Below are 106,095 nucleotides of genomic sequence, written 5' to 3' on the forward strand. Positions count from 1 at the left end.
AATGTATTTATTTTTCATTAAAATTTACATTTCAAACTTCCCATTGATATACTGACTCTTCATAATGACATTTGTGTTCTCCATCAGAAAGTACGAGACTGACATCATCATTCCACTTTGTCTCTTATGAATTTGTATTTATTAACTTATGAAACAATTGAACTGATTCGCTTAGACTATTATTAGTATCATAAGTATTATTTTTAAAGTCAGTTCCCAAGTTGGTTTATATTAGACAAGTTACAAAAAGAAAAAATAATATATATTTGGTTTCATTTTCCACATATGGATTACATTTACACAGTCCATTTTCGCTCGCGACTAATAGTTTGTCATAAATCTATACCCTCCTCGTCCTGTACGCTGACAATGAATGTAGTTCAAAGGTTGTGGTTAGCTAGAAGACAAAGTACATTCCACGCGAAGGCAGAGTTATACATTAGATATACAATGATACACATTTTGAAGCCCTTGCCTCCCCCCCCCCCCCCCCCCCCCCCCCCCCCCCATCGCTCTATATCCACTCGTGCTCCTGGCAACTGATCAGAACTTTGGAGCCTGCTGCGGTTTTGTGGGACTATGGTTAATAGTTTATATATATATATATATTTCTTTATTAACGAATTTCGGTCAATAGCAGACATTAGTTTGGACAGAGACGTCTATATCACATACGGTGTAAAATTGTATACGTCTCTGGTTTGGCGAAAACAAAATTTAGACAGCGAGTTTCAAATAATTATTTGTGAGCCCAGGATATGTTTACTGTGGTTTTAGATATTTTTATGATAATATTTTGAGCGTCTCCTAACACGCGCATGTGCGCGTTTCTTTTTAGAAGTTGGTTTCATATAAGTTGTGGTTAAACGTTATGTCTTTCGTTTATTAATCAATGACCAGATCTTAATTAAATCAGTCCCTTTAAATAAACCGTCTGCACTTCTCTTGGCCTAGTTATTTAGGCCAAATGTTTATCAGCGCGCTACTAAGAGTTATCTCCCATTAACTATGTTGTGTGATGGCGCTTGACACGGAAGTGAAAATTGATGAAGAGCAGACGGAATGAGGATGAAAATTATTTCGGAGGCGAGAATGATGACTTCTTGGCGATTTAGCAGAGGCTAAATTAAGAAAGGTAATAAGGTCTTATTCAAGATAATATCTGGAGTGTTTTGTTTCACTGCAACAGGTGTTTGTCGTTGAAAATTCCAGCACTTCGATTTGTCAACGATACCCACATGTTGGCTTCAGTAACATAGCAGCTTCCTTGTGACTAACGAGGAATTAAGTGAGTCAGTCTTTGACTACGGGGGGATAAAGATACGGTCGTCGTCAGGTGATATTTAGACACAGGTCAGTACACAGATTATGGACACACATATTTTAGTATTTTGGACATTCAATGACATTTAAAATGGAGTATATTGATACAGTAGCTATTGATATTATGTATTTATTGTTGACAAGATCACCACAGTTGTGGTTCAGGAGAGGGCTAGACCGGGATTCAAACTTGGGACCCCCAATACCTGTATTGTACATGTATAGCTAATTATACATATGTAATATGAGAGGGAAAATGCAATTACCAAACTGGGACTCAAACCCAGGACCTCCAAACTATTAGACGGACGCTCTGACCATTTAAGCTACATGGCAACCAGCGTTCAGCCCAGTTCAGTTCTGCTACATTCCTAGCTAGCTCCCTCGAGCTCCTTCAACCCAAAGACACATACAAAAACCCTAGCTATCACCTCTGTAGACTAGATATTTAGTTGGGTGCCATAAATATAGGGCAGGAAAAATGCAACAACCAGAGCTTGACTCAAACCCCGGGCTCGAACTCGGGACCTCTGAACTCTAGAAGGACGCTCTAACCATTTAAGCTACTTGGCCACTGGTGTTCTGTGAGCCCAGTCCAGTTCCACTACCTATAGGTTGAGCACATGCGCCAATTCGACTAGCCTACTTCCAAGTGACAACATTTAAAAGGTGAACATATTTAGATTATTGTTGATACCATTTCAATTCAAAATGATTATTTTTGATATCTGTTGCAGCCTGCAGGATAAATAGAATACATGATCAGTGTCTTAAAATATAAGCTGTATTTTTGGCTTGGGACAGAAAGACAAAAGTGGCTCGCCAGCTGGCTTGCCACTTTTGTCTTTCTTTACCCTTGCCAAAATACAGCTTTAATTTTGAGACACTGACCATGTATTGTCTATATATATGTGGGTATATATATAATGTCGGTTAATATAGGCCTATATGTGAAAAAGCAGGGAAAACACATTCCTGCTGAGTATACCCCAACAGGAATTGAACACATGTCTCTGGTATGATAAGCCACAGCGCTACCCCCTGAGCCAAAGAAGGCCAGCATGCTCCGTCAGCTGAGTGCAGAGACAGTATTTAACATTATGTACAAACCACTTCGACCCGTTCTTTTTACATATATATTGGTTTTGTTTTCACTTCCTTAAAACATTCAACAAACTCAAGAGGCAATTAAGAGGGGAGGTGCATATCCTTATCTAAGGCTAGTCGCAATCTCACTATTATTGCATTAATTTCATGTTATTTTGATGCCTTTATCCACAGATTTACAGTAGATTGTCTATATTGTATATACATGTATATATCTAAGTCGTCTATATTGTATACATCAAAGTCTGTACTTAATCTAGCTAAAATCATCTTCATAAGTCATTGAACCAGGCAGCCTTGTAACTGCTTAAAGTGCTAAGTAACCTCCATCATTTTCTCTCTCTGACAACAATTAATTGATACTATTTATAACATTAACCATAAGGTTATATTATTTCCTCTCAAAGATTGTACACTAGTAAACAAGGAAAATGGTCTCTAACATTACATCTAAAAAAAAAAAAAAAAAAATGGAGCAGGATTCAAATTCTAGACAGACATGTATCACAGGTACTAAACTAAATATAGATTAAATTATAACAACCAGAAATGGGTGTTTTTTGAAAAAGCACTTTATAATCGATGTTATGTAATCAATATAAAAGAAATGATGTTACAAATTAAAATTCGACAATTTCATTATAACTTTAGTTCCTGACCCCATGTACCTGTGACATGTACAGAGTACAGGCCTACTGTATGTGTTGGCATGACTAGTACATAGAGGTAGTTATAAGTTGTCACTTCGGGGTGTTATAATTTGGTCTAAATGTTTCTATATTTTCACAAATTACATTGCCTCCATTAAATTAGAAAAGGATGGACAAATGTTAACTTTATTTATTTATTCATTTTATCTCATCAAGGCCACCAGGATAACATTAACAGAAAACAAACATATAATACAATGTATCATTCTATTTATAGTAATGGTGACCTAGATACTAACATATATGACCGACTCAAATTTGAGATGTAACATGTAATAAATCATTGAAAATTTGTCAAAATGCATGAAATATATATAGTAAAAATATTACATGACTAATACTTTCTTTATATATATGGACAGAGGCATCAGAAAGTTTTCTGAGGGTTTTGTTTGTTTGTTGTTTTTTTTTTGAGGGGGGGGGGGGGGGGGGGGGGGAGAGGGGGCATAATGGACCACATTCCCAATAAAATGTACATAAATTTCATATCCAAGCCAAATTCCCAAATCTACAGTTTATTCCTGAAAATTTTCTTCTCAATTCATCAATATTCTTCCCAAAATTATACATAAATATGAGACTATACTTAACATGTATACTCATAAATGTTCATATTAAAATTCTTATTCAATGATTCAATTAAGTTAAATTAGCCATTTTCATATCCATGTAATGTTTACCAGTATGTGCACATAATGTTGTTTGTTTTAATTGTATTATCATGCCAATGCAAGAGGAAGCATTACATGCATTCAGAACACTGCCTGTACATGTTGTTAAATAGCAGGTGTGTACACATGTATTCATGTGTTTACCCAACCACATATGGTTTCCAAGCATGTCATTCTTTATGTAATATAACAGGTCACATGAACATGTCCTCATTTTTTGTTTGAATTGCATGGTACTGCATATACCACAACATAAAAAATGTAGTGTCTAACAAAAAGAATTCATTTTCAATTTTGTTTATTATTGTCTGTAATTTACACAAGGGTCATGTTCATTTTGAGGACTCGTCTCTTGATCCTATAACATGTGTGTCGACGGACCAGGAAGTTAATACATTTATACCAGTCGATCTAACAGTACTTACATGTACATGCATGGCAATTGTATAAAAAACACAGAGAAAAGTTGTGGTAAGTTAATTGTACAGAGAATCATAACTCAAAATAATTTTGACCATTGCATTCTACATTATTGAAATATTGTCCAGTTTTTATATGCCATGAAGACAGTACTTTCATTTTGGAATGATGACAACAGCATACATGTATATGCACTTTGAATTTGATGTGATTTAGGAATTTACCGTATACTTCCTTGTTTTCAGCTTCCTACAACTATCTGGTAATAATCTAACATATGGATTCTTTTTTCCAATAAGATTATATGTAATATATATAATTTTAATTAAAAAAGGATTTTTTTTTAACATTTAGGAGATTTGAGTTAGCCTAACAAAGCTTTAATATATATATCAACATGCTAAATCAGATGTTCAGATGGTTTATCTTAAACTCTAATATCTCGTTTTAGTTTTTTCCTTGATATGTTATGTTAGACAAGCTGCACATTAATATGTAACAGTGGTCTCCATTTTGACTGGAAAAGATGATCAAAATATGTATAAATCAATATCTAAGAGTTCAACTTTCAGTGAACTATAGGAGTCATTGATTGTAGATCATATTCAGCTTACAGGATATAAAATAATATAAACCTAATTTATATCATTCAAAATTGAAAAAAATAACTTGTAGTCAAGATCTACATCCTTGATGGAATTAGAGTATCAAGTTTGTTATTTCAGAATTCTGTATTTTTTTCCTCAAATAAGCCCCATCCTTCATTTTTGCAGAATCATCAGATTTCACGTATAAAATAATAAGCTAAAAGTGGTTTACAAATAAGCCCTCCCAAGCTTTAATACATATTTTTTGCACTAGTGGAGGGGGCTTATTTGAGGATAAATACAGTACTAAACTTTAACCCTAGGAGAGGAGGCTTATTTGAGGATAAAGACAGTACTAAACTTTCACACTAGGGGAGGGGGCTTATTTGAGGATAAATACAGTACTGAACATTACCACTTGTGGAGGGGGCTTATTTGAGGATGAATTTGAGGATAAATACAGTTTTAAACTATTACACTAGGGGAGGGGGCTTATTTGAGGATGAATAAATGGTACTAAACTTTTTCACTAGGGGAGGGGGCTTACGGTATTTGAGGATAAATATGGTACTAAACATTTATACTAGGAATTGGGCTTATTTGAGGATAAATGTGGTACTATGAACTTTTACACTAGGGGAGGGGCATATTTGAGGATAAATATGGTACTGAATTTTGACACTGGGTGGGGGTCAGGGGGCTTATTTGCTGATAAATATCATCAGGTACTAATGTAAGTAGTGGCTGCGGTGGCCGAGTGGTTAAGGTGTCCCGACACTTTATCACTAGCCCTCCACCTCTGTGTTGCAAGTTCAAAACCTACGTGGGGCAGTTGCCAGGTACTGACCGGGTACTCCGGCTTTCCTCCACCTCCAAAACCTGTCACGTCTTTAAATGACCCTGGCTGTTAATAGGACGTTAAACAAAAACCAACCAACCAAACTACTGTAAGTTATCACTAATGGTACTCCTCCCTTTTTGGTCGAGCAACAAACTTTTTGAAGTATTGTGCTAGATAATTATTCCATTTATAGATTATACTCCAGGGAATTTTCATACTTCATACGCAGACTGATAGAAATTTTCAGTCAAATTTACTTTTTGCTTTTATGATTTATTCTACCTCCAGCTGAGCTGTTGTTAAAGCCTTCATTTTGACACAAAGTTCTGTGAATGGCAGCATTATTTTCCCTGTGTTTGTTGTGGTTTATAATTTATGTGAGACAGACACGTATGCATCATCAGTATTGATTTAGTGCTCTAAGCAGTTTGTACTCTCAACAGCTGATGGCTAGGTTTTGTCTCCCATCTATTTTCACAGTTGAGTCAAATAGGATTGTCTCTGAGTTAGTCCTGTCAGAGTGGACGTCTTGTTTAAGTAGCTTACCAGTATCTATATATAAAGCCTCTATTTTCCATACCTTGTTTCGATATGTGCACTCGCCCAATAATGTTTAAGCGTAGTCCTACCTGTTTTTCCCCAAAAAGAATTATTTCTGTTTTTATTACCACATATTTAACAAGTCAGTAAAAGGATTGGTTTGTTATGCTTAACGTCCTACATGTATCAACACGTCTGGTCATTTGAGGACGACCTCCTGTGTATGCAGGATGCATGTGTGTGGTAAGTTTTGATAGGCGGCGTCAGGTGCGGGACTGATGCTGACTTTATAGTTGTAAATTAAGGAGGTGTATATTCTGACTAGAAGTACATTTTTACATCAAAATGAAAGCAGTTGCAGTTTTTATTCCGATGGTGATCATTTTCAATATTGAGTGTTCAAGTGCAGTGGTATGGTTGTATTAGTATTTCACTAAATAATTGCAATGTAAGTTAGTAAGTTAAATATTGAAATTGTTCAAAAGAAAAAAATTCTATGTGAAATCACAGTTGAAAAAAATAATTAATTGGTTTAAACATATTTATTTGCCTTTGATTGGTTCATAATTTTAGTGACAAATAGGATTTGGGCACAAGTTCTAAAACTTATCGAGGCCCTCTCCTGAACATACATCAAACGTTAACAGTGAATCATGGCTGCATATTAGCTATAAATCAATTTGTAAATACTTTACAGTGAATTAGAATTACAATTACAATTTCAGTTTCAATTGGACATGGTTATCTCGAGCTCTCCTGATTGCTAGAAATGGGACTGTATCTATTTTGATAATATAGACTCAATAATATTTAAGTTGTGTATTCAATTTTTTAAGATTATACGTTGCTATATGATTTCCGAACAGATGATTCTTCCTGTTCGAGATAACAAAGTCCGACTGTTATTATTTGGATAAATAGCACTGTTGGAAAGGATTAGCAAAGGAGAAAGAGAAAGAAAAAAAGAAAGAAAATAGTTAAAAACTGGTTGTTGACAGCTGTTTCAATGCCCAATTTTTAGCACAACATTTTTTACCTGGTTGCCGCATGAATTGATTAAAATTTTAAAGTTGTATTTCTTAAGAAAGATGTTAAGGTGCTCAAAACGGTCTGTATCTTTAATGTATTTGCATACGTAGTTAAAAATCTCATTATTCAGGACTTCAGACAGATTTGGGTTTCCCCACAAGAAGGTATTTATATCATATAACAAAAAGTCTAGAAGATTTAAACTTCTGAGATTGTTTAGTAATTGATTTCTAGTTAGTGTATATAATAGGCAAGAATAGAAGAAATGGAAATTGTTTTCAGTATCTCCGCATGAACACGACGGATCGTTAGTTAAGTTGACCCTAAATAGATCATCCTGGAGAATACTGCATTAATAATTAATTCTTATGAACATACTTGATTTTTTGATGACTAGATCAATTCTCATCAGGTAACCATAATATGTGCATGCAATATGTAGCAGTGATCAATCTATAATTTATTTAATGAGTCCTTTCCAACTGTAGTTGAGCGTTCGCCCCTGTGAGGAAGGCTTTGCGGTCTGTCCCCTGGCCGAGACATACCAGAGTCTTTAAAAATGGTAGTTGCTACTCCTGCTTAGCGCTCAGAATATTTGGAGTGGAACGACTGGTTCGCCCGTTGTCAGTATAATGTGACCGGGTGGGGTGTGCTGCTGGGTGTCTTCGGCAGTATGCTTCAGTGAGGTAGCACTATAAATCGGCAAAAGTTCCGGCCTATCACAAGGAGACTTAACACGAACATACCGCAGCCTCCCAAAACACACATACGCACTCACCACACGCATGCATGTCGCACGCACGGGAGGCCGTCCTTAAATGACCTTAGCTGTTAGTAGGAAGTCAAACAAAATAAACCAAACCAAACCAAACCAAACCTTTCCAACTGTACATGTATTGCTAAAAACAAAAAAATCCCACAATGTTAATTAAGTTTAGCTATTTCCAGAAATTCTGTGAGTCCCGTCAAAATTCTATGAGTACAGGAATTGGAACAGATGAAGTACAAATGTAACTGCATGTGATCGCCTATTGCTATTCATTATTTGTCCCCTACCTGTGGAACGGGGGTACTATAGGTTTCATCCGTCCGTCCATCAGTCCGTCCACTCAGATTGCCGCACTTTTCTCTTCCATGCTTCAAGGTATGTTGGTGAAAGTTGGTATGTAGCTACAGATCAAGTTCAAGTTTCAGGTTTTTTTTGTCAAGGTCAATGTCACCGTTACTATTTTTGGAGGGGGCTGGTAGGGAACATGACATTGTATTGCTTTAAGCAATACCCATGCATGCTTGTCAGATATAAACACTTGACATTTTTTAAGTTTATCTGAAACCCTTAAACCAATTTAAATAAAAAGGTTGCTGAAACATTCCACAAACCTTAATTTGAGTCCATCCATCCTCTACCCACAAAAAAGGTAGGTAGGATGGTGGGCTATTCAAATCACCCCATATCTATCAGTCCCTAAACGATTCTTGTAACCACTATTTCTTGAGAAGTACTTAGCTGGAAGGATTTTCGCAAAACTTCACATGAAGGTTCCCCTCGGTACTTAGTTGTGCACAAAAAATGGCCAACAGATGTCCATCTTTGATTTTGACAGTTGAAATTATGTAACTTAGCAAAACATCTTATTTTCTAGTTTTCGACCTTCTGGTGTTGGTGGTGGCCGCCATGCTTTGTTGGATTTATATTACTTACATCCATTTTGGAGTCCTGGTTTCAAATACACTTTGTAGTTGTGTACACTAGTTCTTAGATCTTTCTAGGACTTCATATATTCCACAGTTATCAAATGTTTGTTTTGTTTGTTTTGCTGGGTTCATATCTAATGATTAAGAGGAAGAGTGGAGAGACGAGACAAGAAAAGAAAAGATCTGTTTTTCATATAGGACCAATAAAGATTTGATGATGGGTGCTGTTAGGTTTCCCTGGGATCTCTGGTTATACAGTACCCACAGGTACACTTTAACTTATTAGGGAGAATACGGTAGATTTGGGCTAACGACCTACATATACCTGCCTTCTGCCTACACCATATTATTTTTAATCAGCTGCTATAATATGTCTGTACTAGCTGGCAGCACACAATGTTATGTACTACACATACTGTATATAGAATGATATATATATTTTATTATTGATTTTTGTGTATAAATATTTCCATCTTTTTATTTTGGATCTGTTTTCTGTCATTGCAATTTGTTCCCAAAATTTCTCAGATAACAGCGATCTATTGAAATGGATAAAATCACTTGTAGTTTGCTTTACAGCCTTAATCTTGATTTTATTAGAAAGATATAAAACATTAGTTGGGCATTACAGTGTTATGATAATTTTAATGCATATTTGATGTATCATTGCCACACACCTCCATAAACTAGCTTGCCTGACAGAGTGACTGACCATTGCTTATTTGCAGAATTTTTGCAGATAACAGCAGGGTCATATGTACAAATTATGTTAATAAGATATTCAAAACTCGTGAAAAAAACCCTACTTTAAATGTAATAAGATAAAAGTTGTTGTGTTACTAAATGTCAACTGCCCATGTATATCCGTCGTCCATACGGTATACATTTTTCAGGTCACATGAGACATAGTCTCAAGTGACCTATATTCTAGTTGCCTTTTGTCAGTCATTGTGTGTTGTGTGTCATACATTTTCGACTTTTCTGAACCAATTTAAATGAAACTTTGCAAAAACTGCATGGTCCTCACCCCCAAAGGGACTGAGGAGTGGGGCCAAAAAGGGTCAAATAAGGTAGAATTAATTATTCTTCATAGATAGATGGGTCTTAAATTGCTTTACCCAGGTATTTCAAAATTGTGAATTTCATGACCCTGGGGTCTCACTTTTGTCCCAGGGGAGGGGGTAAACTTTACAATGGTTTATATAGAGAAATAACATTTTTGACTATTATTTGTTTGATTTCTATTGGAATATCACTCTAACTTGTTTTGAATGATCAGGCTGGGATGACAGTTTGGCGGTATGTACATGTTGGCCCTGACTGACCCACTGAGACGGATGGGCGGGGTCAAAAAGGGTCAAATTGACTGAAATATTTTAAGGCCCATGGGCCTGGCCTCTTGTTCTTTTTAAAAACTTCTTAAGAAAAATGCCTGGGTCAGCATGATATTTGGCTGGTAGCTTTAGGTTCCTGGGATGGAGCCCCACAAAGTTAGTGAAAATAAGATAAATGACCTTGAGCAAAAACTAAGTCCAAATAAGTCATATTAAAACATTTAAATGACTTCTTCTTGGCTTAGAATCACAATGTATGAGTTATAATTTCCTGGGATGACATCCGACAAAGTTTGTAAAAGGAAATACCCTTGACTAGCTCTTTTTCAAGCTAGGTCTCTGAGGTTAAAATTCATTAAAACATGCAAATGACTTCTTTCAATTAACTAAATGGCTTAGAATCAAGATATTTGTCTGGTAGATTGGCTGTGATGATATCCAACAAAATTTGTGAAAAGAAAAGACCTGACTGTTATTCATGGCCACCAGAGTCAGATTTGTTAAAACCACACTCAAATAACTTCTGATGATGTACTAAAGGGCTTAGAATCAAGATATTTGGCTAGCCAGTAGGTATGATACCCCATTAGTTCTTTAAGTGAAAGCTGAGAATCATCAAAGAAGTGAATGTCAAATAATCATGAGCAATACAGGTCCATTAGGCCTCTTGTTAAAGTTGACAGGGGGACAGGACGCAAAGACTTCCTCATACGGGTCAAGAGGTCAAAAGTGAATTTTGTTGTTGGCGTTAAGTCCTAAGTCTTTCTGGGTCTGTACAAAATGCCACTGTGAATTAGACATTGCTAAGTTGTCCATATTGTCCACTATATCGGAGACTGAGTGGTTAAGTTGTCCCGACACTTTATCACTAGCCCTCAACTTCTGGGATGCGAGTTCGAAATGCACATGGGGCAGTTGCCTGGTACTGACTGTAGGCTGGTGTTTTTTCTCCGGGTACTGATCATGATCTGGCTTTCCTCCACCTCCAAAACCTGGCATGTCCTTTAATGACCCTGACTGTTAAAAGGATGTTAAAAAAATTAAAAAACATCCACTATATGACGACTGACCAATCTACTATTAGGTTGTAACTTGTCCGTCGAGGTACAGTGTGGAGTCTGTAGCCCTTTTATAGATACATGTATAGGGCTGAGTATGTAGGATGGAGTAAATGCATGTGCACTGAGTGGCACGATGTTGCAGTACAAGGTGGTATTGTTTTTGTATTGACTCCAATGAGACTAGATAAACCTTCAGGAAAAAGTGACAGAGTACTTTAAAGTTTATGGTGTTTACATGTCACATTTTCCATTTACTTGAGTCAGCATGTTGCTGTGTGTTATCTGGGTGACTAATCAAAGTTCAAGTTGTATGTATATAAATATGATCTTCGAGTGTAACAAAGTCTGTCATTGGTTTTGTGTGATCAAATGATGGATATGTTATGTTGTAAATTTTGCTTAGTGCGAGATATGATTGTAGAGTTAAAGCTGAAAGTTCCAGTTGAGATTTTTAAACAGTACATGAAGTTTCAGTATTAAGAAATCTTTTCTAAGATATAACCGTAAAATTACAGTATGTGACAAAAAATCTATAGATCCGAAATATTTCATCCATTTTTCGACGTACATGTACGTGCATACCGCACTTGGCTATGCACTTTCAATGAAGTGCTTAAAAAAAAAACACACGGGCACATCACTATCGCATTCACATCACTATCGCATTCACATCACTATCACATTCACATCACTATCACATTCACATCACTATCGCATTCACATCACTATCACATTCACATCACTATCACATTCACATCACTATCGCATTCACATCACTATCACATTCACATCACTATCACATTCACATCACTATCGCATTCACATCACTATCACATTCACATCACTATCACATTCGCTTGAGTTGTCTGTTTACTCAGGATATATACAGGATAATTAAAAATGAAAAAAAAACAAATATGTAAGAGCACATCATATATTGTGTTTGTTATGATCTCTTATTTTTTTGTTCTTCTTTGTTTTATTCATATCCCATACAAACCGTTGCTAGTCGTTGTGGTAAAGGTAAATGTACTGGCAGTTTTTCCAAAGCCGAACTCTTCTTTGCCAACTCTCGAGATCTGGTTAAAGTCAACAATTGCGACAAAACAGAGGGGAGTGACACGACGCCGTGGTTTGCGCATTTCTGAATGTCTTATGACATCATTAATAGCCACATGGAATGGTGTATATACCCATCTTTAACACTAAACCTTTAAATTAAACAAGAGTAAGATTTCATGAACCGGTGATGAAATGACCATTCAACCTGCTATTGATTTTACTCGCCTTCATCACAACCTCATAAGTTCTGCAAATACTACTGTAAACGTGGTTATTTTCGCGGGGGGTTAATTTCGCGATTTTGATATGTAAACTATACACGTTGGGTAATTTTTGCTATCAATCCACCTTCGTTTGTAGATCGAGATTATGCAAATTGATATTAAAATAAAACGTGTGGGGGAAATTTTCACGCTCAAAAGTACTCTGTGTAATAAGCGTAAATTTCCCCCTCGCGTAAATTTCCACATTTACAGTATATATATTCACACTTCTACATCAGAAAAACACTTCTAAATATCCGCACATTAAGTATCCCCGTGCAATTGTATTGGCAACATATCCGACTGCTATTTTTTTTCAACAGAACGGCTGTTAGGCAGATATCTCGGGACGATTTCTGAATACTGAAACTTTCTATGCGGTTCTTCTCTAGATATCCTTTACCATGTAATTCCTGTTATAAAAAAGTAATTTCTGATCTCAGTAGATTGTACAAGGGTATTTGACCTATCCTTGTGGCAAAAATTACTCTGACAATAAGCCCATGTCTAATAATAAGCCCTATCCATATCATTGCATTTCAGAGAAAAAGCTAGCTATAATGTATTTCTCGATGTCATATGCCTCCTATTTTGTATTTGTGTTAGCCCCCTGGACTTCCTATAGAACACATGTCGTGAATACTGTATTTATCCTATAGAAGACCCATCACCTAGTGTTCAATAGTTTTATTGGCCTTTAATAACCTTTTGGCTAATCAGCATATTAAGGTGTAGTACTCAATTTTTTGAGGGATGGGCATTATTTGTGATCCACTTTAAGCTTACTGTTTTAAGATTGATTATTATGCAAATATGAAGAAGGGGGCTTATTTGTGGATAAATATGGTGGTACTTTGCCCTAATTTTATTGTGTTGTTAACCCCAGTGTATCTTGTAGATTCAGGAGTTGGTTTACTCCTCGGTTTTAACATTCGGAATATCTTCCTTCCAATGATTTTATAGAAATAAATTGAGACCTGATCTTTACAGGTTTTGTAAATCTCTTCACACACACAGTTTTGTGACAATTTGTTTTAATGTCAATATACTCCCTTTGCACTATGATGTAACCTGGAAATGGTACCCAGAGGCCAAATACAAATGTAAGACTGATCTGTCCTTTCAGTGAGTAATATCACAAAAGTCAGACATGCTCATGCATTTAAAGGGGAAATCAGAGACAGATTTCTTTGTTAAGAAATTATTAGTAACTCATTCACAAGATTGTAAACGAAATAAAAAAAAAAAAAAAGTAAATAATTAAACATAATGAGTCTAAATTTCACTGGTGTACTACATAATCCACATGTACAGCCAACAGGAAGCATTATACATGTACATCATACATGATCTGACACTTCGTGATGTTCCATAATTTCCTGTTGTATTCAATTATTTACAACAATCATGATTTCATAATTAAATACCATATTTGATCCTACAACTGTGAGTACACCCCACTATCAAGATGATTGTCTTGTTCATTGAGGTTGTCAGCATTTACTACAATTATCCCCTTTTCAAAATTACTCTGCTTGGATGCGGTGATTAATTGTTAGTCCCAACCAGTTCCCTGGCTGAGGGAAGGAGAGGAGGGAAGGAGAGGAGGGAGGGAAGGAGAGGAGGGAAGGAGAGGAGGGGACTATTGTTTTGGCAAAACTTTTGCATCATGTGTTCATCGGTTATTCTATCCTTCCATCCTTCTGCACATTATCTTGTCCAGCTCTATTCCTACACTACTAAGTACTTGTAAGCATCACACTTGGGTCATGAGTTCATCTAGCTTAAGGTGAGGTGATGTGCGATGTACCAAAAGTACAATCACTCTGGCCTACATATTGACCTTTGACCTACATCAAAGAAAAAGTTTGGAATAAAAAATGCATTTTGATTGGCTGACACGATGACCTTTGACTGGTGGTTTAATGTGTTTTGATTGGCTAACACATGAAGGCTGCTTCATGGTGTCATGGAAATGATAACACACAAAAAGTAGTTCGCAATTTTTGTTATTTTTATTTTTTTGTACGGATTTATATCAATTGATTACTTTGAAATATTAAACTTGCTAATTATTTGATATGATTCATAATATATTGCAATTTTTCCACACATTTCTGAAATGGTTGTGCTTTGTACATACGTAAAAAATTTACATTTTTTACTTCTCAGCAACACAGGGGTACCTGAACCAATTTCAATGAAGTTTTGCAGAATTCTTCCATGGCCAAAAGTCAACCAAAATTGTGAATGATGTATACGGTGCCCCGAGGGGCTGGACCAAAAAGGGTCAAATTAACTGAAATTTTCTTCTCAAGACCCATCTATAGTAGAATCAACATATTCTTCATACCATAGATGGATTTGTCTGAAAGTGCTTTACCAAAATTGTGAATTTCATGACCCTGGTGTGGCATGTTTGTTCATTGGGCAGGGATAAACTTTGAAATAATATATATAGGGAAATTATATTTTTGATCATCATTTGTTAAATTTCTATTGGAATTCATTCTAACTTGAATTGGTTCGAACTAGCAGGTTACTGCCCCCCCCCCCCCCCCCCCAGGGGTGGGGTAAAAAAAGGATTTAATTGACTGAAACATTTCAAAAATTGAGGTGACTCAGTTAAGGCCCATGGGCCTCTTGTTTCTAAATATATCTATAAATGTGTGTAAAATTGAGTGTGAAAAGGGAGAGAGTTTTAAGGCCAAATTTACAGGCACATACATTGAATGGGTAACACGTCATACACACTGAGCCAAAGGTCATATTCAACAATTTGCCATAATATGATAGATGTTTGTAGTGTGTATCCTCTGACACAGCTAAGGATAGGATTAGGGACACTTGAGATAATTAAGCCTACATATGTATAATTAGTGAAGCATTATATACCCTGTAACCTTCAATATTACCTACCAAGAGGACAGGACGAGATTTTAACAACCCTTACAATCTTATTGTCAACAGACAGGTAAGAGGTGAAGAATGTTCAGTCAGCATCAATTTAAAAATTTTCATATTTTTCTCTTCATAGATGGACTTCATTGGTCACTTGTCAGCTTAGTGGGTGTTTTTAGGGATTTTTATAAGTAGGTCACCTAGCCGAAAGGGTCAGTTTGTGCATGGTCTGTCAGCCGTATGTCGTCCAGTGTAAACTTCTCCCTTTAAATGACTTAAACAACAACCATGAGGCCAAGAACCATCATAATTAGGCTAGTTTGAAGCTAATCCTTGGATTAATTAATTAAGTTAAAAATTAACAAACAAACAAAATTATCTTGTTTCTCCTTTTCGTATATTCTTCTTTTTCCTTTGTTTAATTTGAACCTTCTACAGTATCACTATGGTCAAATGGTTAAAAAAAAAAAACCAAAAACCCTACACCTCACTGTTACTGTAAATAACCCTGTAAATCATATAGTAGTAATTGCCAAAAATGACACCTGCTTTGAAGGTTGAAGAAGAAGAAATTATTAACTTTTATAAGATCAAATATGGTAAGCATGCTGTACTGTGCATGATGAAGGACTAATATATGTAAATGTCACCTCTTTGTAAATGTCATCTCGATCACAACATGTATGTGCAATAGAGAAATTATTTCTGTATCATCTGCATATATTTGTTGTAGACAAATTCATAGCTAATGATAATAATATCATCAGCTGAAAAAAAAAAAAAAAAAAAACTTTTCTAATTTTGTAAATAGCATACAATATACAGTGGACAATAGTTATCAGACAGATGATTCAGTCATACACTGTATAGATTGTTTTTTTTATACAAATATATAAAACAGATGACAAATTTTCATTCGGATACATTTGAAGTGCACCTCATATTGGTTATAATTGCCCAGAATGAAGAATTATGAAATTATAACTCCGGGCCGAATTGCTTTCAGTCAATATTTTTTAATCAGAAGTTTTTCTTATCAAATTCTTTTAATAAAAAATTCATTAATAGCTAGGCATTATGAAACTGATGCAGCAATTTTTGTCTTTTATGAAAAAAAAAAAAAAAAAATTATAATAAAACTAGAAAAATATATAAAAATGATGAAAAATAAAATTCCAGCTGAAAGTCTTTCTATTAAAGTACATCATTATATGGATTGTAATGATCGGTGTTTGAAGCTCAGAAGGAAAGTTATTTGTGTATGTGCTGCCAAATCAAATGCCACACTAACCTTTGTGTCAGTGTAATTTGTGAAATGTTTTGAACTGGGCTGGGAACAAATTGTGTCACTGCAGGGCTCTTCATCGGATGAAGACTCTTTCTGGTACAATATAGATATGTGTCAGCTTTGTAACAGGGTAAAAAGGGCATGAAAAAGTATGGTAAGTATATGTATGTAGGTGTTGTTTTTTGTGAATTTGTTTTATTGCCATTGTTCTATTAGCAACTCTATATGGTGTGTTTGAGAAGGTATAAGGCTCTCCCCCTTACCTAAAACATAGTGAAGATATGTTTATTTACTTATTAAGACTTAATTGGTGTATACATGTGATAAACCAGTGTGCTGTACTTCATATATTTTGTTTAATAAATATATGATATAAATTGTTCAAAAACTGACACAAACATGATTGCCTTATGAGAAGTTAAACTTTGTGTTCCTAATTATAAGGGGTGAAATAGAATCAGCATATCGGACAGACAATGTAAAAACTAGACGACAGTACAGGAGTAAATCTATCAGACAGTACAGGAGTAAATCTATCAGACAGTACAGGAGTAAATCTATCAGACAGATGTTGTGATACAGACAGTACAGGAGTAAATCTATCAGACAGTACAGGAGTAAATCTATCAGACAGATGTTGTGATACAGACAGTACAGGAGTAAATCTATCAGACAGTACAGGAGTAAATCTATCAGACAGATGTTGTGATACAGACAGTACAGGAGTAAATCTATCAGACAGTACAGGAGTAAATCTATCAGACAGATGTTGTGATACAGACAGTACAGGAGTAAATCTATCAGACAGTACAGGAGTAAATCTATCAGACAGATGTTGTGATACAGACAGTACAGGAGTAAATCTATCAGACAGATGTTGTGATACAGACAGTACAGGAGTAAATCTATCAGACAGTACAGGAGTAAATCTATCAGACATTACAGGAGTAAATCTATCAGACAGTACAGGAGTAAATCTATCAGACAGATGTTGTGATACAAACAGTACAGGAGTAAATCTATCAGACAGTACATGTACATGAGTACAGGAGAAGTTTTGTGATATTGACTTTGTGCTAAATTGAATTATGCTTGGATAACTCCACCTTCAAGCCCAGTCACCTGTTGCATGCTTCAATGCAGGTTCATCAAGTTACATTGCTATGTACTTTCATATTTCAGGTCTATGTTACAGACATATAGCTATGTAAAAGGTATTCTTGTTTCAGGCTTGTCACGTTTATTCTGCATTGTAAGTTATTTATAGAAAATATCCTTACACACATCATACATAAAGTATTTACATTGATCAAAGTCATGTTCATTTTTTATTTTAGGCATATACACATTTTTTTGAAATGTTGCTCACACAGGTTCAATATAAAGTGATGTGCTACAGTTACCAATTAATTGGAATGGGGCTTGATTGTTTAACAAAGATGTTTTGTTTTGTTCTGAAATTACAAACCTTTATCAGGACATATATACGGGAGGATTTTAAGGAAACACAGTTGGATAAAAAGGAAATAAAAACTATGTTCACCATGTGATAAGGTATCTCTGATGTGAACAATCGCCCGGGCAATCCATTATAGTATATAAACTTATCAGTAAGTTTCATCAGAGCAGATTTCTAACTCAACGGTTCATGTCTTTTTATTAAGACAGTTTCTACAGTAAGTATTGAAAAGCCAATGTCTCAAACATTTTATTATATCTTTTTTTTATGTATAATGATATCTTGCTCTGAGATGTGAGATCGTTGGACCACTGAAGGCAAGCCTGCATGTAGTATGATATACAATATATGTATAAAGTATCTAGATTGATATACTGAAATATTCCAATGCAGAATTGATTTATAAAATGTTTTAAACTTACACAAGAGCATTAAAACCATGAACATTTACCAAACATACTTTTAAAATGGTAAGGATATGTGTGTAGTAGTCATACCAGAGGAACACTGATGGTCAACATCACGGTCTCGTCAGGAATGTTAGGATATGTGTGTAGTAGTCATACCAGAGGAACACTGATGGTCAACATCACGGTCTCGTCAGGAATGTTAGGATATGTGTGTAGTAGACATACCACAGGAACACTGATGGTCAACATCACGGTCTCGTCAGGAATGTTAGGATATGTGTGTAGTAGATATACCACAGGAACACTGATGGTCAACATCACGGTCTCGTCAGGAATGTTAGGATATGTGTGTAGTAGACATACCACAGGAACACTGATGGTCAACATCACGGTCTCGTCAGGATCGAAGTACATTGTATTTTATTTCCATTTACAATATGAAGTTAGACATTTGGTTTCTTGTTGCATTGATATACTTGGTGATTCTGTGTTAACCATCCAGCTGGTTATGTTGTCATCACTCAGCTTGTTGTGTTGTCATCACTCAGCTTGTGTTGTCACCACTCAGCTTGTTATGTTGCCATCACTCAGCTTGTTGTGTTGTCATCACTCAGCTTGTGTTGTCATCACTTAGCTTGTTGTGTTGTCATCACTCAGCTTGTGTTGTCACCACTCAGCTTGTTATGTTGCCATCACTTAGCTTGTTGTGTTGTCATCACTCAGCTTGTTATGTTGTCATCACTCAGCTTGTTGTGTTGCCATCACTCAGCTTGTGTTGTCACCACTCAGCTTGTTATGTTGCCATCACTTAGCTTGTTGTGTTGTCATCACTCAGCTTGTTGTGTTGTCATCACTCAGCTTGTGTTGTCACCACTCAGCTTGTTGTGTTGTCACCACTCAGCTTGTTGTGTTGTCACCACTCAGCTTGTTGTGTTGTCACCACTCAGCTTGTTATGTTGTCACCACTCAGCTTGTTGTGTTGTCACCACTCAGCTTGTTGTGTTGTCATCACTCAGCTTGTTGTGTTGTCACATCACTCAGCTTGTTGTGTTGTCATCACTCAGCTTGTGTTGTCACCACTCAGCTTGTTATGTTGCCATCACTTAGCTTGTGTTGTCATCACTCAGCTTGTGTTGTCATCACTTCGCTTGTTGTGTTGTCATCACTTAGCTTGTTGTGTTGTCATCACTAAGCTTGTTGTGTTGTCATCACTCAGCTTGTTATGTTGCCATCACTTAGCTTGTTGTGTTGTCATCACTCAGCTTGTTGTGTTGCCATCACTCAGCTTGTTGTGTTGTCATCACTCAGCTTGTTGTGTTGTCATCACTCAGCTTGTTATGTTGCCATCACTCAGCTTGTGTTGCCATCACTCAGCTTGTTGTTAAAATCACTCAGCTTGTTGTGTTGTCACCACTCTGCTTTACTGGATTCTCATAGAGACCCTTTATAGAGTAGAGGGAGATTACTGGATTCTCATAGAGGCCCTTTATAGAGTAGAGGGAGATTACTGGATTCTCATAAAGACCCTTAATAGAGTACAGGGAGATTACTGGATTCTCATAGAGACCCTTTATAGAGTACAGGGAGATTACTGGATTCTCATAGAGACCCTTTATAGAGTACAGGGAGATTACTGGATTCTCATAGAGACCCTTTAAAGAGTAGAGAGAGATTACTGGATTCTCATAGAGACCCTTTATAGAGTACAGGGAGATTACTGGATTCTCATAGAGGCCCTTTATAGAGTAGAGAGAGATTACTGGATTCTCATAGAGACCCTTTATAGAGTAGAGAGAGATTACTGGATTCTCATAGAGACCCTTTATAGAGTACAGGGAGATTACTGGATTCTCATAGAGACCCTTTATAGAGTACAGGGAGATTACTGGATTCTCATAGAGACCCTTTATAGAGTACAGGGAGATTACTGGATTCTCATAGAGACCATTTATAGAGTACAGGGAGATTACTGGATTCTCATAGAGACCCTTTATAGAGTACACGGAGATTACTGGATTCTCATAGAGGCCCTTTATAGAGTACAGGGAGATTACTGGATTCTCATAGAGACCCTTTATAGAGTACAGGGAGATTACTGGATTCTCATAGAGACCCTTTATAGAGCACAGGGAGATTACTGGATTCTCATAGAGGCCCTTTATAGAGTTCAGGGAGATTACTGGATTCTCATAGAGACCCTTTTTAGAGTAGAGAGAGATTACTGGATTCTCATAGAGACCCTTTATAGAGTACAGGGAGATTACTGGATTCTCATAGAGGCCCTTTATAGAGTACAGGGAGATTACTGGATTATCATAGAGGCCCTTTATAGAGTAGAGAGAGATTACTGGATTCTCATAGAGACCCTTTATAGAGTAGAGAGAGATAACTGGATTCTCATAGAGGCCCTTTATAGAGTTCAGGGAGATTACTGGATTCTCATAGAGACCCTTTATAGAGTTCAGGGAGATTACTGGATTCTCATAGAGACCCTTTAAAGAGTAGAGAGAGATAACTGGATTCTCATAGAGACCCTTTAAAGAGTAGAGAGAGATTACTGGATTCTCATAGAGACCCTTTATAGAGTACAGGGAGATAACTGGATTCTCATAGAGACCCTTTAAAGAGTAGAGAGAGATTACTGGATTCTCATAGAGACCCTTTATAGAGTTCAGGGAGATTACTGGATTCTCATAGAGACCCTTTAAAGAGTAGAGAGAGATAACTGGATTCTCATAGAGACCCTTTAAAGAGTAGAGAGAGATAACTGGATTCTCATAGAGACCCTTTAAAGAGTAGAGAGAGATTACTGGATTCTCATAGAGACCCTTTAAAGAGTTCAGGGAGATTACTGGATTCTCATAGAGACCCTTTATAGAGTTCAGGGAGATTACTGGATTCTCATAGAGACCCTTTAAAGAGTAGAGAGAGATTACTGGATTCTCAAAGAGACCCTTTATAGAGTACAGGGAGATAACTGGATTCTCATAGAGACCCTTTATAGAGTACATGGAGATTACTGGATTCTCATAGAGGCCCTTTATAGAGTACAGGGAGATTACTGGATTCTCATAGAGACCCTTTATAGAGTACAGGGAGATTACTGGATTCTCATAGAGGCCCTTTATAGAGTACAGGGAGATAACTGGATTCTCATAGAGACCCTTTATAGAGTACAGGGAGATAACTGGATTCTCATAGAGACCCTTTATAGAGTACATGGAGATTACTGGATTCTCATAGAGACCCTTTATAGAGTACAGGGAGATTACTGGATTATCATAGAGGCCCTTTATAGAGTACAGGGAGATTACTGGATTCTCATAGAGGCCCTTTATAGAGTACAGGGAGATTACTGGATTCTCATAGAGACCCTTTATAGAGTACAGGAAGATTACTGGATTCTCATAGAGGCCCTTTATAGAGTACAGGGAGATTACTGGATTCTCATAGAGACCCTTTATAGAGTACAGGGAGATTACTGGATTCTCATAGAGGCCCTTTATAGAGTACAGGAAGATTACTGGATTCTCATAGAGACCCTTTATAGAGTACAGGGAGATTACTGGATTCTCATAGAGACCCTTTATAGAGTTCAGGGAGATTCCTTTAAGGGTCTCTTTGTAAAGCTCTCTTTTGTTCATTTGCTCTCATCACTTTATTGATTTTTAGTTAGAATGGCGGTGGTTTTGTTTACACATTCAGCATATTTTCTTGTTGTTTTATTGATCAGATTTTAAACCATCAGAATTTTTACTTTTTTTTTTGTAGATGACGTGACCAGTGCCTTATGCATTACATGAGTCCTGTGTGGAGGACCTCGCTGACTGGCCATGGAGAACATTATAAAGCAGGGCTACCTGAAGAAGGCCAAGCCCATAGCAGCAGACAGCCCACGCTCCAGCCTTTGCTCAAGTCTCCTTCAGGTATATAACCTATAGGTAATCTAGGTAAACCCCATCTTCGCTAGCCAAGGCTTCTGATTACGTTTCACTCCACGAACGGTTCGTGGAGTGAAACGTAATCAGAAGCCTTCGCTAGCAAGATGGGTAAACGCAGGTATTATACAGCTGTTCATCAAATTTTTTGCTGTTTTAGCTGTACTAGCCTTCTCTGTCAACCCCTAGGGTATGACAAATATGCTGATATTCAGAACAGATTAATGAGAGTGCTTTTGGAACTTTTTGTCTGTTACTCTTCACCAACAACAATGTTGACATGCTCAGATAATTTTGACAGATGTTGTAGTATAGGCATAATAAAATAATTTTATGGTAAGATGACCACCATCTGTAAAATTGTGTATTAAGTTATATCCTTATAATATGTTATTACTGTGATAAGGCAAATTTTCAGATTATTAATGTACCAATAAGCTTAAGGGGCTCAGTCGGTTAGAGAGTCGGCCACATAACATAAAGAAAAGGTCCAAGGTGCATGGCTCGACGCTCCCTACATTTGTTGGTTTATGTTTCTCGGAATCTAAGAAACGGGCTGGTCTGTACTGTCGTAATTGTGTCCTTTCCAAAGACACTTTATCCTAATGGCTCTGGATGGCACGCAACATACCTCCCATATGTTGTTAAGTGAGGTAGCCACCAACTACTACAAGGAGACCCTGCCTCAAAATGACCCTGACTGTTCATAGGATAATTAACCCAGCTAACAAACATAATGCCCGATATACTTTTGTAATAATGTGTGAACATTGCAATCACATACTGATTCAGATTTTGAGATTCATTGCTGTATATATGCATGTGCTGTGAGTTGTAAGTTGGATGGGAGTACACTTGTACAAGTAAAAAATTGTCATCCTTCGTTGTTTGTGCTTCTATGTTAGATAAGTGCAATGTGTACAAAATTGAAACAAATGCAAAAACGGATGGGCGGAAGAGGTGTACAGCACCTATTGTGTAACATTGAATTAGTTGTGTTATAGGATTTTAAATGAGTTTTCATTTCATATGAGATTTTATAAAAAGTCAGTCATAGATATTTTATTATTTATCAAGGTGATGAAAACAAATCTAAGATACTTTTTATCCCATTACTCAGAAAAGTCAAAAGGTGGAGGACAAATTTTGTTTTTGTGACGTAACATCATTTTCTATATTTCATTTTATCACGGTCAATTTCTGACTGGTGCAGCCATTGAAAAACACTCCAGGGTACACATATATTACACTAGTGACATATGTAAAAATGTCACATAATGAGCGAATTCACTGGATAAATATGTGCCAGTTACGTAGTTGAAAAAGTTAAAATAGTTAATGGAATAGTAGGTAGTGGAATAATCGAGGCAAGTTCAGTCATTTTTTTGTTTGATTTATTTTTCAGCTTTTTGAATCCAGTCGATGGTACATGTTCGTCGTTAGAAATGGTCAACCATTCCTGGAAATCTTCGAAAAGGAGCAGAATGCTTTCTCAGGGCAACCCATAACATCATATGAACTAAGCTCATGCTATAAAATCACCTATACACTTGGCAGGACAAGTAAGGCATGGACCTTCTGTTTATTTCTGGAAGAACGGGTCCTGGAAGTAACTGCAGAATCGAGGTACAGTGCAGCTTTTGTGATTTCCTGACAGGAGAGCTCCAAACCTAGTCTATCGGAGTGTTGGGTTATTGTTACATGTACTATTACTCGCATCAGTTTCATCAATATTCGTAACTTAAAATTGTCCATAGGAAAGCATTATAGAATTGAAGGAAAGTTTCTTAACTAAGATTTTTTTTATTAAATTTTATAATAATTCTTAAGTTAAGGAATGTTTCTTTAAGTGAAGGAACATTGATGCCTCCGGGGTCTGATAATGTGTGTATACTTGCTCAAGTTTGTTTCGATGTATTATTACATGTATATTGGAACTTTGAAATATTATCTAATTATGTACAATAATTAGATTTGGAGATAACTTCTGTAAATCACTTATATTTCGTGTGGGATATATTTTCACGTTAATAGGCAATGAGAGTCGGTCGCGAATTCAAATCCTTTGCGATTATTTGTACAAAAATAACATCTTCGGATGGCAACAAAGCTATCAATAACCGATATTATATTATATCAGGAGTCTTGCAGAGTCCACAACACTAATAACTTATCATTTGTGAACCTAAAGTCATTTCTAAATCAGCATTCGCAAAATCGTGTACATGTATTTTCAAATATGTCTGAAGAGGTTAGTTTGCGAAATGAAGTATTTTCAAAATAATCATTAAAAGTATTCGTGACATCTGAGTGATTAATATTATGAAGATTTCCCAACCAGAGAAAGGTGAACTTTTCTAAAGCCAGTGATTGCTATAATCTTTAAGTTCCTATTTTTAGTTCAATGTCACCTTTCCATTGTTGGCAAACTCCAACAACAGCTATTCAGTGTAATATAACATAACAAGTACATGTATTATATCCTCATAACAATCTGTTTTTGAAAATTGATTATGACTTCGTGTGAAAATTAAAAGAATGAGAGACTATAGTCCTACCTTTCCATTGTGTCAGCGTTGTCTTTGTCGACATTTTATTTCAAGTTATATGTGTTAACATCTGTTACTCTAAAATATCAGTCCATCTTTAACCAAACTTGCGTTATATAGTTTGTTCACATATGTTTTGTTTGTAATTTCACAGAGAACAGATGTTGGACTGGTGCAGAAATTTGGAAAGGACTTTGGTGCATTATGGGAAAATTGTAAGTTGCTGACAGAGGAGTTTTCCTTTCTAATAAATTAATTTTCAAAGAAAAGCAATTGCCATCATTACTGTAGTGATTTTTTTTAAAGATTGAAATTCTCATTTTTTTACCTGAGTTTGAAACACAAAATTATGAAATAGACAATAATTCTTTTTATCAATTTTGATTTCAAAATGTCTGTTTTTGTGAACTTACCCGGTAATAAAGACAAGCTTTACAGCAATCAGACATTTGTGGCTTATGTACACCATTTTGGTTTTGAAATATCAAAGTATATTTGGGAGGTTTGTAGGCCCTTGGCCTCATGTTGATATACCTATATTCCTAATTTCTTTTATAGAAACAGAGCACGGACCATGTGTATGTAGAATACCCAGTACGCTATACACCAAAAAAGACCGGCCTAGAGCAGGAAGCCGCATTTCGAGCAAGTGCGTCAGCCTCAGCCTCAGCTCCAGTCCCAGATCCGCATCACTGTCAAAATCATACAGGAATACCAGACCCTACAGACGAGGACTATCAAGACTTCCTAGATTTAATCGACCACATTGATGATGATGATGAAGATGAAGGGGAGAGGCATATTGAAGAAACTAATTTGAAGACAGTTCTATCTAGAGATGTCGATGGTCCTCAAAACCCTGAAGTTCCAACTAAACCAAAAGGTATTTCAACACTTTCAATCTACACAGATAATGAATAAATAGGGAGTACTTTAAAAAAAAAAAAAAATGAATTATCGAATGAAATAACTGAAGTATTCCATTCAGTCAATATATCATCATTATCACTGTGAGTAATGACCATTCAGATATCGACCAATCAGAGATTGACCAATCAGATATTAGCCAATCAGATATTGACCAATCAAAAAGGTTCTTTCTGTTTAACTGAAGTCAAAGCTGTGCAGATTTGCTACCAAGAAACGGTCTTGATAAATCTTACCATCAGTGTCAAAGTTACACTTTTGATTCCCACTCTTTTCTTTTTAATATCTCTATTTCTTTAACCATGTCATTGACATATACCAGCTTGCTAGGAATGAAGAGACAAACAAAATTATACTACCAGGGTTGGTCCCAGGGTCATTTTCTTCTAGAGGACATATGGTCGGTGGGATTTGATATAAAAATGGTACTAAGACTTCTTTGTACAATAATTTGGTTTTTCCATTGTTAGTATACAGAATGCAACTTTCTCATTGGTTCAGTTTTTCTTTTCATACCTCTATTAAAAAAAAAACGTAAATGGCGTGATTATGTGACATCACAATACCACCATTGATGTTGCATGTTGATTTGTTCAAAAGAATCCCTTTTTAGATAAGTAACATTGTACATAAAACATGTTTTAAATTTGAAATACAGCTTCAGAAATTAATAATAAGCCTTGATGTCAATATTTCTATAGTTACACAGGGGTATGAATAAAAAATTGTTTGCAGTTGCTATGCGGATTCATAAAGTTTGCAATAATTTTTCTTTCATACCCATATGAAACTGAAAAATATTTACATCAAAGCTTAAATAAGTCTAAATACAACTTTTAGGCATGAAAAGATGAGTGCAACAAAGATTGCCTTTCAGGATTTCATTCATAAACTTTTAAGTAAAAGAAGGCAGACAAAATTATTCTAACTTAGAGATTTTTAGCACTAGCTTCTGGTCTAGGCTCTATAAGGTAGGTATACTAAAACTCTAATTCAACAGAACAAAACAGATGACGATCCTGCTAATATTACAATATTATATACCATCACCTGGCATAAAGAGAAGAACATATTCATGCTACTTAATTAGGTCCTAGATTTCTCACAGCTTCTTGGGAATTAGTTCTTATATGACAACATAAAATTGTCAAGATCCTCACCTTGTAACATCATCAAGATCCTTACTCTGTCTCACTCTGTAACAACATCAAGATCCTCACCCTGTCTCACCCTGTAACAACATCAAGATCCTCACCCTGTCTCACCCTGTAACAACATTAAGATCCTCATCCTGTCTCACCCTGTAACAACATTAAGATCCTCACCCTGTAACAACATCAAGATCATCACCCTGTAACAACATCAAGATCCTCACCCTGTAACAACATCAAGATCCTCACCCTGTAACAACATCAAAATCCTCACCCTGTAACAACATTAAGATCCTCACCCTGTAACAACATCAAGATCCTCACCCTGTCTCACCCTGTAACAATATCAAGATCCTCACCCTGTAACAACATCAAGATCCTCACTCTGTAACAACATCAAGATCCTCACCCTGTAACAACATCAAGATCCTCACCCTGTAACAACATCAAGATCCTCACTCTGTAGCAACATTAAGATCCTCACCCTGTAACAACATCAAAATCCTCACCCTGTAACAACATTAAGATCCTCACTCTGTAACAACATCAAGATCCTCACCCTGTCTCACCCTTGTAACAACATCAAGATCCTCACCCTGTAACAACATTAAGATCCTCACCCTGTAACAACATCAAGATCCTCACCCTGTCTCACCCTTGTAACAACATCAAGATCCTCACCCTGTAACAACATCAAGATCCTCACCCTGTCTCACCCTGTAACAACATTAAGATCCTCACTCTGTAACAACATCAAGATCCTCACCCTGTCTCACCCTGTAACAACATCAAGATCCTCACCCTGTAACAACATCAAGATCCTCACCCTGTCTCACCCTTGTAACAACATCAAGATCCTCACCCTGTAACAACATCAAGATCCTCACCCTGTAACAACATCAATATCCTCACTCTGTAACATCATCTAGATCCTCATCATGTAACAACATTAAGATCCTCACCCTGTAACAACATTTACACTTTCTGGAAATGGAGAGAAAAAGAACATCATGCTACCATGATTGGTCACAGGGAAATCCTTTCCTCAAGGGCCTTTTTCTAGGTGAGAATGTAGGAAATGAGATACCCATCCTGGAACTACAATAATTCTGACAATGGATTGGGATGAAAACTAAGCAAACACAGTTATATACTACAAGGAATCGCCCTGAAATGTGCAATATACATCTAAAAAATACCCATATAGCTTAATTGCCAAATTGCATAGTAATGGGATTTTTAGTTTAATCGGATTTGAAAAGTATACATGCCTGAATGTTGCACATGTATTTAAAGTGAAATTAAAGCAACAGTCACTTTAAACATCTTTGGTAGATGATCATATAGCTATGTATTAATGTGTGATTAAACATTTAAACTGAATTATACATGACCATGGGGCCTGCATCATAATTTGAGTGTTTTCCAAATTTTTCAGATTATATTCAAAGTGCCCAAGGAGCAGAAGGTGGTAGCTCAGTTACAAATGATAAGGACAGTGATAATGAAAATGACACGTCCGAAGACGATTTTGTCACCAAGGACTTCTGGTTGTCCAATAAACTGCCTTCTGTACCTCGAAGGTCAGATTCCCACCAATTCCACGCTTCTGCGAGACCATTCTCAGAATTTGGTATGGACCGTGTACATTCCATGTCAACATCTGTTCCACCATTACCAGCAAGGGGTACATCTCTTATAGAAAAAGGACCCACATTTATTAGCAGTGCGCCTCTCATTGTTGATTCTGATTTGAGACCGCCACCCCGAAGAAAACGTGGAAATGCCAATTTACTAGTAAAAGGATTTCAGAAAAGTGCATCAAAGTCGATCAGTGAAGACAATGTTTCTGTGCGATCTCCTCTTGTCACATCTAATGCAGATGACATAGAGGATTTGGACGATGGGTATGACAATGTCGTTGAACTTCGAAAGTCAAATTCAGATAGTGCAGCCACTGACCCCTGGGTACGAAGTCTGGAAAATAGCGATGAAAACAGTAGGAAGTCGACACTAAAGGCATATGATGACGTTCAGTTGTTTGTTCGTTTACCAGAGAGATCAGATAACAGTGAAGACTTATACAGCCTAAGTACACCTACTCCAGAAGATGGTTTTAACTACGATTTTACACAAAAGCTTGGCACACATACTTCTTCCAGTGATGAGGATGGTGTCCATGCAGGGAACAACCTGGATTTGGATTCTGCTGCAACTGGTGTCAAACAGATGACATTAGGGACGAAAGATGAAAATTATAATTTATGTGATAAAAAAGCTCATGGGCAAACTGCTTCCCCAGATGAACTAATTGCTTCAAATCTTTATGACTTTGGCAAAAGTTATTTAGTCAAAGAACCTATCAATGTAAGAGCCGAAAACATCTATGACTTTGCCCGATCAGAGGGCACACTTGTCCACACACAAATTCCCGCCTCTTCACAGCCTAGTCTTCCGCAACGGTCTAACACGGTTGTCCATCCACCAACGTTTGCTACTTGTAGTCGAACTGAGTTTAGCGAGTTTGATTCTTTATATTCCATTCCAAAGTCAGCCAAGCCTGTGGCTGGCCTTTCCACTGAGGAAGTACTGCGCCCTAGTCGACCACCAAGGCGAGTAACTCCGGAGCCTGCACCATCTTTGTATTCAGTTCCACAGAAACGAACATCAAAATCTCAGAGTAGTGCGTCCATGGCTGATGTTGAACCTCCGGTATCCTTGTACTCTGTACCTCAGAAAAAAGCTTCAAAATCTCACAGTAGTTCTTCAATGGAAGAATCGTGTGAAATTTCCAAGTCTTCTACAACACCTAAGACAAAATCAATGGATTCCTTCCTAGCTCCCAAACCACCATCATTGGATACTTTACCGAGCCAAAAACCTCCTTCTTTAGAAAAATTAACCTGTCCTATACCGCCGCCTGTAGAATCTCTCCCTTTTCAGAAACAAAGTTCTGTGACTTCACCTGCCCGGCGCAGTCCTATATCTATGCGACCTTTGCCTTTGTTGCCTACACATCCTGATGGCACTAGTGATATGCAAAACTTGATCTCAACACTAAAGGGGGAGAGAGGGACATCTCCATCGCATGATGGATTCACTTTTAATTTTGTGCCAGATGCAGAAACCAATTCAAAAAGCAGCACTGCTTCTTCATCGGGATCTGGTGCATCTAAAGAGGAGGATGCTGACCCAGTGTATGAGGATGCGACTGGCAGAAACTCCAACCCTCCACTGCCACCAAAGAGAACTTTACGAAGGAATACAAACCGTTCTGTAAGTGTTTACATCCCAGGCAAAGCAGGTGGCATGCAAACTACAAGGCTAGACCCTACGCCGACAAGGACAGAGTCTTTGGATGATCAGGCTGTGTCTCGTCATAAAGGTATTTGTATTTACCTTCTATTAGCTCAAATCTTTATTTTAGATGTAAGCATGCGCAGTGTTGTATATTTATAGAGAAGCTGTAGTACCTTCTTAGATCAGAAGGGTGGGAGCCATTAGGAGAAATAAATTGATATTTGTTAAGTTCTCTTCCTTCTTAGGATAAATGTAATTAATTACTTGGTTCTTGGGCTATTTTTAAAAAAAAAAGATATTGGGAGGGAGTTTACCATTCTGTTAGTGAAAAAACAGATGAGGGCATGTTTTGTTTTATTTTTCAAACCAATCATTATCTAATTTCCTATAAATTACTTCAAAATATGGAAAACAATGATTTATCATGGGTCTTTGTCTTTGTTTCACATTAATGAACATAACAGATATTACAGGAGAAAACTTTGTTGGTGATGCTTTTTGACACAAATTCTTCTCTCGAAGAATAATGAGGGACATTTTCATTATCCATCCAGGAATAATTTATTTTTCTACTTCAAAAGAGGTGTAATGGAAGGCTTGAGGACCAAGTAATCCTCTTTTCCTTTTCCTTTTTTTTTTTTTTTTTTTTTTAATTTTTTTTTTTGGGGGGGGGGGGGGGGGTTCATACGTGATCTATTAGACAAAGGTGATAATGTATGAAAGTTTTGTATAATCATCATTACCTGAAAATAGAAGTATACAATATAAAGTAGAAAGAAGGTTTAATGATTTTAAACATGGTATAGGAGATAGTTCTTGCTATTTTTGTTACCAAATTATTACAAATTCCCAGAGAGTCTCAAGTCTTGAATTGATGAAAAAGTACATTGTCATAAAAAAATTGTATGTGCATGATTCAATTTTTGTACCAAAATCAATTTTGGGTTTTATGTGTGACCTTTTCTACACTTAGTCCTGTACTGTCATGCATGTGTGTCCGATAACCCTTTATACCAACCATATATTTTGTGACAAAACCAGATTTTCATGAATTACCAAGGAAGGACAATTAAAGAAGAATTAGCGGTGAATTTATTTAGATTGTAGTGTTAAAGTGTACAAATGAAGATGACAGAATGTAGTCACTAAAATGTCACACTTCAATTGATATAAACCTGAACTGTTTTATGATGTACGAAAGTTTATCCATGCACTTACAGATACTTACCAACAAAGAAAAAGTGTTTATCTACATATAAAGCAATATGAGAGGAGTGTTGTACAGCCTACACTTTACTTAGGCAAAACATGTTGACCTCTGAAAGTCTCTCATATATGGTCACGATCAAATACTCTGTAATATCTGCATGGTCATGGTGTATAATAACATTTTCAGCATTCTGAATGAGAAATGTTCCAGAGTGTGCCAGTTTCATACTTTAACTAACATATGTTGGTGTGTATAATGCGTGTTAATATCATTTCATTTCACAAGAACTATGTTGAGTAATACAAATTCAGTAGTAATTAGCCAGGGCTTTTTGGGGCGTTAATATTTAAGCCAAATTCCCAAAATTTGCAGTTTAGGTCGTAAAATTATCTTTCCCTAATCACCAATTTTCTTCCTAAAATGACACATTGAAAAGGCCCCATCCAAACCAGTGAGAAAAAGCCATATATCTATAGGCTGTATGCAAATGTCAAGTACAGTTATATATAATTAGCCCTCTCCTGAGATTGGGACTAATTGTTACATAAAAATATGCCTGTAAGTTTATATTATATACATGCATACATATTTTAGTGCACTTAGCTATAAGCTCATTAACTGATTAATGCGATGATATGTCTTAAGCAATGAAGACGGTTTTATTTTAGCACAAAAAGCACTAAAACAAGATTACTGCTAAAATACACATTTACAGTAGATGGGAGGTAACTCTCACTATCAATACTGCTAAAATACACATTTACAGTAGATGGGAGGTAACTCTCACTATCAAATTATTGTCCTCAGATGGTTTCATAACTATTTCAGCATATCGAGGATGAGTTAAATTTGTGCTTAACTTTATAAATTATACATAAGTTATTATTAGGTGGTTGGTTATAAGGAAGGGAACACACCTGTTACTTAAATAAGATTATGATCAAGGAAGGGAACATACACATTACTTGAAATAAGGTTATGAGGAAGGGAACACACATGTTACTTAAAATAAGGCTATAAGGATTGGAACACATGTTACTTAAAATAAGGTTATAAGGAAGGAAACACACATGTTACTTAAAATAAGGTTATAAGGAAAGGAACACACATATAATATAAATTAGTTTATGAGGAAGGGAACACACATGTGACTTAAATAATATTTTAAGAAAGGGAACACACATGTTATTTAAAATAAGGTAACAAGGAAGGGAACACACATATAATATAAATTAGTTTATGAGGAAGGGAACACACATGATACTTAAAATAAGATTATAAGGAAGGGAACACATATGTAACTTAAAATAAGATTATAAGGAAGGGAACACATATGTAACTGAAAATAAGATTATAAGGAAGGGAACACATGTGTTACTTAAAATAAGGTAATAAGAAAGGGAACACATGTGTTACTTAAAATAAGATTATAAGTAAGGGAACACACACCTTAGTTAAAATAAGGTTATAAGTAAGGGAACACACACCTCAGTTAAATTAAGGTTATAAGGAAGGTAACACACACCTTAGTTAAAATAAGGTTATAAGTAAGGGAACACACACCTTAGTTAAAATAAGGTTATAAGTAAGGGAACACACACCTTAGTTAAAATAAGGTTATAAGTAAGGGAACACACACCTCAGTTAAATTAAGGTTATAAGGAAGATAACACACACCTTAGTTAAAATAAGGTTATAAGTAAGGGAACACACACCTTAGTTAAAATAAGGTTATAAGGAAGGGAACCAATCATTGATAAGATAAATTTTCAATATAAAATGGGTTGTTTCAGTGGGAAGACAAATGTCTCTGACGGAGCGGCAGCAGATCCGGCAGTCCTCAGCGGCCATTGTGGTTGTCCCGTTGAAGCAGAGCCAAGTTGACTTGTTAAACGAAGAGCAAAAATTACATGGAGTTGGAATTGATATAAGTCCTAAATCAGCCCATGCAATTGCACTCATTGAAATGCTAAATGGAGTGTGGTAGGTATACACAAAACTAGTGATAAGAACCGTTTATGTATATAATACACAAAACTAGTGATAAGAACCGTTTATGTATATAATACACAAAACTAGTGATAAGAACCGTTTATGTATATAATACACAAAACTAGTGATAAGAACCGTTTATGTATATAATAAAATATATAAACGACTCAAAAACTTTAATGTAATGTTTGTTTATGTATTAGGAAAACTGTCAATTTTCACACATAAATAGATTTTGCCTCTATTAGATGTCCATTCCTTTATTCAGTTATTCGATCTTTTGCAGTGTCCAGCTTGACCATAAAAGTTGGCTGAAAATATTTCGGTCTACATGGTCAATTTGACTTAGTGACAATGTACAGTATTGAAAGTGAGGCAGCATTAACACAGCAATGTAACAATGGTTGGGGTGAATTTGTATATGTGAGTCTTGGTCCCAGACCAGTTTACAGTATAATATGTATATGTGAGTCTTGGTCCCGGACCTGTTTACAGTATAATATGTATATGTGAGTCTTGGTCCCGGACCTGTTTACAGTACAATATGTATATGTGAGTCTTGGTCCCGGACCTGTTTACAGTACAATATGTATATGTGAGTCTTGGTCCCGGACCTGTTAACAGTACAATATGTATATGCGAGTCTTGGTCCCGGACCTGTTTACAGTACAATATGTATATGTGAGTCTTGGTCCCGGACCTGTTTACATTACAATATGTATATGGGAGTCTTGGTCCCGGACCTGTTTACAGTACAATATGTATGTGAGTCTTGGTCCCGGACCTGTTTACAGTACAATATGTATATGTGAGTCTTGGTCCCGGACCTGTTTACAGTACAATATGTATATGTGAGGCTTGGTCCCGGACCTGTTTACAGTACAATATGTATATGTGAGGCTTAATCAATGGTCCCGGACCTGTTTACAGTACAATATGTATATGTGAGTCTTGGTCCCGGACCTGTTTACAGTACAATATGTATATGTGAGTCTTGGTCCCCGACCTGTTTACAGTACAATATGTATATGTGAGTCTTGGTCCCCGACCTGTTTACAGTACAATATGTATATGTGAGGCTTGGTCCCGGACCTGTTTACAGTACAATATGTATATGTGAGGCTTGGTCCCGGACCTGTTTACAGTACAATATGTATATGTGAGGCTTGGTCCTGGACCTGTTTATAGTACAATATGTATATGTGAGTCTTGGTCCCGGACCTGTTACAGTACAATATGTATATGTGAGGCTTGGTCCCGGACCTGTTTACAGTACAATATGTATATGTGAGTCTTGGTCCCGGACCTGTTTACAGTACAATATGTATATGTGAGTCTTGGTCCCGGACCTGTTTACAGTACAATATGTATATGTGAGTCTTGGTCCCGGACCTGTTTACAGTACTAATATGTATATGTGAGTCTTGGTCCCGGACCTGTTTACAGTATAATATGTATATGTGAGGCTTGGTCCCGGACCTGTTTACAGTACAATATGTATATGTGAGTCTTGGTCCCGGACCTGTTTACAGTACAATATGTATATGTGAGTCTTGGTCCCGGACCTGTTTACAGTACAATATGTATATGTGAGTCTTGGTCCCGACCTGTTTACAGTACAATATGTATATGTGAGGCTTGGTCCCGGACCTGTTTACAGTACAATATGTATATGTGAGGCTTGGTCCCGGACCTGTTTACAGTACAATATGTATATGTGAGGCTTGGTCCCGGACCTGTTTACAGTACAATATGTATATGGGAGTCTTGGTCCCGGACCTGTTTACAGTACAATATGTATATGTGAGGCTTGGTCCCGGACCTGTTTACAGTACAATATGTATATGGGAGTCTTGGTCCCGGACCTGTTTACAGTACAATATGTATATGGGAGTCTTGGTCCCGGACCTGTTTACAGTACAATATGTATATGTGAGGCTTGGTCCCGGACCTGTTTACAGTACAATATGTATATGTGAGGCTTGGTCCCGGACCTGTTTACAGTACAATATGTATATGTGAGTCTTGGTCCCGGACCTGTTTACAGTACAATATGTATATGTGAGTCTTGGTCCCGGACCTGTTTACAGTACAATATGTATATGTGAGGCTTAATCAATGGTCCCGGACCTGTTTACAGTACAATATGTATATGTGAGGCTTGGTCCCGGACCTGTTTACAGTATATTGTGTAAATGTACCTGGGCTGTTAACTTTATTTTAAATCTCAACAACTGTTTTATCAAAAATCAAATATCTAAGTGGATTTTTACAGAAAATTTGAATCTGTTTCTTTAAGCTGTTGAAATTGAGATAGAAAATAAGGTTCACAGTCCAGGTAAAGGTAAATGGTTGATGACTGGGTGCAGTGTTCTCACACTTCACCCAAACTTGTACCAAGTGTCAACTGTACATATGGGCATGAGAAGCGTCACCATCACTATATTTCAATGTCATTCCAACAATTGTACTCTTTTTCTCAGAAATATCCTTGAATGCTATCTATATTCCATATTAATAATGCTTTCTCTTTGTTAGGACAGAGTATGTTGATGTTTTTCAAAAACTGTCCATTTTGGTCATGATGTTTACATCAGAATATACCTTTTTTTTCCCCAAAAAAAATGTAAAACTTGTGATAGAGTTGGGATTGAAAATCTTACAGGGAAATAAAACCTTTGAGAGCTTTTGCTTATTTCTTATAAATGGGAGTTATATGAAATATACTATAATCATTGCCTTGTGTTAATTCAATACTGCATGATATGTTTAACTCCTTTTTTATGTTTGAAAATTTAATATGTCACTTGCACGAAGACCTGTGATATACTTGGTAGTAAATTATTAAACTTGATTATTTCTATGATACATTAACTCTCGTGTGAGATCCTCTATATGGTTTAATGAATAATTGTGTCACTCCTGAATCTTGTACAGGATAGCGGGCTGGGATGGACGTCGTTTCCCTCGTCTTGCCGAAAAGATCCACATAGGAGACCAGTTGTTATCTGTGGAGGATGTCCGAGTAACCAGTTCAATTCAGGCGTCCAAACTTCTAAAACAGACACAATCGCAACGAGTTACTTTTGTTATCAAGCGCCTCCCATATGCTTCCATTCTAGCTATCCGCAGAAACCATGATGGGGAAAATCTCGGTATAACTCGTGACGGGGGCACAGCTGAGGTAAGATATCTTCTGTGAAAATGTCTGTATTATAAAATGAGATATGGTGGGTACAGGTGATATGTATTGTGTATGATTGATTTATTTCGTAGATCACGTACATGGATCCGAATGGATTGGTGGGAAGGTCTGGTCTTCAGAAGCGGGCCAAGACAGTTGATGGAGTCGGGGATTGTAACTGGATGCTGACTGAGATCAACAGTCGATCACTCAACTTCTCATTCAAAGGCGAGGAGGTATGGCAGATGTACTGTGAAACTGGAAATGAATACATGTAGTTAACTGCTTAACTTCTCATACAAAGGGGAGAATATATGCCAGATATATTGTGAACTGGAAATCAATTGTTGAATGCTTAACTTCTCATAAGGAGAGTGTGATACCTGTATGTCAGATATACATGTACGTCACTGTCAGTAAAACGGCAAAAGTAAATTTTGAAAAATCTTTATTACTCTTAAAACCAGTAAAAGTTTCAGTTTTCTGAGATAGAAATTATTTTCAACTTTCTTTTTTTTAGTTGTAGAATTAAGTATTAACAATGACAGTAAACAAATTCATTGTAACACAAAAATCAGGTCAACAACACTTTGAGTTACAAAGAGAAACCTGTTAGAACTAAATGTTGAACTGATTTATTTTAGAGCCTGTTAAAATTAAAAGTTGAACGGGTATATTTTAGAGCCTGTTTGAATTAAATGTTGAACTGGTATATTTCAGAACCTGTTAAAACTAAATGTTGAACTAGTATATTTCAGAGTCTGTTAGAATTAAATGTTGAACTGGTTTATTTCAGATTGAGCGGTTGCTGAATGCTGTTGGTAGGGATATCTCTATTGTGGTACAGCCAGTGGACTTTGTCAAACAAATGAAAAAACAACTAAAGAAACTAAAGAACTACAAAGATTATTTGTACTGATCCTTTAAACTTCTGACTACAAGTCAAGATACAGCTGAAGAACCTGTGGAAAACGGCACAAAACATCAGAAATGTTTGAATTGTCACAAACTAAGGAAATTTTACAAGGTATTCAATCAGACATGCATTCTTGTAACCAAAACACTACTGAAGTATTTACTGTAATTTCTCAAGTGTTCAAGCTACAGAAAGGCTTTCGTAAGAAAGTGAAAAAGCCTGCAGAATCAAAAAGATTATTTGTTCTTGCACTGAAATCTCTAAGTTATTATGAGTTAAATGTTGCTAGAGTGAGAGACCTCATTTGGTACATGTTGTGTAAGAAGGCAAGGAATTCTTCGAAAAATCTATTTAACATACATGTAGGTGGTGTGCCATCTATATATAAATTTTGTTATAATTAAAGTGTTAAATTTTTGAAAAGATTTTAAAAATGTCTGTCCATGCTTCTTGATAAATGGTATTATACATTATGATGATCTGAATATAGTTTTTAAGTGGCTGAATGAATTAGAAAAAGCAATTAAATTAAACGAAGTATTAAAGCCTGAAATTAAGAAATAACACCAAAAATAAATGGCATATCATCATTACAACTACAAAATATACAGAAATTTTAGGAAAGTAAGAAGAAGAAGAAGAAAATAGATAAATAAATAATCAAGGCAGTTCTTAATGATAACTGTATCAGTGTGTGTTAATTCCTTTATTCGGTTTGTACCAGTTGTACTAAATAGGTACTGTATCATTTAATGGAACGCAATTGAATATCAACAGTTCCCAAAATGGCAGCTGTCATAAAAAACGATTACCGATATTTTCCTGTTTTTACAACGGAAATGATGTAAAATCAGTAACTGAATAGTTCCATCAATCATAGACTTATATGATTTATAAAATCTCATCACAAAAAGAGAGTCCTCATCTTGTTTTTAACAAAAAGTACTTTTGGATGACAAATGAAGAATCACAGTTCCACCCAAGATATCTTGGATCCAAGTGGTATGTTTAAAAAAAAGGTTCCATGAAAACCGTTTCAATTCTTTTGGTACAGAGCGTTTGGATCCATCAAGAGTACAGCGCGTTCTATTACGAGTACAGTGCGTTCCATTACGAGTACAGCGCGTTCCATTACGAGTACAGCGCGTTCCATTACGAGTACAGCGTGTTCCATTACGAGTACAGCACGTTCCATTTAGAGTACAGCGCATTCCATTAAGAGTACAGCGTGTTCCATTAAGAGTACAGCGTGTTCCATTACGAGTACAGCGCGTTCCATTACTAGTACAGCGCATTCCATTACGAGCACAGCGCGTTCCATTACAAGTACAGCGCGTTCCATTACGAGTACAGCGCGTTCCATTACGAGTACAGCGCATTCCATTAAGAGTACAGCGTGTTCCATTACGAGTACAGCGCGTTCCATTACTAGTACAGCGCGTTCCATTACGAGTACAGCGTGTTCCATTACGAGTACAACGCGTTCCATTACGAGTACAGCGCGTTCCATTACAAGTACAGCACGTTCCATTATGAGCACAGCGTGTTCCATTACAAGTACAGCACGTTCCATTACGAGTACAGCGCGTTCCATTACGAGTACAGCGTGTTCCATAACGAGTACAACGCGTTCCATTACGAGTACAGCGCGTTCCATTACGAGTACAGCACGTTCCATTACGAGTACAGCACATTCCATTACGAGTACAGCACGTTCCATTACAAGCACAGCGTGTTCCATTACAAGTACAGCGCATTCCATTACGAGTACAACGCGTTCCATTACGAGTACAGCATGTTCCATTACAAGCACAGCGTGTTCCATTACAAGTACAGCGCATTCCATTACGAGTACAACGCGTTCCATTACGAGTACAGCGTGTTCCATTACGAGTACAGCACATTCCATAACGAGTACAACACGTTCCATTATGAGTACATAAGATTAGTACCAGTACAAGTGGTAAGAACACAATAAAGGAACATACAGTGAGAAATTGTTTTGGCAACTTACTCAAGTGACTAGTACAGATTGTATGTTGTATTTATAACTACTGTAGGAATATCCACAGTGTAAAATTAAGTTCCATCATGTGACCCTGTGTATGCCTTTTAAATTTTCACAGGTCACAATTTCCTGTTTAAGAACTCAACAATTACTGTCACAAAAACTTAATTACAAAACACAGTGGTACCTTAACCTAAAACTAGAGGCTAAAGTTTTGTTTATGAAAAATATCACAGGGAATATTGTCTCAAATCAGTGATAGACAGAATCTAATATACAATTGTACCTAAATATTTCATTTAGAACATCTTCAGATGTATATATACATTGTATATATATACATTTATATATATATCTGAATATCTGTATAAAATAGTGTCTGATCTTATCTATATGATTAAACGTATAATTATACATACATTATTGTATTTGTTAATTGGTAATATATATAGCTGTTGATAATAAATTATTAAATCTCATACATATATTGATGTGAGTGAAGTCTACAATTTCATATATGATAAATAGAATCTTTTACTGTTGATCATTGTCGAAAAAATACTATGATGTTCTGCTTCTAGTTGTTTGACTTAAATGTCAGAACAGATGGAGTCTTGAGGATTTCTTATGATGACTGTTGATTTGAAGATAGCTTTATTAGTTGATATGATAATCAACTTGATATAATCCTTGTGAAATGTAAACTGATCCCAATAATGAACTTCATGTTGAAAGTTCTGTAGGATATGGGTTACCATAACCTCACGATATCTAAGGTATGTGAAAACTCAATAACTTCTCAATTTTAGCTGTAAGGCATAAAGATGTAATGTGATAAGTTAAGAATGGTGTAATAGCAGAATCATTAGAAGATAAGTTCAGAGATGGTGTTATAGCAGAATTTCACATGTTAAAAGATAAGTTAGAGATGGTGTTATAGCAGAATTTCACATGTTAAAAGATAAGTTAGAGATGGTGTTATAGCAGAATTTCACATGTTAAAAGATAAGTTAAGAGATGGTTTTTAATAGCAAGATGTGTTAGTTAGGGTTCTTGCTGAAGTATCAAGCTTTAAATGTAGTTTGCTGTAGATTTCATTTAGAAATATATTTTTTATGAATTTCTGATAAAGGAAGGCAGTATTATTGATTTTTTAGAACATTTTCCCCCTTACATTTATGTTATATATATGTAGTGTGAACAAAACAAGTATCGAGATCTATATACGGCTCAATTTCATAACAGCAGTTTCTGTTGCGAAAATTTTACCTGTAGCCCTCTACATGACAATAGCTGTATGAATTATCATATTGACATTTTTAAGTGCCTTGTGCATTTGAAAATTGAAGTGTTAGGGGGTAAGGCACTTAAAAACATTCACTGGAATCTTAATTCATTTTTTTCATTTTTTTTTTTCCTGAAAAATTCTTACCTCCAAGTTGGCAGGTTTGCCTGACCTTGATGAAACCAAACATTCCAAATTAATATTTTTAGATACTTTTATTTCACCTTATTTCCATGTGCTCCAATTTTGATATATCAGAGTTACCTCCCTTCGTTTCACTTTGTCAGTACAGATGATATAGCTATAGCTTGACGACTGATGGGGGGCCGAGAAAGTGGGTTCCTTCCTGAGCCATTTTCACCAAATTACACATTTAACCATTTTATACAACATGTAGGTTAACATTACACAGGAAATAATATCTGACCTTAGTTCAATGAGTATAATCATAGGTTTAAATAGTTTAATCTTTCAATTATAGGAGTTGATAAGGTCAGTTAGATACCAAAGAAATGCATGGCATTATGATGTCTAATTAATTATTTTATCTCTACTATGACATCCTGTCTTCAAGTCTGTCCTATGACTCCCTTCCTGGAAGTCTGTCCTACGAAGCCCTTAATTCAAGTCTGTACTATGACTCCCTTCCTTCAAGTCTGTCCTATGACTCCCTTCCTTCAAGTCTGTACTATGACTCCCTTCCTTCAAGTCAGTACTATGATGCCCTTCCTTCAAGTCTGTACTATAATGCCCTTCCTTCAAGTCTGTCCTATGACTCCCTTCCTTCAAGTCTGTACTATAATGCCCTTCCTTCAAGTCTGTACTATGATGCCCTTCCTTCAAGTCTGTACTATGATGCCCTTCCTTCAAGTCTGTACTATAATGCCCTTCCTTCAAGTCTGTACTATAATGCCCTTCCTTCAAGTCTGTACTATAATGCCCTTCCTTCAAGTCTGTCCTATGACTCCCTTCCTTCAAGTCTGTACTATGATGCCCTTCCTTCAAGTCTGTCCTATGACTCCCTTCCTTCAAGTCTGTCCTATGACTCCCTTCCTTCAAGTCTGTACTATAATGCCCTTCCTTCAAGTCTGTCCTATGACTCCCTTCCTTCAAGTCTGTACTATGATGCCCTTCCTTCAAGTCTGTCCTATGACTCCTTTCCTTCAAGTCTGTACTATGATGCCCTTCCTTCAAGTCTGTACTATGATGCCCTTCCTTCAAGTCTGTACTATGATGCCCTTCCTTCAAGTCTGTCCTATGACTCCCTTCCTTCAAGTCTGTACTATGATGCCCTTCCTTCAAGTCTGTCCTATGACTCCCTTCCTTCAAGTCTGTACTATAATGCCCTTCCTTCAAGTCTGTACTATAATGCCCTTCCTTCAAGTTAGTACTATGATGCCCTTCCTTCAAGTCTGTACTATGATGCCCTTCCTTCAAGTCTGTATTATGATGCCCTTTTCTTAGTCTGTAATTATAAGATGGCGCCCTTTCTCTAAATTAGTCTGTAAGATGGCGCCCTTTCTCTAAATTAGTCTGTAAGATGACACCCTTTCTCTAAATTAGTCTGTAAGATGGCGCCCTTTCTCTAAATTAGTCTGTAAGATGGCGCCCTTTCTCTAAATTAGTCTGTAAGATGACGTCCTTTCTCTAAATTAGTCTGTAAGATGACGTCCTTTCTCTAAATTAGTCTGTAAGATGACGCCCTTTCTCTAAATTAGTCTGTAAGATGATGCCCTTTCTCTAAATTAGTCTGTACGATGACGCCCTTTCTCTAAATTAGTCTGTACGATGACACTGTTTCTCTAAATTGGCAAAAATACTGCTATTGCTTAAACTTGCTATACTGACAAAGCGAGACAGGTGAGACATTTACAGTACAATGTAAAGCTAATGAAGCTTAATACAGAATCTGATATCATCCCTCCTGTCCAAAAAAACTGTCCATTCTAAAAGCATAATTATGTTGTAGAAACAACATTACTTTAAATTGTGATTATTTATTATTTAGATTTTTATTCAGATTTTAACATGACCAAGATTATCATAATAATCAATGTTGTTAGTATTTAGATCTGTAAGTTCTTTGTTGCTATGCTGATCATATTCCTTTGTTTATGTCATAATATAGATTAAAATTGTACATATAGAGTTAATGTTGAATATTCATGCTTTTAATATCAACATCTATCTGTTAGTCTCTAATTAACATTTTAATGGGGCACTCAGGTTATGTGTTAAATACATTCCCTATTGTATCCATATTTTCTAGTCAAGCCAGTTTCTTGTTCAATCTATAGGGTCAGATGTTTCTAAAACAACAACCTGCCAGGGCCCAGTTGTTCAAAAGGTGATTAGCTTAATCACTTGATTAGTGAAAAATTCATTTCTCATTTGTTGCAAAACCTGTGAGTATATCATCTTTAAATTATGCCAGTTGGAAGAGAATTAAGAATTACAGAATTTCATAAAGTTTTGTCAAGTTAGTTCTACCAGAAATTATTATATCAGGATTTGAAAAACGTTGTTAAAATGTGATTAGCCTAATCACCTTTCGAACAACTGGGCCCTGAATGTTAACCCTTGATAAAACACAAAGATGGATAAATCTCTGCTTTTATATCCAAACTGTAGATTTTAATCTTTTAGAAAATTTTGGAATATTATTGCTTCTATTGTCAATATACATATACATAGAACCTACGTAAAAAAAATGGGATGCAATTTTAAATATTGACAATCAAGCAGTGTTTAATTGGCATTCTGTTTAAAGGAATGCTGTGACTTTTTATTAGGAATGTGTACATAATTGATTCCATAATTATTCCATTTAAATCTGAATTGCAGAGAAAAAAATGTAATGAATTTTTGCTTAAATTTGTCTTAAAAGTATCGTTTAGTGTATCAACATACAAAAAAAAAAAAAAAAAAAAGGAAGTAAATGCTTGCTTGGTTAATTGATTCATGGTTATTTAAACAGTAAACTCTTTTCATTTGGCATTTATAAGGAAAATGAGGAATATGGAAACTTTGGTGTCTTTCACTGGTTTGGAACCACCATACAGTGAGTGAAAGTATGGAGAGGGCTTAGTGGTAACTTATAAACTTACTGTTTATAACACTACATTATAAGGGCATCAGTTTGGAATGATAATATAATGTAAATCCTTTTAATACAAATTTGATAACAAAATGTTTTTCATCCATGAAATTTTAACAATGAATTAAGATATCTCTACATATGTACATTGTATTCATATATTACTAAAGGGCAATAACTTTCACAACTCCTTGAATGCCAGATGAATTAAGTAGGGATATATAGTGTCATGATACTGTTAATATAAAAAAATAGGTGACACATTTTGGATACATGTATTGCTTGCAGTATTTTAAGAATGACTTTTTCTATATGAATACCATATTTAATTTGATTATTGGAGGAAGATTATGGCCTTAAAGCTTGCAGTATTGTCGCTTTGTAGGACAGAATTCGTGTCAGACTGTCAACGCAGAATGAATGAAGACAAAATACATGTACATGTTAAATACTAAAAATACTGTACATAATCTGTTTATCAAATTTTCAATAATTCAGAAATATCACTTTGCTCTAAGTACGCATGTTATTTCCCTCCTGGAAAAATTCTGATTCTGTCCATGAGGACAAAAATGTGTGATAGACACTAAAACAGGTCTCATAAAAAATACTTGAAAAGTGAAAGTTAAAATACTGAAAAAAGCTACAAGTGTAAAAGCAATTTACAAAGAACCTTAAGTTAAATTAAAGGTGAAAGTAAAAAAAAAGAAAAATAACACATTTTTCAAAAACAATTTTTGAATAAAATTAAACATAATACACGTACATGTTAAATACTAAAAACACTGTACATAATCTGTTTATCAAATTTTCAATAATTCAGAAATATCACTTTGCTCTAAGTACACATGTTACTTCCCTCCTGGAAAAATTCTGATGATAGCAAGAATATGTTCTCTGGTAGATGGTTAATACGCATACATTCTATCTACGTGTATAGAGCTGTGTATAGGTTGTTGTCTTGCTGGTGTCCAAAAATTAATCCTGTGTGAAAAATTTTAATTATAGTGATGATGCTCATTGAAGTTCTTTCAAAGCGTATAGTAGAGAATTTCATATTTTTAAAGTCATAGCTTTTTCTCATAGTTTGAGAGAGAAACATACATTGTATATAAAATTGAATATTCTACCCATTGCCTGGGAGAGTTACGCCAGCTTTATTTTCTAAATCATCTTTAGATTTAGGGATGTCTTTCATTTTCACTTTTAGGACAAAGATTTTTGAAAATGATATTTTAAAATAAATCGTTAAAATGATTACATGTATAAAAAATTATGTATAATAAATGGTGGAAAATTGTGTCCTAAAACTTGAAAGATTTCTGTAAATTTAAGTATGATGGTGAAATATTTGTTTGTTGTTTGTTATTTGTAAATAAGATTATAGAAGAAGCCGGAGTAGTGCATCACCCCAAGCCGTGCCAATTTTTGTACAAAGACGCTTAGATTTATGTAATATTTTTTATGTAGCTCCCAAAGATAATTAAACTATTAACTATTTAAGAGGAAGGAGAAATATTAAAAAAAAGCACTTTTATTACTGGACCTGCTTAGCAAAACATGCTTTGTGAAGTATTTTTTTTTTTTTTTGTGAGTTGAATTGATATACCAGGGTATTATGTATATTAGGAGCAGATGAGTGATGCAGGCCTATTTGGCCTTTTGTATTTGTTAGTAACTATATGTACAATTGAAAAAAGAGATTTGCATTAACTTACCTTGTTAAGTTTAGGTCAATGCAATGACTATGAGAAGAAACTAAGATCATTCGACATGGCTCATGGTACAGACTTTGAAAGCCCTTTTTAGAGCAGTGCTTGAAAAGTTCTGGAATTTTTATTTTTTCCAAAAAGTCCTAGAAAAGTGCTTTGATGTTGATATTAAGTCCTTGAATGTTATTGAGAGTTCTCCTATTGCTTGTAAAAGAAATCAAAGAAATTTTGAATGTACATTTTGTATTTCAATAATCAAGATTTTGTTTAAGGCAACAGGACCTACGTACTGGGCTATTTATTTCTATCAACGCAGGTGACTCTAGTGTCTTATTGGTCGTTAATCTTTGTAGGTCGATCTACAGAGCATTCAGCATTTCAGCCCCCAGCCCTATTTCAATTATTGTAAAATATGTGCTTTAAAAGTGCTTGAAAAGTACATTGATGGATTTGTAGGAATCATGCCTGAGGTCAATATAATTTTTCTCAGGTTGATAAAACTAGAAATTGAGAAAATATAGATTGGATACTGTGTTAGTTGGTGATTTTTCTATCTGTAGTACGGAAGTATTGTTCCAGACACAGACATTTTGTTGTAATGTGGCGTTTTGTTTGTTGATAGCTATTTTTTTATTGGCTTCTAAAGAATTTTTGCTATTTGTTGACTAAAGCACATATGTGGACACTTTGATTACTACTGGATTGACTGTAGCTTAATTAGGAGAGTAATACATATGAACAGCATTGCTGAGTACATTATACTGCTATGTACAGCATGTGGATGCTGTGAAAGCAAGACGTAGATTGTTGGGCCAATCAAACATTAAAAGTTAGGCACTGAAATATAATTCTTTAGTATAAGGATATTCATAGTATAAGGATATTCATAGTATAAGGATATTCACATATTAAGGATATTCACAGTATAAGGATATTCACAGTATATGGATATTCACATATTGAGGGTATTCATTGAATAAAGTAAAAGGATATTCACAGTATACAGATATTCACAGTATACAGATATTCACAGTATACGGATATTCACAGTGTAAGGATATTCACAGTGTAAGGATATTCACAGTATACGGATATTCACAGTGTAAGGATATTCACAGTATACGGATATTCACAGTGTAAGGATATTCACAGTGTAAGGATATTCACAGTGTAAGGATATTCACAGTGTAAGGATATTCACAGTGTAAGGATATTCACAGTATATGAATTGTAAGGATATTCACAGTATATGAATTGTAAGGAATATACAAAGAATAGGGAAGAGAGCAAGAATTTCAAAATGAGATTAGGTTACCTCCTGGTAACTGTTAATTGAAATCTTGAAAATATGATGTGCTATAAAAGTAATAATAATATTTAAGTCTACAACAAAACATAACCTCTGTAGTACGCGTGTCTATTTTTACACTGCGAAAAGAAAACAAATGTTTTCCTTCAGATTTCGGGAGATGATCACTGTGATGACGGAGGCATAACAACTAAATCTTCATTTTTTTTTAAGAAAAAATTTGCACAAATAGGGATTATGTCAGGATTGAACTGGAATAGTCTAGAATATTTTAAATGGATTGATTTCCATATCTGTTTTTTGTGATTTCTTATTCAACCATTGTGATAGATATTATATCTGGGTATGGATATGAAAATTCTCTGTTTGCGATAAATTATATCAGTGGCAAGAATTTAAAATGGAAAACAGGGTCGGACACTTTTTATCAAATTTACTCTTAAATGTATAATGTATGTGGAAACAAGTGTATTTCCCAATGTGATGGATGCCCTTGTATCCTCTTCTAACCAGAATTGACCAAGTTAGGGTTTATCATGTTTTAAAAATGTGTGGATTAGTATTACGATAGAGTTGTGTCCAAGTTCTATATCCTTGCTACTCTTAAATTAGTATTTTAGATTGCTTATGCATGTACATGAACAATATTTTTACTAGAGTAGACAGTGTCGCTTTTGATTTGCAGATTGAACATTCTGTTGAAAAAATACGAGATATTAAAAATGCTACAAATCTGTCTCTATATTTAATTGACAGTTATTCCTTAAAATTTTAAAACAAAATAACAGAATATTTCAAAAATATAGAAACAATCTAGATTTTACAAACAAAGCAGTCTGTTTCAGATTAGATCTTAAAAAATATTTTAGGTTATTTTGCTAATTTAAAATGGAAAAATGAAACTACAGATGTTATGAGAAACAAACAAAAAATGATCTGGTATGAAAAGTAAAACAGTAATCTTCCATAATTTATGATCACATGGTCAAGAAAAATCATGAATCTTTTGAGAAATGGAAATCGTTTTCGCGGCATGAAGTTTACAGTGCTACGAATCTTGGTTCTTGGAAGTGACATTATATTTAGGCTACATTGTATATGTCTCAATAGTGATGTCAAAAGTAGGAAGTGACATCATTTTGGTTCTATGTCTCCATGGTGATGTCATAAGTAAGAGAGGTGACATCATTTTGGTTCTACATCTCCATGGTTATGTCATAACTCGGAAGTGACATTATTTTGGCTGTATGTATCCATGGTGATGTCATTAGTAGGAAGTGACATCATTTTGATTCTACATCTCCATGGTGATGTCATAAGTAGGAAGTGGCATTATTTTGGAATCTACATCTCCATTGTGATGTCATAACTCGGAAGTGACATAATTGTGGGTCTAATGTCTCTATAATGATGTCATGACTAGTTGTCTTTACGCCTCGATTGATCACTCCAAACTCCCTTCACAATTCTCCTTTATGATTTATAACTTTTGTTCCAACAGTGATCTGTCTCATTATAAACTTTGAAAGTTACATCTACAAATTGATTTATTGTTAAGAGCCATTACACTTGACTGATATACAAGGTTTATGGAAAATCATAATATAAATTACAGGGTTGATGTGTTTATAGAAAGTCATAATATAAATACAGGGTTGATGTGTTTATGGAAGATCCTAATATAAATACAGGGTTGGTGTGTTTATGGAAGATCCTAATATAAATACAGGGTTAATGTGTTTATGGAAGATCCTAATATAAATACAGGGTTAATGTGTTTATGGAAGATCCTAATATAAATACAGGGTTGGTGTGTTTATGGAAGATCCTAATATAAATACAGGGTTGATGTGTTTATGGAAGATCCTAATATAAATACAGGGTTGATGTGTTTATGGATTACCCTGGAACATTATAAAATGCTTCAAGGGACCAGTATTTAAATATTGTTCATATTGAATGTAATTTGTAGTATGGAAACTGCTTTTGTAGTATGAAAACCGCTTTTACCAACATAAAACTGCTCCATAAAGACTTAGTCAGAATTGTAGATGACAACAGTGTCCATACATGGTGATATGCTTTAAAGCTAATTATTGTATTAAATATATACAGTCAGTCTGTATATTAGCTCTTTGATCATTCATCAAAATAATGTCAACTTCATTAAGTAACCATTGCATTGAACATTTTGTGAATTAAAATTTGATATTTCATATCTACTTTGTGTAGATATTAACTATATCCCACATTGTATATTAATGTGTACATGCAATGACTTGTCAAGATTGATATAGAAAATGTTTAAATCATCATTGAAATGTTCATCCACTTCAAAGTAGTGAAATAAACGACAGTTCCTGGACCAGGAATATGATATATAATGTCAAACTAATTGTTAAAACAATTCATTAATTTTATCATGCACAGGGACTAGGTACAAATTTCCGACCTGTGGTCCTTATATATATATATAATACATACGTAACGTGGGTGGGGAATTCGTGTCATGTCCCTGTGATATTATCATGTGTACATATACATATGAATCCATACATGCAAATATTCTCAAAACCATAGAATTTATATTGAAACATTATTGTTTCCCAGAAATCACCGGAAAAAAAGGAACTTGAAATAGTCAGTGATGTGTTTGCTTTTCCTATTATGATTGTTGTTTTGTAGATTTTTTGTTGATTTTTTTGTCGGCAGGTACGACCGTAAATCATGTTACTTGTTTTTGATTACAAATATATATTCGGTATTTTATAAAATTATATTTAGTTGTGGTCCTGTATAGCCATCACACAGCCTGTTTTGATATGCCCATCTCTCTATTAAAAAATACCATAGTACCAATTTGTGATTTTTATTTTATTTTTATCGTGACACATCCCAGTCGGATATATTACATTTTAATGAAAAAAACCCCATCAGTTACAAACTCTGAACATTACTTACGTGTATACCCTTAATCAGGGACGAAAAGAACGACAGACCCCTACGTTGGGAGTACAGCTTGTTAGAGTTATCCCCCCTATGCTTGCTGACGAACAAGGTGATGGGGTCTTGCCATTCGACTTTCCTTGACAAGGTTTGGCTGACAAACATATTTATTTTAAAAATTATGTTAAAGAAACACAGATATCGACATTAAAAAACGAGAATGAAATGAGAAAGCGATGAAAAAAAGAGAATTAGATCTAATATCGATATCGTATACAAGAAAAGCCGACTATAAAATGCGTAGTGTTTTTATTCTTTTTAAAAGTTTCCCTCCTGTCCGACTTATCCCCTCCTGTCCGACTTATCCCCTCCAGTGCCCTCGTTTGTTGGCATCACGTGTTTTATGGGATTAACAAAGGGAAGCAGCTCTGATAGATCAGAATGGAGATAAAGGCTGTAGCGCTGATGTAAAAAATCGAAGGGATTGCCGAGGTGACTAAAATCAGGGACATATAAACATATTATTATGTCCCTGCTAAAATCTACAAAACGAGGGAAATATGAACAAAATATACAATGAGACCCTTGAAAAGGTGCAGGGATAACACGTTCTCAATTCCTCGCGAGACGAGTGTTCGAGTGAAAAGTATGAGAGATACTCGAGGAGGCTATCGGTCACGTGTTTGCATCATTTAAATATCTAATAGCTATGTGACACAGGGACTTGGTATAGATTTCATAACCACGGTTCGATATATTTATATACATGGCCCTAAATGAGTAAGTCGTCGATTGGCCGTAAATACATCGTGGGACGGGAATTGTTTAGTCACCGCGTAAAGAGACACTGATGTGAATTGATGTCAGCTGAATTTTTTAGTCATGCACTTGACGACCACATCTGCACAATATACACTGTGTACACAGTGGTGACCGTAATATATACTACGGTCATCAAAGATGGATGCAGGCGAAATCGGTGAGCTTCGGTTTTTTTACCGAATTTGCTAGTTTATGATAACATTGAAAGTTTCTGAGGCGAGCCGTAGGAAGATTTAAACATGCTTTTTCGAAATATCATATACGTCACCTTTTCATGCATTTCAAACATCTCTCTCACAGTGAATATAGGGGCCTGACAAAACGGTTCGTCTGCTTTATATGTAATATTTCAGGCATATATTTCAACGGACTTGCATATATTAATACAAAATTTGCATTTCCTACTTGATATAAACGGCGACTTTTTTCACTGTCAAATATCTGTTTTAATGTCTCAAAATAGATAACAAATCACGAAATTTATTGTTATCACAGGAATGAAAAATTGCGGTCGCTGGTCTCGTAAACAGAGCGAAAACGCTCGGGAGGAATTGAAACGATCGCTTAGAACAGAGAGCCGCTTAATAGAAATTGTCGTTTGGACAGATTCGACTGTACATAAATTGAAATTCTTTGTCAAGCCTCGTCAAAGCAACAGCAAATCGCCAAGTCTGTCCTTGCCTCATAAACGTCAATTAAGAGTTAAGTAAATGGATGTGACACTAATAAGCAGAGACGTAAGCTCATTATACTCCCAAGTCGTGATAAGATGTGTGATATCATTTAATCTGTTAATGAAACGGAACAATATCTTACATGTAGGAATCAAATGGATATTTGTGTAGGAAAATGTCCAGACTCTGTGTCATCCAAAGTGTCATCTGCATATTTACGAATTTTCCCGACAAATCGATTCCGTGCTTTGACGGAGTTTGCCGATATACTACGATTGGTTTGGTTATGTTTTTCGACGGATTTATCAGAAACTTTATCCGTGCTTTGACGGAGTTGCCCGAAATGTTCCGATTGCATAGATCAACGGAAAAAAATCAAATTTTTACCGTTTTAACAAAATGTTAGACCTTATATATCTAAAAGGTATGATTATCATTCGCACGTCCGAGCACGTGCAAAAGTCTGTATAATTTATAATATATCTTCTGTTGACTAATTTGTGAGTAATTTTCAGACACGTAAATAATTCCCTCCCTCTTTACAGCCAACATGCCAATTACGAATAGTTGTGTTTTGGAGGTTCTGTGCGATTTTACTTTCATAAAACACAACAATTATTTTATTTAGACTGATGGTGTTTGAGAAATTTCAAGAGATAAAGCTCCGATTCTTATAAACCGCATACAAGTACCTCTCCACTTAACATGGCCATGTGAAGTTTGGTTCACACTGGTCTACACTGTGCCACCATTCAAGTGCATACCAATACGATATTTTCATTTCCGACAAGAATAAAGAGATAAGTATATAGCACCCCTATACTTAGGAAATGAGTAAGTCCTGGGATAAAGTCTGGCGTATACATACATACATACACCCTGACATAAGTCAGCTGAAGTCCCCCCATAGGGGCCCTTAGGGGGGGTTCTCAAAATCCCGATAAAGAAAATCAATCGGCATTCATTTTGAACCCGCTTTCACCCAGTCAATTGTGATAGCATTTCTCTTAAATAAATATATTGTTTAAAATGTTTTGCATTTTAATCAACGACAATAAATATTATTTGTTTTGTTGGACCTTTGTGTGCCCCGTTATGCCAAAATCTCTACACCACATTTTCTGTAAACACATCATGCACCAGGCCCCCTCCTTGGGAATAGTATAGGGTTACACTCCGTCAGTACATCCTAACTTCGGCCCGGAACTAATCTAACGCTGACCAGGTCAAAGTCAGCACAAGCAGGAATCCTTTGTTTCGCCAAACTCTTCTCCCGAAATCTCGATAATACATATAGGATTATCATGGGGGTGTGGATGAGATATTTTGGAGTATTGTGTCTCCTTTGTGTGGCGGTGCTTGCTGACGAAGAATGCGGGGAGTGCAATAGAGACGAATGTCCACCCCTGGACACGTCAAAATGTCTGGCCAGTTTTAAAAGGGATCGCTGCGATTGTTGTCTGGTTTGCCTTCAGCATGAGTTGCAGCCATGTGACCTGCCGAATCGTCCCTTCAGGTACGGAGAATGTGGGGACTACCTCACGTGCGTTCCTGGGGCTGGTGACGTAGGCCAGTGTACCTGCGACAATCAAGAGGTCATTTGTGGATCCGATGGAGTTACCTACAACAATCTGTGTCAGCTTCACCAGGAAAATTCAAACAGAGACGAAGTCGTCATTGTTAAAGCATTCGGGAAGTGTAAAACCGAAACAGAAGGTAAATAGTTCCACCTGATTTACTTCCTTTTGAAGAAAACATTTTTCAATTCGTTTGAAAAATATACGCTGATTGAAGAAAGTATTTGTGGTTAATCAAGAATTGTTTTCCATTATTTATGTTAAAGTTATCAATGAAGCTAGGTTCAAACACAGGGGCTCGGTTTCGTGATTTTGAGTAACATATAACATCAGTTAACAACTACACACTATCAATTAAATTCATATACACTCTGAAACCTTATACGAATCGGAGTTTTTATATACATTGATAACCCCAATTTTTATAAGGTTTCAGAATTTATACGAATACTTCATTTAAAATTTTGCGGTTGTTAACTGACGTCAAATGTTACTCAAAATCCTGTAACCGAGTCCCTGTGGGTACCATTCGCCAATATTTCACTCAGAAGACTAGTAAATGTCCAAGAAATATATACATTCAAAACTATAGACATCTCGAACATGTACCTAAATTTTGATTTATTGTGAAAATTGTCGCACGTGCTAGTAGTTTGTCAATCAGTGTAGATGACATAATCATTGAATTATCGGACGTCTGTTGGTGGCTTTGTGGAGAGGTTGTACAATGTATATCTTATCTGTAGTTATAATGCCCACTGAGATAGGGAGGGCATTAAAACGCTATATCTTCTTGACGGCCACTTGAAACATGGGGGTGGTAAAGGGGCCACTAGACGGGGTGCCTAACTTCCGCATGATCGTTATAATATTTAACATATAGGAAAGCATTATTGGGTTTTAGGGAAAATATCTCCTTAGGAATTTTCATTAAGTTCTGAGATTATCTTCGGAAAATTTTAAGTTATTTAGTCTAGTTATGTTAACGAATTTGTTATGCAAATCTTTGTCCATTTCCAATATTAATAAGGCAGATTTATGTCGAAAGTCGAGGAGGATAGACTCGGGGCCGGATTAACCGTACACGTAATAGGATTAACACTTTGGGACTGGTGCCAGAATTTTTGTGTGTGAAGAAACATCTAGCTGCGTATTGCACCTAATTATAAAAGTATCGGGCACAAATATAAGATAAATTCAAGACTCATTTCTTATCGTATTTGAATATCAGTTTCTTATTGATGCATCTTCAATGTAAATGTTGATTAGTCAGGCATCAGTTATGAAAGTCTCTGGTTTTAAGTTGTATTATAATTATACTTTCACGAACTCTGCCAGCAACCAGTTCTATACAGTTGTGGATATATGTACAGTCTAATTTTGTGACTTCCACAAACGCGTAAATCGTTCTATGAAAGTAATAAAATATGTAAGAAAACGTCAAACAGGGAAAAAAACACCTTAATTTGCTAAAACTTTAGCAGATCAGTTTAACGAATTCAGGTTTGCGCTTGAGAACAGACTCGCTTCTAAAGTTGAAATATGGATATATACACCAGACGAGTTGATAGCCTAAAACATGAACAATCCGAATTAGAGTAGTTAAAGATATTTAATCGAAATCAGTTTTTGGTTGAAAGCTGACCAAAGATAGGACAACGCAATCTACCAGGTCTACTTTAATTCATCAACATGTGGTTTTCTATATAGCTGTAGTATAAACAAACACCCAATGTCTGTATGACTCATGAGGAGATCTCTATCGTTTATGTGTAATAGCTACTTGTTCAGTCAGACTGAAACTAAAACATTAACAAGAGATTCTATCCACAGTCTTGATGATTGCAAACTTCGAGAAGTTCATTTATAGACCGTTGCCGTTCCTCATTTTAGTTGAGACTAAAATTAAGAAGGAACAGTTAGATAAATATGGTAGCTGTACCGAAACCCCGTACCGGATGTATGTGTAATGTTTGTCGACGTGTACCGGAAGTGCACGTGTCGTCTGCTGACAATTCCAGTAGTTTTATTGTGATTGATGTACTACAGATGTACAGGATGTCGGCACCTTCTCGCGTACAAACATCAGTAGACTGGTCCCCTCTATCTAGAATATCTAAATTATAAGTGAGAGTTAGCTATATAATATTCGTCTCTCGAATATATTTTTATTATCAGACATCCAACAAGACGAAACTTGTATAGATGCTCTAGATCAATTTTCAGGTTCCAAATTTTTAAACCAAAAGGAAATGAAGGTAGTGTAAGAAGTTATCTGGATAATTCTTAACTTCATGTATAAGCTTTTCTAAATTCTTTCATTTGAACGTTCTTTGTTAAATTGTTCACGATGATAACACTTTCAAATTAAAATGAAAATAGGCTTTCCTGATCACTTTCGATGGGCAATATTTACGAACTTTATGGTTCTTTCCTACAGGACCAAAAATCGCGGATAATAATAATGTTTTTGTATAATATATCTACTCATATTATTTTTTACATCATTAATATTTCGATATTCGGTAGTTACATAACAACCTGACTTTGCTTTAACCTAATCTGAAATATGATATAAAACTGTGTTTTTTGTTTGTTCGTTTTTTGTTTTTTTTTAATAGAAAATGTTTTTAATTTTGTTTAAGCTTCGAAGCCAGTCATCACCAGCGGACCCCCGGATGTTGTGAACGGAACCGGAAGTAATGTAGCAATGATATGCGAGGCCACCGGAAATCCAATCCCTTATATCCTATGGCTGTTTACAAGGGCCGATGGGACCACCGTCAATATGCCAGGTAATATAGAAAATGTGTCCATTTCCCCCCAGATCAACCAAAGGCACACCAAAATTACCGGAAAATGAAACAATTCCAACCTATGATACCAGTATAATATTTGGAAATAATTTGTTTTTTGGTAATTATACATCATCATTAAATAAACACTCCGGGTTTATAAAATTTAAGGGAAGATGAATTTCAAACGCGCTTGTGTTGACATTATAATTGAAGATCTATCCAGCATCGCGTTTATGGTGAGCGTATTAAAAGATGGCGTCCATAAGCTTACTTCCGGTTTGGTATTGCAGGAGATGACAAAGACGTGTCTATGAATCTTCGTGGGGGTCCTGAAGTTAATCAGGTGACTGGCTGGCTGCAGGTAATGGACATCGCCAAAAAACACGAAGGAGATTACACATGCATCGCCAAGAACACTGAGGGCGATGTCAATGCCACCGGGAGACTCAAGGTCATCGAAACCATTGGTAAGGATAATACGGCGATTTTATAAATATGAAGAAGCGTAACTGATACACACTTTAATCGTATCCCGTTTTGGCCAGTTCTTAGTCTTTTCTCTCCAATGTTTTAAAGAATTGTCTTCTTCTCAGTCCTAATCGGTTTGAGACATATGCTATCTGATTTGAACATTTCTTTTTATTCTATTTTTTTCAAAAGTATTTTTGAAATCAGGTTAAAATTAAACAGTCGATAAAATGTTGTAATCATTGTTTTGAGAACTACTGTTGTTGATTCCAATATTACAATGTAGGATGTCTTGTGTGGTAACTACGGCGTTATATTTTTCAGACATTGCCGAGGAAACCGGCGAGGAGACATAAGCACGTGATACTCTGAAACCATCCGGGTCCTGTGACGTCATAAACAGGTTCTGGCGAGGACAACATGACGCAATTTACTGCCCCGCCAGTCTTTCTTTCTTGCAATAGATCTATCTTCAGTAGAATTCTTCGCGCAATTTTGTTATTTTATTTTTTACTCATTCTTCGGGTATTAAAGAGACGTGATCGTCTGCTGTTTCCATGGAAACGGAAATGACGATGATCGGTAGCGACAAGATGTTGCCATGGTGATAGGGAATCCGTGTGTTTCTAAGGAGACCAGATGGTGGAATTTGTATGGAGACTGACGATATTTTCCAATGGATATCCGAAACGGGACGTTTCTTTAGAGATATGGACGGTGAAGGACTCATGGATGCGAATGATTCCAATAGGTGGTAGTGTCCATGGAAACGAAGGTGGCCAGTCTGTCTGGAATCAGTATATGTGGTTTCCATGGAAATCTAGACGATGTTGTAAAGATACTGGAATGAAAGTTTTTCTTGTTAAGGAGAAAGGTCTTTGTGTCTCTATATCACGGACTAACTAACTTGAAAGTATGATAAGCCGAAGTGAGTAGGCTTTTGTTTTCACGAAAATAATTTGTAAGTAATTGTAATAATTTGTTATAATTATCAAAGCAATATTTACGCTGCACATTCAGAGGTAAATATTTACACAAGATGCCTGCGCAGTTTACCGAAATTATATCGCGTCGCTATATGCTGTATATTTCAAGGATATTTCATTTCAAATTAAATATTCATAAGCAAGATGTCGAGAAGTTCTGCAGTAAATCTGTATGATGTGTCATGTCGTTATGTGTTTGTGATGCTACGTTAATTTTAGATGGATGTTTCCTTGTTCGATGTTATATATATATGACATTATCTGATTTTACTGACTGGCTGTAGTCTGTATGTGCTGATAGTTATTTTATCTGACAACAAAACGTCATAAGTCTTCCATAGTGTTACCTACATGTATGTGCGATGTTTAGAGAACTGTGAAAATTAAAAAAAAAAAAAAAAAGAGAATTTGATAGACTTGTCAGTCCGTGTTGAATTTGTGAATGGGATCCTTACTTTAGTATTATTGCATTTTTGTCGCCAATGAAGTAGAAGACGCTTACCCTTCCTGTTCATCTGGTTCTCTTCTTCAGCCCAAATGGTGGGCTATTCAAGTCGGCCGTCCAGCCTGTAGGAGACGAATTTTAAAGTAGTTTTATTTTTAAACCATAATTGAGCATTAAATCTCACTGCGCGTTTTAGCTTTTGGAGACAGAATGAACGGAAATTAAAACAGATTTTAAAATTAAGATCGACTTGCGGCGTGCACCCCAAACGTTGACAGACAATATACTACCCCGCTTGGCCGTTGGTCCATTCGTAAACAATACTTATTGCCGCCATTTCTCAGATATGCATGACTTTCTCAAATTAAAAATGTAGATTCCCTTTGGTCCTTAGTTGTGCATGTTCAATTTTCAGACTGGTCGGAAAACTTGATTGCCGACAGGCAGCCAATTTAAATTTTGACAGTTCAAGATTGTTATCATTATTTATCAAAAAGATTTGCATGGCTCTGTAGGTTCCCCTTGTTCCGTAGTTGTGTTCTATTTCATCAGGGTTCTTCCAGGATCTTTCTCAGATTTAAAATGTAGGGCCATATGGTTTTCAAATGATTAGGAGAAAGAAAAGCGGAGACATTATAGGTCTTTTTCAACTGATTATAGTCAATCGAATATCCTATTAGCGTATCCATTCGAATCGACCAGTAAAGGTGAAAATTGAAAATATAAGGACATGAAATCAAATAACAAAATACTACAAAACAATATAATCAGTTTATTACAAATACTTTATTTTACAAAATATAGGAAGTGACAGTCAATTAAAGAGGTTGTCTGTCGTACGCAAGTACATACAATACGTCAGGATTTCTAAATACATGTATATAAATGGATTTGCTTAAGGGTTACTTCTCGAACAGTGAGAAATATCACATCATTAAAACTTAAAATGACTTTATCTGAGATCCGAGAGTAAGGACGGTTCATCAATAAAATATATTTTAATGATAGTTCCGGATCTGGTTTTACATGAAACCAAGCTGACCTAGGGGTTCTGTTGCTTTCCTTGGTAAACATCAGCGAACTTCATATGTCGATGTCGATATCGAACTTTCAGAAAACAAAATATTCGAGACAATATACTCAATAACTAAGCTCTGCAATTTAAACAAACAACTTTCGTAATTTGGCAAAGTAAAGGTATCAGGATTTTGATTTAAACATATTTTATTGTCAAAACACAAATGGGATTAGACACAAGTATAAAACTTATAATCCGTCTTTTCCCGTATAACAAAAATGATGAAATAAATATACATGACCGAAAATAATAAGGACAGTTGATTATGATATGAACATGTCAAAAATAGATATAAGATAAAATTTACCATATACATGTCATATTATGAATTCACTGTACCCGCATGTCTGGATTGAATATAAGTTAATTTACAATGTAAAGCTATCAGGATATCAGCTAGACGTATCAGGAAAGTTGGCGTTTCAGCTCCGGGATATAATTATAACATTATATTTCCAACATCCACGCCTTCTACGGTTCTTAGCTCTCGACAGTTTAAAAATATGACGCCAACAACAGTGAAATTAAAAAAAAGAGGTTCCGGGTAGACGGGCGAAATAAATAAATAATAATAATAAAAAATAAATAAAAATATGACGCCAACAACAGTGAAATTTAAAAAAAAGAGGTTCCGGGTAGACGGGCGAAATAAATAAATAAAACAATAATAAAAAAAATAAAAATAAAAAATATGCAAAGCATCATATGATTTCAGAACAGATGATACTTCCTGTTGCACAAGAATCAAAATTCGTCTGAATCAAAAGAGCAAACAATGTTACTCGGGACATAAATAAGAATTAATGAAAACCACCCTGAAAGTTTGTTATCGTCACCATGGTAACCGGAAAGAATCATCTGCCCAACCAGTTGAAGAAGCCGGTGTTTCCTGTGAAAGCAAAAGTGAGCATACGTGAACAGGGCTATTGTCAGTGAGGAATTAATGAGAACAGCTTTACATTAACTTTCCTTCGATTTTCATGTGAAGGAGAGAATAAAGTGAGTCTGATTATCTGACGATGCTCCGCACAAGGTGGACAATTTCTGGTGGTCATGTACCTTTTAAGAACTCGTTACAATTTTTTTTAGTCTATTGTTAGCATCAAATCAAGCGAAATTGCTTGGGATATCCTTGGCCAATAAAAATTAATTGACCGCCTAAATATAGTGCGATTAGGAATCTGGAATGAAAGGGTTATTGGTCATGGGTAAACTCATAATTGTTTATATTATAATTTCGTCCGGAATAGCAATTTCATTGCGTTGTTAGACTTATTTCTGTAGACTTTGTCGATGTCGATGTAAACAAATAGTTCACACTGTTCATCTTATAAAACGCAAACCTATTATGACGCAATCAGGGCTGCGCGAACGTTTGTACGAGATATATAGAATTTCCGAAAATCAAATCGTCCGTTTGTTCATATGGTAAATTAAGGTATACGATTGACATAGAAATCCAAACTTGTGCGGAATATATCCCTTTAACGACATGCTTAACTGACACGAGACTGAATACTTAAGACTTGGGATGTCAGATTTCTTTTGTACCTCTCTTGCAAGTTTTGATTAAAACTAAAGAATAGTGCTTACTGTTAACTTAAAAAGTATACATTTCGTTGTGTATTTTGTTACTGGTAGATAAGAAAATATGCTTTTTAGCGTTGGAAAATATCACTGAAAATTAACTTACCATTATGTGTTCGTTCTGTGATGTTGTATGTAGCCTCCATGCCTCGGTTGATATGGTCATTAAGATGACAATGAAGGATCCACACACCTGGGTTATCTGTCTTCATTTCCACAGTCTCGTAAGTTCCAGGAAAAACCTCAATCACATCCCCTCTATGAATCACACTATCACGATGGAGGAAGGTCTGACCATGAAAATGCACAGTGTGGATATCGAACGAGGATCCCAAACCAAGAACGTACCAAGCTACAGTCTCATCTCTCTCCATCTGCAAACCGTGCAAATTTCCGTAAATCTTGCCGTTTATCATATTCATTTGATTGCTTAGTTTAAACTGTGGATCGTTCACATTCGTTTCGTTTGATCCGTATTTTTGTATATTTTCTGAGAGCAGCCAGCTTTCATTTTCATCCATAACGTTAAATAAAAGGTAAAATTCTCGATCGACATCACGTCGTTTCCTACCGTCGTCTGACAGGATGCCGCGCCGGCAGACTACGATAGGGCCGACTAAACCCGTATTCATGTCTTTAATGGTGTCAACACCAGAATAATACATCCACGTGACACAATTAGATTCCCTGTAGTCCTTCGCCGGACCCGCCCTCCTAGGTACCCGCCATGTGTAGGCATACGTTCTCCCAGGATACACCTGGTTTCCACTTCCGGTTCCTGAATCAACAGTGTTTTCTGCATCGTCGCGTGGTTGGCCTTGTAATATTCCCTCATCGGCCTGGTCGTATAATACACCATGTGCATGTATTGAATATGGCCGACTTGCCATGTTACGGAATGTCACAATAATTGTATCATAAATTTCCGCTTTGATCACTGGTCCCAGAATTTCTAAATGCTCTTCCTCCGGTGTCCGTTCTTTCATGGTGGAGAATGTGGAGTCGGTATACTCTCTGTAAACGACCTTTTCACGGGAACTACCCAAAAATCCCCCATCTGTCTTTACAAAAATGTGACCGTTGCTGAAAGCAAAAACGAGGAAACACTGTTTAAGGTTTACAATAAAATTTCAAAAAATATTGTGCACCGAGATTAAAAAAACAAATTTCTTGACATTATAAGGCCCCGAAGGAAAGAATTATATAGTAATATTACAGGTTCAGGGATGACAAATAGAAAAGTGATTATGTTATGAAATGATATAAATCAAGCAAAAACAGCATAACAGATTGCTATATCAAATGAATAACTAGTGCTGATAAAGGGATGATTGTGTATCTACATCAGAGTATGATAATGTTAAGTTGTTTGTTCTATCTATATGTATATCACATTTTCACATAAAATGCTGTAATTTACCATTGTATGATAGTTTATGAAAGAGGACTTTACTAAGTTGTATAACTCGTGTCCAATTTCATTTGAATTTTTTCAAATAAAATATGTTTAAACTAAACACATTGCTATTTAGAACTACCGTGACTCCTTGCCTTTTACAGTACGTAATCCATTATCGTTACCTAAAATTCTTATCCATCAAAGTGTAACATGACGTCACAAAATAAATTAAGATGACCAGAGCATTTTCCTTACGTGTTTGGGTCGCTAAGATTGTGGCCGGTAATAAGGTCCATATTGCCTGGTGCGTAATCCCATGTTATATTGACTGCGGCGATATAGTAATGTCTCGTGGTGCCTCGCCCGTAAACGTCGTAGATGGCGTCGTTACGGTAACCACCGCAAGATTTGACGTGATACTGAACGCGCATGCCCGTCCGGAAGTGAAAGTTGGTTCTACACACTATTTGCCAGTCTCCTGATAAATAAATCGTGATTGTATAATTTTCTATGTTCAACAAACTTTATTTTAGATAATCAAGTTATGTAAATGTTCTTTATATCAACTAGCAGCAGAATAACTCAAGATGGGGAAAACATAGTTAAAGCACATACAAATGTTGCTCATCAAATTCATCAATTTTCTAAGTACACGTTTTATAAACTAAATCAAGCATTAAATAAATGAATGAGTTAAAATCAATATTTATTGAAATAATATTGTTTGATAGTAAAGAAAAACAAACCATCAGAAACCACATCGTTCAATCGCAATAGCCTCAAGCCGAAATTTTACCTGCGTTGTCGGGGACCATTTCGCCCGTAAAACTTGATCCGGGTATGACGACCTTCGAAGCCCTATTAGAGCCATCAATCTTCATTGTGTTACCATGGAAATAAGTTCCGTGCATGCTTACAAAGTCCCCTACGGAAGCAACATGCCACGTGACGTCATCCCCAATACACATATCCAATCCTTGTAAATTACCATACATACGCCCGTTGATTGCTGGAGTGGAACAAAACATCGAAATTAATAGTTGATCCTGTTCGGCTTCATATGGAAATACCAACGTATGGACCATAAGGATGTACATATGTATAATATGCTTGGACTATTTAATTTAATTGGTTTCAGGCGCGGATCCAGGAATTTGAAAAAAAAAGGGGGGGGGGGGGGGGGGGGGGGGGTTCCATTATTTTAGTGGTAATGCGAGCCGACCCCCAGGAACACCCCCCCGGATCATATATATTACAACGGCCCCCTTTCGCCATATATTGAAATTGATACACCAGGCAATGCACTTAGACAATAGCATTTGCTAATTCACTGTACATATTTTAAATCTAAAATCTTTTACTGATATTACTAGCGTTGATATTTTTCGGTATACATTACCACAATAAAATTATATTTCAAAATTTACATTAATACATGTATTCAAGTTTCGTAAGTGATTTAGGTAGGTCATTCAGAGAAGAAATGATAAACATTTCTGCAGCTATCATTTGGACTACAGGTAATATTAGCTCAAACCAAATCGTGATTCAATAGACTAAATAGTTGTCTTAACCTAAAATAATCCCCAAAGGTATAATGAACTTCGTATTCATTTTAAATGGATATACAGTATATACTTGTATACATCTCAGGTTATTAGTAATCCACATACAAATGTATACTTATTATTCTAAAACATTATATAAGTTCATTTTGTTAAATAAAAAAAAAGCAAAATGTGGTGGAATTTTGTTCTTCCCCGTTACATTGTAACAGTCGATGTTTTTTTTATAGCATACATGTCAATGTATTAGTTAAAATTAATGCATACCTAAAGCTGACACTCTTTAACGAGTTTATATAGAATGCTGATCTTGCCTTGTAAACCTTGTTATTGTCAAACTCACAGGTACCTGAGAACTTGTTACAGTCTACGTGGACCTTCCCCAGTGTCTGTAGGGAAGGTCCAAATACACGTAGACTGTGACAGATAATTACCAGCTCCCCGTGTACATGTACTCTGTAATGTATTACTACATCACGGTTCACAAGGAATAGACGCATATTTTCAGGCCCTTGCGAACCAATACACTTATATGGTCATTAAAGAAATCACTGATATATATATATACATGTATATATATATGACAGTGAATCCGGGTATAAATATTTATTTTACAGTCATATACCACTATTAATTCAACGCGGGTGTGATTTCGAGTAAATAATTACAATGCATTCTATTAGACGCGACGAAAGCCGGATCTACTTTGTTTACGCTGGCGGGGTCTTCGGTGTGTACCCGGATGTTGTCGTCAAGGTACCAGGACTTATTTTCGTCGATCGTCAGGTAGAATACCGCAAAGTCTTTGTCCACGTGTTTCTGAAATTTCAACAATTCAAAATTCAAATTTCATCACCTAGGTCAAAATTTAGAATAACTGAGATCAACACTCGGTAAGTATTTATAGAAACTGCTGACAAATTTAACAAAGGCGAATAAGCTGCACCTGTAGAAACAGGATCTTATGGCGTTTTCATTGAACTTGTATTTATTTTGGTTCCTCTTTACTCTTTGTTTGTTGTTGTTGCCCCCCCCCCCCCCCCCCCCCCCTTTTGAGCATTTGGGAACCGAATTTCATAAAGTCTTATGAAATGAAAACAGTTTTTGACTCATTTATATTTATCACGGAATATAACTTAAAAAACTGGCATTTTGAGTTTTTATTTTTTTAAGCCAAACATTGAGGACAAAAATCAAACGGAATGAGACAACTATTTTCAAACGCCATTGTCCACAGTATTACGTTACATAATATGACTGGTTCATCACCAGATACCAGGCCAATACGGGGGTTGGGGGGTATAGGGGGTTGGGGAGGAACAAAGGGAAGTAACTCTGGTATTTCAGAATGCATAGGCTGATGCAAACCCCGTCAATCAATTTGCCCCAGTCTCTCTCTCTTTCCCCATATATGGCGTACCTGTCTGCCTTCCCTGTCCAAACTCCAGGCTTTACACACCAATAATGGACCCACCAATCCCGAATGTATATCCTTGGTAGGGTCAACGGCGGAATGATACACGTACGTATTGCACGTGGGGTCCTCGCGCGTCGGAGACACTGACCATGGCACAGTGAAAGTGTAGGTCACAGTCTCGCCAGGACTGGCATATTTACCAGTAATATCGGTTGCTATTAAAAAGGAAAATAAATCAAGAATTACTAATATCGACCGATATGACTTCACATCTAAAAGTTTATTGCCATGAAAAAAAGAACATATGTATTCATTGTGCATTATCATTACATATTTTCTGCAGATTAGTGTTTTTCGAGTTGTAGGTAACCCCTTCTATTTTTTTTCCAAATTAAGCATTCCGAATTTTGATTTGCTCTTTATTTTCTTGTTCAACGCGTAACGGATATCAAATACTTACAAAACGGACTTCCTCTGTATAAAGCGCCCTCCTCATCCTTATCGAACTTCACACCATGTGGTAAAAAAGAGTAATTTCGGGACGCAAGGTTTCGGAAAGTGACTTGGACTTTTTCTCCTACAGCGACACGTAACATAGGACCCAGAACGCCGAGGTGTACCGAATCGGAAGTATGCTTAGTTCTGTTTTGGAATTTACAGTCCTCATACTGTACATATCGGACCTTTTTGTAGATTCCACCAATAAAATTTGGCCCCTTTTTGAAGTATAAGTTCGAAGAACTAGAAAAAATGAAAACGGAAAGAAATTATAACTGAAACATTGCGAAACTCTTTATATTGAATTCAACAACTTTTTACCTGTAATCATTTAAATGGCGAGTTTTCTATCCAAAATTCTTGATTATAGTCTTAACAAACAAATCGTACTTATGCAAGGAAATGAAAGAAAATAACTGCAATGGTTCACAAGAAGGAACAAATAATCAATGAAACCACATTTACGATGTGTATATTTAAATGATTTAGCGGTTGCATTTTTTTCTTGTTACCCCTCGTCCATCACTTTAGTTATCAATGTGTGCTAGAGAATCGGACATCAAATATAAAGAATACGTATGGATGGCTATGTCGGTTCTTTCTCCAACTTTGATACAATAATTGTTGGTAGGTGGCGTTTCAACTCACCTGCCATTGGCTGTTAAGTTTGTGCCGTCAATTGTATCTGTTCCCGAAGGGCCATAATCCCAGTCGATTTCTTCAGCAGTCAAAAAGAACTTCCGGTCTATTTTTATCCTTTTACGTTTGTTTTGCCAGTAATTTTCCGTCACAGTAAAAAATGCTTGCATGCCACCTATAAAATGAAATGGGGAATTCTTTAATTTTTCTAAAATGTATTTCTTATTAAATCGTGTCCCGCGGGAAAAGTCGCGCGCCTCTAGTAGAGGCAGCCATGTTTGAACTCTCATTCCCTACACGACGAGATTTGACTAATTTTTCTCTCGTCGAAACAAATAACTGAAAGTTAGGTCAAATTACTTAATGCTTGAAATATCTTCAAAACCCATGTCAAAGGCCTGGTTCATTTAAAAATTACCAATGCGAATTTTGCTAATTTGATTGGCTTGAGATATTTCGTTGGTTACCTAAATCGGAACCCTCCCTGTTTCGATGCTGATCTATTTACTGATCAAATTGGATGCGAGAGTAGAATAAGAGGTTATTTTGCTGCATATGTGCCTTACATAGAACAGTTTTTAATTGTATTATCTTTAGATAACAGCATTGTTAGCACAACTTTCCAGGTTACAACCGAAAAACCCTGACACGATACTGACTTGAACATCCCATTTAGAATGGTACTGTATTGTCGTCAAGCGTGACGTCATAAAAAGTCAACGTCAAAGATTTTGCCACTGATTCCCGCGCTTTCTCAGCGCATATATTTTAGGGGGGTTTCGTCTTCCAGATGTCTGTGAATTATGTGATAATTTAAGGGAAACAATTCAATATCTTCCGTATTTTTTAAGTGGACATAGCCTGTATTCACTGCAGTAGCTGTTCCATTTTACTTATCCTAAAAAAATCAAAACTTGTATTTTAATATTAATAAAACTTCATAATTAAAAAAATCTTACTGTGTCGACCACTTTACACCCTGACCTTAAATTACTAGATACATTATATATGTATTATGATTAACAAGGCATCGTGAAAAATATAGCACAAGTTATCATTGTGCAGTGTGTATCAAAACATTTATATGAATGAGGAGATTCCATTCTATTTGTATTAGTCTAACTTTCCAAAAGCTATATGATGTTCTATTACAAACTTCCACGTTATAGTTCTCATTGTCTGAGCATACATTGAGGACGTTAAGTATACCAAAATTCCCAGGAGAAAACAGACTTAGTCATTTGGTTCTTTGTGTGGAAAATGAAGCCTTTAAAAATCTCGATGCATGTTTATAATATATCTCGTATAAGAGTCTAAGTGAATGAGTTTGCTTCTTGTTATTTCAACCACGGACTTAGATATACACATGTACATGTACATACTAATATATGTCCATGCTTCAAAAACAAAACAAAAACAAAACAAAAACAAATACACGTAACATGCATAAAACAAAAGATAAAATACATATAAGTCGCAAGTTTTAATTGTAAATAGTTTATATAGTGATACAGTTGCCTTCTAGCCCTTTAGCTCAGTCTGTAAAGCGGCTGACTAGCAAAACCGGGGGTCGCGGGTTCGAACCCGGCAGAAGCACACTACTTGTTTTTCTGTTACTATAAGCTATAGGAAAATGAGAGGCTTCGTTGGGGATAAAACCTCGGTTAATGTGTGTTCGGGGCAGGTTTTAATTGTAAATTAGTGTACATAGTGATACGATATATTTTTATTTTTTGTTTTTGTTCAAACATGATGTCGGAAAATTCAAACTAACAACCACAAATGTCACGTGTTACTATTGTTACTTAATATCAGCCTCACCTTCGTATTCATTTGTTGTCCTTGACTGGAGCAGCCATCTGCCAGGGGAGGTAACTTTCATAAAAGCCGATACAAACGTTGCAGGAAAAGTGCTAATTGTGTCCAGTCTAAAAAAAAAGAAAAAAAAATTGTTATGCAAATTTGTGTTTGTGTTTTTGTAAAACAAGCAGATAAGATACATGAAAGGAACCAACGACTTTATTATGAAAATACAGTAATAGTAACCAATGGCCATTGTCAGGTTCAGCTTATTTAGTTTTGCTATGTTATAAACACATCACAGTATTATTAGTTCGGCAAAGAATGTTGTTGTTTGAGAAAATAGCCCAGTACCTTTTGTGACGGTATGTAAACGTCTGCCCATTGATGGTGACTCCACGCATGCCATCATTCATGCCCATAAAATGCCAGGCAACTCTGTCGTATTCTTTTGCAGTTAATTCTGGTAAATTTCCAAACATGAACCCATTGATGGCTGGCATCCGGTTACTTTGTATAAAACTGGCGTCTTTGTTTTGGAGAAGTTCAACGCAGTTTGACGCATTACCACATTTGTTCACGTTTTCTAGTATTTTCCAACTTTCATTTTCATCTACATTTTCTGTATAGATGACAAACTCGTCATCCACATCGCTCCTGTATCCATCTCTCTTCAACACTCCTGTAACGTATAAAGTCATTGTCAATGATTAATTTGGCAATGAATCTTCATCATTAGACTATTTTGTAGGATTTTAAATGATTTTTCATTTTGTATGATATTATATGAAACAAGTCTTAGACGATTTTACATATACTTTTGCGAGCCTTGGCCAGCAAAATTCGAGACGTGAGTCTTAAAGAATCTTATAAAATGGGGACGAATGATTGAAAAAATGTGTTTTATCTCAAAAACCAGAAAACTATCATTTTATAAGGTTTTGAAGTCAATATGGAGGACAATATCAAACGGAGGCAGCCATTTTACAACGCACTTTTCAATACATGACGTAAGGTCAATATTATACCTAGCAAATAAACATCGCTCCAGTGTACATTGTACACCTTGATACCAACTGGATAAAAGGACGACTTTGTGATAAAATGATCAATAGGATGATACATAAAATGCACTTGGTACGGTTATGAGCTTGAGTAATCTGAAATCTAATAATAGACAGAAATTTTCCGGTTTGGTATATATGCGTGCACGTGCATGTACCTCGTTTGCACGTGAGAAGACAGCCAACCAATCCTGTGTTTATGTCCTTTACAGAACTAACATGTGAGTGATAAGCCCATGACACGCAGTTCTCGTCAGATCTCGTTGGTCCGAAGTTACTCGGGACTTCCCATATGTACAAGTGACTTCCTCCCGGTGGCACCCCATCGTCCAACTTAAACGTTGTGTTGGTCCCGTCCACATAAAGAGCCCCTGGAAAATACATTGAACAGAATAATAATCTGCTCACACTTTTTTCACGGCAGGTTTCTCAATAAGTACGTTTTAATCATTAAATTTAAGTTTTACCCCGTCTGTCGTAAAGAAAGACGTGTTCTCTTCCCACTGAGCCGCCCGACCATTGACCTTAAGACTTTAAATTGCATGCTTTTTTGTTTTGTTTGTTTGTTTGTTTGTTGTTGTTTTTTTAATATCAAACCAATATCAAATATCAAATCGCGTTGTCTGAAGCTTATTTTTGTCATAAGGCTTTGATTTTATCACTTTTTATAAACGAAACTGGTTTTGCGTCCGCTATTACGGCCTTAGGCTTAAGTTAAGTACCGACACGCTTACAAACAAATGCAAAGAAAACGATGGAAAATTAACATTGACAGAAGGCGTCGCTTACAAAACGACAGAGAAACTTTAATTTGTTGTCGTATTTAAAGTTTGACTTGCCAGACTAATACAGACGACTGACACACAGGTACGAGGATTCATAAACTAGCTTAAAAGTCGGAATGTTCCGAGTATTCCGGATATACAAGATTATGTTTTTATCGTTGCCGTCAAGAAACATTTTCAGTTCGGAAATTTATAGATTTTTTTACCGAAGTAAAATATTTAAATTCTTTGGTAAGCTATTTAAACCTTTTTTTTTTTTTTTAGACTTTTGATGACAAAGAGATATGTTGTTCCCCCCGTCACCCTCCCCTACTCTAAAAAACATGTGGTGGTGGTGGTGGTGGAGGGGAGGGGGATTGTCAGTGCGAAAAAAACCTACCTTCTGATTCCTTATCGTATAGCACGCCATGAGGGTGTACACTGTAATTCCGACCGGAAGCCATATTTTTGAAGTGAATTTCCAACGTGTCTCCTATCTCCGCTCGCATGATCGGACCAAGATAGCCCAGATGTGGAGGGGAGATAACCTCGTCTTCGTACCGGTCGTCCGTAAACTGTTTGTACACAACTTTCCGGTAAATTGACCCGATCCTATTATGGCTGTTATTCAGCTTCGTAGCTGCAACACTAGAAAAATACAATAAAATCGTAATATGTTCAGTGAGGTGTAGCACAGGGATTTGGCACGATTTCCCAACCCACGGTAAATAAATATGCACGTATGATGTGTTTTATAGATACTATAATAAGAAGAAAAACATGGGTTGAGGATTCATTCCAAGTCCCCGTGTGATGTATCAAATCTCTGTCGTTATTATTTATCTGATAGGTAGAGTGTAAACATATTCAGACGGAGAGATAGGTCAAGGTTAATAATATTCATAGTAACATTTCCAGGTTTACATAACAAAGCGTGCCCCTCATTAAAAGTCTATAATTGTTCAATAGTTTGAGATAGTATAGTTGATGAAAATAACTAATCTCGCAATCATAGCCAAGTGCATCCGCAGTTAAAATAATTTCAAATATATATTATTGTAGGACCAATCTGGGGCCAACTTTTAATAATGCATTGTTTTGAGGTCAGAGGTCAAATGAAAAAGCTCGCCTGAGGGTCAAGTTAGTCTATTTTTAGAAAATCTTCATTTTTCCTTTCTTTTCAAAAATTCTTTCGAAATATGATGCAGAATGTCATTCTAATGAATTTGACGTTTTCAGTTTTTCTGTGACACATACGGTTTCTGTTGTACGCCATTTTGAATTTCCCCCTATATATTTCAATAGAAAAGTGTGTACATTTCAAACTTCTTCTTAAGTTCCACCTGTGGCATTCAGCTCAATCTTAGCTGAAATAATCCTTGGATTGTCCTGGCCAAGTTATGTTACTTTTTAACTTGGTTTAAAATCCAAGATGGCCGCCATGACGTCATATATTAAAAAGCTTAAAATGCCCATAATTCATAAAGTGTTCATTTTACAGGGGTCATGTGATTATGTTATTTGTAGTTAATGCCTGGCTCTAGCTTTTACTCACCAAAAGTTTTAGGGTCAGAGGTCAAATAAAAGCGTTCGCTATGGGGTCAAATAAGTCTATTTTTAGAAAATCTTCATTTTTTAATCTTTTTCCAAAAAAAGAAATTTAAGTATGATTCAAAATGTTATTCTGATGATTTTCATGTTTTTTGGTGTTTCGGTAACGTTTACCATTAACGCGGAACGCCATTTTGAATTAATTTGGCATCTGATATATAACGGCATCTGAGATATAACGTTAGTTGGACGAGGGGAAATAACTCGTACAAGGCTGTACGAGTTATTTCCCTTCGTCCACCCCTTTGTTGAAATGTAATATCTCAGATGCCTGATTAATCAAAACTAGAATGTGGATGACCTATCAAGTGTTCTAAAATAGTTTTTTTATGTTTGGAAATACCAAGCCTTTAGGTCATTTATGCTAAATAGTGAAAAGCCCGTCAAATTGTTCCGAAACAATTTCTAGTATATATTTATTATTTTGATGCATATTATATACGGTCCTTAGAAAATTACAACTATTACGACTACTATACACAAATATCATGTTCCTATTTATACCTTATCCGAGATGTTGTTTTCCTGTTTTTATTACACATAATAATACAAACAGCCTATCTTTATTGTTGATTATTACATGTATAATACATGTACACTATACAGTGTCGGATAATACTAAACAATCCGCTTAGCTGTATGTAACTTAGAATTATTTAACACTGAAACGAAACATTTAAAAACGGAATCCTATATTTGTCGTTATTTGGCACGTGCATTAATTAGACCCCGCTTAAAATGTCATATTTCTGTCTTACCTCAAGTTAATTAATCAAATGATTAATTAGGAGTTCGCTGATGTCATAGCTGCCTGTGTAATGTACATTGGGCGGTTTATAATCGGGCTATTATCAAAACTTAAATCAAGAAGCTTCATATTCAGTCTTAACAATATAACTTTTGTCCAGCTCTATGGAAAGTAGGAAAAAGTCTTTTTACGTCTACTATACCTATATACTTGATGATACATACAATCATATCTCTCTTTAAAGCCCCATTATATAGGTATCATTTGACAATCATCGTGAGCGAGAAAGCTTATGAGAAAAGATATCCACTTGTTAATTATACGTAGTTAAGACTAAACCATACAAGTTGAGTAATATTTATAATGAAAGGCTAGTCTGGGCGGAAACAAGACAGAAATGGTTTAATCAAAGTTGGTCCCTCTGAACAATCAAATCGATGTTCATACGAATATTTCACTTATATCAACACTACCACGGCATCGATTTGAATAAGTCAATCAAAACTACTACTGTATATTCTTATAAATAGGTGATTTTGCTTCAGTCTCGATTTTAAGTGAAAGTTGCGTATATTGAGGCGTTTAACCCCAAACGCCATTTTCCGGTTATACGCTCTGAATTTCACGATCGCGATGTTGATATACATGTACTTGTATTGTACTTCGGTTTATAAAATCAATAAACTGGTCAGTTGTTATTTAAATTCACTTTCAGGCATTCCCGGATCCCAATGTCTATTTTTTCCGGATGAGTACACTCTAAGTTTATGGTAATCACTAAATACAGGAAATTCAAATCTACGCCTTTGCATGACTACTCAATCCGGGACAACGTTCATGTCATAGATAACTATATGATACATGATTTGTATGGTGGCTGATTTCGGCCATGTCGCATTGGTATTCCCACCAAGCGAAGCGTGACTGTGCGACAGCGCGCGATGCGTTTCAGATTCAGATTCTTTATTTCTTTGTGTTTTTCAACACATCACACATTGCCAAACAATACAAGGTAATTTATTATGATACAATTACAAAAGTACATGTCTATTACACTTAATATACAAATATACATGTATGTATACGTACACTTTAGTATTACTATATATTATAAAAATGAACATAACCTCATTATGGCAGTACACAATAGTTCATGTACGTTATAAATAGACTAACACATAGTAAATTAAACAATTCAATGACGTTATTACGTTGTTTTGTCGCTAAATAAAGGAATTTTCCTAGCTTGCTCAATTCAGAAACATTTTGAACGCTTAATAATTGTATCAACTTAAAAACACTTGGTCTTCTATAATAATACAGCCGATGTATTACTTCGCCAAGTTCGCCAACGCGACATATGTACCTCGTAAATCCGACAGGACCGCCGAAGTTTTTTATGCCGCACTGTCGCTTTATTTTGTCGCTTGGCGCACTGTCACACTTCGCTTGGAGGGCTTGCCATTGATGCTTTTGGTTTGTTTGGTTTGTTTTTGTTTAACGTCCTATTAACAGCCAGGGTCATTTAAGGACGTGCCAGGTTTTGGAAGTGGAGGAAAACCGGAGTACCCGGAGAAAAACCACCAGCCTACGGTCAGTACCTGGCAACTGCCCCACGTAGGTTTCGAACTCGCAACCCAGAGGTGGAGGGCTAGTGTTAAAGTGTCGGGACACCTTAACCACTCGGCCATCGCGGCCCCTCCATTGATGCAATGCGACTTGACTAAAATCAGCCACCATACTTGTCTGTAGTTACATATATGAATCTATTTCATCGTTTGAAGTGAAATCAGACACGAGTAGACGTGCATTCAATCTTATGTGTTGTCAGTAACTTGTGATCGTTTAATTTTATTCATTTTTTTTAGAAATTGAAATATTTCTAACGCATGAAAAAAATATACATTCACACCCAAATAGAATTTAAAATGTAGGCCTAATATATTCACATTAAATGTTAAAAACCTTAAAAAGAAAATGAACATTGTAAAATTCGTTGTTTTGGGACATCCACTTTAGACAATATTTTATCATAAATGCATTTTACTGTGATAACTTTCTTATACCTATAGGATATCATAAATAAGAACGGAAAATACAAAAATACCTGATGTCGTCTGTAACAAGATTAAATCCGTCAGGAGCATAATTCCAGTCTACCTCTACAGCGGCCAGGTAAAATGTCCTTACTTTGCCGGAGCTCCAGAACAAACTGTGGGCTAAAACGAAAAATTCACACGAAACCAAAAAAATAAAGACTTTCTTTTCCATTATGATTTCTAAAATGTTTCTAAAAAATGGAACCGTTCGTACAAGTGTCAGAACGATTTTGATATTGAGAGATGACAAAATGATTATATATATAGATATATTTCTGGGTAAACCAATATCTGGGAGTGTATGATATATTGACGTACCGGCCGATCGTCATAAAAAAAAGCCGGATACATTCTTTCCGGGACAGGGTCGGGGTTTAGGTAGATTTTTCCCATTGGGTATGTCTTGGTAATAGATTTCAAATTTACTGAGGGTAAATATGAACCAGGATTTCTGTTGAACTTCTCGATAATCTAGTCAGCGACATGATCAAAGTCATGAAGCTACCGAGAGCTTCCTGGTCGATATGTGTACGTGTTTTACAGGTATATAATTATGTGGTTTCAATTTTAACCACAATATGACGACATGGATATGTCAGTTGTAAAAAAAAAAAAAGGAAAAATCGATATAGATGTCTATAAGTTATTTTACGATAAAGTTTAAAAAAAAAAATTATGAAGCAAATTTCTGACACAACAACCCCTCCTCGCCCTAATAACCCCACAAACTTTGATCACTGTGTTAACTAACACCTAATATTAAACCTCACCGGTATTCCCGGAATACTTGTTTACTATAATAATGACTCATTGTTTAAGACATCGCAATTTAGCCGGTATAATTATGATCGCCCCCGTTATTAAATGATTTAATTAAAATCATAACGACATTTTACCAACGCTAACAACATTCCTACTCTCCCGAAAATACATTTCTACCAAAACTGCTGTCATTACGATGGCTAGGAACGGACATCATATAACAATATTATTGCCAACTACCGTATGTTGTGGTGTAGAACTTAAAAAAAAACTTACACAGAGAAAACTAAACTAAATATAAATTACAATGATTTTCCCAATGGGAAACTGACTCATCTCATTTGTGCAGTAACGATTTTAATACTTCGTTGGTCAGGTGTCGTTTAAAGTCATGTGTTTGTTAACTTAAATCTACAAAATATTCGGATGTCGTTGAGCCCAGGTTTCACATTAAAATATATTGGATGCCTGCTGGACAAGTGTCGGTATTGACAGGTATTGGTAAACACAGATTTCGTTAAACTCAAGTCTAACTGCTGTACAAAAAACCATGGCTGTCCGATGTCGGACATGTCAGGTGTCGGCAAAGTCATGTGTGGGTAAAGTAATGTGTCGGACAGGTGTCGGTAAAATAATATGTCGGACAGGTGTCGGTTAAAGTCAATGTGTCGGACAGGTGTCGTAAGGTTTCGGTAAAGTCAGGTATCGGTAAAGTGTCGGTAAAGTCATGTGTCGGATAGGTGTTGGTAAAGTCAAGTGTCTTACAGGTGTCGGTAAAGTCATGTGTCGGACAGGTGTCGGTAATATCAGGTGTCGGACAGGTTTCGGTAGAGTAATGTGTCGGACAGGTGTCAATAAAGTCAGGTGTCGGAAAGGTGTCGGTAAAGTCAGGTGTCGGACAGGTTTCGGTAAAGTCAGGTGTCGGAAAGGTGTCGGTAATGTCAGGTGTCGGACTGATGTTGGCAAGTTTACGTGTCGTTGTTGAGATCCAAGGTGTTTCAATTAATGTGCGGTGCTGTTTAACACGTCATATATTTACCACAAACGACGTATGTAGAAATTTGTGTTATATACTAGTCACGTGATTTACACAAAAGTAAATAGATCTAGTCTTAAGGAAAAATAAATAACAAAGAACGATTTAATATAACAAAATCGTAATGTGTCCATGTACTTTTAGACGAAGTTGTTGACAAGGGTGTTACCAATATCCTCAAATAACAGCAAGGGAGTATTAAATAGTTATCTTTATTTTACTCTCACGTGAAAAAACAATTATATAGGTAAAGAGACTATTAGATTAAGTTGATACACGTTTTGTATGCAGATAGTAATTTGAAGGGATAGCAAAGATGTTAAACACAAGTTATTATTTATACTCGCACGTAGATAAAGTATATATATAATATATCTACTTTTAGATAAAGTTTGCTTACGTAACAATTTATATTTTGTAATGGTTTAAATCATATCGATATATCATTTGTAACAGTTTTAGAATGATTTATTATTTCTGTGGTTACATGTATTTACACCACCTGACGTCACACCTGATAACACGTGTTATTATTCCACGCAACGTTACATACCTGTGCACCCTATACCACAGGGTCAAAATATGTTAAATATAATGTGGAAAAAGCGAAAGATACAAATATTGTAAATCTTAAGTTCTATCAGCATCCCGCATAACAAGCATAACTAATGAACATATTGAGAGGTGTTGTGTTAGTATAGAGCCCGCTATTTATGAATTTATGGTATGGTATGGATGGATGGTATGCTTGTACACAGACTATTTCTTACTAGATTTTTTATGTTTGATGTTAACATTGGGAAGCAACAGGGATCTATACCCGATATTATACGAATCTTGAGGAAATATGCATTGTATGACATTTTTTGTTGATAATATAAAACTTGGTTCCAATCCAGAAAAGGAACAATGGGAAAAAATGTTTATAGAAGTTTTACAGGACAGAAGAAAATGCATGGTTAGGACGTATGTCAAAAGATAACGATTTTTTTTTCAGATTTAAGTCATTCATAGTAAACTTGAATATAATTACTTAATATGGAAACTAACTGTCAAATATCCCAGTTTTATAGATAAATTCATCATGTTCTAAGAGTATTTGTAAGTTCTCTCCTGCCGAAGAACATGGAATTATGTCATTACTGTGGTATGTTATATAGTGATACTATAACACATATAATTCTTCACTGTGATAAAACTGAATTTGTTCGAGACGAATTGTGGTGCCATTTAATCAGAAATATGGGTTAAAACTTTGTTTTATATATCTAACGTTACATGATTCACCAGACTTTGATTTAACTTATATTGTGTAGGCAAGTACATTCAACGTTGAATTGTCAAATGGTGATATTGAATATTTCAGGCAACAGATTAAACATTTTTGTATCAAATGTTTAAAACATATGAACCACATTATTATCAATAATTATCCAATGATTTTTTGCTTGTGAAATAACTATGTACATTTATATGATCTTGGTCTGCATGTTGTTTGTACTTTAATATTTTGTTAATAAAGATAATAATAATATGATTATAATTATGATAGTCGCCTTATCTGATGACCTGTATGACATGGAGTGGTAAGGTCATTGCATTATGTGATTATTTCATAAAAGGGATTATTACATTATATGAAGTGAATATTAAATTTATATGAAGTGAATATCAATTTATATGAAGTGTCGTTACATTATATGAAGTGAATATCAATTTATATGAAGTGTCGTTGCATTATATGAAGTGAATATTAATTCATATGAAGTGTCGTTACCTCACATGAAGTGTCGTTACATCATATGAAGTGTCTTACATCATGAAGTGTCGTTACATCATATGAAGTGTCGTTACATCACATGAAGTGTCGTTACATCATGAAGTGTCGTTACATCGTAGGAAGTGTCGTTACATCGTATGAAGTGTCGTTACATCACATGAAGTGTCGTTACATCATGAAGTGTCTTTACATCGTAGGAAGTGTCGTTACATCGTAGGAAGTGTCGTTACATCACATGAAGTGTCGTTACATCATGAAGTGTCGTTACATCGTAGGAAGTGTCGTTACATCGTATGAAGTGTCGTTACATCACATGAAGTGTCGTTACATCATGAAGTGTCTTTACATCGTAGGAAGTGTCGTTACATCGTATGAAGTGTCGTTACATCACATGAAGTGTCGTTACATCAAGAAGTGTCTTTACATCGTAGGAAGTGTCGTTACATCACATGAAGTGTCGTTACATCATGAAGTGTCGTTACATCATGAAGTGTCGTTACATCATATGAAGTGTCGTTACATTATATGAAGTGAATATCAATTTATATGAAGTGTCGTTGCATTATATGAAGTGAATATCAATTTATATGAAGTGTCGTTGCATTATATGAAGTGTCGTTACATCATATGAAGTGTCTTACATCATGAAGTGTCTTTACATCGTAGGAAGTGTCGTTACATCGTATGAAGTGTCGTTACATCATATGAAGTGTCGTTACATCGTATGAAGTGTCGTTACATCACATGAAGTGTCGTTACATCATGAAGTGTCTTTACATCATATAAAGTGTCGTTACATCATATAAAGTGTCGTTACATCATATGAAGTGTCGTTACATCATATGAAGTGTCGTTACATCATGAAGTGTCGTTACATCGTAGGAAGTGTCGTTACATCGTATGAAGTGTCGTTACATCACATGAAGTGTCGTTACATCATGAAGTGTCTTTACATCGTAGGAAGTGTCGTTACATCGTATGAAGTGTCGTTACATCACATGAAGTGTCGTTACATCAAGAAGTGTCTTTACATCGTAGGAAGTGTCGTTACATCACATGAAGTGTCGTTACATCATGAAGTGTCGTTACATCATATGAAGTGTCGTTACATCGCATGAAGTGTCGTTACATCATGAAGTGTCTTTACATCGTAGGAAGTATCGTTACATCGTAGGAAGTGTCGTTACATCGTAGGAAGTGTCGTTACATCATATGAAGTGTCGTTACATCGTATGAAGTGTCGTTACATCACATGAAGTGTCGTTACATCATGAAGTGTCTTTACATCGTAGGAAGTGTCGTTACATCGTATGAAGTGTCGTTACATCACATGAAGTGTCGTTACATCAAGAAGTGTCTTTACATCGTAGGAAGTGTCGTTACATCACATGAAGTGTCGTTACATCATGAAGTGTCGTTACATCATATGAAGTGTCGTTACATCGCATGAAGTGTCGTTACATCATGAAGTGTCTTTACATCGTAGGAAGTATCGTTACATCGTAGGAAGTGTCGTTACATCGTAGGAAGTGTCGTTACATCATATGAAGTGTCGTTACATCATATGAAGTGTCGTTACATCACATGAAGTGTCGTTACATCATGAAGTGTCGTTACATCGTAGGAAGTATCGTTACATCGTAGGAAGTGTCGTTACATCGTAGGAAGTGTCGTTACATCACATGAAGTGTCGTTACATCATATGAAGTGTCGTTACATCATATGAAGTGTCGTTACATCATATGAAGTGTCGTTACATCATATGAAGTGTCGTTACATCATGAAGTGTCGTTACATCACATGAAGTGTCGTTACATCGTAGGAAGTATCGTTACATCGTAGGAAGTGTCGTTACATCGTAGGAAGTGTCGTGACATTATATGAAGTGATCGTCACATTATGTAAAGTAATTATTAGACAAATACAGACTTTGGTTAAGGGCAATCCATGGTTTTACGGACCTGCCCTGGACATTCCCCGAGACCGAAGGCCGAGAGGGATATAGTTCAGGGAAGGTCCGTAAAACCATGGATTGCCCGAAACTGAAGTCTGCATTTACTTTATCATATGATATATGATAATCTACAATAAAAAAAAACAACTAAGAAAGTTCCTTATAAATACCCGTTCACATCACAGAGAGGTCAATATGAATTTTTGCCAGGTTGGTGGAACGTCATATTGACCTCTGCTAAAAATATGTCTCAGCACAGATAATATAATTTCTGTTTTTAACAGGAGTCAATGTAAGATGCAACGGACCTGACAAAACATTATATTGACTCATCGGTGATGTCTGAGGTATTTCCAAGGAAATAATTGATGTCATGTGATCTCATTAGGACCAATGAGTGATAGTGTTACATACCAATTATATAATAATAATCATATGAAGTGATCATTACATTATATGAAGTGATTATTACATTATATGAAGTGATTATTACATTATATGAAGTGATTATTACATTATATGAAGTTATTATTACATTATATGAAGTGATTATTACATTATATGAAGTGATTATTACATTATATGAAGTGATCATTACAGTATGTGAAGTTATTATTACATTATATGAAGTGATTATTACATTATATGAAGTTATTATTACATTATATGAAGTGATCATTACAGTATGTGAAGTTATTATTACATTATATGAAGTCATTATTACATTATATGAAGTGATCATTACAGTATGTGAAGTTATTATTACATTATATGAAGTCATTATTACATTATATGAAGTTATTATTACATTATATGAAGTGATCATTACATTATAAGAAGTGATCATTACATTATACGAAACAAGTTAAATAATGTAAGTGGCTACACAAAGAAGTTTTTCTGAAGCTATTGAAGACTTAATTCAGACAAGAAAACAAATAAAAACTAGTCATGATATTGTTACATTACAGTTTCATATCAGGTTAATGTTGATTATGTTTGTTGAGTTCAGGATAATAAAATAATTGCTATATAGTTATGATATCTGATTTGTTTACAATTTTTTCATATTTTATATATAATCATGGATACCTTATTTATAACATATCTCATTAAAAACGTTTCAAAGTGATCTTACATATCGGTGTGCATGTCCGTACTTTAATGTATCGGTCTGTATGATATCTACATCTGTACACCGCTGTCTATTTTATGTATTCCTCTGTATATCATGTAACGACACAGGTCTGTATGATATCTACATCTGTACACCGCTGTCTATTTTATGTATTCCTCTGTATATCATGTAACGACACAGGTCTGTATGATATCTACATCTGTACACCGCTGTCTATTTTATGTATTCCTCTGTATATCATGTAACGACACAGGTCTGTATGATATCTACATCTGTACACCGCTGTCTATTTTATGTATTCCTCTGTATATCATGTAACGACACAGGTCTGTATGATATCTACATCTGTACACCGCTGTCTATTTTATGTATTCCTCTGTATATCATGTAACGACACAGGTCTGTATGATATCTACATCTGTACACCGCTGTCTATGTTATATATTCCTCTGTATATCATGTAACGACACAGGTCTGTATGATATCTACATCTGTACACCGCTGTCTATTTTATGTATTCCTCTGTATATCATGTAACGACACAAACCTTTATTGTCTATTGGTGAATAAACACCCAAACTAAATAAAACTAGTAACCTTAACACAAATTTTATCTCCAATTATATCTTGTAAGGAAAACTTTTACCCTTCTTTACAAGTATACAAGCATATCTTATAAATGATATGATATATTTGGTACATTGTACTAGGGGAACTTGCTATATATACCTGTGTAAGTGTCTTTGTGGGATGTCTAAAGTTACGTTATTCGCTTTTTCTGACTTGTAAGGAAAATATGTGTTATAAGAAATGACAGCAATCCAACTCAAGTGATTTCTGTGTAGTGCTTAGTTTAAGGAGGGTGATTCATTGTATTTGTGGATATAAATAGAATTTCTTATCAAATTCTCGGAAGAACATGGAAAACGTCACCAAAATAGCTTAAACCCCTATAACTCTGATTCAAACGGAATACATTGAAATTGGACATAACCACTTTTCCCGTGGCAACGGCATAGTCAGTATTTCACTTTTCCAAGTTTTGCGTTCATATCTGTTTCTCTATGGGGCGCCGTTTTACTATTTATTCCCATTTGGTGATATCCCCTATTCAAATGAGTGATATAACCTATTCGAATAGGTGATAGCACCTATTCGATTCATTAAGTGATATCATCCATTCGAATAGGTGATATCACTCATTCGAATAGGTGATATCACTTATTGAAGCGAATAGGTGATATCACCAATTCGAATAGGTGATATCACTCATTCGAATAGGTGATATCATCAATTCGAATATCACTAAATGAAACGAATAGGTGACATCACTCATTCGAATAGGTGATATCACTTATAAAATTTCATAAGTGATCTCACCTATTCGTATAGGTGATATCACTCATTCGAATAGGTGATATCACTTAAGAATATTTTTAAGTGATATCACCTATTCGAATGAGTGATATCACCTATTCGAATAAGTGATATCACCTATTCGTTTCATTAAGTGATATCACCTATTCGAATGAGTGATATCACCTATTTGAATTGGTGATATCACCTATTCGTTTCAATGAGTGATATCACCTATTCGAATGAGTGATATCACCTATTCGATTAAGTGATATCACCTATTCGTTTCATTAAGTGATATCACCTATTCGAATAGGTGATATCACTTATTTGAAAAAATGAATTGGTGATATCACCTATTCGAATAGGTGATATCACTTATGAAATTTTATAAGTGATATCACCTATTCGAATGAGTGATATCACCTATTCGAATAGGTGATATCACTCATTTGATATGAAATTGTCATATTTTAGGTGAATTTTGAGAATAAGTGTTGAGTGCATCAATATTTACATATCTATAACGTATACAATGTACTCCCATACTGACACTGTACTGACTGACTCACTAATCCCTTTATCATGTCTATGTCAATAAATAACGCGGAAGTTTGTTGAGTTGTTAAATACAGAACGTTAAGTGGATTTGGGATTTAACTTAGCAAAATTAAAATTATACTGACATAGCAGGAAAGTCGAGTTCTACCTCACCTAATGATCAGAAGGACAGGTAAGCTTATACCGTGGCGCGTCGTCCGTCGTCCGTCCGTCCGTCCGTCCGTCAACTTTTCTTGAAAATCGCTACTAGTCGTGGATGGCTGAATGTATTTTTGACCAAATTTGTTTGAAATGTCCTTGGGTGAAGGAGACGGAGACGCAATTTAGTATGAAAAGAGGGTCTGTAGGGATGGGGGTGGGGGTTAGGGCATTGAGAGGTCAGAAATTTTAATTAATTATTTGTGTCAGTACCCGGGCCATGTGGAGGGAGTGTCAGGAGAGGTTTTCTGATCATTTGGTAATTTTAGGATTAGATGGTGATTATAAGTAAAGGAATGTGTTGAAACTCTACTAAATGTTAATGTTTACGGTCCGAGAATAAGGGAGCTCTTGATAATAAAAATGTGTGACCAAATTGGGAGTAGACAAATTAGAAGTGGTATAATTGTGTCTTACCCGTGTGAGGTCATTCTCGTAAGGTACACCACAGTGAGAAAATGTAACCGGAGCTGTACATATGTAAATATATGTGTAGTTGTATATATATTTCACTGTGAATAAACTGTAGATAAGAAGAAATGGGTAAAAATTGTAAATAAACTGTAGATTAGAAGGGGTATATATTTCACTGTAAATAAACAGTAGAGAAGAAGAAATAAGTTAATTATTTCACTGTAAATGAACTGTAGATTAGAAGGGGTAAACTATTTCACTGTAGATAAACTGTTGATATGAAGAAATTGGTCAAATATTTTCACTGTAAGTAAACTGTAGATAAGAAGAAATGGATCAAATATTTCACTGTAAATAAACTGTAGATATGAAGAAATGGGTAAGATATTTCACTGTAAATAAACTGTAGATTCGAAGAAATGGGTAAAATATTTCACTGTAAATAAACTGTAGATATGAAGAAATGGGTAAAATATTACACTGTAAATAAACTGTAGATATGAAGAAATGGGTAAATATTTCACTGTAAATAAACTGTAGATATGAAGAAATGGGTAAAATATTTCACTGTAAATAAACTGTAGATATGAAGAAATGGGTAAAATATTTCACTGTAAATAAACTGTAGATATGAAGAAATGGGTAAAATAGTTCACTGTAAATAAACTGTAGATATGAAGAAATGGATCAAATATTTCACTGTAAATAAACTGTAGATATGTAGAAATGGGTAAAATATTTCATTGTAAATAAACTGTGGATATGAAGAAATGGATCAAATATTTCACTGTAAATAAACTGTAGATATGAAGAAATGGGTCGTCTCAGCATTTGATAAATGCCACCATATTCGGCACATGGAGTGGCAGAATCCCAAATGTGAATAACTATTTTGATAAAACTCAGTGTACTCAGAATACAATGTAGGTAATCACTGAAATATTCGGATGAGCGATTTTGGCCCAATGGACCTCTTGTTCATTATTTGATTTAACCAAATTTTTATTTAAATTTTTTCTTTTTCCCCCCCCGGGGGGAAAAGAAAAAATTTTTTTTTTTTTTTTTGGGGGGGGGTTGGGGGGGTTTTTTTTTCTTTTTAAACGGAAAAAACTTCTTTTTTGGGAAAATTTTTGGGCGCGGGCCTTTTTTTAAAAAAATTTTAATTTTTTTAAAATTAAGTGTCTTTACAGTATGTGAAGTTATTTTATTAATGAAGTCTTATTACTTATATGAGTGATCATTACAGTATGTAAGTTATTATTACATTTATAAAAGTCTTTATTACTTTATAAATTATTTTTACATTATGAAGGTCTTTACATTAAAAAGGATCATTACTTAACGAAAAAAGTTAAAAAATGTAAGTGGCTACAAAAGAAGGGTTTTTCTAAACTATTGAAGACTTTTTTCAGAAAAAGAAAACAATAAAAAACTATTCATGATTTTTTTTACATTACAGTTTCATATCAGGTTAATGTTGTTATTTTTGTTGAGTTCGGTTAAAATAATTGCTATATAGTTATGATATCTGATTTGTTTACAATTTTTTCATATTTTATATATAATCATGGATACCTTATTTATAACATATCTCATTAAAAACGTTTCAAAGTGATCTTACATATCGGTGTGCATGTCCATACTTTAATGTATCGGTCTGTATGATATCTACATCTATAAACCGCTGTCTATGTTATATATTCCTCTGTATATTATGTAACGACACAAACCTTTTATTGTCTATTGGTGAATAATCACCCAAACTAAATAAAATAGCAACCTTAACACAAATTTCATCTCCAATGATATCTTGTAAGGAATATTTAACCCTTCTTTACAAGTATACAAGCATATCTTATAAATGATATGATATATTTGGTACATTGTACTAGGGGAACTTGCTATACCTGTGTAAGTGTCTTTATGGGATGTCTAAAGTTACGTTATTCGCTTTTTCTGACTTGTAAGGAAAATATGTGTTATAAGAAATGACAGCAATCCAACTCAAGTGATTTCTGTGTAGTGCTTAGTTTAAGGAGGGTGATTCATTGTATTTGTGGATATAAATAGAATTTCTCATCAAATTCTCGGAAGAACATGAAAACGTCACCAAAATAGCTTAAACCCCTATAACTCTGATTCAAACGGAATACATTGAAATTGGACATAACCACTTTTCCCGTGGCAACGACATAGTCAGTATTTCACTTTTCAAGTTTTGCGTTCATATCTGTTTCTCTATGGGGCGCCGTTTTACTATTTATTCCCATTTGGTGATATCACCTATTCAAATGAGTGATATCACCTATTCGAATAGGTGATAGCACCTATTCGTTTCATTAAGTGATATCATCCATTCGAATAGGTGATATCACTCATTCGAATAGGTGATATCACTTATTGAAGCGAATAGGTGATATCACCAATTCGAATAGGTGATATCACTCATTCGAATAGGTGATATCATCAATTCGAATATCACTAAATGAAACGAATAGGTGACATCACTCATTCGAATAGGTGATATCACTTATAAAATTTCATAAGTGATCTCACCTATTCGTATAGGTGATATCACTCATTCGAATAGGTGATATCACTTAAGAATATTTTTAAGTGATATCACCTATTCGAATGAGTGATATCACCTATTCGAATAAGTGATATCACCTATTCGAATAAGTGATATCACCTATTCGTTTCATTAAGTGGTATCACCTATTCGAATAGGTAATATCACTTATTTGAAAAATGAATTGGTGATATCACCTATTCGAATGAGTGATATCACCTATTTGAATTAGTGATATCACCTATTCGTTTCAATGAGTGATATCACCTATTCGAATGAGTGATATCACCTTTTCGATTAAGTGATATCACCTATTCGTTTCATTAAGTGATATCACCTATTCGAATAGGTGATATCACTTATTTGAAAAAATGAATTGGTGATATCACCTATTCGAATAGGTGATATCACTTATGAAATTTTATAAGTGATATCACCTATTCGAATGAGTGATATCACCTATTCGAATAGGTGATATCACTCATTTGATATGAAATTGTCATATTTTAGGTGAATTTTGAGAATTAGTCATGAGTGCATCAATATTTACATATCTATATAACGTATACAATGTACTCCCATACTGACACTGTACTGACTGACTCACTAATCCCTTTATCATGTCTATGTCAATAAATAACGCGGAAGTTTGTTGGGTTGTTAAATACAGAACGTTAAGTGGATTTGGGATTTAACTTAGCAAAATTGAAATTATACTGACATAGCGGGAAAGTCGAGTTCTACCTCACCTAATGATCAGAAGGACAGGCGAGCTTATACCGTGGCGCGTCGTCCGTCGTCCGTCCGGACGTCAACTTGTCTTGAAAATCGCTACTAGTCGTGGATGGCTGAATGCATTTTTGACCAAATTTGTTTGAAATGTCCTTGCGCGAAGGAGACGGAGATGCAATTTAGTGTGAAAAGAGGGTCTGTAGGGGTGGGGGTGGGGGTTAGGACATTGAGAGGTCAGAAATTCTAATTAATGAGTTGTGTCAGTTCCCCGACCATGTGGAGGGAGTGTCAGGAGAGGTTTTCTGATCATTTGGTAATTTTAGGATTAGATGGTGATTATAAGTAAAAGAATGTGTTGAAACTCTACTAAATGTTAATGTTTACGGTCCGAGAATAAGGGGGCTCTTGATAAGATATTTCACTGTAAATAAACTGTAGATATGAAGAAATGGGTAAAATATTTCACTGTAAATAAACTGTAGATATGAAGAAATGGGTAAAATATTACACTGTAAATAAACTGTAGATATGAAGAAATGGGTAAAATATTTCACTGTAAATAAACTGTAGATATGAAGAAATGGGTAAAATATTTCACTGTAAATAAACTGTAGATATGAAGAAATGGGTAAAATAGTTCACTGTAAATAAACTGTAGATATGAAGAAATGGATCAAATATTTCACTGTAAATAAACTGTAGATATGTAGAAATGGGTAAAATATTTCACTGTAAATAAACTGTGGATATGAAGAAATGGATCAAATATTTCACTGTAAATAAACTGTAGATATGAAGAAATGGGTCGTCTCAGCATTTGATAAATGCCACCATATTCGGCACATGGAGTGGCAGAATCCCAAATGTGAATAACTATTTTGATAAAACTCAGTGTACTCAGAATACAATGTAGGTAATCACTGAAATATTCGGATGAGCGATTTTGGCCCAATGGACCTCTTGTTCATTATTTGATTAACAATGATATATCTCGGAAGATTGTTGAATCTCTTTCACGGACTCTTTTATCGTCGCTCTTCTTACCAAACAAAACCGACGAGGAGGAAAGAAATGTACCTCTAATCAATGAGACGCTTGTTTCCAATGACATTTTACTGTTTCTGATTACTATACAATTATGAACTGACACTCGTTGGGAGTGTGTGTTACTTCAGTGATGTAGAAACTGTTCGATATGCATTGAAAATATAAATGCTGTGAGAACATTATTAGTGAAAACGAATTCATACTTTCTTCTGTGGACTGTTCAGAGTTTTAGAACACAAAGTTATATCATAAGACAACACAATTGTAGTTCCCTGGAGATGGCATTTCAGTTCATTTGACCCGGTTCGAAATTCACATTTGTCTCCCTTCCCTCATACAGGTACAGTAAAACCACCGGCCTACGGTCAGTACTTGGCAACTGCCCCACGTAGGTTTCGAACTCGCAACCCAGAGGTGGAGGGCTAGTGATAAAGTGTCGGGACACCTTAACCACTCGGCACAGACTTCGATAACGGTCCCTCTAGGAGAGTACGGACTTCAATACAGATCCGTGGTAGGAGAGGACGGACTTCGATACAGATCCGTGGTAGGAGAGGACGGACTTCAATACAGATCCGTGGAAGGAGAGGACGGACTTCGATACAGATCCGTGGTAGGAGAGAACGGACTTCAATACAGATCCGTGGTAGGAGAGGACGGACTTCGATACAGATCTGTGGTAGGGGAGGACAGACTTCGATACAGATCCGTGGTAGGAGAGGACGGACTTCGATACAGATCCGTGGTAGGAGAGGACGGACTTCAATACAGATCCGTGGTAGGAGAGGACGGACTTCGATACAGATCCGTGGTAGGGGAGGACGGACTTCGATACAGATCCGTGTAGGAGAGAACGGACTTTGATACAGATCCGTGTAGGAGAGGATTGACTTCGATACAGATCCGTGGTAGGAGAGTATTGACTTCGATACAGATATGTGGTAGGAGAGGACGGACTTTGATACAGATCCGTGGTAGGAGAGGACGGACTTCGATACAGATCCGTGGTAGGATACCACGGACTTCGATACAGATCCGTGGTAGGAGAGGACGGACTTCGATACAGATCAGTGTAGGAGAGGACGAACTTCGATACAGATCCGTGGTAGGAGAGGACGGACTTCGATACAGATCCGTGGTAGGAGAGGACGGACTTCGATACAGATCCGTGGTAGGGGAGGATGGACTTCGATACAGATCAGTGGTAGGATACCACGGACTTCGATACATATCCGTGGTAGGAGAGGACGGACTTGGATACAGATCAGTGTAGGAGAGGACGAACTTCGATACAGATCCGTGTAGGAGAGGATTGACTTCGATACAGATCCGTGGTAGGAGAGGACGGACTTCGATACAGATCCGTGGTAGGGGAGGATGGACTTCGATACAGATCAGTGGTAGGATACCACGGACTTCGATACATATCCGTGGTAGGAGAGGACGGACTTCGATACAGATCAGTGTAGGAGAGGACGAACTTCGATACAGATCCGTGTAGGAGAGGATTGACTTCGATACAGATCCGTGGTAGGAGAGTATTGACTTCGATACAGATATGTGGTAGGAGAGGACGGACTTTGATACAGATCCGTGGTAGGAGAGGACGGACTTCGATACAGATCAGTGGTAGGATACCACGGACTTCGATACATATCCGTAGTAGGAGAGGACGGACTTCGATACAGATCAGTGTAGGAGAGGACGAACTTCGATACAGATCCGTGGTAGGAGAGGACAGACTTTGATACAGATCCGTGGTAGGAGAGGACGGACTTTGATACAGATCCGTGGTAGGAGAGGACGGACTTTGATACAGATCCGTGGTAGGAGAGTACGGACTTCAATACAGATCCGTGGTAGGAGAGGACGGACTTCGATACAGGTCCGTGGTAGGAGAGGACGGACTTCGATACAGATCCGTGGTACGTGAGGACGGACTTTGATATAGATCGGTGTAGGAGAGGACGGACTTCGATACAGATCCGTGTAGGAGAGGACGGACTTTGATACAGATCCGTGTAGGAGAGGATTGACTTCGATACAGATTCGTGGTAGGAGAGGATTGACTTTGATACAGATCCGTGGTAGGAGAGGACACTGACACAACGTTGATATAATATAGATATAATATATTATATGCATGTTGTTGTCTTGCTTCCACAAATTAAAAAAAGGATGAAGCAAATGCCGTCAATTTATCTTTTAAGTTCTCTCTTCAAACAAAATATCTAACAATGAAAAAGCGTCAAAAGATAAATATTACAAAATGAACTGAGTTCCTGAATCGCTCACTTGTTTGGATTTGACAATACGTCATAATAATATTCATGTTCAATCCTCAAAAAAACTTTGCTATATATGATTATGGGGTGGGGAACTCATTTGCTTCAGACATATAACCAAGAAACTATGTCTAGAATCGCTCAGGGTGTGAAAAGACCTCAGAGATTGTTCTGACAACAAGATTGCGATTGAAGAAACTAAATATTTGGGTGGGGAAAATACCCCAGGGCCTAATATTATAACAGGATTGTGTTTATCTCTTGATGTCCGATAATGCTTTATATGGTTAGGGGATGGGGACCTAAAACTAGGTCCCTATCAGGCCCCGTCCCTCCGACATCCAGGGGTCAGATTCAACGTTTATACCGGAATGACTTTCCTTCGCCAAATGATGCTTCTGACGAAATATGGAAATCAAATTTTAAAAACGAAAACTTTAAAAGAATTTGAAACGTTTCACATAACATATAAATAGCGATAACGAATATTTTTTGGTTTTTGATTGAAATCATTATCAACATTAAGAAATCAAACTTCTCCACAATTCATGTAACAGGCATTATTGTCCCAAAATAAATAGAAAAAAACTATTCCGCATCTTCACTGCAGATGTTCTCAGCAGTATGGTCTGAACAGGATGTTTTGACAGTAAATTAAGGGAAGTTAAAACACCGCATTGACAACGATATCATAGGGCACTTATTAACAGTTCGTTAACAGACAGAACAGAGTCACAACACAAAACACTGATTTGTTAAAAGTTTATTATAGTACCATTCACCACAAATCTAACACGTCATCAGATATAATAATAGGTCATGTGTGGTTATTAATTATTCTAGGTAAGAGTACTTTTATAAAGACCTATTCTAGGCATATTATCATTAAATTTATAACTTAAATCTTATCAGCAGTAGTTTGTAATTTTGCGAAGATGAACTTTGAATCAATTCTTGATATTAATTTTTTTTTCATTACGTATTGAAATCAACTGCAAAACAGAAACTTTAATGTTGAGACATAAAACTGTTTATCAACCATGTACAAACATATTATTTACAATTAATACAGTAATTAATCATTGTCTGAGTATCTCAACTTTATCTTAATGAAGCCGACATCACAATTTCCCTCCGCGATTTCAAATTTATATTAACAATGTTTTTTTTTAATATTGAAATCTACAATGGTCATTTCTCTTCACCTTAAACTGCCCCTTTGCCATTGGTAAAACATCGCCGTGTATATACATCGGTAGGAGATAAATGAAACACGTCAAATTAATTACAATGTGATTATTCCAAAATATTAAGTGGCATTGGTTGACACAAACATTATTAAGGCGTTTCCATCTCCAAATCTGTATTATACTTGATACGGTATACAGATGGACGTCTAACAGGATTTGGACTAAGGAACCTTACATACATTTGTAATGATAATTATATACTTTATACGACATACAGTGAATATATGTGGGAATCAAACGATGATAATGAGCATCATGTTCAAATATACGATATATATTTTACTAATATACAGTAATTTACATAATACGGTTCAAGACGTCCCCTCTACCGGAATTCTGACAAAAGAACTTTACTTACATATACATCAGTAATTTACATAATACGGTATACAAGACGTTGTTTTTATATCAGGATTCGGACTAACGAACCTTGTTTATGTATACATCAATAATCTATTTAATTTTGTACAAGACTTAACATTGCCCACACCAGTCATACAATTAACGCTAACGATGTTATCAATTTGATGAATGTAAAAAGGGTAACATATTTGACATCTTCCGGTATGAGGTCACACGATATCCTACATGTACACGTTATATCAAATGGCTCGGATTACTGTTCAATATTTTACTGATCTTCACAAACTTTCTCAATCAATTCAATTATATGCTGTTGTCACTGAATTTGTAGACCTCTAGTGCAGTAGATTCCTGGTTAGAAGTAACCACGAACTCCTGTTTGGTTGGATGGACTACTATACACCAAGGGCTGGTGATACCGGACAGCTTGGACAGTAATACCCTACCGAGTGACCCGTCAGGTGAAACGAGGAAAACGTTGTTGGACCGTTGACCACAAACATACACATTGTTATCCCGGTCCAGTCCGATACCTACAGGATCTCTCAGACCAGGATCGCTGTACCTGTAGACTACTGCGTCACTGTCTAGTCGTCTACACACTACGTCATTGTTATCTATGTGGTATACAGTAGACTTAGATGTAGACACTGCGAGGTATGTGTAACGTCCTCCCTTCTTGATTGACTTGGTGATATTCCCATCGATAGACATAACCCTTCACACTATCATAAGTACCGACCAGGATGTTGTCCCCGAGTACTGCTATACCACAGGTACTAGGGAGACTACTGATCGTGTTGATCACGGACAGCTGACCATTCTGTAGTGTACCTCTCAGTATCTGTATCTCGTTTACAGCCACAAATATCTCATCAGCAGTACGTCCTCGTGCTATATCTGTAGGTTAACCGTTAACTTTATATTCTCTCCTGTAGGAATATTTATCATCAAACAGGAGGAGTCTACGGTTATGGTAATCTGTGATAAGTAATTCATTGTTGTCAGTAAAGATGCCTCCCATCATCCAAGGCGTGTCCTCTCCTCCAAGTGTGCTGGTGTTAACCGTATGTACACAAGATACCGACCCGGTCCATACATCCACCGCTGTCGTTACTGGAGTAGTCTGGACTGTCAGATGCTGCAGAGAACCCATTAAGTCAGAAGTCGAAGTCGAGTCATCAAATGTTGTAGCTGAAGGCGTCGAAAACAAAGTTCCAATCAAGGAACCTATACGGCCATCTGCATTCTGCGACACAGGTGAAAGTGTCGAGGTGACATCAACATTTCCCGCGGTTGTCATTTTCATGATTTCATCAATCGTTGCCTTAAGCTTTAGTGTGATGTCAAACCTATTTGGTTCGTTCTTTGTGTTTTGATCCATACGCCGGTAATGTCCCGATATCTGATGTTTTGTTTGTTCTCTCACGAAAAATCGGTGACGATCTGATAACTGTTGATCTGAACGTGACATCAGCAGATGTGAATTTTCCGCGTTGATGTTGAATGTGTTGACATACTTCCGTCGAGACGATAGCTGTTGTCTGTATGTTCTGCATTTATCCGCCAAGTCAGATTGAAATCTTGCGTTGAGGCTATCGAGTTTGTCTTTAGCTTTCTGTATCCTGTTCGTCATTTCCGCTGAAACTTCCTTTTCTTTTACGTTTAGCGTTTTTATCCCTAAATCGTCCTCGTCTAACATCTTCTTTGTTTCCTCTGTCAGCTCCTTCCACTCTGTCTCACCGGAACTTTGTCTAGCCATTGCTTTCTTGATCACATCCTCCATTGGTTTAACATTGTTACATTGTCTGTGTGACACCGACACACAGATACTACAACACATAGCGCTGTGGTCTACACAGTACACGTCCAGGGGTTTTCCATTATGTTCGTGGCAGATTTCGTAGACTTTTACATCACAAAGTTGTCCAACGTTCCCAGAGATGGAGACAAGTCGATGAGTAGCTGATGCCCTGTTCCGTTCATGGCAAATTCTGCATTGTTTACAGAGCTTTTCATCACACTCGGTACACGTGACCTCAGCAGGGTTCGATTCTTTTCCCCGTTGGCAAGGCGCACAGAAATTGGACATCAGACGACTGTGCTGTAGGGGCAACAAGGAAATCATTTTCTTGGAAAACATGTCGCCCATGTACTAACGGCTGTATTGACGTCATCAGGAGTAATTGGCGCCTCACAGACAGGACAAGGGAAGTAGTGCCGGTTCTCGTCTGCTGTGACGTGCTCCGCTTCGATGTATGACGTCAGACATTGGCAGCAGAAAGTATGACCACAGGGGAGCAGTCTCGGATCTTTGTAGGGTGATGTACAAATCAAACATCTGTATTCCGGACTCGGGTCAGCTTCTGCCATGGCTGTAAATAAATGGTGATATATTGATTCCTCATGCACATCAACAGACATGTCTAAAGTATTTTATTCTAAAGACAATTACACCGACTTAATGATAGCACGTGTTCCATATACACACCATACTATGGTGTTCCGTTAGGGCCAAATTTCCAATATCGCTCCTTAGCGAAACATGTGTTTTCGCACCTTTGCTATCGTGTTTTTGCTCCTTCGCTCCTTCGCGTTAAGGTTGAAGGAGCGAAGGAGCGATATTGGAAATTTAGCCCTAACGAAACACCATATGTTCCTGTACGTGTATAAAAAACGCTGGTAGGTACTAGTTTATATAGATACAGCAGTCCCTCTGTATACGGCCAACCCCGCACATTTTATTTTCATTTTATAATTATTTGCCTTATCTACTCTGCTCCCGGGACTTGTTACAAAACAGTATTGGAAAATATTTAATCTATGTATTTTATCAATATATTCATTGTCTTTAAAAGATACAAATGACATAAATCAACTGTTTCATTGTCCTTAAAAGATACAAATAACATAAATTAACAGTATATGTATATACAGCATTTGTTTCGGGTATTCAAGTAAACATCTGCTCATTGTATGCCTATGTGTAGACTGTTGAACTGAATCTCCATTATATTGCCAACCCCGTCGTCGGTCGGCAACTCGGTGGCATATTTCTGCCATCATAGTTTTCTACCTGAACTCCACCTTTACTAAGCCGGAGTCTTGACATTTTTGAGTGTCCAATTAACTGAAAGCTGATCATTTTGCGACGTTTCATGAAGACTAGCGACACCAAATTACACCAAATTAAAAAAAAACTTATCTGTCTGACGACTGAGACCATTCTCGTTTACGTTATATGTATTGAGCGGTTTGTCGACGATCATGATTTTGGGCCGATTGAGCTATTAACCTTTTATTTGATAATGAGTATACTGACAGACGAGGAGAGTACCTGTGATGCATTTGTCGCTAATTCAAATATTTCTTAAACATAAAAATGAATTTACATTAACAATTTGATCTATTAAGGAATTCAAACGTGCTAGGGGAGGTAACTCGTAAAAAATATCGGAATTATTGTGGGTTTATCAATTAATTGATTATAATGTATATGGTGTATTTTTGAATGTTAAAATGGTTTATGATTGGTACATATATTAAAGTATTCATATAGGATATGATAGATTAGTTTTTCTTGTATCAGTGTATGTCTGTATGATACTGTATTGAACACAATAAACACCTATCATAGCGCGAAAACAATGAGATGTATATTTACTTTGCCAGTACGCGCTACCTCAGCCTTGAATGTATACATGTACAAAACAAATGATATATAATGACCAATGATAACAAAATACTCATATTATTTGATTTAACATAACTTTTATCAAGTCACTTTCGGTTTGTGTAGGATTACCATTATATCATATTAATCACCTTTATTTCATACCAAATATAGTTATGTTTAAAGAACAATAACGATCAACAATTCATATAATTACAGTTAACCTTACCTTGTGACAGTCGTCACGATGTTGGGGATATTTTCAATATTTTGGTGTCTACGAATGAGGTGTGTTGTTGGTTTTTCCTGGTAAGCCTAGACAAGACGAACGATAACTCATCTCCTACAAACTTCCTGGTCACAGTCAGTGTTACGTAAAGTCTTAAATCTAACATTGTGTCTGCTACAGTGCTTATATGATCTCCTAACTAAATAAAGTTAACATTCTCATCCATTTCCATAATTTGGTATAACGTGTTTTTGAATTCGCCTATGATATCGAAATTCCAGCTTAATAAAACCTTTAGTAAGTCATATATTTTTTTTCATTTGAGAATTGGTGATATTTTCAGTATTTTGGTCTCTACGAGTTATGTGTTGTGTGTGTTTCCCGGTTACCATAGACAATACGAACGATAACTCGTCTCCTAATAACTTCCTGGTACGTAAAGTCTGGTGTCTACTGTCTAGTATAATAATACTTTTATGATCTCATAGCTAACCTAGGTTAATTTTCTCTTCAATTTCCACTTCTTTGCCCATCCAACACATAAAATGTATATATTTCGCCAGCATGGATACTTCAGTGATTATGGCAAACCAATCTCATTTACGATTTTTAACAAATAATTTTCCAAGTTTGAGATCTGCCACTCGGAACCATCAAGGGGTCCCCCGAGGACTTGGCAGGAAATCCCGACCCACTGTCTATGTATATCTATTATAGTATCTAATGCGTATCATGTATATATCCTAGATTGATCGTGTATGTAGAATGGAAGATTCTCTTCTTATGAATATCGCGTTTTGGTGGAAAAAAAGTTTGATTTAGAAGTTATTTAGCTGTTTGCGCGACATTCCAAGACAGAAAACAATATCCATATTAATGGTCTTGATTTATACTTGAAACATGTTGAGCTTAAAAGCTCGTCTTACACATGGTCAATGTCACTTTAACCACCAGAGTGTTTTTGAATCCCGCCTATGTTTTCGAAATATACCTTTGATGTGTCATTTGTACATATATTTTTATATGAGAATTGGTATGCACACATATATACCAGTTCTCTTGCACATTTCCCATGCTCATTGACATGAATGCGATAAGACAACAACCCAAGTTATAAGTTAATATTACTTAGTCTTTATTGGTCTAAACAACAAACATATCGCGATAAGTCATTTCGCCTTTCAAACCAAAATCGAAGAAAAGAGACTCAATATTGTCCCCTGGAAAACCAAAAGAGTGTGTTTATCTACACCAGAACATGTACTCTCATATGATGCCATGCAAAAGTAACACAAAAGTGCTGATGTATAGCGTCTGAAGATTTAATATGAAAGTGCACATGGTTTACTAATTGGAGTATTTTCAGTTTTATCATTTTTTCTTTTATATGTACTTAACACTGCGAGTTTTAACATTTTAATATACATATATTAATGTTAGAGGAATAATATCAACGCAATTAATAATAAAAAAAAATGATAAAAATATAAATTGTTATTCCCGGAATAGGTGTTTAATTGTTTCTTTAATTGCTTTGCAGAAAGGACATACTCATCAGTCAATGAATTTATGCTACTATTTCTACGAATAATTCGGAATTTAAACAATCGAGTGTTGAATCTGTGGCTGTTTACAAAATAATCGAGTTTATCCTTGTCCACCTGAACTGATTCTGTATTTAATCAAAATCAAATTGACCATTTGACTTCCTGTATAGTGTTTATAGCTACCTTTGTAACTGTTTAATACACAATGGTGTATTGGGTCTCCTCGTCATTTATCACGATATGATGTATGTATCTTGTACACCATGGGAGTGTCCTAGTTTAACTATGATTTCTTCTGTAGGGTTCCGTGATCCTGGTACCGTAAAACAAATTGATAACAAGTGAAGATGAACATTTATCACAAAACTCTTCATTATTACGATTAATTCATATCGATAATTAAATATATTGCATAAATACTTTAACCATTAGTTCAAGTCTAATAACACTTTTTCTTTATTATATTGAACAGAAAATATTGTTTAGATTTTCTTGCCAAAACAGATGATCGATATATTATATTATAACTCCACTGATATATGATGAATTGTTTTAAACTTATCTATTGTGCTTCCAATAACTTAACAAGGGGATTGGGTACAAGTTATGTCAAATTATACAAGCCCTCTTCTCAAATACAATGATCAACAATGTAACAGCGGCGTCAATGCAGATCAGATAAAATGGGGGTCTTAATACAGTAAAACTGACCTATAACAAGTGAAAATGTTCATTTTTTACGATTAATTCGCCACAATCACCAAAATAATTCTTTTAAAACGGATTATTTTTTTATCACAGTTTCAAGAACATGATCTTATAAAGGTGTATGTAACATTTCAAGGTCGATTCATCAAAAATCACGTTTATCTAACATTTTGAAAAATCTCCTGAAAAAAAAAATCAAAAATATCTAAAAATCTAAAAATTGCACTTTAAGTGTTTTTCTTCAATTTCTTTAACTCATACAGACTTGATAATTAACACATCTATAACATGAATAGCTAGCTACAAAAGTTTGACTTCAGAAGTTCAAGGTCACAGTAGTTATTTTTGGCCCTACTGATCTAAATCTTAATATGTATTAATAGGTGCTTATCAGGTTGGGTAATGGTAATTTGTAATTAATTGCAATTAATACCTAAAAGTAATTGTAATTTACTTACTTATATCACAATGTAATTGTACCCATCCCTGGACTGCTAACATGCATTATATTGACTCCTCGGTGATGTCATGGGGTATTTCCAACGAAATAATTGAAGCCATGTGATCTCATTAGGACCAATGAGCGATAGTGTTACATACCGATAATATAATAATAAATATATGAAGTGATTCTTACATTATATGAAATAATTATTACATTATACGAAACAAGTTAAATGATGTAAGTGGATACTCGCACAAAGTACCTCCACCCCCCCCCCCCCCCCCCCCCCAACATGACCTCTAGGGCCAGTTGAAAGTTTCTGAAGCCATTGTAAAATATTTCCTTGACTTTATTCAGAGAATAAAAAAATGAAAACTAGTCATTATATTGTTACATTACAGTTTCATATCAGGTTAATGTTGATTATGTTTGTTAAGTTCAGGATAATAAAATAATTGTTAAACATGAATACCTTATTTATAACATATCTCATTAAAAACGTTTCAAAGTTATATCACATACTGGTGTGTATATCGGTTTGTATCATATCCACATTGGTACACCACTGTTTATTTCATATATTCCTCTGTATATTATGTAACGACACAAAGCTTTTATTGTCCTTTGGTGAATAAACACCCAAACTAAATAAAATAGTTACCTTAATCTGTTATAAGAAATGACAGCAATCCAACTCAACTGATTTCTGTGTAGTGTTTAGTTTAAGGAGGGTGATTCATGGTATTTGTGGATATAAATAGAATTTCTTATCAAATTCTTTGAAGGACATGGATAACGTCACCAAAATAGCTTAAAACCCTATAACTCTGATTCAAACGGAATACATTGAAATTGGACATAACCACTTTTCCCGTGGCAACCGCATAGTCAGCATTTCACTTTTCAAGTTTTGCGTTTAGATCTGTTTCTCAATCAGTATAAGCCTAACTTCAGCCAAACTTAGTATATAAATAGATCGCATAATGGACACATCAACATACTGTATCCTTCATTTACCAAGAAAGTGTGGTCCACTGACAGGAAATTAGGGATGCTGAGAATCTGGACGTTAGTTTTAGTCAAATAGGGACAAGGTCTGTAATAATAACAGGTTAGTCTATAACCCATTAAGAATTTTGAGAATTAGTCATGAGTGCATCAATATTTACATATCTATATAACGTATGCAATGTACTCCCATACTGACACTGTACTGACTGACTCACTAATCCCTTTATCATGTCTATGTCAATAAATAACGCGGAAGTTTGTTGGGTTGTTAAATACAGAACGTTAAGTGGATTTGGGATTTAACTTAGCAAAATTAAAATCATACTGACATAGCGGGAAAGTCGAGTTCTAGCTCACCTAATGATCAGAAGGACAGGTGAGCTTATACCGTGGCGCGTCGTCCGTCCGGACGTCAACTTGTCTTGAAAATCGCTACTAGTCGTGGATGGCTGAATGCATTTTTGACCAAATTTGTTTGAAAAGTCCTTGCGCGATGGAGACGGAGATGCAATTTAGTATGAAAAGAGGGTCTGTAGGGGTGGGGGTTAGGACATTGAGAGGTCAGAAATTCTAATTAATGAGTTGTGTCAGTTCCCCGGCCATGTGGAGGGAGTGTCAGGAGAGGTTTTCTGATCATTTGGTAATTTTAGGATTAGATGGTGATTTTGAGGAAAGAAATGTGTTGAAACTCTACTAAATGTTAATGTTTACAATTCGAGGCTAAGGGAGCTCTTGAGAATAAAAATGTGTGACCAAATTGGGAGTAGACAAATTAGAAGTGGTATAATTGTGTCTTACCGTGTGAGGTCATTCTCGTAAGGTGCACCACAGTGAGAAAATGTAACCGGAGCTGTACATATGTAAATATATGTGTAGTTGTATATATATTTCACCGTGAATAAACTGTAGATAAGAAGAAATGGGTAAAAAAAAAATTGAAAATCAAAAAAATGTGGGTTAAAAATTTCGGGATAATTTTCCCGGTTTTAAATTTTAAAAAAAATTGATAAGGGAAGAAAAAAAAGTTAACCCCTTTTATTTCTTTAAAAAAAAAAAAAGGGGAAAATTTTTTTCCCTTAAAATAAAATAGAAAGAAGAAAAGGGGTTTTAACTTTTTACTGTAAATAAACTGGGGGGTTTTAAGGGGTTTTTAGAAATTTGGAAATCAAATATTAAGGTAAAAAACGTTGAAAGGAAATTTTTTGGGGCGTCTTTCAAATTTATAAAGCCACCAGTTCCCTTGGAGTGGGCCAGAATTCCCTTGAAAACATTTTATCCTTCAGGTTCTCGGGGAATTTTACAAAGTATTTACCCCTTTGTTCATTCCCCCCGGGTAGGTTTTGGCCCCCCCCCCCCCCAAAAAGGGGGGCCTTCTGGTTCAATTTTTTAAAAAAAAACCCCCCAAAAAAAAAAAAAAAAACCCCCCCCTTTTTGGTTTACCAATTTTTAAATTTCTTTTCCCCGGCCCCCCCCCTTTTTTTTCTTCCCCTTTTTCCCCCTTCCAAAAACCCAAAAAAACCGGACCGGGGGGGGAAAAGGAAATTTTTTCCCTTAAGGGGGAGGGCTTGTTTTCCAAGGGGAAAACGGATTGATACAATTCTAGGAAGGACACCGTTGGAGGGGGGTTTTTAAGGGGAAAGAGGAAAAAACCGGGGTGGAAGGCTTTTTGGGTTTAAAAATGTGTGGTTTTGGGGGAAAACAAAAATTAAAATACCCCTTTGGGTTGGAAATGGGGTCGAGGTTTTAAACAAAAAAAGGTTTTTTCATAAGACAAAAACAATTTGTTAAGTTCCTGGGGGAGGTTTTTATTAATTCAAACCCCGGTTTCGGAAGGCCCCTTTTGTCTCCCCCCTAAAGGACGGTTTGATGGGAGTTGGAAAGGCGAAAAATTTGGGGGGGAAGGCCCCTTCTTTAAGGGGGGTTTTGGGCAGGGAAATTAGTTAAACCGGGGGGAAGGCATTTAAAGATCCTTTTGGGAGGGAGGGGGGAGGGATTTTTAGTTGGAAAGGTTTACCCAAAAAAAAAAACCCAACCGGGGGGAAGGGTTTTTTTCCCCCCAAAAATTTTTTAAGGAAACGCCCCAGTCGTTAGGGGGAAAACCCTTCGAACCCCAAGAGGGGGAGGGTAGTTGTTTAAAAGGGGTTGGGAAAACCATTTTGAAACCACCTTTGGGCCACAAAATTTTTCGATAAGGCCCCTTGGAGAAAGGGAAACTTAAAAAGACCCTTTGTAGGAGGGGAGGGAAATTTCCCAATACGATCGTGGTAGGGGGAGAGGAGGGGCCCTTCCCGTTTACAGTTTTCCGTGGTGGGGGGGAAAAAGGAGGGGGGGGGGGGGGGGGGGAGGGGAGGGGACTTTGGAAAACAGCCCCCCGTGGAAAGGAGGGGGAGGAAATTTTGATACAGACCCGGGGTGGAGGGGGGTTTTTTAAGGGAAACCCTTTAATCAAAATCCTTTGGTGGGAAAGGGGGAGGATTTCGATACGGTCCGTGGTAGGGGAGGAGGACTCGTTTAAAAAGAAATGTGGTAGGGGGGGGGGGAACGGATTTTTGATATAGAAAAAAAAAAAACAACCAAAAACAACAAAAATTTTTTTTGGGGGTTGGTGGGAAAGGGGGAAAACTTCGATCCCGTTTCCCTTTGGTAGGAGGGGGATTGATTTTGATACAGTCCTTTGGTAGGAGAGGGCCCCGAAACAACTTTTTTAAATTTTTAAATTTTAGATAAATATTTATAGTGTTTTTGTTTTTGCCCCCCAAAAATTTAAAAAAAAAGGGTTTGAAGAAAAAAATTGCCGTAAATTTTATCTTTTAATTTTCTCTCTTCAAAAAAAAATCTAAAAATTTAAAAAAAAAAAGCGTAAAAAGAAAAATTATTACAAAATAAAAAATGGGGTTCCCTAAAATCGCCCCTTTGGGTTGGTTTTTTGACAATACGCCCTAATAATATCATTTAATCCCCCAAAAAAACTTTGCATATATTTTTTTAGGGGGGGGGAAAAAATATTTGCTTCAAACATAAAAAAAAAGGGGAAAAAACAAAAGTTGGGAATCGTTTCGGGGGTTTTGAAAAGACCTCAGGGGATTGTTTTTCCCCAACAAGATTGGGGAAAAGGGAAAAAACTAAATTTTGGTGGGGAAAATTTAACCCCGGGGGCCTTAATTTTAAAAAAACGGGGTTTGGGGTTTTTATTTTCTTGAGCCCCGAAAATTGCTTATTTGGTTGGGGGAGGGGGAAACCAAAAAACTGGGGTCCCTAAAGGCCCCGCCCCCTCAAATTTCCAGGGGCAGTTTTCAACGTTTATCCCGGGGGGGGGGGGGGGAATGATTTTTCCTTTCGCCAAAAAGGGTTGTTCGGGACAAAATAGGGAAAAAATTAAAAAATTTTAAAAAAACCAAAAAAAACTTTAAAAAAATTTTGAAACTTTCACATAAAAAAAATAGGTAACAAAAATTTTTTTTGGGTTTTTTGTTTGGGAAAAATCTTTATCAACTTTAAAGGAAAAATTAAAAACTTCTCCCCAATTTTAAAGTAACAGGCTTTATTTTTCCCAAAATAAATGGGAAAAAAAAACTATTCCGATTTTCCCACTGCGAGTTTTAAGAAGTATGGTTAAAAACGGGAAATGTTTTGACAGAAAAATTAAAGGGGGAAGTTAAAAACCCGCTTTTGACAACGATATCATAGGACAATTTAAAACAGTTCTTTAAAAAACAGACAGAACGGGGGCCCAAAAACAAAAAAACCACTATTTTTTTTAAAAAATTTTTATTATAGAAACCATTAAACCAAAAAAATCAAAAACGTCATCGGATATAAAAAAATGGGGTCATTTTGTGGTTTTTTAATTTTTCAAAGGTAAGAGTACTTTTTTTAAAAGGCCCATTCTAGGGCATTTTAAATTTTTAAAATTAAACTTAAATTTATCGCGGGAGTTGTTGAAAATTTTGCAAAAGTTTAAAAAATTTGAAAAAATTTCTGATTTTTTTTTTTTTTCATTAGTATTAAAAATCAACGGGCAAAACAAAAAAATTTTAATTTTGGGGACAAAAAACTTTTTAAAAATTAACTTTTGGGAAAAAAACCCTTTTTCTTCCCGCCCCTTACTAAAAGTTCCCCATTACTAAACCCCTTCCCCCCCAATGGCCCCCCCGGACCCCCCCCCAAATTTCCCCCCCCCATTTCTCTTTTAACCCCAAATTTTTTTTTTAAATTTTGAAATTTTTTAAAAAATTTATTTTAAAATTAAAAAATTCCCTTTGCCGGGGTTAAAACAAAAAACCCCCAAAAAAACCCCCCCCAAAAAATTTTTTTTTTTTTCCCCCCAAAAAATTAAAAGGGGGTTTTTTTTTTTTTTTTTTAAAAAATTGGTTTTTTTAAAAATAAAAAACACGCAAAATTTTTTAACCAAGGTAAACCCCCAAAAAAAATTAAGGGAAATTGGTTGACAAAAACCATTTTTTAAAGGGGGCTTTTCCTCCCCAAAATTTCGGGATATTATTTTTACGGTATAAAAGATGGCCCTTTCTAAAAAGGTTTTGGGGAAAAGGAAAACCCTTACATAAAATTTTTTAAGGATTTAATACTTTTTTTAGGGACATAAAAGGAATATCGGGGGGGGAAATTTCAAACGATGAAAAGGGAGCATAATTTCAAATAAACGATATTTTTTTGGGGCAATATACATTTTAATTTAAACCATAAAGGGTACAAGAGCCCCCCCCCTTTTTTTTTAAAAAAAATTCATAAAAAATTTAAAACCTTTAAAAACACCCAAAGGGCTAACAATGTTTCTTCCCGGGTTTTAGGAAAAAAAAAGAACCAACCTGTTCCAATTAAATTGAAAAAAAGAGTTTTGGGGGTTCCCCCACGAAAATTGGGACTAACAATTTTTTGGTTTTTTTTCAAATTTTTTGGGGGGGGCCGGGGGGGGAAAAATACTGTTCAATAATTTTTTTTATTTTCAAAAAAATTTCCCTAAAAGAAAATCATTTTGCTGTTGCCCTTTGAATTTTTTTAACCCCCCGGAGGGCAGTTTTTTTCCCCTTTTTTTTAGAAGTAACCACAAAACCCCCTTTTTGGGTTTGGGTTTGGGGAAACCAAATACACCAGGGGCCGGTTGATCCGGGGAAAATTTTTGGACCTAGTTTGAAAGAAACCCCCAACGTGACCCGTTTAGGTGAAAGAGGGGGTTTGGGGGGGGTAAACGTTTCCGGCCCGAAAAATAAAAATTTTAAACATTGTTATCCCGGCCACCCTCCCAAAGGGGAAATTTCAAGGACCCCTTGTCCCTGGGGATACTGGTAAATGCTAGCGTCTTCCCACAAACGTCTTTTTTTCTGTTGGGGGTTAAACAGTTAAAACTTAGATGGGGGACACTGCGAGGATTTTTTAACGTCCCCTTTCCTTGATTGATTTTTTTGGGTTTTTTTTTTTTTCCCAAACCGATAAAATTTTAACCCTTTTTTTCCCCACATAAAAAGGAAACCGGGACCGGGGATTTTTTGTCCCCCCGATTTACTGCTTTTCCCACAGGTACTGGGGGATTTATGATGGTTAAATCAGGGGGAAAAGCGGGCCAATTTTTCTGTAGTTTTCCCTTTTCAGATCTTTTAATTCGGTTTACAGCCACAAAAACCCATCGGGAAAGAAAGTCCGGGTTTATTTGTAGGGCCCCGTTAAAACTTAATTCTCCCCTTGGGGAAAATATTTTTTTCACAAACGGGGGGGATTTTTACGGTTTTTAATCTGTGTTTAAGAAATTTCATTGTTGTCAGTAAAGATCCCTTTCCCCAAAAACCAAAAGGCGGGCCCCTTCCCCAGTGTTGTTGGTTGTTAAAACCGTTTTTAACACAAGATACCGACCCGGTCCATACATCCACCGCTGTCGTTACTGGAGTAGTCTGGACTGTCAGATGCTGCAGAGAACCCATTAAGTCGGAAGTCGAAGTCGATTCATCAAATGTTGTAGCTGAAAGCACCGAACGTAAAGTTCCAATCAAGGAACATATACGGCCATCTGCATTCTGCGACACAGGTGAAAGTGTCGAGGTGACGTCAACATTTCCCGCGGTTGTCATTTTCATGATTTCATCAATCGTTGTCTCTAGCTTTAGTGTGATGTCAAACCTATTGTGTTCGTTCTTTGTGTTTTGATCCATACGCCGGTAATGTCCCGATATCTGATGTTTTGTTTGTTCTCTCACGAAAAATCGGTGACGATCTGATAACTGTTGATCTGAACGTGACATCAGCAGATGTGAATTTTCCGCGTTGATGTTGAATGTGTTGACATACTTCCGTCGAGACGATAGTTGTTGCCTGAGCGTTCTGCATTTATCCGCGAGGTCAGATTGAAATCTTGCGTTGAGGCTATCGAGTTTGTCTTTAGCTTTCTGTATCCTGTCGGTCATTTCCGCTGAAACTTCCTTTTCTTTTACGTTTAGCGTTTTTATCCCTAAATCGTCCTCGTCTAACATCTTCTTTGTTTCCTCTGTCAGCTCCTTCCACTCTGTCTCACCGGAACTTTGTCTAGCCATTGCTTTCTTGATCACATCCTCTATTGGTTTAACATTGTTACATTGTCTGTGTGTGACACCGACACACAGATACTACAACAATAGCGCGTGGTCTACACAGTACAGCCAGGGGTTCCATAGTGTGGTTGTAGATTACACAACAATTGTCCAACGTCCCAGTGCAGCGTGTTTCCATTATGTTTCGTGGCAGACTTTCGTAAACTTACAGTTCACAGTTTCCACGTGTGGGCA

General features: G+C 35.9%; 5 protein-coding genes across 7 annotated transcripts; 2 read left to right on the forward strand and 3 right to left on the reverse strand.

Annotated features, from left to right (window-relative positions):
• Positions 1 to 1,026: 1,026 nt before the first annotated feature.
• LOC117339463 lies at positions 1,027 to 50,138 on the forward strand. Of its 3 annotated transcripts, none has more exons than XM_033901047.1 (10): positions 1,027 to 1,135; positions 22,473 to 22,627; positions 24,045 to 24,265; positions 25,343 to 25,403; positions 25,747 to 26,071; positions 28,705 to 30,651; positions 33,570 to 33,759; positions 36,706 to 36,952; positions 37,045 to 37,188; positions 37,749 to 50,138. In XM_033901047.1, exons 2-10 carry the CDS (start codon positions 22,535 to 22,537, stop codon positions 37,869 to 37,871), a joined length of 3,351 nt encoding a protein of 1,116 aa, XP_033756938.1. In that variant the 5' UTR covers positions 1,027 to 1,135; positions 22,473 to 22,534; the 3' UTR covers positions 37,872 to 50,138. The 3 variants fall into 3 exon arrangements, with proteins under 3 accessions (XP_033756938.1, XP_033756940.1, XP_033756939.1); XM_033901049.1 differs by lacking the exon at positions 1,027 to 1,135 and adding an exon at positions 1,145 to 1,353; XM_033901048.1 differs by lacking the exon at positions 1,027 to 1,135 and adding an exon at positions 15,292 to 15,617.
• A 2,715-nt stretch (positions 50,139 to 52,853) lies between these two features.
• On the forward strand, positions 52,854 to 57,933 carry LOC117339466 (insulin-like growth factor-binding protein-related protein 1). Its single transcript, XM_033901051.1, has 4 exons — positions 52,854 to 53,437; positions 55,944 to 56,093; positions 56,387 to 56,563; positions 56,889 to 57,933. The coding sequence occupies exons 1-4, from the start codon at positions 53,026 to 53,028 to the stop codon at positions 56,918 to 56,920; spliced, it is 771 nt and encodes a 256-aa protein (XP_033756942.1). The 5' UTR covers positions 52,854 to 53,025; the 3' UTR covers positions 56,921 to 57,933.
• Positions 57,934 to 58,752: 819 nt separating this feature from the next.
• Positions 58,753 to 74,508, reverse strand: LOC117339465 (hephaestin-like protein). Its single transcript, XM_033901050.1, has 13 exons — positions 74,273 to 74,508; positions 70,207 to 70,454; positions 69,201 to 69,413; positions 68,333 to 68,660; positions 68,000 to 68,106; positions 66,188 to 66,353; positions 65,502 to 65,782; positions 65,045 to 65,256; positions 64,293 to 64,443; positions 62,856 to 63,068; positions 62,315 to 62,537; positions 60,767 to 61,743; positions 58,753 to 59,962 (listed from the first exon to the last, which is right to left on the reverse strand). The coding sequence occupies exons 1-13, from the start codon at positions 74,434 to 74,436 to the stop codon at positions 59,928 to 59,930; spliced, it is 3,318 nt and encodes a 1,105-aa protein (XP_033756941.1). The 5' UTR covers positions 74,437 to 74,508; the 3' UTR covers positions 58,753 to 59,927.
• A 16,338-nt stretch (positions 74,509 to 90,846) lies between these two features.
• LOC117338881 lies at positions 90,847 to 92,616 on the reverse strand (the record flags this gene model as incomplete). Its single annotated transcript, XM_033900245.1, is given in 2 exon segments — positions 90,847 to 92,429; positions 92,431 to 92,616. Coding segments are annotated over 2 exon segments (600 nt in total), but the record flags the coding sequence as incomplete, so codon positions are not given.
• LOC117339467 (E3 ubiquitin-protein ligase TRIM9-like) lies at positions 92,593 to 95,839 on the reverse strand. Its single transcript, XM_033901052.1, has 2 exons — positions 95,615 to 95,839; positions 92,593 to 94,087 (listed from the first exon to the last, which is right to left on the reverse strand). The coding sequence occupies exon 2, from the start codon at positions 93,862 to 93,864 to the stop codon at positions 92,620 to 92,622; it is 1,245 nt and encodes a 414-aa protein (XP_033756943.1). The 5' UTR covers positions 93,865 to 94,087; positions 95,615 to 95,839; the 3' UTR covers positions 92,593 to 92,619.
• Between the last annotated feature and the right edge of the window lie 10,256 nt (positions 95,840 to 106,095).

Source organism: Pecten maximus, chromosome 12 (genome assembly GCF_902652985.1).
Source record: "Pecten maximus chromosome 12, xPecMax1.1, whole genome shotgun sequence".
Classification (NCBI taxonomy): Eukaryota; Metazoa; Mollusca; class Bivalvia; order Pectinida; family Pectinidae; genus Pecten; species Pecten maximus.

Bases quoted from the DNA above. Each gene is read 5' to 3' on its own strand.
- LOC117339463 (XM_033901047.1), top strand. From the start codon at position 22,535: ATGGAGAACATTATAAAGCAGGGCTACCTGAAGAAGGCCAAGCCCATA. The intron at 22,628-24,044 runs GTATATAACCTA...TTTATTTTTCAG, and splicing joins TTTGCTCAAGTCTCCTTCAG to CTTTTTGAATCCAGTCGATG. The intron at 24,266-25,342 runs GTACAGTGCAGC...GTAATTTCACAG, and splicing joins GAAGTAACTGCAGAATCGAG to AGAACAGATGTTGGACTGGT.
- LOC117339466 (XM_033901051.1), top strand. From the start codon at position 53,026: ATGGGGGTGTGGATGAGATATTTTGGAGTATTGTGTCTCCTTTGTGTG. The intron at 56,094-56,386 runs GTAATATAGAAA...TTGGTATTGCAG, and splicing joins GACCACCGTCAATATGCCAG to GAGATGACAAAGACGTGTCT. The intron at 56,564-56,888 runs GTAAGGATAATA...TATATTTTTCAG, and splicing joins CAAGGTCATCGAAACCATTG to ACATTGCCGAGGAAACCGGC.
- LOC117339465 (XM_033901050.1), bottom strand. From the start codon at position 74,436: ATGGAAAAGAAAGTCTTTATTTTTTTGGTTTCGTGTGAATTTTTCGTT. The intron at 70,455-74,272 runs GTATTTTTGTAT...GTATTTTTCTAG, and splicing joins CTTGTTACAGACGACATCAG to TGTTGCAGCTACGAAGCTGA. The intron at 65,257-65,501 runs GTAAGTATTTGA...CCTTTTTAATAG, and splicing joins ATACAGAGGAAGTCCGTTTT to CAACCGATATTACTGGTAAA.
- LOC117339467 (XM_033901052.1), bottom strand. From the start codon at position 93,864: ATGGGCGACATGTTTTCCAAGAAAATGATTTCCTTGTTGCCCCTACAG.